We start from the raw sequence: 121896 nt of genomic DNA, 5'->3' as shown, positions 1-121896 counted from the left end.
GGCAGGTACGAGCATCAGCCCCGGGGACACGGCAGCAGGGAGATGGATGTACTCAGCTCTCCCAGGCTTTATCTGTGGCCTGCTGTGGAGTAACATCTAGGCCATGGTCAGTATTTTACCTCAGCATTTGTAAGCCAAAACCAGGAGTGGATCAACCAAAGAAACGTCACCACTTCTGTATTTTTCACCCACTCCTGGTTTTGTCTCACAAACACTGGAGGTAAAATACTGACAGAATACTGAATGTGTCCTTACAAAGTGTTACTGAGAAGAAATGGTGCAGTGCAGCAGAGGCCACCAATGTAACAAGGTCATGTAACCAGCAGCAATAACCCCCAAACATGGCTGCACAGGTAACAAGACCCCGAGGCTGGCAGGGGTGAGGGAGGCTGCAGGGGCACAGGTTGGGGGTCTCTGGGCCTCTATACCACCCAGGAGAATTAGGGTGTGGCAATGAGAGTCAAGGTCAGAGCTGCGATACAGGTACAGAATACACCTGGTGGTCTGCACCTTGTGCTTCTACAGGTACAGTGGGACTACAGCCCCCAGTATCTCACAGCTGCCACTCTCGGGGTATGCTGGGAGTTGTAGTTTCTTCCCTCAGAGAAATAAAGGGAAGACTGAATGTGGCAGCTAGTGGGCAGGGAGCAGGCAGGACAGGTGGGCAGCCGTGGTGTGATGCCAGGAGAGGGTCCCCCCCATCATCCCCTTACCTGGATGCATTGCTCCGCGCTGAGCCGCCGCCGCCGTCCTCCTCCTCCTCCGTGCTCTTCATCATCGTTGTGCCCGGGGCAGGGGGCAGGCTGCCGGCCTTGTTAGTACGGGGATGCTGCCCAGGTATTTGCTGTCAAAAGTTGAAGAAAAGGTAAAGACTCCCCCGTGCAGAACCAGCAGCGCCGGGCACATGGTGGGCACATCCGCAGCCCCTCACATGTACACAGACCCCCAGAGCACACACTCACTGCCATGGGAGACAAGCACCGGCAGGCCGGGGACCGGGCACCACAGGCCGGCGACAGCTCTACACCGACCGCCCGGAGGGGAGATCTGTGATCACAGACAATGGGCCGATAAGACACCGGGGGCGCGCGGACTCCGGAGATCGCGAAAGCGAGAGAAAAATACAAAACCGAAATATAATGTGAAAAATGAGTAACAAGGGGCAAAATCCAAGCGCTATGGGGGGAGAGGGGCGAGAGCGCGATCCCGGGGCCGGCGGAGGGAGGCAGCCGATCACAGCGTACAAATATGGAGGTGCGCCATGAGCTGGAAAACAACGAGACGCCTCGGCTCCGGAGCGGCGGGGAAAAAAGACGAGAAAAGCGGCGAAAATCGGGGCTTCAGGTCCTTCCAGGGGTCCCGGCGGAGGAGGGGGCACAAGTTCCGCAAAGTTCCCCTGGAGTGAGAGGGAAAGCGCGGAGCCTCTAAGGCACAGCCGCCATCTGTAGCTCCTTCCCAGCTCTGCCTGTGATTGACACTCTGTACATTTACCCCAGAACTCAGGTGATGCACTGAGGACCCACCCCCTCCTCGCCACCATTACCACAGTCCTAGGAAGGGGCACCCCAGGAGGACAGAGGGGCGCCCTGACCCCCGCAGCGGGCTCTGCACCCTGCACCGGCCACACACTGCAGCCAAGAAGCCGCCTTTGTCTCCATCGCCTCAGTAACGTTGCAGTCCTCGGGTACATCACTTCCTCTCTGGACAGGAAGTAAGCCATTTTGTGAGGAAAGGAGTTGTAAAATGTCTCTTTTCGTTAAAGGGTGATGAGGTAAACCCCACTCCAGTGAGTAGGAGTACACGTCCCTCTGCAGAGTGCGGAGCTGGGCCCGGGGCCACCATGTATAATGTGGAGGAAAGCTGCCTCTGGTGAGGTACTATTGGTAATGCAACAAACATGAGGTTTGGGGCTGTGACCGACCTTCATCAGCCTGAGGTGTAACAGGAGGGCGAGCCATAGTATAAAGGGCGAGAGCCGAAGGAAGACCCCATAGGTGACGTGTGTGAGCTTGTAGCATGCTGTATAGCAGCCCTGAAAGGTGATGGCCGTAACTTATAGCGGACAAAACTGGTGACAGGTTCACCAACTTGGTTACTTAACAAGAAAGAGAATTTATTTTTCTTTAATTTGATAAAGTAGATAAAATGCTTTGCTCTCCAGCACTTGCACTGAGAATGAATAGAGCGCAGGTGCGCATGCTCGACCTCTGCTCCATTTGGATGGAGCTTTTCACATCACCTACCTTGGGATTGAGCTCTAAGGTAACTGAACCACTTTTCTAAAACACTTTGGATTCCCTACCGTTCCCTCTCTACTGTAAAGCCCCGCTTTTTTTTTAAACTTTAATTCTGAAGACATTTTGTTTGAGAATCTCCAGTGCACGCTGGGATACTCAAACAAAATGTTATCAGGGGGCCAGCTTTCCCCACCCTGAAATGAGGTGTCAGCAGTGACGTCCATTTTAGGGGCTGGGCTAGTCCCTACACTACCGAGTATATATCGGTTATCAATTCCAATGCATGCTCAGCATGTACTCCCAGCACTATATTACTTTGAATGCATAGTGACAGCATGCCAATGAAGAGAGCACACTGTCAGTGCGCATTGATAAGGAGAGAACGTGGATAATAGGGAGAACAAAGACTAGACAGTACCCAAAACATACGCCGCATTCTTTTCTTACAATGCTCTCTGACAGTGCTCTCTTTTGCTGGCTTATCACTCCTCATTAGAGCCGGCAAGGGAGCGCACTGTAACTGTGCATTAAAAGGAATAACACTGTGAGCAGCAAGTGCACACAGAGCATGCACTGGAATTGACAACCAGCGCATGCTCAATAGAGCAGGGACTAGCCCAGCCCCTGTAACGGATGTCACTGACATTTCATTTTGGGCTGGGGAAAGCAGCTGGAACGGTGAATGCAGTCCCCTGCGCTCCCTGATGCACTGGGGGTTCTCAAACATAACGTCGTCGGAAGTACGGTAAATTAAAAAAAAGAATAGGAAGACAGTGGAAAGAACGGTGGGTAATATTTAATTACAGTATATTAGAAAAATAATTTGATTATTAATTTAAAGTGGTTGTCTGGCCTTACGCTACAAGTCTGCAGTCACTCTCTGTGACTGTAGACTTGTGTGGATTCTTTATTGCCGGGAACGGGTGGTCATTTGGGTGCAGGTGTGTGACTTCCAAATTTCCGTCCACATTACAACTAGATTGTGCCTCCATGAATACACTTGCATTGAGTGAGGCCTCGCCCATCTCGTCACCACATGTATGCAAATGACATACTTGTAGAAACATGCCCACCACTGGCACTGCAGAATCCTTCAAATGATGACTGTGTGCGATATGAGTATTCACAAGTCTGTAGTCATATAGTGCGACATGATGATTTAGCGAATCCTGCTTTGAGCAGGGCGTTGGACCAGATGGCCCAGGAGGTCCCTTCCAACTCTACGATTCTATGATTCTATGACATAGAGTGACTGCAAACTTGCAGCCCTAAGGCCAGACAACCTCTTTAAATGGAAATTTAGGGCAAAGTTCAAATTTGGTTTTGGAGCACCCCTTTAACCTCTGAATGCTGTTATCCAGATCCACAAACAATTGCTCAGAGAAAATCCGCAAAGCTCCCCACACACAATATACGCAATATAACCTGACCTAAGACTAACATCCTCCATAATCCAAACCTTACACCTCTGTCTCCAAGACTTCTCCTGTGCTGCACCAGTTCTCTGGAATGCAGTACTCCAGATGATTCGACTGTTACGTAGCCCCCACGTTTTTAAGTGTGATTTAAAAACATCACTTTAAACAAGCCTATCCCCTCAACTCACTAACCTAACTCATCCCTATTCCCTCCTTCTAAATATTATTCAGAATCTGCTCCCTCCTATTCATCTGTCTCCACACCCTCCATGCACATCATAACTGCCCCTGATAATTGCACTTAAACACACTGGCTGATGACCGGGATCATGCAGCTTTATATGAAAATCCCTATTCTAATTGCAGGATCTGAAATAACAAGCCCTTTTCATCTGTTGTGTCCCCCATTTCCTTTTTATTCATTTTGTCTTTTGTAGGTTTTGTATGCTTTTAGGCCAATGTGAACATGCGTTTATATGCTGCATGTATACCAACTCAAACCAAGCTCAATTTTTGTGTTTGTAGATTGTAAGCTTGCGATCAAGACCCCCACTCCTATTGAAAATGTTTAAACTGTCTTACCTTGTATTGAATTTATCGTCTGTACATGTCCCCGCTTAACTGTAAAGTGCTGCGGAATATGTTGGCGCTATATATAAAAAAAAATATTATTATTAATACCACCAGTCCATCACACCACAGCCACTCCAAATGTACACCATTGAATCCATCCCCATGTCCTCACAGTATTATACCTACCAGAACCACAAAATATACAGTGCAACACATAGAACACAGTAGTATTTCCCCAGGCCATAAGAGTACTTAAGCCCCCTTTACATTTAGCGATGCACCAGCGATCCCGACCAGCGATATGACGCGGTCAGGATCGCTGGTGCATCGCTAAATGATCGCTAGTGAGCTGCCACACAGGCAGATCCCACAGTGATGCAGCAGCGATACAGCGGGCGATACTTACCTTTCAGACGCGGCGATCCTGACGTCCTCCGTCCGCATCCACGCGTCGCTCGTCAGCGCCAGCAGGAAGCGCCCGACGAGAAATGGAGCTGCGCGATCAGCGACAGACAGCGGGGGAGCCGGTCAGAGGTAAGTATCACACATAGCGATATCGCTGCTGCGTCACCAAATCGGTGATGCTTTAGCGATATTGTTAGCGATATCGCCATGTGTAAAACCCCCTTTAGTCTAATATCCCCCTTCTGCCACACACCGAATATAAAGTGTAGCAGATCCCCAGCCCCTCCTGATATACATGGTCTATCACCTCATAATATACATGTTAGCAGACCCTTATAATATATAGCCCCCACCCAGCCCACCACAGTACATAGTAATGCATGGCCTGACACTGTCACCACACAGTAACACACACCACCTTCCTGCACTCTACACAATCTATGAGATACTATCACCTTACCATCATGTCACAGGCCATAGGAGCTGCAGTGTGGAGCAGAAAGGAAACCCTGACAACCGCACAGGAAGATGAGCAGGGAAGTGGAGCCAGCACTGAGCACTGCACAGGTCCTGACTGCAGGGAAGAAGATACATACCAAACCAGAGTATATTTACTCCAGAGAGAAGAGATCCAATATTAAAATCTAGTTTATTTCAATGTTAAAAAAGACATACTAATAGATATCTGAATTGATTTGCTAATACCTGGCACATCTGTGATATTTACTAGTCCACTTTATTGGTCTAATACTTTGGCATAATATAGTCTCATATATGTCTGATATTTGACGGCTCTACTTTAGCACAGTTCACTTTATAAATTTGGGCATACAGTATGTATGACCTATGATAGCCGTATTTTTCTGATGGATTTTCTTGATATGATTTTTTGCCCTATGAATTACATTTTTGTGGTCTATTCAAATTGATTTTGTGGTGACGTCTCTCTTTGGAGACATCCTGTTTTTATTTCTATTTGTATGTCTTTTTAACATTGAAATAAACTAGATTTTAATATAGGATCCCTTCTTTCTGTAGTAAATATATTCTAGTTTGGTATATATTTTTGTTTGAAGTGCCATTTTTGGATTTTTCTCTGGGACAATTTGGATTACTGTAATTCTTCTTGCAGGGAAGAAGAGCCAAGAATCCACTTCACCAGGAGCGTTGCCTGATAGGGCACGACCACGCACAGTGTGCTGTGTGGCCGCGACATTGTGATTTGGCCAAGCTGCCGTGTTTAAAGGTGCAGTCTCAGCGGCCTCTCAGATTCGCTGAAGTAGCAGGAGGCTGCGCGGACCTAAACAGCTGCTGTGGGACCAGCCCGGGGAGCATATGCCCCTCTGCTACCCCCGCCCAGCACGCCCCTACTCATTGGGGACGGGTAACAGCCCAATATGTGGCAAGAAATTGCACACAAATTGTGATATTTCTGGTACAAAGCTAGTAACAAGTGTTGTGACCTTACACTAAACATTATCCATTTCATCCATTATAAGTTTATGCTTAAAACATACAACACTGCCCTTAACTCTCAAAACAAACCTATTTCAACACCCTCATCACCTCACTATCCAATAACCCGAAACGTCTCTAACACTTTTCATTCCCTACTCAACCCAAGAGTGCAGGCCCCAACCATAGATCTCCACGCTGACGAGCTGGCTAATTATTTCAAAGAAAAAATTGACCATATCCGACAGAAAATTATCTCCCAATCCCCTCATACCATGCACTGTCCTCCCTCCCCCACTGCATCTAGCTCACTCTCTGATTTTGAACCATTAACAGAAGAAGAAGTAATCAGGCTCCTTGCATCTTCTCGCTCTACCACTTGCACCAGTGACCCCATTCCATCACATCTCCTCCAGTCCCTTTCCCCTGCTGTCACCACTCACCTAACAAAAATATTTAACCTCTCCCTCTCTCTTCTGGTATCTTTCCTTCCTCATTTAAGCATGCCATCATACAGCCATTACTTAAAAAACCATCCCTCGACCAAAACTGTGTCGCTAACTATAGACCTGTCTCTAATCTTCCCTTCATCTCTAAACTGGAACGCCTGGTTCATGCCCGACTTATCCGCTATCTCTCAGATAACTCTCTCCTCGACCCTCTACAATCCAGTTTCAACTCTCTTCACTCTAATGAAAATGCCCTCACTAAAGTCTCTAATGATCTTCTAACAGCTAAATCTAATGGTCACTACTAATTCTCTTGGATCTCTCCGCAGCATTCAACACTGTGGATCATCAGCTCCTCCTCAATATGCTCCGTTCCATCAGCCTCAAGGACACTGTTCTCTCCTCATACTCCTTCTATCTCTCTGACCTCTCCTTTACTGTATCTTTTGCTGGCTCCTCCTCCTCTCATCTTCCCCTTACTGTTGGGGTTCCTCAAGGATCGGTTCTAGGCCCGCTCCTCTTCTCTTTGTATACTGCCCCTATTGGTCAAGCAATCAGTAGATTTGGTTTCCAGTACCATCTATGCTGATGACAGCCAATTATACACTTCTTCTCCTGATATCACAACTGCCTTTTTGGAAAACACCAGTGATTGTCTTACTGCTGTCTCTAACATCATGTCCTCTCTCTGTCTGAAACTGAACCTGTCAAAAACTGAACTCGTGTTTCCTCCCTCTACCAACCTACCTATGCCCGACACTGCCATTTCCGTGTGTGGTTCCACCAGTACTCCCCAGAAACATGCCCTCTGTCTTGGGGTCATACTTGATTCCTAGCTTTCATTCACCCCCCACATCCAATCACTGGCTCGCTCTTGTTATCTGCACCTCAAAAACATTTCTAGAATTCAACCCTTTCTTACTTTCGACTCTGCAAAATCTCTTAACTGTTTCACTTATTCATTCTCGTCTGTACTATTGTAACGCTCTACTAATCAGTCTCCCTCTTACCAAACTCTCCCCTCTCCAATCTGTCCTGAATGCTGCAGCTAGGATCATATTCCTCACCAGTCGTTGTACCGATGCCTCTACCTTGTGCCAGTCCTTACACTGGCTACCCATCCACTCCAGATTTCAGTATAAACTTATTACCCTCATCCACAAAGCACTCCATGGCTCAGCACCACCCTACATCTGCTCCCTTGTCTCAGCCTACCACCCTACCCGCGCCCTCCATTCTGCTAATGACCTGAGGTTAGCATCCTCAATAATCAGAACCTCCCACTTCCGTCTCCAAGATGTTTCACGTGCTGCGCCAATTCTTTGGAATGCACTACCAAGGTTAATACATTTAGTCTCCAATCCCCACAGTTTTAAGCATGCCCTAAAAACGCATTTGTTCAGACTGGCCTATCGCCTCAACGCATTAACCTGAATATCCCTGTGTGGCTCATTCAAAATTTTTTACCATAACCAGGCTCCTCGCATCATGTTCTTACATGATTTATGCATTTAATAGCCCTCTGTGTCTGTACTGTTGCTTATTTAGACTGTTAACTGGTTCATGCAGCAACAGGAACACTCAATTCTTACACTATGGCTGGTCCAAACAATAAAAGCAATTGTAACCCACCTTTCGTGTATCCCCTTTTTCCTTATAGATTGTAAGCTTGCGAGCAGGGCCCTCACTCATCTTTGTATCTGTTTTGATCTATGTGTGTATTGGTATGCTGTAATGGCTATTGTCTGTAGAAGTCCCCTCTATAATGTAAAGTGCTGCACAATATGTTGGCGCTTTAGAAATAAAATTATTGTTATTATTATTTCTAGCTGAAGAGCCCGGCGCTGCCCGGGCATAGTAACTAACTACGGTTAGTTATAACAAATTATAATGATTATATATATATATATATATATATATATATATATATAAAGCTGAGTGTATAGCCCCACCCACTCTGCATAGCCACATTCACTATAATATCCCACATCATCCCGTCAGCCAGAGCTACCGGACTACTACCCCTAATATCCCACATCATCCTGTCAGCCAGAGCTACCGGACTACTACCCCTAATATCCCACTACCGGACTACTACCCCTAATATCCCACATCATCCAGTCAGCCAGAGCCACCGGACTACTAACACTAATATTCCACATCATCCCGTCAGTCAGAGCTACCGGACTACTACCCCTAATATCCCACATCGTCCCGTCAGCCAGAGCCACCGGACTACTACCACTAATATCCCACATCATCCCGTCAGAGCCACCAGACAACTACCCCTAATATCCCACATCATCCCGTCAAAGCCAACGGACTACTACCCCTAATATCCTACATCTTCCCGTAAGCCAGAACCACCGTACAACTACCACTAATATCCCACATCACCTCACAGCTGCCGGACTACTACCACTAATATCCCACGTCATCCCGTCAGAGCCACCAGACTACTACCCCTAATATCCCACATCATCCCATCAGCCAGAGCCACCGGACTACTACCCCCAATATCCCACATCATACCGTCAGCCTGGGGTCAGAACCAGAGCGCTGAGTGGAGTTTCCCTGACTTCCATACCAATGATCCCTTTAATGGAAGCCTGGGGTGAGAATCAGAGCGCTGAGGGATTTACCTTAACTTCCATACCAGAGATCCATTTAAGAGAGGCCTGGGGTCAGAATCAGAGCGCATAGTGGATTTGCCCTCACTTCCATACCGGGGATCTCTTTAAGAGGCCCTGGGGTCAGAACCACAGCGCTGAATGGAACGGTCCTAACTTCCATACCGGGGATCCCTTTAAGAGAGACGGGTCAAAACCAAAGCACTGGATGGATTTGCCCTGACTTCCATACCAATGATCCCTTTAATAGAGGCCTGGGGTCAGTACCAGAGCATTTGAAGGCAATTGCCCTGACTTCCATACCGGGGATCCCTTTAAGAGAGGCCTGGCGTCAGAACCAAAGCGCTGGATGGATTTGCCCTGACTTCCATACCAATGATCCCTTTAAGAAAGACCTGGGGTCAGAATCTGAGCGCTGAGCGATTTACCCTAACTTCAATACCGGAGATCCCTTTAAGAGAGGCATGGGGTCGGTACCAAAGCGCAGAGTGGATTTTCCCTCACTTCCGTACCGGGGATCCCTTTAAGAGGGGCCTGGGGTCAGAACCAGAGTGCTTAGTGGAATTCCACTAACTTACATACCAATGATCCCTTTAAGAGACCCTGTGGTCAGAACCACAGAGCTGAGTGGAATTGTCCTAACTTCCAGACCGGGGATCACTGTAAGAGAGGCCTGGGGTCAAAACCAAAGCGCTGGATGGATTGCCCTGATTTCCATACCAATGATCCCTTTAAGAGGGAAGATGTGCCTATGGGATGGAGGATGTGTGATGGGTATATAGGCACGGGAGGGGGTGATTCATTTCTGTCATGTGCTCTCTGCTCCTTTCTGGGGGGGAGACATTGGCTGGGAGCTTATGTTCCCAGGGATGCTAGATTTCTTCCACCCGGTCACTGTCTGCTGAGGTGTTGTCGTGGAGTGAGAAAACTGTTGCTCATAGCAACCAATCACATCTCAGCTTCTTTTAAACATCTCTGGTGAAATGAAAGATGCTTAGTGATTGGTTGCAAGGAAAACTGGGAAAACTGTTGCTCATAGCAACCAATCACAGCTCAGCTTCTTTTAAACAGCTCTGGTGAAATGAAAGATGCTTCGTGATTGGTTGGTGATACACACATACATACAGTTTTATATATAGAGATTAAACAGATTTATCAGCATGAGCCACTATGATAACAAACATATCAAGACATGTCATCCAAGTATTAGTATTAATAAATCTGCCTCAATGGGTTCAGCAGGTAGAGGAAACATTGCCAATAGCAGTCCTAACATCTTCATGGTTTTAAAGTGCTCCCCCCACTTTTGATGACTACAGCATTTAGGAGACAGCCATAGACATGATATTTAACTGATGACTCTTAGCAAATTCAGGTGTTTTGATTGCATCTGTAAATCTTAAGGGTATTTCCAGGAAAATTTGTGAAGTAGGGACTGGGTTTCTTGAAAATGAAGACACTAGAAGGACTCATGTGATACAGTGGGGAAAAAAGTATTTAGTCAGCCACAAATTGTGCAAGTTCTCCCACTTAAAAAGATGAGAGAGGCCTGTAATTGACTTGTTAGGTAGACCACAACTATGAGAGTCAAAATGAGAAAACATCCAGAAAATCACCTTGTCTGATTTGGCAAGATTTATTTTGCAAATTATGGTGGAAAATAAGTAGTTTGTCATTAACAAAAGTTCATCTCAATATTTTGTTATATATCCTTTGTTGGCAATGACAGAGGTCAAACGTTTTCTGTAAGTCTTCACAAGGTTGGCCCATTCCTCCATGGGCCTTTCACTGGGCAACATGGACTTTCAAATCCCTCCAAATTTTTTCTATGGGGTTGAGATCTGGAGACTGGCTAGGCCACTCCTTCGTTGCCCTGGCGGTGTGCTTGGGATCATTATTGTTAGGCATCGGATTTCTGGCTCTGCACAGCAGAAATCCAGAGCCGTATATTCAGCGGTCTCCCATTCCGTTCCGACCGCTCAGGGCCCTGCTCAGCAATCACAGTGAGCCAGGCGTGCTGCTCAGATTTATTCTGTGAGCCTGGATGTTGCTGCCACCTCTGGTGCAGCAATGGTAGCGCAACCTGCTCCGCAGGGAACCGCTCCTGAGGCTAAGTCCTCGTGCCGTGCTACTGGGCATGCCCGTAACTTGACCTCTAACTGGAGAGCAGGGGTCACGTGCTCAGGTCCTGCGTCGAATCTGATTGGTCTCTTCCAGGGTACTGGAAGGTCCCGGAAGCGCATGGCTATAAAAAGCCCGCATGGCGGCTCGGCCATGCGCTATTGTAGCATATTATGCTGAGTGTGAATGGTGATGGATGCATGTTCTGGTGACTGACTTATTAAGAAACCCCTTCCCTCTGATAATACGAATGGTGACAGAGTGTTGGTGATAGTCAGCTCCCATTACTGGCAAACCAAGTGCCCCTGTGCTTCCTGCACTGCACACTAGCGTCCGACGGTGACCAGCCTTCCGCATCCGTCGTCTAGCGGCTGTAGTTATTGCCGCGCTGCGGTAGCAGCGTCCTTCGGCGGTTGCGGTTTCAACGCCACTTGCTGGTTATCCTGTGAGGCTAACAGGACCAGCGCCTTTGTATTGTTTTTCTGTAAGGCGACTCTGTGTCTGAACAGAGCTGCTCTTAGCATTCAGGTAACGTTAACCCGAGCGCATTACTTCACCTTGTGGAGTATCTGCCATTGTCCAGCAGTGGTCTTATCATCTACCGCACGGTGGACCCCGGGCGGCGAACGCACCTCCTATTATTTATATCTGGTGCATTCCGCCGACCCTAACAATTATCATGCTGAAAGACCCATTCACGTTTCATCTTCAATGTCCTTGCTGATGGAAGGAGGTTTGCACTCAAAATCTCACGATACATGGCCCCATTCATTCTTTCATGTACACAGATCAGTCGACCTGGTCCCTTTGCAGAGAACCAGCCCCAAAGCATGAAGTTGCCACCCCCATGCTTCACAGTAGGTATGGTGTTCTTTGGATGCAACTCAGCATTCTTTCTCCTCCAAACACAATGAGTTTTGTTTCTACCAAATAGTTCTACTTTGGTTTCATCAGACCATATGACATTCTCCCAAAACTCTTCTGGATAATCCAAATGCGCTATAGAAAACTTCAGATGGGCCCGGACATGTACTGGCTTAAGCAGGGGGACACATCTGGCACTGCAGGAATTGAGTCCCTGGCGGCGTAGTGTGTTACTGATGGTAGCCTTTGTTATTATTATTATTTATTATTATAGCACCATTTATTCCATGGCGCTTTACATGTGAAAAGGGGTATACATAATAAAAATGAGTAAAGTAATCTTAAACAATACAAATCACGACTGGTACAGGAGGAGAGAGGATCCTGCCTGCTCACAATCTACCAGGGATGGGTGAGGATACAGTAGGCAAGGGTAAAGCTGGTCGTGCAGTGGCTTTGGCAATCGGTGATTACTGCAAGTTGTATGCTTGTCGGAAGGGGTAGGTCTTCAGGTTATTTTTGAAGGTTTCGATGGTTGTCGAGAGTCTGATTATGTTGTGGCAGAGAGTTCCAGAGTACGGGTGATGTGCGGGAGAAATCTTGTATGCGATTGTGGGAAGAGAAGATAAGAGGGGAGCAGAGAAGGAGATCTTGTGAGGATCGGAGGTTGCTTGTATTTAAGTACCGGGAGACGAGGTTACAGATATATGGCAGGTTGTGGATGGCTTTGTATGCCATGATTAGGGTTTTGCAAAGGAGAAAGTTTATGGATTAAACGTGCGCTGCTTGACAGATCGCTCCTTCCAGTTTTTGTTAATTGTACTTTTATTTCCCAACGCGTTTTAAATTGTCAGTCTAAAATCCGGTGGTTATTGCAAATCTTAAAACATCTTCAGCAGGACAGTGGAGTGTAAGGACGATGGCCGCTTTGCACAATTGCGCTTCTACGTGTCATGCTTCATGATGAAGCAGTGCAACTTTGTAATTGCAAACTTTCTCCTTTGCAATTTGATGATTCGTGGTCACGGAGTGGCCCTTTGGATGTGCAGCAGCCTGACTTTCTGTTCCTGTATGTCTGAATCTCCCCTGCATAAGGTGAGTATAATGATTTGATTTTACATCAATCTCTACTCGGGTAAGACCCTATTGCGCTTTTTTTCTTTCAGCTGTTCGACTATGATTAGGGTTTTGAACTGGAGTCTTTGGATAATGGGAAGCCACTGCAGGGATTGACAGAGGGGGGAGTTTGGGGGGGTGACAAGTTGATTAGTCGAGCAGCAGAGTTTAGAATAGATTGGACGGGTGCGAGAGTGTTAGAGGGGAGGCCACAAAGCAGGAGGTTGCAGTAGACAAGGCGGAAAATGATGAGGACCTGGATTATGGGTTTTTGCAGATTCTTGGTTGAGGAATTTACAGATCCATGAAATGTTTTTGAGTTGAAGTCGGCAGGAAGTGGAAAGGGCTTGGATATGTGGTTTGAAAGAGAGCTCAGTGTCAAGGATTACCCCGAGGCAGCAAGCTTGTGGGACTGGGGAGAGTGGGCAGCCATTTACTTTAATGGATAGGTCCGTTAGGGGGGGTCGAGTGAGTTGGGGGAAAGATAATGAATTCTGTTTTGTCCATATTAAGTTTTAGAAATCTAGCAGAGAAGAAGAATGAAATAGCAGACAGACATTGTGGGATTCTGGTTAGTAGGGAGGTGATATCTGGTCCAGAGATGTAGATCTGTGTGTCATCAGCATAGAGATGATACTGAAAGCCGTAAGATTCTATGAGCTGTCCGAGGCCGAAAGTGTAAATGGAGAAGAGCAAAGGCCCTAGGACTGAACCTTGCGGGACTCTGACAGATAAGGAGCAAAGTGAGGAGATGGTATGCGAGTGGAAGATGCTGCATGTCCCGTTAGGTATGACGAGATCCAGGATAGAGCCAAGACTGTAATGCTAAGAGAAAGAGATGAGAGGGTCTGTAGTAATAGGGAGTGGTCCACTGTGTCAAAGGCAGAGGACAGGTCCAGGAGGAGGAGGACAGAGTAGTGTCGCTTGGCCTTGGCGGTTAATTAGTCATAGGTGACTTTAGTTAGGGCAGTTTCAGTGGAGTGGTGTGGCCGAAAGCCAGATTGTAAGCGGTCAAAGAGGAAGCAAGAAGAGAGGAGGGCGGACAGTTCAAGATGTACGTGTTGTTCCAGTAGTTTTGAAGCAAGAGAGGGCTTTTTGAGGATAGGTGTGATTGAGGCATGTTTAAAGCTTGAGAGTAAAACACCAGTTGTTAGTAAAACGTTGAAGAGATGGGTTATGGTTGGAATGAAGACTGTTGAGGTTTGGGATGAAGTGGGATGGAATCAGGTAAAGTCCACAGTTAGTGAGGATGAGATGTGATCTTGAGAGTAGAGTGGAGAGTCGATATTCTGTAATGGTGGAGAAGTTAGTTTTGGATGAGAAGGGCTGGAGAGTTAGGGGGAAGGGCTCTGGGGGTTGTCAACCAAAACGCTTTCTGATGTTATCAATCTTTTGCTTGAAAAATGAGGCAGTCTTCAGCTGAGATGAGTAGAGAGGGAGGAGGTGCTGGGGGACGGAGGAGAGAATTGAAGGTGTTGAATAACTGTTTAGGGTTGTGAGACAGGGAGGATATGAGAGATGAGAAGTAGGTTTGTTTTGCTGCAGCTACTGTGGCCTTGAAAGTAGTGAAGGACTGTTTGAATGCGATGAAGTGCTCGTTGGAGTGGGATCTTTTCCATCTCCATTCAGAAACCTTGGAAGCCCGCCTCAGTTCTTTGGTCAGGCTGGTGTGCCCGGGCTGTCTGTTGATTTTGCAAGCTTTGGTATGTGTGAGAGGAGCAACCAATTCTGGAGTTGCAGCTATTGTGATGTTATATAGAGTGGCATCCGCATTGTGTAGGGAACTTATGTCTGTAAGAGTAAGAACTAGGGATTCAAACAGTGAGTGTAGATTGAGGTGTTTAAGATTTCTGCGAAGATGTGCAAGTTTATGGGGTGGGGATTGTGGATCTGGAGAGGAGAGGGAAGAGAATGTAAGTAGGTTGTGGTCAGAAAAAGGAAGAGGTGAGTTAGAGAGGTTAGATAGGGAGCAGAGGCGGGTAAAGATGAGGTCCATTGTGTGGCCATCTTTGTGAGTGGCTGCAGAAGACCATTGAGTGAGGCCGAAGGAGGAAGTGAGAGATAGAAGCTTAGTGGTAGCTGAGAGGGAAGTGTCAATTGGGATGTTGAAGTCACACATGATGATAGTGGGGATTTCAGCGGAAAGGAAATGAAGTAGCCAGGTGGTGAAGTGATCGAAAAATGTGGTGGCTGGCCCTGGAGGGTGGTAAATGACAGCCAGTTGGAGTTTGTAGGGGGAGTAGATGCGCACAGAGTGCACCTCAAATGAAGGGTGGTTAACGGAGGGTGGCAGTGTGGAGTGAAGGATAAGTTATCTGACAGGAGAAAACCAACTCTTCCACCATGCCTGCTGCTGGGGCTGGGGGTGTGGGAAATATGGAATCCACCATACGAATGTGCAGCAGGAGAGGGGGTGAGCCAGGTTTCGGTGATGGCGAGGAAGGAAAGTTTATTAGTAGTGTTGAGCATTCCGATACCGCAAGTATCGGGTATCGGCCGATACTTGCTGTATCGGAATTCCGATACCGACTTCCGATATTTTTTCAATATCGGAATTCGGCATCGGAATCGGAAGTTCAGTTGATTGACGGCCTGACGTCATCATGATGCGCGGTGTGTGCGCATCATGATGCGCCGTCATTTCGGGCCTTCCGGGGGTCTCTGCCGGCCTGCCGGGGGGCTGTGCCGGCCTGCCGGGGGGCTGTGTGGACTGCCCGGGGTCTGTACCGGCCTGCCGGGGGGCTGTGCCGGCCTGCCGGTGGTCTGTGCACCCTGTGGGGGTCTGTACCGGCCTGCCGGGGGGCTGTGCCGGCCTGCCGGGGGGCTGTGCTGATGTCCGGGGGTCTGTGCAAGCATCGTCCGATGGGACTACAAGTCCCATCGGGCGATGCCTGCTACCATGACAGTGATTGACACATTAGCCAATGATGGGACAGTAGTAGTCCCATCATCCGGCTAATGTGTTAAATGTTAAAAAAAAAAAAAAAAATACTACATACATACTACATGCATGCTACATACATACTACATGCTACATACATACTACATATATACTACATACATACTACATACATGCTACATACATACTACATATATACTACATACATACTACATACATACTGCATGCTACATACATACTACATACATACTACATACATACTACATGCATGCTACATACATACTGCATGCTACATACATACCACATACATACTACATATATACTACATGCATGCTACATACATACTACATGCTACATACATACCACATATATACTACATACATACTACATATATACTGCATGCTACATACATACTACATATATACTACATGCATGCTACATACATACTACATGCTACATACATACTACATATATACTACATGCATGCTACATACATACTACATATATACTACATGCATGCTACATACATACTACATGCTACATGCATGCTACATACATACTACATACATACTACATGCTACATACATACCACATATATACTACATACATACAATACATTCATACAATACATACATAGACATACAGTACATATAACATAGAGTAACATACTTACCAATACTTGTCACATTGTTCCCCGAAGCCATTGTCGTCTACGGAATAAATATTAACATAACAAACCACAAAAATACTCACCCACGATCCGAAGCAGTCCACGAGTGTGTCCCACGACGATCTTGGGTAGAGAACTGCAGCATCAGATGATGCTGCCGTTCTCTACGGGCTGCAGGAATCCAATGACGGAAGGTAGGTATCCTTCCGCACTGTATTCCTCCGCCACTTAAAAAAAAAAGTCCCTAGTCTCACTTTATGCCATTGCTGTGTGGGAAATTCCCACACAGCAATGGCATAAAGTGAGACTAGGGACTTTTTTTTTTTAAGTGGCGGAGGAATACAGTGCGGAAGGATACCTACCTTCCGTCATTGGATTCCTGCAGCCCGTAGAGAACGGCAGCATCATCTGATGCTGCCGTTCTCTACCCAAGATCGTCGTGGGACACACTCGTGGACTGCTTCGGATCGTGGGTGAGTATTTTTGTGGTTTGTTATGTTAATATTTATTCCGTAGACGACAATGGCTTCGGGGAACAATGTGACAAGTATTGGTAAGTATGTTACTCTATGTTATATGTACTGTATGTCTATGTATGTATTGTATGAATGTATTGTATGTATGTAGTATATATGTGGTATGTATGTAGCATGTAGTATGTATGTAGTATGTATGTAGCATGCATGTAGCATGTAGTATGTATGTAGCATGCATGTAGTATATATGTAGTATGTATGTAGCATGCATGTAGTATATATGTAGTATGTATGTAGCATGTAGTATGTATGTAGCATGTAGTATGTATGTATGTATGTAGTATGTATGTGGTATGTATGTGGTATGTAGTATGTATGTAGCATGCATGTAGTATATATGTAGTATGTATGTAGCATGCAGTATATATGTAGTATGTATGTAGTATATATGTGGTATGTATGTAGCATGTAGTATGTATGTAGCATGCATGTAGTATATATGTAGTATGTATGTGGTATGTATGTAGCATGTAGTATGTATGTAGCATGCATGTAGTATATATGTAGTATGTATGTAGTATGTATGTGGTATGTATGTAGCATGCAGTATGTATGTAGCATGCATGTAGTATATATGTAGTATGTATGTAGCATGTATGTAGTATGTAGTATGAATGTAGCATGTATGTAGTATGCATGTTGTATGTATGTAGCATGTAATTTTTTTTTTTTTTTTTTTTTTTTTTTTTTTTACATTTAACACATTAGCCGGATGATGGGACTACTACTGTCCCATCATTGGCTAATGTGTCAATCACTGTCATGGTAGCAGGCATCGCCCGATGGGACTTGTAGTCCCATCGGACGATGCCTGCACAGACCCCCGGAGCCTGCACAGCCCCCCGGCAGGCCGGCACAGCCCCCCGGAGCCGGCACAGCCCCCCGGCAGGCCTGCACAGCCCCCCGGCAGGCCGGCACAGCCCCCCGGAGCCTGCACAGACCACCGGCAGGCCGGCACAGCCCCCCGGCAGGCCGGCACAGCCCCCCGGAGCCTGCACAGACCACCGGCAGGCCGGCACAGACCACCGGAGCCTGCACAGACCCCCTGGCAGGCCGGCACAGCCCCCCGAAAGGCCCGTACAGACCCCAGAGAGGCTGTACAAGGGCAGGAAAGGGTTTTTCTTATTCCGATACCGGAAGTCCCATAGACTTGAATGGGACTTCCGGTATCGGAATCGGCGATACCGATACTTTTTTTAAAGATCGGCCGATACCATCCGATACGATACTTTGAAGTATCGGACGGTATCGCTCAACTCTATTTATTAGTAATGAAAAGATCATGAATGTAGGAAAGTTTGTTGCAGACAGAGCGAGTATTTAATAGAGCTCCTGTTAGTGGGACTGGGGAAGAGGGGGCCGGGCGAATGGTTATAAGGTAGGAGAGGTTACGGAAAGTTGTGATAGTGCATGGATGGGAGGTAGAAATGACTGTGGGAATGTGGTGAGGAGGACCAGGATTTGGAGAGATATCACCGGCAATCAGGAGGAGCAGAGAAAATGTTAGCAGGTGGGAGCAGGAGAGGGCTGTGTGTGTTTGGAGACAGAGGATTGTAAGTTGAGGAACAGTTCTGAGGAGGAGGTGAGGTGGATGGGGAGGTTTCAGGAAAAGATGAATAGTTCCTTACTAGGTGTAGGAATTAGGGGGTTAGCAGAAATTGAAGGATTATATGGGTAAGAGTGAAAACAAGCAGAAACATTGTTTACAGTGACTATCCAGTTGCCTTCAGGCTTGTATGACACACACTTATAGGATACACACTGCAGACTTGTTGTTACGGTGGTCCCAGCTCTATGCAGGTCATTCACTAGGTCCCCCCGTGTGGTTCTGGGATTTTTGCTCACCGTTCTTGTGATCATTTTGACCTCACGGGTGAGATCTTGCGTGGAGCCCCAAATCGAGGGAGATTATCAGTGGTCTTGTATGTCTTCCATTTTCTTATTATTGCTCCCACAGTTGATTTGATCACACCAAGCTGCTTGCCTATTGCAAATTCAGTCTTCCCAGCCAGGTGCAGGGCTACAATTTGGTTTCTGGTGTCCTTCGACAGCTCTTTGGTCTTCACCATAGTTGAGTTTGGAGTGTGACTGTTTGAGGTTCTGGACAGGTGACTTTTATACTGATAACAAGTTCAAACAGGTGCCATTACTACAAGTAATGAGTGGAGGACAGAGGAGCCTCTTAAAGAAGAAGTTACAGGTCTGTGAGAGCCAGAAATCTTGCATGTTTTTAGGTGACCAAATACTTATTTTCCACCATAATTTGCAAAATAAATCTTGCCAAATCAGACAAGGTGATTTTTCTGGATTTGTTTTCTCATTTTGACTCACATAGTTGTGATCTACCTATGATGTCAATTACAGGCCTCTCTTATCTTTTTAAGTGGGAGAACTGGCACAATTGGTGGCTGACTAAATGCTTTTTTTTTTCCCATTGTATGTCAGCCCTATCCTGATCCACTAAACTAAAATGGCACTGCCACATAAAGTCTTAACTAAAGAATAGCATTTCATCAGAGCAGACTTAAAAATATTACAATTATAACTTTTCTCCATGATGTCCCAGATAATGTTGACTGCATTGCTAACTTGGATTGAAAGTAGCAGTAGGTCTAGATTCATTTACAGCAGGTCCAGAGGCGTATCTAGGGGGTTTATCTTGGGGGGGGGGGAGAGTGGGCATAACATCTGAATGGTTCCCTAACCGGTAACCCTGATTGCAACTGTGATGACACACACTGATCATGGGTATAGTGGAACTGATGCCCTACCAACCCACAGTTGAAGACAGTCCCAGCTTCTCCTGTGATGTCTCAGCCACAGCGTCTCCTGTGATGTCTAAGCCACAGCCCCAGCGTCTCCAGTGAAGTTTATGTTGCAGCCCTATGTCTCCAGTGATCTCTATTCAGCAGCCCCATGTCTCCTGTGATGTCTATACCCCAGTCCCAATGTCTCATGTGATGTTTATACTGCAGCCCCTTGTCTCCAGTGATTATGCCACAACCCATGTCTCCTATGACTTCTATACCGCAGACCCAGCGTATCCTGTGATGTCTATACCACACCCACATGTCTCCTGTGACGTCTATACCGCAGTCCCATGTCTTCTGTGATGTCAATAATGCAGCCATAGCATCTCCTGTGATGTCTATACTGCAGTCCCAGTGTCTCCTGTGATGTGTATTTCCCAACCCAGCATCTAATATGATGTCTATAACACAACCCCAGCATCTAGTGTGAGGATTATACTACAGCAGCAGTATCTCCTTTGATGATTATACTACAGCCCCAGCATCTCCCGTGATGATTATACTACAGCCCCAGCGTCTCCCGTGATGATTATACTACAGCCCCAGCGTCTCCCGTGATGATTATACTACAGCCCCAACGTCTCCCGTGATGATTATGCTACAGCCCCAGCGTCTCCCGTGATGATTATACTACAGCCCCAGCATCTCCCGTGATGATTATACTACAGCCCCAGCATCTCCTTTGATGTTTAAAATGCTCCTTGTTCCCAATGCTCTTTATTTAGTGGAATTTTGACATGTACTGCTTGAAGCTTAGGTTACCAGCTACCTCTGCAGTCTCAGAGGTAAGGCAGTTCCCTAGGAAAGGAACTTTTCCATCTTTCCATCTTTTCAGTTAGCCATTAAAAGGTATCAACCACTGAGGACTCTCAATTCTAAATATTTTTCTGGGAAAGGAACACACTCGCATGCTCTATGTTTTAGAGTCTGCTAACGCTGCTCTGAAGCTGGCTGTATCCTGCAGGCTTCAGTGTCCCTGTGATTCTTTAATGCTGCAGAGGCAACGCTGTTTCTGCTAGCAGCAATGGGAAGCACTCAGGTCTTACCAGTGGTGCAAATACTGTATAACTGTCCATCTTTAGGGAAAAATATTCAGGATTGAGAGTCCTCAGTAGTTGATACCTTTTAATGGCTAACTGAAAAGATGGTAATACATTGCAAGTTTTCGAGACTACTCAGGTCTCTTCATCAGGCTAGACTAATACAAAATCTGAAGTCACATATTTATGCACAATACAACCTAGAAAAAATGCAATAGATAAGACAAGTGACGTGAAGCAGAACTATCAATATGGGAGAGGGAGAAACATAAATATAAACATTGGACCAGTTCATAGATAAGGAGTCTGGATGTTTTATGGTCCTCTGATTGGGGTCTAGTTCTGTGTTGCCCCGCAAGGTTTTAAAAGGAAATTCCTTAATTGATGTAAAAAGACATAAATCCATGCGACACATTCGTTCCAGCACTGAGAGTGTCAAAGTTCGTCATAAATTTGTACTCCCAAACTCGTCTCTCTCTCTGAGATGTGAAGTTACCTTTCAATACCAGTAATTTCTTATCCATGCTGCTGTGATCAGGGATACAGAAATGTTTTGCCACAGGTAGATCCATTCTTTTTTCTCTTATTGTGTGACGATGAGCATTCATCCTTGTTCTAAGCTTTTGCCCTGTCTCCCCCACATACAGACCCCCAGTTGGACATTTAGTACAAATAATTAAGTATACCACATTAGATGTAATGCAGGTGAAAGTACCTGGGATCTTGTAGTCCTGATGTGAGTTGGGGATCTTTATCTTGTCCGTGGTCTAGCCTGATGAAGAGACCTGAGTAGTCTCGAAAGCTTGCAATGTATTACCATCTTTTCAGTTAGCCATTAAAAGGTATCAACTACTGAGGACTCTCAATCCTGAATATTTTTCTATCCACTGGCTAACACGGTACAAAGATATACATCTTTCCTGCATCTTTAGGGATGCACTGCCCCCTTACAGCAAGCAGGAAGGCAGGAGAGCTGTGCTCTCCTGAAGTAAAAGGATGATACAAGTTCAACCCCTTTTAACTTCACCCACATTTTGGATACATTTACAATAACACAGACACTTGTAAAACGTTATGATCACTTAAAATAAGATGAAACTTTGTTGTAGATCTTTGCATATTTCTTGAATTTAATATAATTTTGGGGTTGTCAAAGATTCCAGACCAACATCACAAATTGGTTATTGAAACAAGAGGGGATTATAGGGAGAAAAATGGGAACGCAAGCTTCTAAGTGTAGTAGTTAGTTTCCAAAGGTATATACTCGGTGTGAATACACTCACCTATTTGGTGTCTTTAGATTCTGTATGTAGATCCAATCCCTGGATCACTCCATTCCTCTTTCCATTCAGTTTGCTGCAAAGATCTGGGAACTAGTGAGAGCACTGGACAGTGCTTTCATAGGCTACAACACTTGGTGAATGTTTTTCCCAGCAATGTGCGCTCCTGAAGGATGATGATGGAACTTGATATTAAGATTCAAGGACGATTTTTATTTTTAATTAAAACTAGAAGTATTCTAGCGCACATTGCTGGGAAAAACATTCACAAATTGGTTATTAGAATGCATGAAAATCAGACATCAAGAGAATCAAAAACTTCCAGCTTATACCGTGCCTTGGGAGCATCTTGATATCTGAATTATGTGCTATGCTGAAACCACTGGCAAACATTTCTAGTGGCAGAAGATGTCTGAGGATGCTAGAAGAATAGATGTGCAAGTATAAACACTGGTAGTAATAACTGTCAATGAACGGTAGTAATGCACTCAAATTCATAGAAATCACTTTGGTGGATCAAAAAAAATAGGAGTGGTATTACAAATTCTTCTCTGCTAAATATCACTAATTTCATCATGTGTAAAAGCATTTTAACTTATTCTTAGGGTAGCCATACTTCTAAGGCTAGGTGCACACTGTGTCTGAGGATAGCCAATAGTATACGTCAGGAGCTTTTCCCAACATATACAGTGGGTACGGAAAGTATTCAGACCCCTTTAAATTTTTCACTCTTTGTTTCATTGCATCCATTTGGTAAATTCAAAAAAGTGTTTTTCAGCTGCAGGGACAGGACGACTGGTTGCAACTGAAGGAAACATGAATGTGGCCAAGTACAGAGATAGCCTGGATGAAAACCTCTTCCAGAGTGCTCTGGACCTCAAACTTGGCCGAAGTTTCACCTCCCAACAAGACATTGACTCTAAGCATACAGCTAAAATAACAAAGGAGTGGCTTCAGAACAACTCTGTGACTATTGTTGACTGGCCCAGCCAGAGCCCTGACCTAAACCCAATTGAGCATCTCTGGAGAGATCTGAAAATGGCTGTCCACCAACATTTACCATCCAACCTGAGGGAACTGGAGAGGATCTGCAAGGAAGTATGACAGAGGATCCCCAAATCCAGGTGTGAAAAATTTGTTGCATCATTTCCAAGAAGACTCATGGCTGTACTAGCTCAAAAGGGTGCTTCTACTCAATGTTGAGCAAAGGGTCTGAATACTTATGACTATGTGATATTTCAGTTTTTCTTTTTTAATAAATTTGCAAAAATTTCTACATTTCTTTTTTTTCAGCAAAGATGGGGTGCAGAGTGTACATTAATGAGGAAAAAAATGAACTTTTTTGAATTTACCAAATGGCTGCAATGAAACAAAGAGTGAAAAATTTAAAGGGGTCTGAATACTTTCTGTACCCACTGTACTTGTGACGCATAGTCACTTCTTACAAGAAACCCGTTGGGAGAGGGAAGTCAAGGAATCGGAGGTCAAATACCTGGAGGGTACGTCATAGACAAAGGGACATTACAAACAGATAGTCAAAGGCAAAGTCCGGGGTCAGAAAACTAAGGTCTGAGTGCGTCAAGCTGAAAGGGGTAATACAAACGAGTAGTCAAAAATTAAAATCCAAAGATCAGAGTACAGAGAAAACACACCAGCTAAAAGCTACAATTGGCAAGGTCTGATAATAGTCAGCCAGCTAAATAGTCAGGTAATCACCCAGAATGGGTGACACCTGAAAGACCCTGAAGGTCAAGCCAGATAGGGCACCTGGGCTGTCAATCACAATACCGACAGCCCAGCATGCCCCTGTCTCAGATTAGGCGATTGGGCTGACACTCATAATACTGACAGCTCAGCACACCCCTATCCTCTAGAGAAGCTGATATGTCACTCACAGCGTGGTGGAATTGTGAGAGTACCCCCACTTTTTGGTGGGCCACCTGACCTCCAGGTTTCCCAGGAAACCTAGAATGGAAGACCATAACCAAATGATCAGCCTTCAGGAATCAGGCTGGAACCTAGGATCTCTCCTTCGGGTCGTACCCCTTCCAATGGCTGAAGTACTGGAGGGGATTTTGGACCATCTGAGAATCCATGACTTTCTGTATCTTGTACTCAGAACTGCAGTGGACAGAAACCGGAGGAGTCGGGAATGAGGGAGATAAAATTGAAGGGACAAACTCCTTTAACAGGGATCTGTGGATCTGTGCGAAGAAATGGAGGAAGCTTCATCCTAACAGCCATCGGATTGACCACTTCCAGAATCTTATAGGGACCAATAAACTTTGGTCTGAAGTTCGTACTTTAAGGCAGTGTGCTCACGATCCGGAACTAGCAGCGCTTTGAACGCAGTGCATGTTCGCTGCGTCCAAAGTGCTGCCTTCTATTGAATGCAGGTAAAGCTGCATGTATTCACTGAACCATGTGGATTTACTACCACATTCAGCATATTTCTATTGATACAATTTCTGTTGTGGAGACTAGCGTCTCCGCAAATGAAATTGACATCATGCGGTCCCAAAAGACGCGCCGCATGTCAGTTTCTAGAAATCCTATCCACTATGCGGTAACAGTTGGTAACTGCGGGTTTAACGCAGCAATTCCTGATCATGGGCACATACTCTAAGTTTGATGTTTTTGGACAACAACCAAATCTTCTCACCTTCTTTAAAGACAGGACCCGTCAAACATTTTCTCTCTTTTTAAAATCTTTTTATTGGTTTTATAACATTTGTAACAGTTATAACTTTTAACAGCTCATTGTACATGCATTTGTAAAAAATACAATAAGATTTGATCACGTTATTCTTTGGAAAGATATAAAGAATATATGTTATATTCTGTTAGCCTCATGTCCACATGTTCTTTGGCTGTAGCAACTAGTCTAGGTTCATCTAATCTTCCTATCGCTATATCGCTCATATATCTAGAAATTATAGTAATGTACCTTAACATTAACACATAAGTAAAGAAGAACAAGTAAGAAAAGTTGAGGGAAGGGGGCACAAGTGCGGTGGGGGAAGGGAGGAAGGGGGAGGGGAGTTTAGGCGGGGATAATGACGGTACGTTCGACTTCAGGGATACACTTTGGTGTTCACGGTCAGTGGTCTATTGTCCCATGGAAACCAACTTCTGATTCGTGACTTTTTATACCTTTAAGACAGGGCTGTGGAGTCGGAGTCGTGGAGTCGGAGTCGGAGTTAGTTTTGGTTGGAGTCGGAGTCGGTAAAAATGTACCGACTCCGACTCCAGCTTTAAAAAAAATGTATTAATATTTCATAATTGAACTTTCATATGAATTTTAAAAATGTTACTCAAATATATATGTTCTATCAAACTATGAACAACAGTGATAAGCAGTTCTGCTGGAGATAGAGACATTTCTTACTTCTTGTGTGTCACTGTTCTCCACTGCCCTTATCTAATCTTATACTTGGTTAACCTCATGCTGCCCCAACCCCCTACTTACAATGTATGAAACTGAAAGTGAAAATGTGTTGCAAATTCTTAGTAGTAAAGCTCCTCCTCTAGACTAGTTCATACTAGGTGTGCGTCTTCCAAGCATCTCACAGCTGCCTGCTACTCAGAAGAGGAAGACTGTAAGAAGTATTATCCTTTCAACAAACTTTGCATCAGTTAACTGTGAGTACATGAGGAATAATAACAGTATTACTGACCACTATATCAGTTGTACGACCTGGCAATAATTTTGTACAATTGTTTTTAGGAAAAACAATTGTCATTTGGATTGTGAATGCAGAATTAAAAACCTGAGAATGTCAAAGAAGCATCACATTAAATCAGCTGTATTTGAACATTTCACCATCACTCAAGATAGAAAACATTATGTCTGTCAGTGTATGACAAATGATCCAGATGAAGACAAATGCTGTGAAGCCAAGATGAGTGCATATTCAGGCAAAGATAAAAATGCTCCTACCAGAGCTTCTAATGTAAAGAGACATTTACAGCGCTTTCATCCAGAAGTACTGAAAGCAGCGGATGAGAAAGACTGCATCCAAACCAATGAACCAGTGCCCAGCTCTTCCAGCCAAACAAAGGAGCAGAGAACTTTGCAGCCATCAGTTGCAAGATATTTTGTCAGTGACAAAGTTACTGTGACAATGACAGTAGATACATTTAAAAAACAGATCATAGAGCTTGTTATAAAGGATAGTGTGCCTATTTCATTATTTTCACGACCAGCTTTTATGTGTCTGAATGGGGAAATGGCCCGCAAGCTTGGTGTTTCTCTGGAGAGAGAGAGTATTAGAAAATTAGTAATCGAAGAAGCTTTTAAACAAAAGGAAGAACTTAAAAAAACTCTCAAGGGACGCTTTCTGTTTCTTAAAATGGATGCCTGCACACGTCACAGAGTGAACTATTTTGCCATCAATGTCCGATTTGTTTGTGACAAAAATGAAATAGTTACCAAGACATTGGCAGTAAAAGACACCAAAGCTCATCACACCAGTGAGTTTCTCCATGTCTTGGTGGAAAAGGTTCTGCAAGACTAAACTTAAAAAAGAGCAAGTTCTTTCTGTCGTAACTGACAATGCTTCAAATATGATAAGTACTATTAAGCTAATGAATGAGAGTAATGATGGTGACCAGCAGCTAGAAGAACATTCTGGGTCCACAGACACAGAAATGTTTGAAATAGAGGAACACAGTATTGTAACTGAGGAGCAAACTGAAGTTGCTTCAGATGAACAGCAACATGATAGTTTAGATGATCTTGTTGAAACTGTGTCAATATGTTCTTTCATTCATCACATGCGCTGTGTTGTGCATACGCTACAGCTGGCTATAAGAGACAGTCTGCAAGAAGGACATGCTGCTGCACTAATTGGCAAGGTGAGAAAATTGGCTACTGTTGCCAGAACCCCTAAAGTTGACTCAATTTTGAAGAGACGTGCTGGAAAAGGGGCAATTATTGATCAAGCCACACGATGGGGCAGTACTTACTTAATGATTCAGCGCTTGGTTGAACTGAAAACCTTTCTTGTAGACATGGCTAACCCTCAACTGACGCTAAATGAAAGTCAGTGGAATCAGGTGACTGAGCTGGAAAAATTGCTAGAGCACCCATTTACAGTGACTAAAAAATTACAAGCAGAGGACTTAACTCCAGGTATTTTCTTAAAGGAGTGGAAGAACCTGATGTTTCGCCTGTCCCAAAGAGGAGAGTTAATTGCAAGTGGCATTGCTACATCAATGAAACGGAGAGAGGAGCTACTATTACAAAATAACATTCTTTTGGCAGCTGTTTATGTATACCCAATGCATCGGATTCTTCTAGATGATCAACAGCTAAGTAAAGGAAAAGAAGCTCTGTTTGAAATAGCAGTAAGGATGAAAGGGTTGCAGAACAGTCAGGAGGAACAAGAAGAATTTGGTCGTCCTGCCACATCTTCACCCTCATCATCAACTGATGAAGAATTTAATTTCAAAAAATATTTGGATCACAAGGACCGTGCAAAGCGTTCCCGCATAGAAGAAGAGTCATCCCCATCAAGGAACACAGCCAGTACATTTCAGCAGAATTTTTCATGTGCACTAAAAGAAATTGAGAAATTTGACCGTTCATCAAAAATAACAGTGCAACAAGCGATTCCTCTGTATCCTGACATTGTCAGAGATGTTGCCCGAGTGGTTACTGCTTTGCCACCAACACAAGTTAGTGTAGAGAGGTTGTTCTCTGCTCTCAAAATAATTAGATCAGATTTGAGGGCATCCATGAAGGAGGATCTGACAGAGGCAATACTTTTTCTGAGGACAAATTTATAGATTTCTTCTTATTAACTGCATAAAAGTGTTTATTGCATATTTACTTACAGTTTAGAAAAGTTTATAAAAGTTATTTGCTATATTCTAATTGTATTCTAATAAATGTAGTTTTTGCTCTAAGTGGTCTGATTACTTATATGATGGTGAGAAACTGAATAAGCACGATGTTTAATATTTTACAACAGTAAATTTGTTGTTATGAATTGGCCATTTATGAAGGAGCCGGAGTCGGAGTCGGAGCCTGATAAAATCCAGGAGTCGGAGTCGCAACTGTGGCTTACCGACTCCACAGCCCTGCTTTAAGATTATAGTGTGAGAATCTGAATAGCATTACGTCTCTTTCACAGTCTCCTGATTTAAGGGGTTGTCCGGGCTTTTCACATAATCTCAGTGCATATCTGGGCTGCAGGATGGTGACAATAAGTAATTTACCTTCTGTCACCAGTTTGCAGGATTTTCTAGATATCACTCTCTTCTGAGCAGAACGTCCAAGGGGGGTGTGTTCTGGCATTGAAATGAGAACTGGTCGTTTCCTCCTACTCTACTAAAAACCTGCCCTCTATAGCAACAACCCCACCCTCCATAGCAACAGGCTCTCCCATCCACATGAACAAGCCCATGTCACAAAGTAACAAATCCTCCCCCTCTAGCAGCCTCAGTGCAGAGAGCAGAACCACCCAGCTGCTCCTCCCCCAGACACACACTGAACAGTGAAACTCTAGTGAGGAGGGAAAATCATCCTGTATTCTGGGCCACTCCATGATTACAATACATAACTCATCAGTGATTCCTTCCCTCCATGTCCCTGGCTGCTGGCAGTGATGGGGCTTGAGCTGGCAGCAATGAAAACAGACTGTGTGATGGCCAGTGATGGGGGTCTGCAGCTTCTAATCTGCACAGGGGATGGCAGTCACTGATGTAATCTGTTCTGTGACAAAGCCTCTGCTGTGTGAATGAGACAGCTCTGTGTCACTGATGTCTTCACACCGCAGCAGATTTGGTGCAGTGTATGTGTGAGCATGTCTATTTGGTAAACAGCCTGCAGCAGCCATCTATTCTGTATACAGCCTGCAGCAGCCATCTATTGTGTATACAGCCTGCAGCAGACATCTATTGTGTATACAGCCTGCAGCAGCCGTCTATTGGGTATACAGCCTGCAGCAGTCTCTAAAGTGTATACAGCCAGCAACAATCTATATTCTGTGTATATGTGTAATATATATATATTATGCTGGAATGGAGGCAGAGCTGGAGTGGAGGATGGGCGGCATCTCCAAGGGACCTGAATATGTTGTCAGTAAGGGACCCTGAAATTTCGAGTGTCAGCCCTGCAGGGATGAGAGCATAGATGGAAGAAGACATCAAGGTGGAGAGAGCACAGAGGGGAGAAGACAGCACAGGGGAAGAGCACACGGGGGAGACAGCAGAAAGGAGAGAGCACATGAGGGGAGAAGACAGCATAGGAAGAAGAGAGCGGACAGGGTGAAAGACAGCTCCACAGAGCTCACCCCATCGTGACATCACTGCCTGTTATGAATGGGTCACCGTGGAGAAATAAGCAAACAAGCTAAGCCACAGAAAACAGAGTGGTTGGTAACTATGCAGATTGCAGATCCCTGATCTTACCACACAACTAGCAGTAGCCGTGGAGCGTGCCTACGATGAACCTAGACGCCTCGTCACGGCCGGAGGACTACATAAGCTTAAATAAAGCAAGAAAAGGGAAAACTAACTGCCCCAGAGCAGACCCCAAAGGAATAGATAGCCCCCACACATGTATTGACGGTGAAACAAGATGAAGGCACAAACACAGGCAGGAAAATAGGCTGAGCAAATGATGGGGCACAAACTAACTAGACAGGAAAGGAAAGGGAAGACACTATCTGCAACCTGCAAAAAAACCTACAAAATAATGTCCAACACTTCTGATAGCAAAATTAACCCTGAAGTCACTAGACTTCTCCCACTATATCAGCACTCTGAAATATTCTGAGGCAGAGCAAAAAGAGACCGAACTAGTAAGGGACAAAAAGCCAATTGGCAAAATACTGATAAATAAGAGTGGAAATTCAGCTCAGCCCCCAGCCGGGGCTGGCAGACCTTACAAAAAAACTGAAAAGACCAACAAAATCAAGTGTGAACATTAGCAGAAAAACTTAGCTTAGATGACTGGAATAGAGCTGAAAACCAAGAGCTGACAAGCCAGAAGGAATCACCAGCAACTGAATAGGGCGTCGGCTGTCTTAAATCCAATCTGAGAATCCTGAAATCCAATCATCATCCTCATTCTCAGGTGGCAGATCACCGATCAAACCAGCCGCACCACCTCCCGTCACCACCAGAGGGAGTCCAGAAGGGGAACTCACAACTGGTGAGAATGAACTCACAACAACTGCCCTCCTGAAGCAATAGCATCGGGCCCACATCTAGTATATATATCATACACATATATCTACTATAGACTTGCATTAGGTGCTATATATAGTTTTCATTACACAATATACAATTATCTACAAGGAGTATGGCATGGAACATGTAATGGCCCTATCACCATTGTAGATGTGATGTAGATTTTGCTGCTTTCACAAATACAGGATCACTGCTGTGTTCTTTCCAATGCTGGAATGATGATAAAGATGAGTGCTGGTGCGGTTTACTGACAGCCAATCACTGGTCAGTGGGTGGTGCTGGTCACTGGAGCTTGGTGGGAGCTTGGTGGAGCTTCACACATACACTGCACCAAATCTGCTGCTGTGTGAAGACATAAGTGACACAGAGCTGTCTCATTCACACAGCAGAGGCTTTGTCACAGAACAAATTATATCAGTGACTGCAATCCCCTGTGCAGATTGGAAGCTGCAGACCCCCATCACTGGCCATCACACAGTCTGTTCTCACTGCTGCCAGCAGCCGAGCCCCATCACTGCCAGCAGCCTGGGACACTGAGGGAAGGAATCACTGATAATTAGTGAGTTATGTATTGTAATCATGGAGTGGCCCAGAATACAGGACGATTTTCACTCCTCACTAGTTTCACTTTCCATAGATCACTGTTCAGTGTATGTCTGGGGGAGGAACAGCTGAGTGGTTCTGCTCTCTGCACTGAGGCTGCTAGAGGGGGAGGATTTGTTACTGTGTGAGGAGGGCTTGTTCATGTGGACGGGGAGGGCCTGTTGCTATGGTGGGTGGGGTTGTTGCTATAGAGGACAGGTTTTTAGTAGAGTAGGAGGAAACAACCAGTTCTCATTTCAATGCCAGAATTACTTATTGTCACCATTCTGCAGCCCAGATATGCACTGAGATTATGTGAAAAGCCCGGACAACCCCTTTAAGGTATTCTTCCGATTCTCTGTACCTGACCCATGGCTTCCAAATTATCTCAAATTTGTTTCTTATGAAATGTGTGTAGGAACTTATTTCTATGTAATAAATCTGATCTACCTTTTGGATCCATTCAGAGATCTTCAGGCAGTTCTGAGAACGCCATTTCGTGGGGATAATTAGTTTGGCGGCCGCTAACAAAAATAAGAGCAGTAAGTTATGTTTGGTCTTGGAGATGTCGCTAACCCAGTTCAGGAAAATGAGGCGTGGCTGGGGGGTTTTGATAGTTTACATATCTTCATTATGATTTCTAGAATCTCATCCCAAAAAGGTTTTATCTTATCACACAGCCACCAAATGTGTAGGAAAGTCCCGTTCTCTTTTGCGCATCTCCAGCAAGTTGGGGATATGCTGGGGCACCATAGATGTGTCTTAACTGGGGTATTATACCATCTAGTGACTACCTTATATGAATTTTCTTGGACTCTTATGCATCTAGATGGGCCAAATGTATTTTTGTATATATGTTCAATCTCCCAATCTTGAAGTTTAATGTCCAATTGTGCCTCCCAAGTTGAGACTGTCAAACATTTTCTGTCAGCCGTTTGGTGAATCTTAGCGGCCCCAATATTCTTTTGTACCTCCCTCCGGACATCTAGGTTTCTGTATGGCGACTTCCATCCAAGAACATTGAGAATTTATTCTGGAAATTTCACTAAGATGGGTAAGAAAACCATAATTACAAAAAAGGTGAGGTTTCAGTGGACTGATTGACTCGACTGTTAAAGGAGAACTCAGCAATAGGTAAAAATGAAAACTAGTCCTCCTGCTGAGCCACAAGAAAACACCTTAAAATTTGTTCCAAAGATTGATTTGTCCTGTCTGTCTGACCGTTGGTTTCAGGGTTTGTCACATACACACTTCTCAGCATATGATATGGGGTGCGCCTGCAAGGGTTAATTTATCTCCCCTTACTCAATCCAACACTCAACCTCTGTTCTAGGCTATAAAGTTAGAATAAGTCACACCTACAGTTCACAAATCACTCATCAAACACATGGATGATGAGCCCCCAAAATATGTTACTGTCAGACAATTCAAAAGGTCACGCACTATCCGAAAGGCTATGGTTCTTTTAGCGCATTCAAGGACCAAAACTTAAAGATTTTAAGCTTTAACATAAAAATATGCACTGCTTACAATAAAACAAATCCACGGTCTAACTCGAATTGGCAATGGAGCCAATTCACTGGCCATTTGCTTATAGCATTCTTATAGCGCGTGTGCAAACTTCACAAGCAGATATAAAATATTTAATATCAATATATAAATATATATGGACGGCCACAAAAAGAATCTAGAAATAGGTTTCCGAGTAGCTGTGGCCCTAGAATGACCACTGAAGAGGGAATCATGAAACTCCTGCAACAAAAAAAATCTCAGATACAAAGGTACAATTAATTTAGACACCGGAGTGGCAGAAGGAGCCGAAAACTGGACTTTACGGATCTCCTCTTCCAACCTTTATTGGCTCTACCTCAGCTAAACGGACATGTTCCAGGGGAGCGTAAGAGGTGCCCTGCTGCTCCCCACCTCGCTCACGGATTCTTTGGTCCGTTCGTATGCCCTGGGTCATGACCTCCACCAAAGAACAAGGGGGAGCATGAAAAGCTAGAGCTTCCTTAAGAGCTTCAAAAAGGCCCCTATGGAATTGGTACCTGAGAGCTGCATTGTTCTACAGAGCCTCAGTAGCCCATTGCTGGAATTCGGTAGTATAGTGCTCAGCTGTGAGGCTCCCCTATGTCAAATTCATGATCTTAGCCTCTGTGACCTGGATTCTGTCAGGTTCATCATAAATTACACATGAGGAATAGCGATGAGCGAGCACTAAAATGCCCGAGTGCTGGTTACTCAAAATAGAGCTGGTTGGAAGCTCAGACGGGCTGTACTCGAGTAACGAGTATAATGGAAGTTAATGGGAAACTCATTTTTCTGGCAAACCCAGTAGGTCTGGGGAGTAGGAAAATTGCTGGAATAGATGGAAATAGTTCTCAAATGGAATGGTAACATAGGGAAGATTCCTGGATGCATCTCTGACTCCCAGGTCGCTTCTGTTGTCAGAGTATTACGCCACATTTACAGAGTGACAATAAAGTATTTTGCAGGAAAAATGTTAGGAAAGATTATTTCCTGTATAATGACTTGTATGTAAGTCAATTTAAAAAATAAAACAAAATGCCTCCTCCTACACCCCTTAGACCAAGGTGTAAAGGGACAGTTCATGCCAGGTGTCCAGCTTGGATACCCAATAGTTGTATGGAACAGAGGAATCTCGGATGAAGCTGTTACCGTTGACTCGGTACTCCTTCACCATCTTACAAAACTTTTCCCTCCATGTCACACTACCCCGCGTATCAGGGCCTGGGCGCTGGAAGGGTATAATGGAACTGTCCCAGACCTTTGATAGCCTTCCCCTACCTCTGTTGCACTTGGTTTGTGTCTCCCTTTTCTCTACTCCTTGGTTGTTCAAGTAACTATGACCTCTGCCTCCAGTGTTGTCAAATGGGATTTTTTGTACAAATTGGTTAACTAGACCCTTCTAGTATTGCACCATTTTACTAGCCCTCTCTGTCGCAGAAAGAAGAGATGGAAAGTTCACCTTGTAGGGTGGGTCGGCAAGGGTGAACAATTAGTAATCAGCGTTGGCCAAAATGCATATAACGCAAAAGACAGGAAAGGCAGCAGGACGTTGTCAGCCATGTGTGCCAGACTCCCAACAGACAAGACTTCCCTGTCCCCAACAAGATGACAAATATCCATCTTCTCCTCCCTCGCTTCTTCAGCCCATTCACACTGAACAGCATGTATATTGTGTGGTTAAGTGGAGTTTTCCAGTAACTACATTGGTCAAGGCACAGGTGATGTAATGGGACACGTGCTTGTGTAAGGCTGCGACAGCACAACGGGAGAAACTAGCTCCTGGAGATCGAGTACAAAGGGATGGTCGCCACCATAGGTTGCAGAAAACCTCAGTGCCCACAAGCCTAAATAGGAACATTTACAGGGCAAACAGTTTGGAAATGGGGCTGTTTAGTGTTTGGGCTTGTCAGTGGGTGGTTGCATATATCCATTTTCATTTTAAGGCCTGGGGTAGGGACAGATACTGGGACAAGGACGTGGACGTGGCTGCTGATGGTGCTTGTGAATGTCCAACAACAGGTTTAGGGCAGGAGGTCTCGGCACCCGTGTCCTGGACAGTGGATTGGCAAGCACGTAATACAGGGGAAGAGGCAACGGTGTCAAAAGCAGACACTGATTGTGAACCCAGATTTTCGGCCCACCTAGTTGGGTGCTTGGATGACATGTGCCTGAACGTGCTGATGGTGGTCAGGCTTGTAGTGATCAGACCCCTGCTGATCTTGGTATGGCACAGGTTGTGAATGACTGTATTCTTCCTCACATTCTATAAAAAAGTACTAGACTGGGGAACACCTAACCCTTGGCCTGGGATCTTTCCGCTTGTCGATGCTCTGGGAAACAATTGCCCACATTCTCCCTTTGGGAGAATAGGTTGCGGAAAGCCTCAGTGTCCACAAGCCTAAACAAGAAAATTTACAGGGCAAACAGTCTGCAAATGGGGCCATTTAGTGTTTGGGCTTGTCAGTGGGTGGCTGCGTATATCCGCTTGCTCTGGGAAACAGTTGCCCACATTCTCCCTCTGGGAGAATAGGTCAGTCTCTGACAGCAGCATTTAACTCACGCTTACCGGAAGTGCGTTGCTAATCATGCCCATCGGTAACCCAGTCACATGATCGCGGATCACCGATGGGTTGGCATGACAACCAGAGGTCTGCAGAAGACATCTATGGTTCTCATTGCCAGACTGCTATAAGCGCCGCCCTGTGGTTGGCGCTCATATCAAGTGAGCATTTCTGCTACACACAGGCAATCTGATCATCTATCATCTCCCATGGAGACTATTGAAGCATGCGAAATGTAAAAAAAAAAAGTTTTTAAAAATGTAAAAAATAAAGGTTCAAGTCACCCCCCTTTCGGCCCATTGAAAATAAAACAATAAAAAATCAAATATACACATATTTGGTATAGCCGCATTCAGAATCGCCCGATCTATCGATAATAAAAAAAAAAATTAACCCAAGAAAAGAATTTGAAACTCCAGAACTACATCAAAATGGTATCTATAAAAATGTCAGCAAAAACTAAGCTCTCACCCATCCCCAGATCATGAAAAATGGAGACGCTACAGGTCTTGGAAAATGGCATCATTTTTTTTTTTTTTTTTTTTTTTTTACAAATTTTGACTTTTTTTTCACCACTTAAATAAAAAAGAACCTATACATGTTTGATGTTTCTGAACTCGTAATGACCTGGAGAATCATAATGGCAGGTCAGTTTTAGCATTTAGTGAACATGGTAAAAAAAAAACAAAAAAAAAAAAAACAATAACTGTGGAATTGCACTTTTTTTGCAATTACATTTGGATTTTTTTTCCCATTTTCAGTACACGATATGTTAAAACCAATGGCATTGCTCAAACTACAACTTGTCCCGCAAGAAAACAAGCCCCCAAATGGCCATATTGACAGAAAAATTAAAAAGTTATGGCTCTTGTAAGAAAGGGAGCAATAAACAAAAACTGAAATACTCCTGGTCGTTAAAGGGTTAAATTAGATATGCCGCTAAGAGTGGTATTAATAGGGACTAGAATAGAATAGATGTAGGCCTGAAAAGTCTTGGTTTTAGGTTTCTGCATTAAGGCCTGTAATGCACTACTAGCCCTTCTTCATCAGCTATCCCTACACTAAATACAGCAGTATTGAATGGAATAGATGTAAACCTAATAAAGAGTTTTGGTTTCTGCACAGGAGACATGGGGCTAGTATAGACATCACAGAAGACGCTGGGGCTGTGGTATAATCATCGCAGGAGACACTGGGGTTGTGGTGTAATAATCATAGGAGACATGGAGCTGCAGTATAGACGCCACAGGAGATACTGGGGTTCCGGTATAATGATCACAGGAGATACAGGGTCTGTAGTATGATCTTCACGGGAGAAGCTGAGGCTGTGTTATAAAGATCACAAGAGATGCCTGGTTGCAGTATAGACCTCACACTAGACTGTGGGCTGCAATATAGACTTCACAGGAGATGCTGGGGCTGCGGTACACACATCACAGGAGACACTGGGACGGCAGTATCATCACAGGAGATGCTGCGTAATAGACATCACCCTAAGCACTCCTCCCATTAGCCTATGGCAGTTTTAAATAGAGCTTGACTTCCACAAAATTGTAGGCTTTTAGCCTTGGAGAGGTACAATATTAGGTCAGGGTACCAACAGAGGGGGTACGCTTTGTCGATGGCTCTTGGGCTCACATAAATTGGCTTATTTATGCGCCAAGTACCTTCATTTTTTAACTTATTTTCTACAGCAGTAATGCCATTCCAGTTTCATATATTCATTTAATTTGCTAATCATCACAGGAGATGCTGGGGCTGCGGTATAGGCATCACAAGAAACGCTGGGCTGCGGTAAAGTCATGGCCAAAAGTATTGACACCCCTGCAATTCTGTCAGATAATGCTCAGTTTCTTCCTGAAAATGATTGCAAACACAAATTCTTTGGTATTATTATCTTCATTTAATTTGTCTTAAATGAAAAAACACAAAAGAGAATGAAGCAAAAAGCAAAACATTGATCATTTCACACAAAACTCCAAAAATGGGCCGGACAAAAGTATTGGCACCCTCAGCCTAATACTTGGTTGCACAACCTTTAGCCAAAATAACTGCGACCAACCGCTTCCGGTAACCATCAATGAGTTTCTTACAATGCTCTGCTGGAATTTTAGACCATTCTTCTTTGGCAAACTACGCCAGGTCCCTGATATTTGAAGGGTGCCTTCTCCAAACTGCCATTTTTAGATCTCTCCACAGGTGTTCTATGGGATTCAGGTCTGGACTCATTGCTGGCCACCTTAGAAGTCTCCAGTGCTTTCTCTCAAACCATTTTCTAGTGCTTTTTGAAGTGTGTTTTGGGTTATTGTCCTGCTGGAAGACCCATGACCTCTGAGGTAGACCCAGCTTTCTCACACTGGGCCCTAAATTATGCTGCAAAATTTGTTGGTAGTCTTCTGACTTCATAATGCCATGCACACGGTCAAGCAGTCCAGTGCCAGAGGCAGCAAAGCAACCCCAAAACATCAGGGAACCTCCGCCATGTTTGACTGTAGGGACCGTGTACTTTTCTTTGAATGCCTCTTTTTTCTCCTGTAAACTCTATGTTGATGCTTTTGCCCTAAAAGCTCTACTTTTGTCTCATCTGACCAAAGAACATTCTTCCAAAATGTTTTAGGCTTTTTCAGGTAAGTTTTGGCAAACTCCAGCCTGGCTTTTTTATGTCTCGGGGTAAGAAGTGGAGTCTTCCTGGGTCTCCTACCATACAGTCCCTTTTCATTCAGATGCCGACGGATAGTACGGGTTGACACCGTTGTACCCTCGGACTGCAGGGCAGCTTGAACTTGTTTGGATGTTAGTGGAGGTTCTTTATCCAACATCCGCACAATCTTGCGTTGAAATCTCTTGTCAATTTTTCTTTTCCGGCCACATCTAGGGAGGTTAGCCACAGTGCCATGGGCTTTAAACTTCTTGATGACACTGCGCACGGTAGACACAGGAACATTCAGGTCTTTGGAGATGGACTTGTAGCCTTGAGATTGCTCATGCTTCCTCACAATTTGGTTTCTCAAGTCCTCAGACAGTTCTTTGGTCTTCTTTCTTTTCTCCATGCTCAATGTGGTACACACAAGGACACAGGACAGAGGTTGAGTCAACTTTAATCCATGTCAACTGGCTGCAAGTGTGATTTAGTTATTGCCAACACCTGTTAGGTGCCACAGGTAAGTTACAGGTGCTGTTAATTACACAAATTAGAGAAGCATCACATGATTTTTCACACAGTGCCAATACTTTTGTCCACCCTCTTTTTTATGTTTGGTGTGGAATTATATCCAATTTGGCTTTAGGACAATTCTTTTTGTGTTTTTTTCATTTAAGACAAATTAAATGAAGATAATAATACCAAAGAATTTGTGTTTGCAATCATTTTCAGTAAGAAACTGAGTATTATCTGACAGTATTGCAGGGGTGTCAATACTTTTGGCCATGACTGTATATACATCACAGGAGATGCTTTGGCTGCGGTATATACATCACAGGAGACACTGGGGCTAGATGTCACAGGAGACACTGGGGCTGCAGTATATACATCACAAGAGACACTGGGGCTGCGCATTGACATCACAGGAGACAATACTACTGCTGTCTTCTTATGTAGACAATGACACATAACGCTACAGAGTATGTTCAGACAATGGCTGGTGTCCGGACACAATCTTTCATCGCAAATGTTGCCGTTACAGCATTCAGTAGTGATGTGTGTACTTGTAGAAAAAGAAAAAATTAAAGGGTCGGCTACCGTAAAAAAAAAGCTGCCGGCCCCAATACTGTGGTCCCCGGGAATCCTGACAGCGGGCCTGAGGTTCCCCAACCCTGGTGTACACCTTTGTAATGTGTATGTTATTATAGGACAGCAGTTACCAACACAGTACACAAACAATGAAAATAGGTTGACTAGAGGTCAGTGGCGGATTAAGTGGACTATGGGCCCGGGGCTGTTCATAAAACCTGGGCCCCTGTACCCCCCTTCCCACCTGAGCGCTGCGGTCCCCGTGCGGGAATTGACAGCCGTACGGACCGCAGCACTTGGTTTGCTGCGGGTCCATACGGAAAACCCGCCACCATTCCACCATGTGAAGCCCCCACTCATCCCCCCTTCATCCTGTGAAGCCCCCACTCACCCCCTTCATCCTGTACAACCCCAGTCACCCCCCCGTCATCATATACAGCCCCCAGTCACCCCCCTTCATCATATACAGCCCCCAGTCACCCCCCGTCATCATATACAGCCCCCAGTCACCCCCGTCATCATATACAGCCCCCAGTCACCCCCCTTCATCATATACAGCCCCCATTCACCCCCCTTCATCATATACAGCCCCCAGTCACCCCCCTTCTTCATATACAGCCCCCAGTCACCCCCCCTTCATCATATACAGCCCCCATTCACCCCCCTTCATCATATACAGCCCCCAGTAACCCCCCGTCATCATATACAGGCCCCAGTCACCCCCCCTTCATTGTGTACAGCCCCCACTCACCCCCTCCCCCATTTAATTCATTTTATAAATAAAAAAAAATAAAAAAAGTTCCCCATACTTACCTCACAGCTGGCTCGCTCCCCAGCAGCGCCTCTGCTTTCAGCATCCTCCGGGACATGTCGGCGCGTGCACGATGACGTCATCGCGCACGCCCGACATCTGACCCGGAAGTACAGCCGGAGGGAGCCGGAGCTGAGCAGCCGTCAAGGTGACGGCCGTGCACAGCTCCCGGCCCCTCATAGAATGTGACGCGGGCGGCTGTCTGCTGCCGGCGGCGTCACAGGCAGCACAGGGCACGGCCGGCCCTGTACAGGTGCTGGGGGAGCGGTCCGGGGGGCATTTGCCTCTGCCACACGGCCCAGCCCGCCCCTGCCCCTGAGCCCCCAAAAAACACTTGGGCCCGGGTCGACCGCCCCATCCGCCCCTATTAGGATCCGCCATTGCTAGAGGTAAGCAACTAGATTTAAACTACTCGTCCTGAGTCCGGTCCGGTTCTCTATTACAGCCGGAGTAAGAGTTCACTTCTAAGCCGGCAATTCTGAGTCCAACATTTTAGGCGCTTCAGCCACTTAACAGGGCAGAAGGTCATAAGGTGGCAAAGGTGCCCAGGATGATTTTGCAGGGGCCTAGTAAGTGGCAGAGGTCCCCAGGATTTGTGACAGAAGATTAAAGAAGTGACCATTTCTCTTGACTGCCACCTAGGACCAACCATGACGCCGGACCAGTATAGTTCAAATCTTTTTGCCCATCTATAAAGACAATGCACAATGGCCCAGCCTATGTCATGAGTAGAAATGAGTGAATTTGTTCAGATTCAGTTCCGAATACGATTGGACTCGAATATTGTTTTTGCAATTTTCGTAAAACACAGCCGAACGTCTTTAGGGTCAATGGGAGTAGAAATTTACGAATATGTTCGGAACCGAACATAAGTCATACTGTACATTTTGCACAAATATTGTTTGAATATGGCCCGAATATGTCAAAATCAGATTCAGGGACAAAATCCGAAAAAATTTGCTCAGCTCTAGCCATGAGGGCACAGATTTCATGCCTATGGACACGTTCAGCTTTTTTTCAGCCAATATTTTCAATTTCTATATGTGTATAAAATAGATAAACGGGAATCTAAACCTGCTTTCAGATGACGGTGATGAGCCCGACCCTCGCCCGGTTCTAGTGACAAAACACAGATCACAATAGAACCTTTTTTTTAGTGTTATTCCTTTACATCTGAATCTAAGAAGCACTATTTATTCCCACTTTGTCCCATACCACAGCAACGCACTAAGGCCAGCAGCATCGGCATCAGAGGAGTTAATTTTAACAAGCAGAAATTGCAGTGTAAAAGGAACACAAGTGCCCCCACTGCCTGCATACCAAAAGCAGTCACTTAGCAACTGCACGTCCTAGCACAGGCCAAGCCCATTTCCCATCATACACCAGGAACACCGCACTAATTCCTGCCACGTGGCCTAGGCTCCTGATTGGATGAAATTTACTGCAGGGTGTCTCCTTATAAGGGCAGATGTCTGAGCCCTGTTTACTGCAGTGGCAGACGTAACCCTTGCAGTGCCAAGCAATACTTGTTTAGTCTTTAAATACTTGTAAAACTGGATTTTCCCCTTACAATGTCTGCAGAGCGACATTCAATTACTTAATAATAATAATAATAATAATAAAATTTATTTCTATAGAGCTGACATATTCCGCAGCACTTTACATTTCAGAGGGGACTTGTACAGACAATAGACATTACAGCATAACAATAATCACATAGATCATAACAGATACCAAGAGGAATGAGGGCCCTGCTCGCAAGCTTACAGTCTAGGTTACTTCATTCCTCATATACCTATTGAAGCACAAAAACTGAAGTTTTCATAATGAAGCGTTTTTCGGCTTCACCATTCACGTACTGCAGTTCTTGTTTTATATATATATATATATATATATATATATATATATATTGGCAATCGATTTACCAAAAAACGGAATGTTTGCATGGAAACTGCGAAAAATAAGTGTGTTTATGTTTTTTACTTGCATTTTTAAAAAAAAATTATTTTAATGATTAAAAAAAATGGTGCAAAAAATGCTAACAAAATGCTGCAGGTCTGGAAAAATACTTTAATGGTACAAATCCAAAAGGGAAAAATAAGCAGCATTTTATTCCAGAAATGTCATTCACTTTACTGGTACGGTAACGCGGGAAAAAGATGCAGTGTGTGCACAAGCCATCAGTCACAAAAAAAACGCATTGAAATGGAACCCCTGACAGAGCCATTCACTTTCATGGAGCAGGTGGAGTCACTTTTCACATTGCTTGGCCTCCATTCCGGTGGTGTCCTTCTAGTATGTCCCATTCTTCTGTGTCCAGCTAAAAAATATGGACACAACCAGTATGGAGGCCAAGGTAAATCCATCTGCCCCATTAGGGTGTGCGCGCATAACGTCTTCAGTAAAAAGCTGGTGGTTTTCTTCCTGAAACAGCTTCACTGATGGGATTTCCATCAGTTTTGCTGCACCGCGCCATCTTTTTTTTTATAGTTTAAACTATACCTAAAAAGAATATTCAGGATTTGTGAGGAAAAAGCGAGACTGAAAAATTCAGCCATTTTTTGAGTAAGGCCGGGGTCACATTTACGAGTGCAATGCGAGAAACTCGCCTCAATATCCAGCGATGCCGCCGGCACTCGGAACCGGAGTATGTATATCTATGCTGCCGCACACTCCGGTCCTGAGTGCCAGTGGCAGTGTGACCCCGGCCTAACCCTGTAACCTGCCAAATAAGTGCTCTATTTTCATAAGGCTAGGTTCTCATCACTTTTGGGCACTATGGCTGGTACATTGGTTGGTAAATGTCCCTGACCTATACATTTAATGTCTTTTTGGCATACATTTGGATGGCATATGTTGTTATCACTTTCTCGATTGCTTTTCGTTGCATGCATAATATATGACTGAAATCTGTCACATAGGCAGTTTTCTGAGCTCTGATCGATAATATAAGAAATCGATCAGCGATTGTTTAAAGGCCTTTTGCACTGGTATATGCCAGCTTTATGGGGACAGAACGATTCTTAATACAATCATTTTGTCCCCGTGCATCATGCCTGTTGTCAGCAACATTTCTGCTTTACATGTAGAGATATGACAGTGATTTTCAGACCTGCATAAAGTCAGCCTATGTACAACGCTGAATAATTATACTTTTAAAATGCCTGTCCTTGAGCAGATCTGCCCCCTGCTGTATGCTGCTGTGAATTACAAGTGATTCACGATATAGAATTGTTTAATCTTGATATTCTGAGATTCTTCAGGTTAATATTGAGGTTCATAGACAGAATATACTCTTCATCATTACCGATTTGACTGTTGTCATTGCTCTGGAGTGCAAAGTCTGTAAGAAGCACCAGTATGTTATGACCCAGAGCCTGGGATGCCAACCGTAAGTAAATTCAGAGACAGCCCGCAAAAAAAGGTGCCAGATGTTGTCTCTGGCAGAAAAAAACTGTTCATGATTTTTGTTTCTTGGTGAAAGTTAGCACTGCCCATACACTTACATGCTCTGTACAAGTACACAGCCGACTTGAGAAGCCAGGGCTGCAATAAGGAGTGGAAATCATGTTTTATATTCCAGTCACTTCCAGAGCTGCAATCACTGTTCTGCTGTTAAATCATGTATTGTGAACAGGTTACTAGGATGCAACATGTAGATAGAGATGGGGCAGAAGTAGAGTGGAGCGACTCCATCCACTCAATGCCGACTTTTATTCCCCATTGACTTCCATCGGGGTCGGGTTTCGGACAAAACTCCGACTTTTTTTGCCCTAGTCAGGCCAGTTTCATCTGAAACAAATTTTGTTTCATGAAACCCGATCCGACCAAAGTCGCTCAACTCTAGGCAGAAGTAATCAACTAAGCTATTTATTTTCCCAGCACAGTAGTGAAGGTGTCAATTACAGAAACAGTAATTTGGATACAGGGGATCAAGTTGCACAATATTAGTAATAACGGCAATGACTACAGTTTAACAGTTTCAATTTCTTATTCTCTATCTATTTTTCAGTGTGAACAGCACTTTACTGTCCTCCTGCTTTAACTTTCACGGGCGACACTTACAACAATAGGTCTATCACTATAATAGCTATTATTATACTGGCATTAATGGGGGTCACTAGTATGTCCCACTAGGCTGCAAATCTTTAATAGCCAGCCCCTCATTACTCTATGTGGGCTCTGCACACTAGCCAGCCCTGGTCCCTTCCGCTGCATGGCCCCAGTTTGCACCCTGTATTTTGCGTCTACGTTGGAAGTAATGGACCAATTCACTAACATCTCCTGGTCGCCACTAAAGACGTCCTGCCCCGTACAATGATCAGAATTCGATCTTCGGTGCTTGATCTGCGGCACCCAGTGTTTAATCTTCAGGACTCGACCAGCACAGTCTGGGCTTCGGTGCTTGACCCATCATGTCCCAGTGGTCTAGGTCCCCAGACACTCCTCGGTCAGTCTGCCTCTGTGTTCCACTGTTCAAATGTCCTTACTGTCTCACTGGTTGGCGCCAACTGTGTTCCCGCCTTGTCGCTCTTCCATTTTTATTTGATAACTGTGCCACAGCTACCACCTGACCTGCTGTTCTCTTGAAATTCATTCCTCCTGAAACACTTCCTCCATCTTCCAGTTCCACTTTACTCGACTTGTGCAGTAGATGGCTACATTTGCCCACAAGTGCTGTGAAATTTTGATGACCCATATCTTCGACTGCCTATCCTCTTACATTCCTCCCTTCTTTTAGTTCGTCATTCCTCAGGTGAGAAGAACAATCAGGTGTCCAAACAGTCCTAGTGGGTGGTCCTATTTCTGCCAAAAGCTGAGTGCACTTCTGATTCTTCTTCCTGATGCACTGCCAGATAAGCTTATCTTGTGCGTATCTGTTTAGGGGGAACTCTGTCGTTGGTGCATTCAGTTCTACATGGTTCATCCTGCAAGGGCACTTCAGGGGTCCTTAGAACTTTGTGCACTTCATGCAGAGGTTCATCCTCAAGCCCATTTTCTGGTTCTTCTGGGGTCGGTGCCTTTGTTTCCTCATCACCTGACAGCCTTTCCAGTTGCACAATTATCCTTTTCTTTCAGGGACTCAATCTTCTTAGTTTCTTCTGTTTCTTAGAGCAGGGTGCAACACCCGGCCAGGATCCTCTTCTTCTCCTTCTGGTCGGACTTCGTGCATCGGGTTGTTGGGGTGGACTCTCCCCATTACTCGTTGGGACACTGCCTCCCAGCAATAATCTGTTTTTTTTTTGGGCCGTTTGGCTCTTACCAGCACCTGATCTCCCGGTTGGAGCAGTTCGTCCTGTTAAGGGGTTACATCTGGATTATCCAACTCCCGGAATTTTTGCTCCAACTGTCTTCTCATCGTCTGAAGCCAATGTCTATGTTTCCGAACCTAATTGCTTGGACTGTTCCTTATACAGTCGTCCTCCAGATCCAGCTCTAATTCAGTGATTTCTCAAATATTACAACCAAGCAGCAACATATATGGGTGTATCCAGTGGTGGCATGGATCCGATTATTGTACACCCACACCAACTCAGGGACTAATTTGGGCCACCTCATCTTCAGATCTTCCTCCAACATTTGCAACAAAGTTCTATTGAAGCGTTTGCAGGCCCCATTCCTTTGTGAATGGTACGATGTTGTTCTGGACTTATCAATACCGTAGAATCGGTGTAATTCTTCCATCACTTTCCCTTGGAAGCAGGCTTCCTGTACAAGTGTATCCTCTTCGGGCAACCATACACACAAATTAAATCCCAGCATATAGCCCTAGTGAGCACTTCTGATGTCTGATCCTTGTTTTGAGTCACTACTGCAAACTTGTTGAAGTGTTCAGTTATTACCAGGCAGGTAATTATTCGTAGCCATTATGGAACTAACCAATTATGAAGTAGTCGACCATCAATACTTCTAGTGGCACAGTATTTTGAATCACTTGGACAGAGGCAATTTGTTCTGGAGGTTTGGTCAGCTCACTGTCAACACCATTGGCAAATTTCTTCCACTGCTCGGCGTAGTTGGGGCCAATACACCAGCCACTGCAATCACCAGGAGGTTCTCTTGGAGCCAAAGTGCACACTTCTCTCATGTACTTCTTTGGCAAAGCATAGTGCCATTCCATCTGGGACCACTACTTGCCACGTGACACCGAATTCTCGAACTAGCCAAATTCTTTCTTATAATAAACCATTTCTCAAGCATAGCCTCTTCCATTGTCCTATGATCTGTAGGGCACTGGTGGATAAAGCTGCTCTTGCCTCCCTGTTGGGTCTCTGACCTAGGTTGACCAACTTCCACAACTCTGCTAACTCAGGATCAGAGTTTTGAAACTGCACCCACTTATCCCTTGGGCATCCCAGGATACGAGTGGGTTGGGTTGCGAGCTTATCTATTTTGGCCAAAATATCAACCAATATCTAATTTAATGTATTTATCATATGCATTAATTTTTTCATCTTTTATTGCACTTCATCATTTTTTGCAGAATGCAGCCAGGCCCCTTTTTGTTGGTTTAGTGTACTAGGGCACCTGACCCTGTGGGGGGCATGTATATAGTGCTGGGCAGCCTGCCTAATAATACTATGGGTGTCATCAATAGGCTGTAAGTTGGACACTTTGCATCATATACCAGTGTGACTGGCACTCTATGCAAGCCTCATTATTGTGCATTTTTTCTACTAGGCAGCCAACCCCTCCATAATCTCGTAGGTATGTGGCTGGCTGTTTCGATCAGTAGTTTGCACCTGTGCTGCCTCTGGCCTTTTACTAGTGGGGGCCTGCTGCATCTTGCTAGTGTATTTGTCATCAGACAGGTTTTGGTAAGGCTGTTTCCTTATGGTATGTTTTTCTCAAATTTTCTATGTTAGCTGTGGGTTGGGGTTCCTCCCTTGATTCGAGAGCAGCTAGTACAGCTGTCACGATGTTTTTGAAGTCTGGAGTCTCATCACTTTCCAGTTTTCCAGTTCTTCATCTGCATCACGCTTTGGATATTCCTGGGTTACTCTGGACAGTGTGTCTGAATGTGTATTCTCAGCTTTCGATTATTAGGAGGTCTTTACTGGTACACGGATAATCTTGCAATCAGGCAATCCACCTATGCTCCAGCTGCATTTTCCAGGTGTGCGAGTGGGTTGTTATCGGTTTGTACTTGTTTTTCTGATCCAAACAGGTACTCCACAAACTTTTCCATCATGGCTCACACCAGCGCCAGCAACTTTAACGAGCTGTAGTAACTGGGGTTCTTCTTGGAGACCTTCAATGACTGACTGGCATACATAATCACCTGTTCACACCCTTCCTGAACCTAAGCCAACACTGCCCCCAGCCCCTAAAGGCTTTCATCGGCGTACAACATGAAGGGTTGGGAAAAGTCAGCTTACAACAGGATAGGGGCATCGGTCAGTTCCAGACACTGAAAAGCCTCTTCTTGGGCCCCATCGGATCGATCGGCGTTTGGTCCATCAGGCTCTCCCCCTTAATAACGCATATAATGATGCTGCAGTCTTGGTGAAGTACTTGATAAACCTTTTTTAGTAGGAATGCTCTCAGCTCCCTGAGTGTTGTCATTGGATGCAATTTCTGTACAGAAGCTACATTCTCTGTGGTGGCATAGACCCCTGCACTGGAGACTCAATCTCCATCTGAAACAGGTGACACTTCCAGGGTTTTATTTTCAGTCCATTATAACTCCTGCCCCAATCTGACTAGTAGAGTAGATGATGATGTAATCGAGATATATTAGGGTTGCTTTCATGTTTAGTTCCCCAAGGCATATTTACATCAGGCGTTGAAATATTTTGGCTGCATTAGTCAACACGAACGACACTCAATTGAACTCGAATAACCCCATGGGCAGGACGAAAGCAGTCTTTGACTGATCATTTGCATCAATGGGGACCTGTCAATAGCCACTGGCCAGATCGAGAGATGTATTTTGCCTTTCCCAGGGTGAACAGGGATTCTTCTATCCTCCTTCTGGACCAGTATGATGGGTTCAGTCCAGGGGGGTCTTACTCTCCTGTATCACTCCGCTCCGCAGCATATGTGACAGCAAGTCTTTCACCTCCTGGTACATTTGGGGTGGTATCTTATGGTACCTTTCTTGGATAGGGGCTGTACCTTCCATAGGAATCTCGTGCGGGATGGCCTTAATGCGCCAAAAGTTGTTGTCGTATTGAGCAGACTCCCCTTGATATCACCTCCGTATGTCTTCTACCTGTCCCACTTGTCTGGTGGGTTAACTCTGCAGGTTCACTTTCATCTGTTTCAGCTCTGGCTTCACTCCTATTTTCCTTGGGATTGAGAGATACTGTCCTCTAGTCTCCTTTCATGGGAGTCAGTTCTATGGCATCAGACCGTGTGAGATCTTCCAGTATCACGTACACTCGAGCCACTGCTTTATTAGGAGTTAGCTGTAGGTTTGCTCCACTCAACTTAATGCACCGCACTAATACACGTCTTTGGCATACAGTGGCTAGAGTGCAAGCAGCCATCAACCCCAGGTTTGCTTCTTCACCCTCTGAGGGTTGGATCTGTGCCTCCACCCCATCCAACAACACATGGGCCAAACTGGCATGGTGAGTATGGTTTGTCCAGATCGCAGGGTAACTGCAGTTTAGGGGGGCACCACCACTTTTCAGAGGTACTGAGATGCATTTGGTAACTTTTGAATCTGGCTGACAAGTGCAAGTTGTTGAAACACTCTCTAGTTCGCATGATATTGAGTTACCCAAGACCAAGTGCTCCTGCACCGTTTGTCAGCCAAAACTTGTCCTAATTCCTTCAAGACTTTCATCCCCAAGGTCACGATGGGTCCTTCCTCACTGGAGCCTTTTACTAGTACGATCCACTTCTTTCCCAGATCCTTTTCAATTCCTCATTTGGTCATCAGCACTACTCCGGCCAAGGGAATGAGCAGCTGGTTAGCACCCACCAGTCATATGGTTGGTTCCTCCCTGTAGTGAGTGATTCTGGGAAGTGACCCTGGATGTATTACTCTGACATAGTTGTCACCTGGGAACTATTGTCCGTTAAGCAGCGGGTTTTTTGCCGATTGAACTTAGCCCAGGTAGTGGATCTTTCAAAAACTATGAATTTGAAGTCTTCATTCCCCAAAGTTCAGCATTCTTCACCACTTTACTCAGGTGCATGACGTCAGAGACGTATCTAGGGGGAGCAGAGAGGGCTTGTGCCCCAGTCGTAGTCAACAGGGGGACACAGTCGGGCCACCTAATGTGGCGATCTGAAGAGTCTCCCCTGGCAGCTGCATTCTGCTGACCCCAGACTGGGAATCGGTAGTTCTCTGAGCTGTCTGTCAAGCTGACATCTGGCACAGAGAAGCTTCCGCATGCTGGTTGCCAGTGTTGAATTGCATTCGCGTCTTACAGACGTGAGTAATATTGAAGCCCTGACCGCTGGGTCAGAGCGACACCAGCAGCGTGATTGGGTCATGTGATTACGCTGCTGTCACTAGCGCCCAGAACCACGAAGAACATCAGTGGTAAGTGCTCCACACAGGAACTGAAGACACCGAAGATCAAATGTATCTGTGGGGGGATTTATTCATTGAGGGAGGATTCATTTTGTGGGGGGAGCTTTATTTTATGAGGGCGTATTTATTCTGTGGGGGATGATTTATTCTGTGGGGAGATTTATACTGTGGGGGGATATTTATACTGTGGGGGTGAAGATTTAGTGTAACGGGAGAAAGGTTTTAGGACATAAGTTTGGGGATGAAGTAAGGTGCAGACACTATAGAGAACGGGAAAGACTTGAAACCACAGTATGAGGGGCAAGTGTGGACATGGGGGGCATGTATGAGGAAACCGTATGGGGAGGATTTAATCAGTGGGGTGAGGAAGATTTATTCTGTAGGAGGGATTTATTCTGTGGGGGGAGATTTATTCAGTAGAAAATATTTATTATGTGGGGGAATTTATTCACTGGGGAGATTTATTCTGTGGGGATGTATTTAGTGGAGGAGATTTATTCTGGAATGAGGATTTATTTTGTGTGGGGTATTTATTGTGTAGGGGATGATTTATTCTGTGGGGGGTGAAAATTTATTCTGTGGGGTGAAGATTTAGTGTAACGTGGGAAGATTTGAGGACATAAGTTTGGGGAGCAAGTGAGGGACAGGTGCAGACACAATATAGAGAACGGGGAAGACTTGAAACCACAGTATGAGGAGCAAGTGGGGATATGGGGGATGGGTGCATGTATGAGGAAACCATATGGGGAGGATTTATTCATTGGGGTGGCAGAGATTTATTCTGTGGGGAAGATTTATTTTTTGGGGAGATTTATTCAGTAGGGACTCCGCTCCATCGGCCTCAAGGACATCGTTCTCTCCTGGTTCTCCTCATCTCTCTGACCGCTCCTTCACTGTATCTTTTGCTGGCTCCTCCTCCTCTTATCTTACCCTCACTGTTGGGGTTCTTCAAGGATTGGTCCTAGGCCTCCTCCTCTTCTCCTTGTATATGTGGGAGGAACGGTCCCGTCGAGTGCCCAGGCCGGAACCATGGGAGCCGTCATCTAGGTTCCGAGGGAAACTGTCCCCGGGGACAAGATTCAGGGACGGACCACTGTGACAGACAGATGGGCTGGGGGAGGGACCAATATAAAGAAGGTGGGGAATTCCCAGGACGATGAGTCAGCAGACCAACACAGAGAGCAGGAGACAGTGGGAACGGCTGCAAGCCAGAGCGACTAACCTGTGCGAGAGAGGACGCTTACTGAGGACTCCAGAGAGATGGTGCCAAGGGGATCGTCCAAGACTAGCTGCCCTGCTCCAGCCCGCGGCCACAGTGGCCCCAGTCCAACCCGCGGCCGTTGCCGCCTCCTCTCAGCTCGCGGCTGCGGCCTACCCGCAGTCACCCGTGGCTGCTGCCGCCTCCCCTCCGCCTGCGGATGCGGCCTGTTCCCCACCACTCGTAGCCGCCCCGTGCTCGCCCATGGCCGCAGCAAGTACCGTGCCGTCGGCGGTCACCGCCATCCCGCTCAGGGCCACAGCAGGGACCGGGCCTCTGCTGACCGCGGATTCCCCGTCGCTGCCGTTAGCTGCGCAGGTGGCCTGTCATCCGCCACCACACATCGCTGCCACTTGCCCCAGTCCAGGGACTGCGGCCCTCCCGTCCAAGGACTCCGCCCGGGCCTGCGGGGCTCCACTGTCACCAATGCGCCGAAGGGCGCAAAGACTCCGCCAGCGCTTCAGCAACTGGGCCCAGCAACTATTACGCCAAATGACCACCGACCCGAATGGCAAGGGACATCTGGACGGCTAAGTAGACTCTATAATTAAGGACCCGTAGTCGGCCACACCGCGGCCCTATAGTGACCGGCCGTTGCCGGAAGTAGTCGTGTGTTTTACATCTGTGTTTGCCTGTTTAGAGCCCCTACGCGGGCCACCTCTGTTACCCCCTTTTTGTTGGTGATCAGGCCATGACTGAGGAAAGTACCCTCGAGTCCCATAAACGTTATTATGTAAAACACAGAATCGTCTCGCGACTCGTCACTGCATCCTGCGTACCTGCGAATACCACATATACTTCCCCTACTGGACAAACAATCAGTAGATTTGGCTTCCAGTGCCATCGCTATGCTGATGACACCCAATTATACACCAGTAATTGTCTTACCGCTGTCTCTAACATCATGTCCTCCCTCTATCTGAAACTGAACCTATCAAAAACTGAACTTGTGTTTCCTCCCTCTACTAACCTACCTATGCCTGACATTGCCATTCCCGTGTGTGGTTCCACCATTACTCCACAGCAACATGCCCGCTGTCTCGGGGTTATACTTGATTCCGACCTTTCATACATCCCCCACATCTGATCACTGGCTCGCTCTTGTTATCTGCACCTCAAAAAGATCTCTACAATTCGACCCTTTCTTAATTTTGACTCTGCAAAAACTATTACTGTTTCTCTTATTCATTCTCGTCTGGACTATTGTAACTCTCTACTAATCGGTCTCCTCTTACCAAACTCTCCCCTCTCCAATCTGTCTTGAGTGCTGCAGCCAGGATCATATTCCTCACCAATCGTTAAACTGATGCCTCTACCTTGTGACAGGCATTACACTGGCTACCCATCCACTCCAGAATCCAGCAAAAGTTTATTACCCTCACCCACAAAGTACTCCATGGCTCAGCACCACCCTATATCTCCTCCCTCGTCTAAGCTTACCACCCTACCCGTGCCTTCTGTTCTGCTAATGACCTGAGGTTAACATCCTCAATAATCTCCCACTCCCATCTCCAAGACTTTGCACGTGCTGCCCAATTCTTTGGAATGCACTATCCAGGTAAATACGATTAATCCCCACAGTTTTAATCGTGCCCTAAAAACACATTTGCTCAGACTGTCCTACTGTCTCAATGCATTAACCTAATTATCCCTGTGTTGCCTATTCAAAATTTTTACCATAACCAGGTTCCTCGTATCATGTTCTCACTTTATGCATTTAATAGCCCTCTGTGTCTGTACTGTTACATACTTAGGCTGATAACCGGTTCATGCAGCATTACAGGAACACCCGATTCTTACACTATGGCTGGTCCAAACAATGAAAGCAATTGTTACCATCCACCTTTAGTGTCTCCCCTTTTTCTACATAGATTGTAAGCTTGTGAGCAGGGCCCTCATTCCTCTTGGTATTTGTTTTGATCTATGTGTTTATTGTTATGCTGTAATGTCTATTGTCTTTACAAGTCCCCTCTAAAATGTAAAGTGCTGTGGAATATGTTGGCGCTATAGAAATAAAATTATTATTATGAATTATTATTATAGGGAGGATTTATTCTGTGGGGGAATTTATTCAGTTGGGGGGACATTTATTCTGGGAGGAGGATTTATTCTGTATGGGGGATGATTTATTCTGTAGGGGATGATTTATTCTGTCGGGGGAAGATTTAGTGTGACGGGGGGAAAATTTGAGTAAATAACTTTGGGTAGCAAGTGAGGTGCACTATTCACAATTTGCCAAATGGCAGCTAATCCAAAACTTTACCCTATGCTGATAATCGAACAGCAATTGGTGTGTACAAGTGAGGTGCAGACGCAATATGGAGAATGGGAAAGACTTGAAACCATAGTTTGAGGGGCAAGTGGGGACATGGGGGGCATGTATGAGGAAACCGTATGGGGAGGAATTTTTCAGTGAGGTAGGGGAGATTTATTCTGTGGGGGGATTTATTCTGTTGGGGGATATTTATTTGGTGAGGGTTTATTCAGTGTCAGGGAGATTTGTTCTGTGGGGGATGATTTATTCTGTGATGCTGAAGATTTATTTTGTGGAGGGGAAGATTTATTCTGTGGAGGGGAGATTAAGGGTATGTGCACACATTGCGGATTGCTGTGCGAAATCTGCATCTTTTGGCAGAATCCGCAGGTCAAAATCTGCACGTTTTTTATGCGAATTTCCTGCAGATTTATTGCGGATTTTGTGGGTATTTCGCCTGTGTTTTTACACCTGCGGATTCCTATAATGGAATGGGTGTAAAAACGCTGCGGAATCCACACAAAGAATTAACATGCTGCAGAAAAAAAAACGCTGCGTTTCTGCACGGATTTTTCCGCAGCATGTGCACAGCATTTTTTCCCCCCCATAGAATAACATTGTACTGTAAATGACTTGCCGATCTGCAGCGGATCCGCAGGGGCAAATCCACTGCGGATCCGCTGCAAATCCGCAACGTGTGCACATACCCTTATTCAGTGGTGCTGAAGATTTATTTTGTGAAGGGGAAGATTTATTCTGTGGAGGGGAAGATTTGATGACATAAGTTTGGGGAGCAAGTGAGGTGCAGACACAATATGGAGAACGGAAAAGACTTGAAACCACAGTATGAGGGGGAAGTGGGGACATGTATAAGGAAACCTTATAGGGAGGATTTATTCTATTGGGGTAGATTATTCTGTGGAGAGGAACATTTATTCTGTGGAGGGGAAGATTTGTTGACATAGGTTTGGGGAGCAAGTAATGGACAGGTGCAGACACAATATAGAGAACGGGAAAGACTTGAAACCACAGTATGAGGGGCATGTGGGGACATTGGGGGCATGTATGAGGAAACTGTGTGGGGAGGATTTATTCAGTGGGGTGAGGGAGATTTATTCTGTGGAGGGAGATTTATTCAGTAGGGAGGATTTATTCTGTGGAGGGTGAGATTTATTCAGTAGGGAGGATTTATTCTGTAGGGGGGTCAAGGGAGGGACAGGTGCAGACAGAATATGGAGAATGGGAAAGATTTGAAACCACAGTATGAAAAGCAATTGGGGAGATGGGGGGCATGTTTGAGGAAACAGTGTGGGGGATGGGTGCATTCACAGTATGGTGATTGGAAGAGATGGGAGCAGACATAGTATGAGGAGTGGGGGATTAGTGCAGACACAGTGGAGAGTATGGCTGCGAACACAGTATGGAGAGTGAAGGGGGTGATGGGTGCAGACACAGTATGGAGAGTCGAAGGGATTTGTGAGGAGACAGTATGTTTAGCAGGAGGGATGTGAGAGAAGACAGCATGAATAGAGAGGGGGAAATTTGTGAGTAGACTATTGAGGGGATTATTGTGAGGAGACAGTATGGGGACGAAAAGTGAAATTGGGAACAGAATGATGACTGAGTAGTGTGGGATGGTAGCATGGGGATCAGTGTAAGGTCACAGGCAGGGAAAGGGAATATGGCGAGAGGGCATAGTATATCAGAGCAGTGTCATCACATCTCCACAGACATGAACCCAGCTGACTGAGGGACCAGGCTCACAGCTGCATCTAAGCTCAATGACATGTGGCTGTCACCTCCAAGTCTCGTATACCAGGTTTCTTGTTTAATTGACGTCAAGAACATTCATGAGCTGGCGGAACCAGAAAGTGATAAAGAAGTTAGACCAATTATCTCTACCCACTACACTTCTGACTTCTGTGATACCAAAACTGAAACTAAAGTCTCTTCACTTTGAGCGCTTCTCAAATTGGTCAGCTGTTGTGCAGGCCATAAGTCATCCTATTCACATTGCTCTTCGCTTATCCAGCGACAAATCATCAGTGTTTTGGCTGGCATATGTGTAAAGGACACCCTACTGTTGCCAACATCGAACAGGCCGAACAAATCATCAGTTGTGTGCAACAAGAAGAATATTGTCAGGAGATTGGCAGTATCCAAAAGTTACCAGCCTGTCCAAGAACAGTACACTACTTGAATTTAACCCTGTGGTTGATCATCACAAACTGCTAAACGTGGGTGGTCGTATAAAGAAGTGTGTTCTACAGGTACATCTCACAAAATTAGAACATCATCAAAAAGATAATTTACTTTAGTTCTTCAATGCAAAAAGTGAAACTAATATATTATTGTTGTGAGTTCATTTTCCCCTTCACCTTTGATGTCTGATGAACTCCCTCTGCTGGTGAAGAGAGGTAGTGAAATTGATTGGGATGGGAAGAACCTGTCATCTGGACAGGCGGAGTGTGATTGGACATCTGGAATTTCTGAGTGGATATAAGGCAGCCGACGCCCTGCAGGGTTTGCTGGTGATCCTTTCTGCTCTGAGCTCTGGCATCCAGTTTTAGTTCCTGTCTACTAAAAGCTAAGTTTTTGCCCTGCTATTATTCCATGAGATTTTGTCTGGTTTCCTTAGTGTTTGTATTCAGCCAGTCCTGGTTGGGACTGGCTGAATTCCATTTTTGTCTCTGATCAGTTGATCTCTTTGCTCTGTTTTCAGAATATACCTGAGTGCTGATATAGTGATTTTGAAGTCTAGCGACTTCAGGGCCTTTTTTCCTATCAGACGGTTGGGACATTTTTGTAGGATTTTTTGCGGATTGCAGCCAGCATCTTTTCTGTTCTGTCCTATCTAGTTAGTTGGGCCCCATTGTTTGCTCAGCCTGTCTTTCTGTCTGTGTTTGTGTTTTCATCTGTTTTTCACCGACAATACATGTTGGGGGCTGTCTATTGCTTTGGGGTCTGCTCTGGGGCAGTTAAGATTTCCTCTTTCTTTCCTTAGGCTTATGTAGTTCTCCGGCTGTGACGAGGGGTCTAGGGCACCGTAGGAACCCCCCACGGCTACTGTTAGTTGTGGTGAATAGGATCAGGGGTCTGCAATCCGATTGCTACCAACCTCTCCGGTTTTCTGGACTTAGCTTGTATTTTTGTTTTCTCCTCCTCCGGTGACTCATTCATAACAGAATCACCAGCCATACCGCAGATTCTAGGGTACTCAATAGCAGGAAAGAATTGTAAAAAAAAAAAAAAGTGTCAGAAATTTTTTTTGTGTATATTTTTTCCTCTATTTCTCTGAGGCCGTAGGAGGAATTTTTTCTCAATGGAGATTAAGCAATTGTCTGATCATGTGGAGCAGCTTACTGCTGAAGTGCGGGGAATTTCCGCCTATCTTGCTCATTCACATGCTGCTGAACCAAAGATCCCTACTCCTGATGTGTTTTTTGGGGATCGGTCTAAATTTCTGAATTTTAAGAATAATTGTAAATTATTTTTTGCCTTGAAGCCTAACTCATCGGGGAGCTCCGCGCAGCAGGTTAAAATTGTCATCTCTTTGCTGCGCGGCGATCCCCAGGATTGGGCGTTTTCTTTGAAACCTGATGATCCTATTCTGACTGATGTGAACACATTTTTTCAGGCCTTGGGGTTGTTGTATGATGAACCTAACGCTATTGATCAGGCTGAAAAGGCCCTGTTGGCATTGAGCCAGGGTCAGGATTCTGCAGAGTTGTACTGTCAAAAATTCTGAAAGTGGGCGGTCCTTACTACCTGGAATGATGGTTCCTTGGCAGCTCTCTTTCGGAAGGGTTTGTCAGAAACCGTAAAAGATACTATGGTGGGATTTCCTGTTCCCTCTGGTCTCGACGATTTTATGTCATTAGCCATTCAGGTTGATCGGCGTTGGCGTGAATGCAAAACTGTACGAGAGGTGTTGCCACCTGTTGAACAAATGTCTAAACCTATGCAATGTGATAGAGTTTTGTCTAGGGCGCAAAGTCAGGAGTTCAGAAGGCGTAATAAGCTGTGTTTTTTCTGTGGAGATGCCTCTCATATGATTTCTGTCTGCCCTAAACGAGAGAAACGTTTTGCACACACATTTGCTGTGGGTGGTGTTCAACCTAAGTTTCTTCTGGCAATTACTCTGATCTGCTCCCTGTCCACATTTTCCGCTAAGGCTTTTGTGGATTCGGGAGCAGCTCTGAACCTGATGGACTTGGATTTTGCTAAACGTTGTGGGTTTCCTATGACACCTCTGCGGACGCCTATCCCTATGAGGGGTATTGATGCTACTCCTTTGGCGAAGAATAAACCTCAGTTTTGGACCCAGGTGGTAATGCGGGTCGCCCCAGACCATCAAGAAAATTGCAGATTTTTGGTGTTGCATAATTTGCATGATACCATCGTTCTGGGGTTTCCCTGGTTGCAAATCCATAATCCAGTTTTGGATTGGAAATCTGTGTCTGTGGTGAGTTGGGGTTGTCGTTGTGCCCTTAGTGATGCTCCTGTTTTCTCCACCTCTCCCCAGTCGCATGATGTTCTGAATCCTGACTATTTGGCTGATTTTTATGATGTATTTAGTGAGAATGAGTCTGCGTCTTTGCCTCCTCATAGGAGTTATGACTGTTCAATTGAGCTGAGCCCTGGGTGTAAATTCCCCAAGGGTCGGCTTTTCAATTTATCTGTACCCGAGCACGAGGCTATGCGATCCTATATTAAGGAGTCGTTGGAGAAGGGTCATAATAGACCATCCTCTTCACCCTTAGGTGCTGGGTTTTTTTGTGGCCAAGAAAGATGGTTCATTAAGGCCTTGTATTGACTACCGTTCCCTCAACAAAATTACTGTTAAATATCAGTATCCGTTACCCCTGATTTCTGATGTATTCTCCAGAGTTAAAGGTGCTTGCTGGTTTACCAAGCTTGACCTCAGAGGGGCGTGTAATCTTATTCACATTAAGCAGGGGGATGAATGGCAGACGGCATTTAATACTCCGGAGGGACATTTTGACTACCTGGTGATGCCTTTTGGGCTCACTAATGCCCCTTCTGTCTTCCAGTGCTTCATGAATGATATTTTCCGAGATTTTGTGGATAAATTTTTGATCATCTATCTGGATGATATTTTGATCTTTTCCAAGGATTGGGACTCTCATGTGGAACATGTTCGGACTGTGTTCCGGATTTTGAGGGAGAATTCCCTGTATGTCAAGGGATCAAAATGCCTTTTTGGAGTACAGAGGATTTCATTTTTGGGATTTATTTTGTCTCCGTCAACTATTGAAATGGACCCAGCCAAGGTACAGGCCATTTATGATTGGGTTCAGCCCACTTCTTTGAAGGCCCTCCTGAAGTTTTTGGGTTTTGCTAATTTTTATCGTAAATTTATAGCTAATTTTTCTGGTATTGCCAAACCATTGACTGATTTGACTAAGAAGGGTGCTGATGTGCTGAATTGGTCTCCGGAGGCTGTTTCTTCCTTTCAGGAGCTGAAGCGAAGGTTCACTTCTGCCCCGGTTTTGCGGCAACCTGATGTCTCACTCCCGTTTCAGGTAGAGGTGGACGCTTCTGAGATTGGTGCAGGAGCTGTTTTGTCCCAAAAAGATCCTGTAACATCTAAAATGAGTTCCTGTGCTTTCTTTTCCCGAAAGTTCTCCCCATCCGAACGTAACTATGATGTGGGGAATCGGGAACTGTTAGCCATGAAATGGGCATTTGAGGAGTGGAGACATTGGTTGGAGGGAGCTAAACATCAAGTCGTGGTCCTTACTGACCACAAGAATTTGATTTACCTGGAGTCAGCCAAACACTTGAATCCTAGACAGGCTAGGTGGGCCTTGTTTTTCACACGTTTTGATTTTGTGGTCTCTTTTCTTCCGGGCACTAAGAATGTCAAGGCAGACGCCCTCTCTAGGAGTTTCTTTGCTAATTCTCCTATTGTGACCAAGCCTGCTACCATCTTAGGTGAGGGGGTAGTTCTTTCTGCCATCTCGCCCGATTTGAGACGTGCTCTGGAAGAGTTTCAGGAGGACAAACCTGAGCGTTGTCCCATTGGAAAATTGTATGTTCCTGACCAGTGGAGGAAGAGAGTGATGTCTGAGGTTCATTGCTCCGCATTTGCTGGTCATTCAGGTATTTTTGGTACTAGAGATTTGGTGAGTCGATCTTTTTGGTGGCCCGCCTTGTCTCGTGATGTCAGGAATTTTGTGCAGCCCTGTGGGACTTGCTCCCGGTCTAAACCTTGTTCTCGCTCTAGTGGGTTGTTGATGCCTTTGCCGGTGCCCAGGAGGCCATGGACCCATATTTCAATGGATTTTATCTCTGATATGCCTGTCTCTCAGAGAATGACTGTTATTTGGGTGATTTGTGATAGATTCTCTAAGATGGTCCATCTTGTACCACTCCCTAAGTTGCCATCTTCCTCAGAGTTGGTGCCCTTGTTTTTGCAACAGGTGGTTCGCTTGCACGGGATTCCTGAGAACATTGTATCTGACAGAGGAGTTCAGTTTGTTTCTAGATTTTGGAGGACTTTCTGTTCCAAGCTGGAAATTCAGTTGTCCTTCTCCTCTGCGTTTCACCCTCAGACTAATGGGCAGACGGAGAGAACAAACTAGACTTTGGAGTCGTATTTGAGATGTTTTATTTCTGCTGATCAGGATGATTGGGTTTCATTTTTGCCCTTGGCAGAATTTGATTTAAATAATAGAGCTAGTTCTGCCACTTTGATGTCACCTTTTTTTTGTAACTTTGGGTTTTATCCTCGATTCTCTTCAGGGCAGGTGGAGTCTTCTGCCTGCCCAGGTGTTGACACTGTGGTGGAGAGAATGCACCAGATCTGGGACCAAGTGGTGGATAAGTTGTCTCTCTCCCAGGAAAAGGCCCAGTGGTTTTCCAACCGGCATAGGACCATTGGTCCCCGGTTTAAGGTGGGTGATATGGTTTGGTTGTCATCAAAGAATATCTCTATGAAGGTGGCTTCTCCAAAGTTTAAACCTAGATTTATTGGAGCTTACAAGATTTTGGAGATTCTTAATCCGGTCTCTTTTCGATTGGCTCTTCCTGTTACATTCAAGATCCATAACGTGTTTCATAAGTCTCTGTTAAAGAGGTTTGTTGAGCCAGTAGTTCCTGTGGTGGCACCTCCTGACCTTGTATTGGTTGAAGGTAATGTGGAATATGAGGTTGAGAAGATACTGGATTCTCGTCTGGTTAGACGGAGACTCCAGTATTTGGTTAAAGTGGAAGGGCTATGGCCAGGACGATAATTCTTGGTTCCCTGCATCCGATATTCTTGCCAAAAGATTGGTTCATGCATTTCATCGGGCCCATCCTGATCGCCCTGGTGGCGTGGATGAGGGTTCGGTGACCCCTCCTCAAGGGGGATTTACTGTTGTGAGTTCATTTTCCCCTTCACCTTTGATGTCTGATGAACTCCCTCTGCTGGTGAAGAGAGGTAGTGAAATTGATTGGGATGGGAAGAATCTGTCATCTGAACAAGCGGAGTGTGATTGGACATCTGGAATTTCTGAGTGGATATAAGGCAGCCGACGCCCTGCAGGGTTTGCTGGTGATCCTTTCTGCTCTGAGCTCTGGCATCCAGTTTTAGTTCCTGTCTACTAAAAGCTAAGTTTTTGCCCTGCTATTATTCCATGAGATTTTGTCTGGTTTCCTTAGTGTTTGTATTCAGCCAGTCCTGGGTGGGACTGGCTGAATTCCATTTTTGTCTCTGATCAGTTGATCTCTTTGCTCTGTTTTCAGAATATACCTGAGTGCTGATATAGTGATTTTGAAGTCTAGCGACTTCAGGGCCTTTTTTACTATCAGACAGTTGGGACATTTTTGTAGGTTTTTTGCGGATTGCAGCCAGCATCTTTTCTATCCTGTCCTATCTAGTTAGTTGGGCCCCATTGTTTGCTCAGCCTGTCTTTCTGTCTGTGTTTGTGTTTTCATCTGTTTTTCACCGACAATACATGTTGGGGGCTGTCTATTGCTTTGGGGTCTGCTCTGGGGCAGTTTAGATTTCCCCTTTCTTTCTTTAGGCTTATGTAGTTCTCCGGCTGTGACGAGGGGTCTAGGGCACCGTAGGAACCCCCCACGGCTACTGTTAGTTGTGGTGAATACGATCAGGGGTCTGCAATCTGATAGCTACCAACCTCTCCGGTTTTCTGGACTCAGCTTGTATTTTTGTTTTCTCCTCCTCCTCCGGTGACTCATTCATAACATATTGAGTCAGTACAAACAGAGTGATCTATTTCAAGTGTTTATTTCTGTTAATGTTGATGATTATGGCTTACAGCCAGTGAAAACCCAAAAGTCATTATTATTAGAATACTTTATAACACCATCTTGAAAAAATGATTTTAAAATCCAAAATGTTGGCCTACAGAAATTTATGTTCAGTAAATTCACTCAATACTTGGTCAGGGCTTCTTTGGTATCAATTACTGCATCAATGCGGCGTGGCATGTAGGCGATCAGCCTGTGGAACCGCTGAGTTGCTATGGAAGCCCAGGTTGCTTTTATAGCAGCCTTCAGCTCATCTGCATTGTTGAGTCTGGTGTCTCTCATCTTCTTCTTGACAATAACTCATAGATTCTCTATGGGGTTAAGGTCAGACTAGTTTGCTCGACAGTCAAGCACAATGATACTATTGTTTTTAAACCAGGAATTGGTACTTTTGGCAGTGTGGACAGGTGCCAATTCCTGCTGGAGAATGAAATTTCCATCTCCAGTAAGCTTCTCGGTAGAGGGAAGCATAAAGTGCTCTAAAATTTCCTGGTAGACGGCTGTGCTGACTTTGGTCTTGAATTGATAAAACACAGTGGACCTACACCAACAGATGACATGGTTCCCGAACCCATCATTGATTGTGGATACTTCACACTAGACTTCGGAAATCAAGGTCCCAGAGTCTGGAGAAAGGGTGGAGAGGCACAAAATCCAAGCTGCTTCAGGTCTACTGTGAAGTTTCTACAATCAGTGATGGTTTCGGGAGTCATGTCATCTGCTGGTATGAAGGTTGAAGCTACTATAATCCCTCCAGGGAATTTTTACCACAGTGACATGTTCAGACACCAGTGTAAGCGAGTACAACACCTGTCCAATGTGTTTTTTTGCACCGCTGGGAGACTGAATACTTGCATTTGCTTTAAGGCTGTCACAAATGGCAGACTTCAAGCCCCAACGTCTGAGAAGGAGATTTTGTCCTTATTAAAGATAAAGAGGTTCATTGTAATGACTGGCTAATTATTATTATTAATATTTATTTATATAGCGCCATTGATTCCATGGTGCTGTACATGAGAAGGGGTTACATACAAATTACAGATATCACTTACAGTAAACAAACTAACAATCACAGACTGATATAGAGGGGAGAGAGGACCCTGCCCTTTCGGGCTTACATTCTACAAGATGGTGGGGAAGGAGACAGTAGGTTGGGGGGTTGCAGCAGCTCCAGTGATGTTGAGGCGGTAGCTCCAGTAGTGGTGAGGGGGCAGCGGGGATCATTGCAGGCTGCAGGCTTTCCTGAAGAGATGGGTTTTCAGGTTCCGTCTGAAGGATCCGAGTGTGGTTGATAGCCGGACATGTTGGGGCAAAGAATTCCAGAGGATGGGGGCTATTCGGGAGACGTCTTGGAGGCGGTTGGGTGAAAAGCGAATAAGTGTGGAGAAGAGAAGGAGGTCTTGGGAGGATCGGAGATTACATGAGGGAAGATATCGGGAGATTAATTCAGAGATATATGGAGGAGACAGGTTATAGATGGCCTTGTAGGTCAGTATTAGTAATTTGAATTGGATACGTTGAGGGAATGGGAGCCAGTGAAGAGATTTACAGAGGGGAGAAGCGGAGGAGTAGCAAGGAGAGAGATGAATTAGTCGGGCAGCAGAGTTAAGGATGGACTGGAGAGGGGCAAGTGTGTTAGCAGGGAGGCCACAGCAAAGGATGTTGCAGTAGTCGAGACGGGAGATGATGAGGGCATGCACAAGCATTTTAGTAAAGTGAGGCTTGAGGAAGGGACTGATTCTGGAAATATTTTTGAGATGGAGGCAGCAGGAGGTGGTGAGAACTTGGATGTGCGGTTTGAAGGACAGGGCAGAGTCAAGGGTTACTCCGAGGCAGTGGACCTCTGGTACGGGGGAAAGCGTGATGTCATCAATTCTTATAGATAGGTCAGGTAAGGAAGATCTGTGAGATGGGGGAAAGATGATCAGTTCAGATTTGTCCACATTCAGTTTGAGGAATTGGGAGGAGAAGAATGAGGATATGGCTGATAGACACTCCGGGATTTTGGAGAGCAGAGAGGTGATGTCTGGGCCAGAAAGGTAGATCTGAGTATCACCGGCATAAAGGTGGTACTGGAATCTGTTGGACTTTATGAGTTGCCCTAGGCCAAGTGTATAGATTGAGAAGAGTAGGGGTCCTAGAACAGAGCCTTGGGGGACTCCAACAGAGAGAGGGTGGGATGAGGAGGTAGTGTGGGAGTGGGAGACGCTGAATGTGCGGTTGGAGAGGTATGAGGAGATCCAGGATAGGGCAAGGTCTTTGATGCCAAAGGAAGAGAGGATCTGTAGTAGGAGGCAGTGGTCAACTGTGTCGAAGGCAGAGGACAGGTCTAGAAGGAAGAGTATAGAGTATTGTTCGTTCGCTTTGGCTGTAAGTAGGTCGTTAGTAATTTTGGTCATGGCTGTCTCAGTGGAGTGATGGGGGGGAAACCAGATTGTAGATTGTCAAAGAGCAGGTTAGATGAGAGATGGGAGGAAGGTTCCACGTGGAGGACGTGCTGCTCCAGGAGTTTGGAAGCGAATGGTTGGGAGTAGCGATATTGGGCAATAGCTGGACATAGCAATTGGGTCAAGGGTTGGCTTTTTGAGGATAGGCGTGATTGTAGCATGTTTGAAAGCAGAAGGGAAGGTATCGGAAGTTAGTGATAGGTTGAAGAGGTGGGTTAGAGATGGGATAAGAGTGGTGGCGAGGTTGGGGAGGAGGTGGGATGGGACGGGGTCAAGTGCACAAGTGGTGAGGTGTGATTTGGAGAGAAGGTGAGCAGGCTCCCCTTCAGTGATGTTGGATAAGTAGGTTATGGGGTTTGGGCATTGGTCTGGTATACAAAGGGGTTGTGGTGGGTGAATAATAAAGACTTGCCGTGTTTGGTCTATCTTGTTTTTGAAGTGCATGGTGAAGTCCTCAGCAGAGATTGGGGAAGTTGGAGGGGGCAGGGGTGGGCGGAGGAGGGAGTTAAAAGTATTGAACAACTGTTTAGGGTTGTGGGATAAGGAAGATACAAGGGATGTAAAGTAGGCCTGTTTAGCAGAGGTGAGAGCTGATTTGAATGCAAGTGTTGCTTGTTTGGGTGCAGTGAAGTCGTCTTGGGAAAGCGTTTTCTTCTAGCGCCGTTCAGCAATCCTGGATGCTTGCTGAAACTTTTTAGTGGTGTTATTGTGCCAGGGTTGTCTATTGATTCGTCGCACTCAGTTATGCATGACAGAGGCAACCGAGTCGATAGCTGATGCAAGAGTGGCATTGTAGAAACTAGTGGCAGTGTCTGTGTCATGGAGTGAGGATATGGAGGACAGTGGTAGGATAGAGTCAGAGAGTGTGTGAGTGTCTAGATGTGCAAGGTTTCTGCAGGGGTGCACCTGTTGCTGGACATGGGTGACAGGTGAAGAGGCCAGGGATGAGAAAGTGAGTAGATGGTGGTCAGATAGAGAGAGAGGGGAGGCTGTGAAGTTTGATAGGGAGCAGAGACGGGTGCAGACCAGGTCTAATGTGTGTCCATCCGTGTGGGGGGCTGAGGAGGACCACTGAGTAAGTCCAATGGAAGAAGTAAGGGACAGGAGTTTGGAAGCTGCTGACTGGTGGGTGTCAATGGGGATGTTGAAGTCACCCATGATGATGGTGGGAATGTCAGCAGAGAGGAAGTGAAGGAGCCAGTTAGAGAATTGGTCACTGAAGGCAGTGGTCGGTCCCGTCTGTTGCCAGGGCAAGGAGTGTGGATGAAGTGGAGGCCACCATAGCATACTGCAGCAGGGGAGGCGGTGTCAGAGGGTGTCAGCCATGTTTCAGTGAGGCCAAGGAAGGAAAAATTGTGAGAGGTAAAGAGGTTGTGAATCACATGGAGTTTATTGCAGACGGAGCGGGCATTCCAGAGTGATCCAGAAAGAGGGAGCAGGGTGGTGGGCGTCAAAGGCATGGATTTGAGGTGGAAAGATTTTGGGTGTTTTTATTGGATTGGGGGTGATAGAAGGGGGTAATAATGGAAGGTATGAGCTGTGGGGGTCCAGGATTGGGAGATATGTCGCCAGCAGTGAGGAGAAGCAGAGAGAGGCAGAGCAGGTGGGAGGAGGAGAGTGGGCGACGTGTTTTGTGTGTTATTAGGAGACATCTGAAGTTGAGGAGAAGGTCAGCGGAGGAGGTCAGGTGGGGAGGCAAGAGGGAAAGAGAGATTATTACTTGGTTAGAGGGTGCTGGGGTCAGTGGATAGCAAAGGAGAGTCAGGAGTAATGGAGGCAAAACCATTAGAGTATATTTCAGCATGGTGAGAGTAAGTGTAGAGCTAACAGAAAGAAATTTTGTATGTTTAACCCCTTCCCGACCAATGACACCACATAAGCGTCATGAAAACAGGTGCCAATCTGACCAGTGATGCCTATGTGGCGTCATGACTTTAAATCCCCCCTGTGGGTCGGGTGACCGGGGTCACTGAAAGGTCACCTGACCCGCAGATACAGGGGGCTTTGTTCTTCACCACAGGGGGCGTGGCTTCGCCCCCACGTTGCTACGATCGCTCTGATTGGCTGTTAAAAGTGAAACAGCCAATCAGAGCGATAGTAATATTTCATCAATGAAAATTGATGAAATATTACAATCCAACCATGGCCGATGCTGAAATAGCATCGGACATGGCTGGAGACACTAAGTTAACCCCCCCGCCGACTGACGGCACCGATCGGGCGCCGCCACCCACTGACGGCGATCGGCCGCCGCTGTCACAATCTGCCCACTCCCCCTTCCCTCCGATCCCTCCCACCTTCCGATCCCCCCACGATACTCACTAACCCCCCCTGGCCGTCCCGGTGTCCCGCCGTCTGACCGTCCCGGTGTCCCGCCGTCTGACCGTCCCGGTCCATGGGCGCCTCCATCTTGGAAAATGCGCAGTGCGCCCGCCGGCATTTCCCAGCAGCAGATTCATTTTTTTTTATTTTGATCACTGTGATAAACTCTCACAGTGATCAAAATAAACAAAAAAGTAAATCACCACCCCCCTTATCACCCCCCATAGGGACAAATAATAAAATATTTTTATTTTTCAATTAGGGTTAGAAATAGGGTTAGGGTTAGAAATAGGGCTAGGGTTAGGGGTGGGTTGGGATTAGGGTTAGGTTTGTGATTAGGGTTAGAGTTGGTATCAGGGTTAGGGGTGTGTTGGGGTTATGATTAGGGTTGGGATTAGGGTTAGGGGTGTGTTGGGGTTAGGGTTGGAGATAGAATTGAGGGGTTTCCACTGTTTAGGCACATCAGGGGGTCTCCAAACACCATTTATTCCAGCCAATTTTGCGTTCAAAAAGTCAAATAGTGCTGCCTCCATTCCGAGCCCCGACGTGTGCCCAAACAGTGGTTTACCCATATGGGGTGTCAGTGTACTCAGGAAAAATTGCACAAGAACTTTGGGGGTCTAATTTCTCCTGGTACCCTTGGGAAAATTAAAAATTGAGGGCTAAAAAAATAATTTTCATTTTCAAATTATTTTTTATTTTCATGGCTCTGCATTATAAACTTCTGTGAAGCACTTGGGGGTTCAGCGTGCTCACCACGCATCTAGATTAGTTCCTTGGGTGGTCTAGTTTCCAAAATGGGGTCACTTGTGGGGGGTTTCCACTGTTTAGGTACATCAGGGGCTCTGCAAACGTAACATTACATATGCAGACCATTCCATTAAGTCGACATTTCAAAACGTCAATACTTCCCTTCCGAGTCCCAACGTGTGCCCAAACAGTGGTTCCCCCCCCACTTATGGGGTACCAGTGTACTCAGGACAAACTGGACAACAAATTTTGGGGTCCAATTTATCTTCTTACCCTTGTGAAAATAAAAAATAGTGGGCTAAAAATCATTTTTTGAGGAAAAAATTTTTTTTTTATTTTCACGGTTCTGCGTTATAAACTTCTGTGAAGCACTTGGGGGTTCAGAGTGCTCACCACACATCTAGATAAGCTCCTTAGGGGGTCTAGTTTCCAAAATGGGGTCATTTGTGGGGGTTTCCTCTGTTTCGGTACATGAGGGGCTCTGCAAACGTAACATGACACCCGCAGACCATTCCATCAAGTCAACATTTCAAAATGTCACTACTTCCATTCCGAGCCCCAACGTGTGCCCAAACAGTGGTCCCCCCACTTATTGGGGTACCAGCGTACTCAGGACAAACTGGACAACTACTTTTGGGGTCCAATTTATCTTATTACCCTTGTGAAAATAAAAAATAGTGGGCTAAAAATCATTTTTTAAGGGAAATTTTTTTTTTTTATTTTCACGGTTCTGCGTTATAAACTTCTGCAAAGCAATTGGGGGTTCAGAGTGCTCACCACACATCTAGATAAGTTCCTTAAGGGGTCTAGTTTCCAAAATAGTGTCACTTGTGGGGTTTTTTCACTGTTTAGGCACACAGGGGCTCTCCAAACATGACATGATGTCCGCTAACGATTGGAGCTAATTTTCCCTTCAAAAAGTCAAATGCGCTCCTTCCCTTCCGGGCCCTGCCGTGCGCCCAAACAGTGGTTTATGGCCACATATGAGGTATCGATGTACTCAGGAGAAATTGACCAACAAATTTTAGGATCCATTTTATCATGTTGCCCATGTGAAAATGAAAAAACTGAGGCTAAAAGAACATTTTTGTGAAAAAAAGTACTTTTCTTTATAAGGATCAATTTGTGAAGCACCTGGGGGTTCAAATTGCTCATTATGCATCTAGATAAGTTCCTTGGAGGGTCTATTTTCCAAAATGGGGTCACTTGTGGGGGAGCTCCAATGTTTATGCACACAGGGGCTCTCCAAACGCGACATGGCAACCGCTAAATATTCCAGCATATTTTCCATTCAAAAAGTCAAATGGCGCTCCTTCCCTTCTGAGCCCTTCCGCGCACACAAACAGTGGTTTATGACCACATATGAGGTATCGGTGCACTCAGGAGAAATTGCCCAACAAATTTTATGATCCATTTGATCCTGTTGCCCATGTGAAAATGAAAAAACTGAGGCTAAAAGAAAATTTTTGTGAAAAAAAACGTACTTTTTCTTTTACGGATCAATTTGTGAAGCACCTGGGGGTTCAAATTGCTCATTATGCATCTAGATAAGTTCCTTGGAGGGTCTAGTTTACAAAATGGGGTCACTTGTGGGGGAGCGCCAATGTTTAGGCGCACAGGGGCTCTCTAAACGCGACTTGGCAAACGCTACATATTCCAGCATATTTTCCATTCAAAAAGTCAAATGGCGCTGCTTCCCTTCTGAGCCCTGCCGTGAGCCCAAACAGTGGTTTATGACCACATATGAGGTATCGATGTACTCAGGAGAAATTGCCAAACAAATTTTATGATCTATTTTATCCTGTTACCCACGGGAAAATGAAAAAATTGATGGTAAAAGAAAATTTTTGTTGGAAAAATTAAAACGTCCATTTTTTCCTTCCACGTTGCTTTAGTTCCTGTGAAGCACCTGAAGGGTTAATAATCTTTTTGAATGTAGTTTTGAGTAGCTTGAGGGGTGCAGTTTTTAGAATGGTGTCACTTTTGGGTATTTTCTGCCATATAGACCCCTCAAAGTGACTTCAAATGTGAGGTGGTCCCTAAAAAAATGGTTTTGTAAATTTTGTTGTAAAAATGAAAAATCGCTTGTCAACTTTTAACCCTTATAACTCCCTAACAAAAAAAATGTTGTTTCCAAAATTGTGCTGATGTAAAGTGGACATGTGGGAAATGTTATTTAGTAACTATTTTGTGTCACATACCTCTCTGGTTTAACAGAATAAAAATTCAAAATTTGAAAATTGCGAAATTTTCAAAATTTTTGCCAAATTTCCATTTTTTTTCACAAATCAAAAATTATTGACCTAAATTTACTATTAACATGAAGCTCAATATGTCACGAAAAAACAATCTCAGAATTGCTAGGATCCGTTGAAGCGTTCCTGAGTTATTACCTCATAAAGGGACACTGGTCAGAATTGCAAAAAATGTCCTGGTCATTAAGGTCAAAATAGGGGTTAAACAGAGTTTTGGCGTAATTTCTGGTCACTTCTGGCTCATTTCAGGCATATTTCAATTGTTATCCTTAAAATGACATCCTTGGAATGACAGACCAGGGTCTAGACAGACCAATGGGTCTGAATTTATAACAGCTCAAATGTACATCAAACAAGTCAGGTGTGATCAGGAGGGAGGGGCAGCAGGGACACTTGGGTCTTATCACCAAGGTTATGCCTAGCAGCGAAGGGAAGACTTGAAAGTTAAGGTGACGAAAGGTGGCTCAGCACGAGTTTTCCTTTGCCCACAAAGTTCAAACACAAAGCTTCTTTAATGTGATTCTTCAAAGCATTAAATGTCCAAATTCACACAAGTGCATATAATCTCCGTGCATAGTATTAGTGTCTATTTCACCGCACTACATACTACACAGCATCCTTCCGTTTACAGTCACTAAACACGCTGGACTTTTGACTTGTTGCCATTGGCAACTGTACCACCGTATCAATGTTCTATTCACAGCATTACACAGTCCATGATATCCTCCAGTTCACAGCCTGGAACCATATCCTCCAGTTTACAGTCACTAAACACGCTAGTCCTCCTTCGGGCACAGGACAGTCTACCTCCGGTTCACCGCCAGGCACAAGACAGTCCAGCTCCAAGACCCATTACCGTAGGTGACTGCATTGTTGTGTATGCTGCGGCTGCCAAGCTATTCAGCTGCCTTGGCTGCTGGGCTCCACTGGCCTGTGTTGCCTTACACACAGGTGGAGCGTTGCAGAGCCTCCTGCTCTTTACTCCTCCCAACACCAGTCTGACACTGTCACTCAACCTGACACACCCATACCCTTTCCTGCAGGGCTTTTAACAAAGGAACCTGTGGCCTTCAGCCACATGGAAAACCTGGGCCTGGAATGAAACGGACTGCAAGACTACCGTCCTGCAGTCTGTTTCACAACACAACATACCAGAGCAGGTTTTCCCTACATCTGCTTTGGACACTAGCATGTCCAAGACTAGCACTTATTTTCATTATTTTAGTCTGCATTGTAATCATAGTTACGCCCGTGACCACCATGCACTTCTATGGCCTTCATACGCCTCCATGCACATCCTGGGGAGTACACACAGTGACCCCCTACCTGTGACAACGGTCACTGCATCATCATTGCAACCATAACTATGCCTGCAACTGCAATGTCCCCTTATGGCCTCAATAAGCCTCCGTGCGCACCCTGTGGAGAACAAACAGCGACCCCTACCTGTGACACCGGTCGCTGCCTCACACCTGTCACTGAACTTGTTCTGCTTCTGCCAAACAAGGCTATCACTTGAAGTAAGACACTACTGCTGGACACCGCACATACCTCCAGCTGTGTTAGATCTTCAAACATTCTTCACTTGGAGTATTGGGGTGGTGGAACTGTTTGGAGTGTTGCGGCTTCCCCAATCCGAATATGGGTTTCCGATTTGACTTTTATTATCCTAGTACTGTTGTGAACTACAGGCCACCAAACATCAATTGGACTTTACAGTTGTTTACAGTTTTGTTGTTGCATATTTATTTCTTCTTTGCCTTTCAGGTCCCAAGAATGGAGGTGGACATCACAGGAAGACATCACGTCAAAATGGAATTATCTTGAAATCTAAAGATATCATGTTCCAAGATTTAGGAATCATACAGTCAGTATTGTATTATCATTGAGTTGTTGTTATTCCCCCTACCAATAGGGCTTGCCCCTTTTAGAAATTGCTCTCCATCTCTTCATGTGACTCTGAAGTCAGTAACCCCTCCCTTCTTCTTGCTCATTATATATGTCAGCCATGTTAAGAAGCCCAAGTGTCTGCAGCACTGGTTCAGAATAGGTTATTTTTACTTACTGTAATAGTACATAATTACAAGAATTCAGCTGGAAAATAAACCTTCTGGAATTTTCACAAGTGCCTCCTGCAGTTGAGTTCAAGCTATCTGATGAATCACTTTGTGAGTAATGTTACATAGAGAACCATGGAAATGGTGTCTCCAGCACTCCACACACTCAACCTAGTTATCGAATCATAATAATGCCTATAGCCTCTTCAGACAGGGAGAATACTAGAACTGTAGTACTACCTATTGGAGGTAGTAATCCTAAAAGTCGATATTGACCCTTTAAAGAACCTAGTCACATTTCTTAGGATCAGAATCCATATCAGAAAGGTTACCTGAACAACTTTTTTCTATAGCAGGGCTGTGGAGTCGGAGTCGGTGCTCATTTTGGTGGAGTCGGTATAAAATGGACCGACTCCTAAAATATATATAATAAATTGGGTACAGTAGTTCAATGCAGAATGTGCTGAATATTTTTTCATAGGAATTTGGGAAAGTTTTGAAATGTCCTATAAATGGCTGTTCTATTCCTGATCTAAGGCTACATTCACATACAGCGTTTTGACTATACGTTTTTCAGCTGCAAAAGCAGATCAGCTTCTTAAAAAACCGCATCACCTGAAAGGTTTTTGAGCTCATAGATAATGTTTTCAATAGCAAAAGCAGATTAGAAATCTGCTCTATCTGTCTATCTATCTATACATATCTTATCTGTACCTAAAAGAATGAAAGCCGCGTAGCACACAGACTAACACTACTTTTTTTACCACCAGTCAGGTACAGCTCATAGCTGCCCAAAAGGACGCCCAGGACAGGCATTGCTCGTCTTGAGTAACACATCAACATCAATTGATAGTTGGAATAAATAGACTGCATTCATCACCACATCTTCTTAAGGTGCAGGCTTTATTTTCAAGTGTAGGGGTGTGCAGTATGAGGTTCTGCAGTAGCTGAGGTGTGCAGTATGAGGTTCTGCCCCCCCCAGGTTTGATCCTGGCTACGCCCATGGTGTGAATGTAGCCTGAGGATCTGGGCTTTTTCTTAGCTGAGATAAGTCAGTGCTGCACTCCAGCACCAGTGAAGCTCCTCCTCTACACACAAGGGTACAAAGTAAACACACTCAGAAAGAAGGAAGGCCTGCACTCATCTCAGAAGAATTGCTAGAGTGAACAGGATAACAAGATTAAGGTAATTACTTCTTAAAGCATATTTAAACTTTCAATAAACTGTGCATAAATCAATAGTCCAGTATACTGTATGTTCTCTCTGTATGCTTGTTTGTTTTTTCTTTGAGCTCATATACTTTTGGGAAGCTAGCTTTTATACAATATACATAGAAAATACAGCAACAGGATTGATGAGGACTTATATGAGGACTTGTATAGGTATAGAAGCCAAAGCATCAAGTTATTAGCTCTGTTATCAGTTTCTTTGTTCCTAGAGTATGATACACAACAAACTTGCTCCCTCCCTCCTCCCCTCTTCATAGCCTGTGAAGCATTTAGTGAGCTGTACCCTAAGAAAAGCGTGAGATTGGAAATTCAAAGTAAAGCTATCTAATAACATATTTTACAAACTTTATATTTGCCATCTGTACTATTGATTTATGCAAAGTTTGTTTTATTTCTAGCTAAAATTATACAGTGGGGAAAGTATTTATTTGATACAATGTTGATTCCCGCCTACAAAGAATCGAGAGGTCTGAAATTTTTAATCATAGGTACACTTCAACTGAGAGAAACAGAATCTACAGGAAATGCCTGACCTCTGTAATTGCAAACAGAGGTTTTTGTACCAAATATTAAGTTCTGCTTTTCTATTGTATCAAATACGTATTTCATGCAATAAAATGCATATTATTTAACCCCTTCCCGACCAATGACGCCACGTAGGCGTCATGAAAAGTCGTGCCAATACGACCAGTGATGCCTATGTGGAGTCATGAATCAATTACCCTCCTGCAGGTCGGGTGACTGGGGTCACTGAAAGGTCACCCAACCCGCACACACAGGGGCCTTTGTACTTCACCACAGGGGGTGTGGCTTCGCCCCAAGTGGCTATGATCGCTCAGATTGGCTGTTAAAAGTGAAAGCCAATCAGAGCGATAGTAATATTTCATCAATGAAATTTGATGAAATATTAGAATCCGACCATGGCCGATGCTGCAGTAGCATCGGGCATGGCTGGAGACACTGATCCGACCCCCCCACCAGTGATCGGCCCCCCTGCCACTGAATGACTGTCATCATCTGCTCCCCCCGCCTTCCCTCTGCTCCCCCCAGCTTCCGATCACCTCCTCTCCCACCCCCTGGTACCTTCCGAGTGCCGCTGTCGCTCCTGGTGTCCCGCGGTCCCGGACCATGGGCGCCGCCATCTTGGAAAATGGCGGGCGCATGCGCAGTGCGCCGCTGCAGATTCCATTCATTCATTTTGATCACTGTGATAAACTCTCACAGTGATCAAAATAAAAAGTAAATAACCCCTCCTCTATCACCCCCATAGGTAGGCACAACTAATAAAATAAAGAAAATATTTTTATTTTTCCATTAGGGTTAGGGCTAGGGTTAGAATTAGGGCTAGGGTTGAAATTAGGGTTAGGGTTAGAAATAGGATAAGGGTTGGAATTAGGGTTTGGATTAGGGTCGAATTAGGGTTAGGGTTGGAATTAGGGTTAGGGTGGGAATTAGGGTTAGGGTTGGAATTAGGGTTAGGGTGGGAATTAGGGTTAGGGTTGGAATTAGGGTTAAGATTAGAGTTAGAGGTTTGTTGGGGTTAGGGTTAGGGGTGTGTTGGGGTTAGGGTTGGGATTAGGGTTAGGTTTGAGGTTAGGGTTGGGATTAGGGTTAGGGGTGTGTTGGGGTTAGGGTTGTGTTGGGGTTAGGGGCGTGTTGGGGTTAGGGTTGGAGTTAGAATTGAGGGGTTTCCTGTTATGAATGAGTCACCGTAGGAGGCAAAAACAGAAATACTAGCTAAGTCCAGAAAACCGGAGAAGTTGGCAGCTATCGGATTGCAGACCCCTGAACCTAACAACAACAACTAGCAGTAGCCGTGGGGGGTTCCTACGGTGCCCTAGACCCCTCGATCACAGCTGGAGAACTACATAGCCTAAAGACAGAAAGGGAAATCTAAACTGCCCCAGAGCAGACCCCCAAAGCAATAGGCAGCCCCCAACATATAATGACGGTGAAGCAAGATGAAAAAACACTCACACAGATAGAAAGATAGGCTGAGCAAATGATGGGGCCCAAGCTAACTAAATAGGACAGAATAGAAAAGCTGCTGTCTGCAATCCGCCAAAACCCTCTCAAAACAAGAGCCAACAGACTGATAGGGAAAAAAGCCCTGAAGACACTAGGCTTCAAAACGACTATATCAGTACTCAGGTATTTTCTGAAGACAGAGCAAAAAGGAATTCAGCTCACCCAGAAGGGGAAGGCAGAAATCCAGAAAAACAAGGCAAAGCAAAACCAAAGCACAAATGCAAAAAGCAGAGCAGAAAACTTAGCTTTTGAGGAGCAGGAATCAAACTGGTCTCCTAGAATCCCTCAGAGAAATCACCCGCAAGGCATTTGGGCGTCGGCTGCCTCATATCCAGTCAGCAATTCCAGTCACCTAGTCATCATCATTCTGCTCAGGTGCTTTGTAATCAGCCTCACTACCTTCCTTCACCAGAAGAGGGAGTTCATCAGACCTCAATGGTGAAGGGGAAAATGAACTCACAACAGTTTCCACTGTTTAGGCACATCAGGGGGTCTCCAAATTCGACATGGTGCCACCATTGATTCCAGCCAATTTTGCGTTCAAAAAGTCAAACGATGCTCCCTCCCTTCCAAGCCACGACGTGTGCCCAAACAGTGGTTTACCCCAACATATGGGGTATCAGCGTACTCAGGAAAAATTGCACAACAACTTTGGGGGTCTAATTTCTCCTGTCACCCTTGTGAAAATAAAAAATTGCGAGCTAAAAAATCAATTTTTGAGGAAAAAAATTATTTTTTATTTTCACAGCTTTGCGTTATAAACTTCTGTGAAGCATTTGAGGGTTCAAAGTGCTCACCACACATCTAGATAAGTTCCTTGAGGGGGTTTAGTTTCCAAAATGGGGTCACTTGTGTGGGGTTTCCACAGTTTAGGTACATCAGGGGCTCTGCAAATGTAATATGATGCCCGCAGACCATTCCATCAAGTTGGCATTTCAAAACATCACTACTTCCCTTCCAAGCCCCGACGTGTGCCCAAACAGTGCCCCCCCCCCAAATATGGGGTTCCAGCGTACTCAGGACAAACTGGACAACAGCTTTTGGGGTACAATTTATTCTCTTACCCTTGTGAAATTAAAAAATTACGGACTAAAAAATAATTTTTTGAGGAAAAAAATATTTGTTATTTTCACGGCTCTGCGTTATAAACTTCTGTGAAGCACCTGGGGGTTCAAAGTGCTCACTATGCATCTAGATAAGTTTCCTAGGGGGCCTAATTTCCAAAATGGGGTCAATTGTGGGGGAGCTCCACAGTTTAGGCACCCAGGGGCTCTCCAAACACGACATGGTGTCTGCTAACGATTGGAGCTAATTTTAATTTCAAAAAGTCAAATGGCGCTCCTTCCCTTCTGAGCCCTACCGTGCACCCAAACAGTGGTTCCCCCCCACATATGGGGTACCAGCGTACTCAGGAGAAACTGCACAACAACTTTTGTGGTCCAATTTCTCCTGTTAGCCATGTGAAAATAAAAAATAGCGTGCTAAAAAATCATTTTTGAGGAAAAAAAATGATTTTTTATTTTCACTGCTCTGCATTATAAACTTTTGTGAAGTACTTGGGGGGTCAAAGTGCTCACCACACGTCTAGATAAGCTCCTTAAGGGGTCTAGTTTTCAAAATGGTGTCACTTGTGGGGTTTTTTCTCTGTTTAGGCACACAGGGACTCTCCAAACACGACATGGTGTCCGGTAACGATTGGAGCTAATTTTCCATTCAAAAAGTCAAATGGCGCTCCTTCCCTTCCGAGCCCTGCCGTGCACCCAGACAGTGGTTTATGACCACATATGAGGTCTCACTGTACTCAAGAGAAATTGCTCAACATATTTTAGGATCCATTTTATCCTGTTGCCCATGTGAAAATGAAAAATCTGAGGCTAAAAGAAATTTTTTTTGAAAAATAAGTACTTTTTTTACGGATCAATTTGTAAAGCACCTGGGGGTTCAAAGTGATCACTATGCATCTAGATAAGTTCCTTGGGGGGTCTAGTTTCCAAAATGGGGTCACTTGTGGGGAAGCTCCAATGTTTAGGCACACAAGGGCTCTACAAACACGACATGCCAACCGCTAAATATTCCAGCATATTTTCCATTCAAAAAGTCAAATGGCGCTCCTCCCTTCTGAGCCATGCCGTGCCCCCAAACAGTGATTTATGACCACATATGAAGTATCCGTGTACTCAGGAGAAATTGCCCAACAAATTTTATGATCCATTTTATCCTGTTGCCCATGTGAAAATGAAAAAATTGATGCTAAAAGAAAATTTTTGTTGGAAAAATTAAAATGTCCATTTTTTCCTTCCATGTTGCTTTGGTTCCTGTGAAGCACCTGAAGGGTTAATATTCTTCTTGAATGTAGTTTTGAGTAACTTGAGGGGTGCAGTTTTTAGAATGGTGTCACTTTTGGGTATTTTCTGCCATATAGACCCCTCAAAGTGACTTCAAATGTGAGGTGGTCCCTTTAAAAATGGTGTTGCAAATTTTGTTGTAAAAATTAGAAATCACTGGTCAACTTTTAACCCTTATAACTTCCTAACAAAAAAAATTTTGTTTCCAAATTGTGCTGAGGTAAAGTAGACATGTGCCAAATTTCTGATTTTTTTCACAAATAAACGCAAAAAATATCGACCTAAATTTATAACTAACATGAAGCCCAATATGTCATGAAAAAACAGTCTCAGAATTGCTAGGATCCATTGAAGCGTTCCAGAGTTATGACCTCATAAAGGGACACTGGTCAGAATTGCAAAAAATGGCCTATACTTTAAGGTCAAAATAGGCTTGGTCATGAATGTGATTTTTTGGATTTTTTTTAGTTTGTCTCTCACAGGTGAAGTGTACAGCTGATAGGGAGAGGGTTAAATTAACCCTTCACGGTTGATCCAGTGATTTCCAAATTATTCCACAGAGTGTTGCTAGCAACTCAAATGACCACACGGAGATGGGGGTCTCTGTACGGGACGATCCAAAGAGATCGCTAAACCCATTTATTTTAGTCACTTTTATAATATTTTGCTTAATTATGCAAAGTTCTCAATTACCAATAGCATCATTTCACTTTATAAGCCAATAATATTGCAAGAAAACCGTAAACTGCATATATGTCCGTATTTACATAGCATAGAAAGTAATATAATGGCATATTCTTCAGAGTAATATACCCCCGGGTCACTTATCTTTGCACCTGATGAGGAACAGTCTGGTTTCATGACAGCCTGAACTTTTCATCCCAATTACAAAAAAAAATTTATCTTAAAGCAACAAAAATGGAGAAACAAAACCTTCAGAGAATGGAGAAAATTAAACTTCAGCTTTGATTTTAGTTTTAACCCTTCACAATCCCTCCTATATAAATTTTTTAACACATGTGCAGCATCAGAGGTGCTATCCCAAGCTAACAGCTTGAGGGGTATTGGTCTTCACATGACTGATGCCGTGTTACCAGTCATGGCTGTCGCGGCATACCCGTCCCCCTGTATACTGCAATTCACGAATAACAATTTTTGATGACGGTGGTGGAGATCTTTTGTAGGTAGCCATGTGCTTGGCTTCAACATCTTCATCAAGTAGCCTTTTGAGATCGGTGCAGAGAAGAGCAGGGGCAGCGACACCTTTCATTAGCTGTCTTAGTGCAGAATTTCCTAATACATACAGAAATACACCAAAAAACAAGTTTTAGTATCACATATACAACAAGGATACAGGCAGCAATGTGTAACAAGCTTTGTAAGATCCCAGCTATCCAGCCCCCAATACCCTTAAACCAATTGGCTGGATTGAGAAAGGAGAAAGTGTCTGACCAGCAACTGTCCTTATTACGATCATTGTTTTTATTGTATTGATCTAAGTCTTTGAATATCTTCTAACTTTAACTTTTAACTTCTACCAATAATAATATGGAAAATGCGAAAAACCAAAACATTATGCCCCCTTTATTTGCTATTGGCTTGTTGGGTGTTGAGGAGGACTTGATAGGGACCGTCATACAAGGGTTCTAGTCCGTGCTTTCTGACATGCCTTTTCACGACTACCAAATCACCAGGCTTCAGGTTATGACAGGTGTCGGTTTCTGCTGAATCTGGAAGAGAAGAAGAAACTAGAGCATGGGTGTTAGCAAGATTTTTGCTAAGCTGAATAACATATTAAACAGCACGGTCAGTTTCTTCTGATAACTGCTGAGGCTGGAAATTTGCAATTCGGGGCCTAGTACCAAACAATATCTCATATGGGGATAGGCCATGTTTTGCAATAGGGCTAGTACGGATGTGGTATAGTACAATGGGTAGGAGCTCTGGCCATGGAGCCGTAGTCTCCTGCATCATTTTGGTCAATTGTCCCCTCAGTGTGCCATTCAGTCTCTCAACTTTCCCACTGGATTGTGGGTGGTACGGAGTATGGAGGGCTACAGTGGATCCAAGCATTGTCAGAACTTCTTGGTACACATGAGAAGAAAAGGCCGGACCTTGATCACTTTCAACTACTTCTGGAACCCCATATCTGCATATGACTTCCAACACCAGTTTCTTTGCTGTGGTTTTTGCAGTCATGTTGGTAACAGGGAATGCTTCCGGCCAACTGGAGAACATGTCAACAACAACCAAACAGTATTCATACCTTCCAGACTTAGGCAACGTGATATGGTCCACCTGGAGCCTTTGGAAAGGATAGTCGGGCTTAGCAAGATGCTTCGGGGGTACACGTTGAAGTTGACCGGGATTATAAGTCTGACAGATATTACAGGCACAGTTGAGTGCTGTCAAAACTGGAAATTCCGGGGGCCCAGTAGAATTTTTGCACCAGCGCAAGGGCCTGATTCTTTCCTCGATGTGTAGGTCCATGTGGCAATAGCAGGGTACATCCGCTTAGGGAGACACACGAGTTGGTCCTTTTTCCAGAGACCATTTTCCATTCGTGCCCCATCAGTCTTCCATTGCTTCACCTCTTCGTTTGGAGACATTCTCTGCATCATCATTAAGCGGTCTCGCGGGGTCCGACAGAAAACTTCAGTCTGTTGTAGATCATCAGGTTTTTGTAGGGTCAATGCTTCTTGTAACTGTTTACGCTGAGAGCGTGTGGTCACCATAGCTGGTATGGTTGGTTCAACGGGTAAAAGAGCAGAGGCTTGCATATCCACAAATGCATTGCCAACAGTCTGTGAACTGTTCCTAAGACTGTGCGCCTTAACTTTGATAATGGCCACCTGAGTAGGTAATTTGATTGAGTCTATGAGGGTTTTAACAGCTTCAGCATTTTTCACTGGGGTTCCGGCACTAGTAATAAACCCTCGATTGGCCCCTAGAGCCCCAAAATCGTGAGCAATACCAAATGCATACCGTTAGTCCGTCTATATATTAGTCGGCCTGTTCTTTGCCAAAATACATGCAGTAGACAGAGCCTGGAGTTCTGCTTCTTGTGCTGACTGTGATGGCGGGAGTGCAGCTGCATGCACTACAGTGTCCTCTGTGGTAACAGCATATCCCTTGTGGAATCTACCAAACTCGTCAGCATATCTTGAACCATCCGTGTATAACACCAGATCAGGATTTGGGAGTGGATTCTCACTGACATTTGGTGTAGTAGCTGTTTCTTCTGTGAGGTGTCTGGCACCCTGAAGGAGACAGTGACCCAAGAATATCACTTGACCAAGGCAGAACTGAAGTTTCGAGGCCGAAACCCGACAGTTCAGTGCTGCCAGATGCTTGTGGCAGCAATGGCAGCAATGGTTTCCTGCTCCGTCCGTGCACACAACAAAAGATTATCCACATACTGAAGCAGCGTAACCTGGGGGTGATCTAACTGCCAGGGCAAGAGACACTCGCTCATGTTTTTTGCAAACTGGTTGGGACTGTTTTGGGCCCCTTGTGGCATAACTGTCCATGTTAACTGTCGTCCCTGATAAGTGAATGCAAACAGAAACTGGCAATCTGGGTGTAACGGAATGCTAAAGAAGGCATTGGTAAGATCAATGTTAACCAAGCAGCATCTTGGGGTATTTGGGACAAAAGAGTATGTGGATTAGGCACCACTGGAGTTTCCAGAACAGTAGCTGCATTAACTGCCCGTAGATCTTGTACCAGCCGGTACACAGGGGGCTGACCAAGTGGGGTCTTTTTCTTAACGGGAAACAAGGGCGTATTACATGGAGAAACACAGGGTACCAAAGCACCGTTATCAAGTAACGTTTGTATTTGTTCCTGAAGGCCCCGCTCTTGATCATGTTTCAAAGGGTATTGATGGACTTTGGGAAAAGGGGCACCAGGTTTGAGAAACACTTTTACTGGTTCTACAGGCATTTTCCCTATATCATTTGGCCCTTTTGACCAAAGTTTAGATGGTATCTCTGAGAGGTTGGGGTGAGTCGTTGATCCTCAGGCAATATTGGGGGTGGATCTGGGCCTATCAGGGCCATCATAACTGTGGGAAGGGCGTGCAAAATACAGATTTACTCACTGTCTTCATCTGCATAGGGATTATGTAACGTAAGAACCATCCGGCCATCATCTTGGAATTGTATTCTGGAACGGAACTGTGATAATAAATCTACCCCCAGTAAATTTACTGGACATGTGGGAGAGATTACGAACTGAGCAGTAACCTTGGGGAAGGGTCCCACAGGGATGGGTTTTGTAAGAGTATGTTTATTGGGTCTGCCATCTACACCAATTAAAACAAGCTCTTGATCTGAGAATTGAATAGGGATATCCGTAGGTACATCTGATGATTTGATTATAGAATTGGCCGCCCCAGTGTCTACCATAAACTTAACAAGGGTGTCCCCTACAGGGAGCGTGACGGATGAGCATGCCCCAGGTTTGGTGGAGGACATTGTGATGGCAGACCCTGGTTGGCCACCCCTTCAGTATGGACAATTATCTGGATTTTGGGGCTGTCCGTAACCGGGGTATCCTCTAAGGTTCCCAGTATTTAGATTACGATTGGAAGAGGGAGCTTGAGGGTAGCATCTATCAGCGGGTGTTAGGAACGGCGGAAAGCACTAAATAAAAATATAAATAAAGTGCGTTCGCAGCTCGGGGTCCACCGTGCGGTAGGTGGTATAACCGCTGCTAGACGGTGGCAGAGCAATATGGCGGCGGTGCGCACGGGGTTAGCCTTCACCCTGGTGCGCAAAGCAATCGATGTTTAGTCACAGAGATGGTAAAAACATAAAGTACTGAGCCTGTTAGAGTCACAGGAGCTCAGAGCAATAACACACACGGTAAGCGGTCACAGGAATAGCTCAAGATGGCGGCACTAAGTCCTTCTAGACCCACCGTGTGTGTCCGAGTATATAGCGTCGCAGCCGCGAACTCTCAAGTGGGCTGCTACTGCAGCACGGCGTGAATACTGCCGCTCAACGACACTACTATGGCGCAGGCGCAATGTCGGACGCTAGCAGCTGAGTATGGAGCAATAGCGTGCTGGCACTGGTAGCAACTCAATCCCTCACACAAGCGTATTATCAAAGGGAAGGGGTTTTAAATGAGTCATTCACCAGATCATGCATCCATCAAACATTCACTCAGCAGCAAGTATGTCTATACTAGCGCATGGTGGAACAGCCATGCGTGCCTTTTATAGCAGCCGGGACCTTCCGCACACCTCCAGATCTCTGAGATGGACAAATGAGATTTGGAGCAGGACCTGAGCACATGACTCCCGATCTCCAATGGGAGATCGTCCCATGAGCATGCTCAGTAAGAGGAGAGAAGGACTTAGACTCAGGAGAGATTTGCTGCAAGGCACTCTCCTCTGCAATCTCTTCTGCAGTGGATAAAGAGCAGGAGACTGCAGAATGTGAGGGTCTGGATTCCTGCATAGCGACCGCAGAAACCTGACTCCTAACATTACCCCCCCTAGGACCCCCCCTTTCTGAGACTTTCGACCCGCCAACTTGCGCCTTTTAGTGGCGTAGGCCTCAGACTCGTCCGAAGGCAAGTCTGATGTCCGGGTAGGTGACAAGGAAACCCGGGACACGGGGAAGGCATCAGGGATGGCAAGATCGCCAGGTTTGAGAAGGGACACATGGGAGACAACGGGAGCGGAAGATAAAGTGGAACGACGCCGTGTGTCGGCGGGCATCGCCACTCTCAGTTTGGAGAGGCTATCCCGTGAACAAAAGGCACAGGCCCGAATATATTTTTTTACATCCCGAGCCCTGTGCGGCCACCAATAAGACCCAGCCAGGAGTTTTGTGGTCTGCATATAGCCGCAGTGACCACCCCTCCTGGAAGCGTGTGCCCATGCGAGAACCCTCAGCCGAAGGTGATGAGGGACAAAGGTCTTACCCGGCGGCACAGAGTTTGGCCATTGCGGGGCGCTGTTGTCTGGAGCAACAGCATGTTGACAATGGTAACCGCAAATGGAGTCTTGTGCCGGACACGCCTCGAGAACGGCGCGAGACACCTCCATGGGCTCAGGGGGTGGAAACTCTGGCTCGGGGGGCTCCAGAGGCTCAAAAAAAGTTGGGAGCTGAGGTAACCTTCCGCTTGGATTGAGCACGCTCCATACTGCGCTCTGAAAAACGGAGGTCAATGCGGGTGGAAATGGCAATCAGCTCCTCCAAAGTTGCGGGTACCTCTCTGGTAGAGAGAGCATCTTTCACGTGTTCCGCCAAACCTCTCCAAAACACAGGGATAAGGGCTTTGCCAGACCACTCCAGTTCGGAAGCCAGTGTCCGAAAATGAACGGCATACTGAGTAACCGAGAGGGATCCCTGGGTCAAAGCCAGAAGCTGAAGAGAGGTGTCGTGCATGACCCGTGGACCGAGGAAGACCTGCTTAATAGCTGTTAAAAACTGAGCAGCAGTCCGAACCTCTGGGTCACCACGCTCCCATAGTGGCGTAGCCCACTCCAATGTCTTGCTCGACAGAAGGGAGACAATAAACCCCACCTTGGCCCGCTCCGTAGGGAATCGCGCAGCCAGTAGCTCCAGCTGGATTGAGCACTGGCTGCTGAAACCACTACAGGAGGCGCCATCACCAGAAAATTTATCGGGCAATGGGAGGTGGGTAACTGTCGGCGCGTGGGAGGACGTGGACATACGAGTAACCGTGTCAGTGATTGCTTGCACAGTAGCTTCAGTGGATTGCGCAGCTGAGAGCCCTCTCAAGAGTGGCCAACCGGCCCTCAAGCTGCCGAATGCACTGCAGGAGTTGCTGCTGTTCTGCCATCACTAGCCAGACCCTGGTGCTAGTATAATGTTAGGAATGGCGGAAAGCACTAAATAAAAATATAAATGAAGTGCGTTCGCCGCTCGGGGTCCACCGTGCGGTAGGTGGTATAACCGCTGCTAGACGGTGGCAGAGCAATATGGCGGAGGTGCGCACGGGGTTAGCCTTCACTCTGGTTAGCAAAGCAATTGCTGTTTAGTCACAGAGATGGCAAAAACATAAAGTATTGAGCCTGTTAGAGTCACAGGAATAGCCCAAGATGGCGGCACTAAGTCCTTCTAGACCTACCGTGTGTCCGAGTATATAGCGTCGCGAACACTCAAGTGGGCTGCTACTGCAGCGCGGAGTGAATACTGCCGCTCAATGACGCTGCTATGGCGCAGGCGCAATGTCGGACGCTAGCAGCTGAGTATAGAGCAATAGCGCGCTGGCACTGGTAGTAACTCAATCCCTCACACAAGCGTATTATCAAAGGGAAGGGGTTTCAAATGAGTCATTCACCAGATCATGCATCCATCAAACATTCACTCAGCAGCAAGTATGTCTATACTAGCGCATGGCGGAACAGCCATGTGCGCCTTTTATAGCAGTCGGGACCTTCCGCACATCTCCAGATCTCTGAGATGGACAAATGAGATTTGGAGCAGGACCTGAGCACATGACTCCCGATCTCCAATGGGAGATCGTCCCATGAGTATGCTCAGTAAAAGGAGAGAAGGACTTAGTCTCAGGAGAGATTTGCTGCAAGGCAATCTCCTCTGCAATCTCTTCTGCAGTGGATAAAGAGCAGGAGACTGCAGAAAGTGAGGGTCTGGATTCCTGCATAGCGACTGCAGAAACCTGACTCCTAACAGCGGGAGTGTGACAGTCTCTCTGAAAGTGACCGAGTCGGCCACAGCGCCAGCATTGCAGATGAGAATTGGCACGGCAGATCTGGGGAGTAAGGTTCCTAGTCATAGGATTAGGAGAATAGGGAGCTGAAGTCTGAGGGGGGCCAGAGTTTGCTGTGTGCTCCACTGATAAGGGATGAGCTGTGTACTCGCAGCCACGCTGGGCGCGATGGCGGGGGCTGCTACTCCCGGTCTCCTTGTACAATTGTCATCTAGCAGGGAAACCTCTTCTTTCAAATCATCACTTTTAACTATTTGTCTGCCTGACACATTAGTCTTGATCTCAGTTTCTTCTTAATCACTTTCTCAAACCACAGCCACTTTCTTGAACCACAAAACATCCAGTCCCTGTCATAATAGACAATTTTTCTTCTTCAACATAGCAATAAAAACAATCAGAATTCACTTCCTCAGTTCTTCCTAACACCGTCGTCACACAATTCATGTGCCAATCCACAAAATTCTTTTCCTTCCACAGATTTTCTCATTTTGAGCTAAATATCCTTCAGTTGTGCACAGTACTGGTGGCCGTATCAGTTTCTGTTCCACAGGGTCAACCCCCTCTGGGAAGCCCAAAATTCAACGCGGTACTCAGTGAAAGGAGGAGGGCGTCTCAGACTATCCCTCCGGACACCTCTGGTTATACATATATATATATTTCTGAGTTACGTATCCTACCCAATCTTCGATCACCTCACCCCGCCCAATACTAACAGTGATCAGGATTTGAGGATATTTTGACTAGAAAGAGATCCACAATCACTGGTCAGTCCGGGGTGTCCATCCCTTGAGGTACTGTTCAAGCACTGGGCCCCCAACGGGACTGCACCTCTATATTATTCCACCCATGAATCACCCCACCATCAAGGACAAACCTCAGATCCTCTTTGCAGCAACAGACACAGGAAAACCACACCAACGGTCAGTCTGAACAGTATAACTGCCAACTTACCGTGGTTGTCGTGGGGGATGATCAGTCCCAATTTTCCAGCACCTGTGTCCGGTCCGAGGGTCCTTTGTCTTGTTGTCCTCCGGGGGCAGAGGCGTCCCTATTCGGGAGTTCCCATGTTGGGCAGCCAGCTGATAGGGAGAGGGTTAAAGTAACCCTTCATGGTTGATCCAGTGATTTCCAAATTATTCCACAGAGTGTTGCTAGCAACTCAAATGACCACACGGAGACGGGGGTCTCTGTACGGGACGATCCAAAGTGATCGCTAAACCAATTTATTTTAGTCACTTTTTTTATAATATTTTGCTTAATTATGCAAAGTTCTCAACTACCAATAGCATCATTTCACTTTTGTAAGCCAATAATATTGCAAGAAAACCAGAAACTGCATATATGTCCATATTTACATAGCATAGAAAGTAATATAATGGCATATTCTTCAGAGTAATTTACCGCCGGGTCCCTTATCTTGCACCTGATGAGGATCAGTCTGGTTTCATGACAGCCTGAACTTTTCATCCCAATTACAAAAAAATTTTATCTTAAAGCAACAAAAATGGAGAAACGAAACCTTCAGAGAATGGAGAAAATGAAACTTCAGCTTTGATTTTAGTTTTAACCCTTCACACAATTGCAGACCTCTCCATTCTTTGTAGGTGGGAAAACTTGCAAAATTGTCAGTGTATCAAATTCTTATTTTCCCCACTGTACATGGTTCCCTGTTCTTGCTGGAATTATAATATACATTATTTTATTTTATAGGACAAAATTATTTTGAGAGTGAATTTATATGATTACAAAATGTCTAAGAAGTTCCCCATGAAGTCAGCTGTATTTGAGCATTTTACAGTGACTCAAGATGAAAAATATTTTGTGTGTCAATGTATGACAAGTGACCCAGAAGAAAACAAATGCCGTGATGTCAAAATCAGTGTATACTCAGGCAGTGACAAAAAAATGCTCCTACAAGAGCTTCCAATCTAAAAAGACATTTACAACGCTTCCACCCAAGAGTTTTCAAAGCTGTGACTGAGAAAGATAACAGCAGCACCAAGAATCCTGTGCCCAGCACTTCCTGCCAGGCAAAGGAGGAGGAAAGAGCATCTCAAACATCATTAACAAGATATTTTGGAAGTGACAAAGTTACTGTAACAATGACAGCAGATATGTTTAAAAGACAGCTCATACAGCTTGTTCTGAAGGACGGTGTACCATTATCATTATATGCACTACCAGCTTTTACAGCTCTTAATGGAAAAATGGCCCACAAACTTGGTTTTTCTCTGGAAAGAGAAAGTATTAGAAAATTAGTGATTGAAGAAGCCCTTAAACAAAAGGAAGATCTTAAAAAGACTCTCAAAAGACGCTTCATATTTTTTAAAATGGATGCCTGCACACGTCACAGAGTGAACTATTTTGCCATCAATGGTCGATATGTTTGTGACAACAAAGAAATTGTTACCAAGACACTGGCATTAAATGATACTAAAGCTCATCACAGCAGCCAGTTTCTCCAGGCCTTAGTGGAAAAAGTTCTGCAAGATTATGAACTCAAAAAAGAACAGGTTCTTGCTATTGTAAAGGACAATGCTTCAACCATGATAAGTACAATTAAACTCATGATTTAGAGTAATGAACAACAGCTAGAAGAAAATTTAGGATTCAGTATGTTTGAGATGGAAGGCCACAGGGCTGTTCATGTAACTGAGGAACAAACAGACATTACAACAGAAGAACAGCAAAATTATGCTGTAGAAATAGATGATCTTGTTGAAGCTGCTTCAAAACACTTTCATATTCATCACGTGCGCTGTGTTGTGCACACGCTACAGCTGGCAATAAGAGATAGTCTGCAAGAAGGACATGCTGGAAATCTGATTGGAAAAGTGAGGAAATTGGTTATTGCCGCCAGAACCCCTAAAATTGATTCCATCTTGAAGAGAAGTGCTGGGAAAGGGGCAATTGTCGATCAAGCAACTCGGTGGGGCAGCACTTATTTAATGACTGAGCGATTGCTTGAACTAAAACCATTTCTTATATATGGCGAACCCTCAGGTAACCCTAAATGAAGGTCAATGGACACAGTTGGCTGAAGTGAAGGAATTGCTTAATCACCCATTTACCGTGACTAAAAAATAACAAGCTGAGGATTTAACTCCTGGCATTTTCATAAGGGAGTGGAAGAACTTGCTATTTTGCCTGTGCCAAAGAGGAGGTTTAATCGCAGATGGCATTTCTGCTTCAATTAAACGGAGAGAAACGCAGCTATTGGAAAATAATTTTTTTCTGGCAGCTGTTTATGTGGACCCAAGTCATCGTATACTGCTTGATGATCAACAGCTTACTAAAGGAAAAGAAGCTCAGACTGAGGTAGCAGTTAGGATGAGTGGCCTACAGGAGGACTGCCAGGTGCAAGAGGACTTGGGTCCTGACAGTGCTACTGCTGCCATATCTTCATCAGATGAGGAGTTTGACTTTGACAAGTATTTGGATGACATGGAGCAAGCAAAGCATTGCCGCAAGGAAAAATATTTCACTCCGTCTCCTATAGCAAGCAGATTGACCATATTTCAGCAAAATGTTTCACTGGCTCTCAAAGAAATAGAAAAATTCAACCGTTCATCAAAACTGACTGTGCACGAGGCAATTCCTTTATACCTGGAAATTGTTAGAAATGTTGCCCATGTGGTTACGGCTTTGCCTCCAACCCAAGTTAGTGTAGAGAGCTTGTTCTCTAGCTTTAAAATTATTAGGTCAGATTTGAGGTCATCTATGAAGGAGGATCTGATGGAGGCAATTCTATTTCTTAGAACGAATTCATAGACTGCACAAATGTTATTTAGTATGTTTTTGTTGAAAACTGTTTTTTGCCACTTACATAGTTTATTATGTAGTGTTATATATATATATACACACCATATATATATGTAATCGATTTAACAGTGCATTACATATTCACAATTTATTACAGTTTTTTGTGTTCTAAAGTTGTATTCCAATAAATATGTAATGTTCTATCTAAATATCTTGATTATTGTATCATAAAAATGATAAAATGTCTGATGTTCACATTGTACTACAATAAATTTTTCACTTAAATATAAGCAATATTTGTGGGAGTCGGAGTCGGTGTAAGGGAAATTGAGGAGTCGGAGTCGCAGGTTTGGCTTACCAACTCCACAGCCCTGTTCTCTAGTTCACTATGGATCAAGACTCGTCTACAAAACACCAATTTTGATGAATTGGCCTCACAGTTTTGGGTGCGGGGAGCAGAGCTGCAGGACCATTCTGTTTAAAATTGCAGCATATTCAAACAATAGTGCCATAAAGAATCTAACAAACAAATGTGTCCATGCTTTCTATAAACTATTTTTTGTATTATTTTCTGAAGTTAACCCCTTTAGCTAAATGTTTCTTCCTACTCAGAGGGGTTTTCAATGCTAGGAAACCATATTTTGCCCATGCACCAGAAAGCATGTTTTATTTCTAGCTGTATGTTAGACCCAACATTTAAAACAATTTGTAAATGTAAAAGTATCGCAGTGTATACATATCCATGAAAAAGTGAATTATATGTACAAGTTCAACTAGTTCACCATCTTAAAAGATGTGAGACATATCTTATGCTATGTGGTCTTTAAACAGTACCACAACATGAATTCGATACACAAGATGGAATTTGTGATCCAAGTGCAGTAAATAATTCAGCAACCACTATAAAATCAGAAAATAACTAATGTTCACAGTCTGTGTATAACAAGCACAGAAACAAGGGAGTGTACAGTACCTACCAATAGAACCACAAAACATAAAACAAGAGCGCCCTCTACTGAATGTTTCATGTAACAAGCAAAATCTGTGTGGAATAAAAACCAGATTGGTTCAATCCACACTATCAATAATTGTTAATAGAAACCTGCTTGGTTTCATATAATGCATTTTTTTATTTCAATAAGGGATATCTCAGCTTAAAAAAAAAGTTATATCAAAACTGGTCAACACTTTTTCTTTAACTATGAGAAAGAGAGACAAAAATCTGACAAGCATAGGTTCGATGTGAAACATCAGTTTTCACTGAAGTTCTCCTTTAAGGGCTCATAAAAAATCGGATTGCACTCTGATCAATGTTATTCAAGAGGTGACATCTCATCTGCACTTTTTTTCTCAGCTGAAATCGGACTGAGAAAAAAATCGCAGCATGCAGTGATTTGCTGCGTATCTCGGACGAAACTCGCCAATGTAAGTCAATGGATGCGAGAAAAAAAATCACACAACACTCGGACCATGCGAGTGCTGTCCGAATTTTACACACCAATCGCATTTGAAAAGCCAACAATTCATATGCGGCTACTGTAAAATCACACTGACAGGTTAGAATAGATATATACACATAGAATATGAATATATATATATATATATATATGGATGTCAGTGGCACACACATACTGTATACAGTATATATATATATATATATTACATAGAAGAAAAGGCGGTAATTCAGCAGCCGCGGTAGTGTAAAATCACAGGAGCCGACAGGTTAGAAGAGATGGATTACATACAGTAAATACAAATAGAATAGCTAGATATATAGATGTCAGTGACAAATACAATTAGTACAGTGTGTGAAGCTTACTGTACATGTATTTAATTAATAAAAGATTTTTCAGAAAAAAATGGAGTGGGCTCCAGCGTAATTTTCGTAACCAGCAGAGGGAAAGCCGACCTCTGGGGGCCGATGTTTATAGCCTGGGAAGGGGGTAATACCCATGCAGCTTTCCAGGCTATTAATATCAGCTCACAGCTGTATACTTAGCTTTTACTGGCTATTAAAATGGGGCAGCTTAAAAAAAAATACGTAGGGTCCCCCTATAATTAATAACCAGCAAAGGCTATGCAGACAGCTGCGGGATGATATTACTAGCCTAGGAAGGGGCCATGGATACTGGCCCCCACCTGGCTAAAAACATCAGCTCACAACTATCCCAGAAAAGGCACATCTCTAAGATGCACCAATTCTGGCACTTAGCCTCGTTCTTCCCACTTGCCCTGTAGCAGTGGCAAGTGGGGTAATAGTTGGGGGGGGAATTGATGCCACCTTTGTGTTGTCTGATGACATCAAGCCCCGAGGTTAGTAATGGAGAGGCATCAATAAGACACCCCCATTACTAACCCCATAGAGTCACATTGTAAGAAAACCCAGACACCCAGAAAAAGTCCTTTAATTGAAAGAAAGACACAGACTCCTTTAATAATCTCAATTTAACCATACTTCCAACCTCACCTAATTGCACTGAAGCCCTCGATCTCCTGTAATAAAAATAAAATAAAAAAACAACAATACCTGTCGGTCGTTCTGTCCCACGCAGTAATCAATATCTGGGAGAGAATTAGTTTTCAAACTGGACGGTGCACAGATGCGTCTGTCTCAGCTGAAAACCACTGGTGAATGAGATGCTGGGAGTGCAGCTTCAGTAACTAGCGGTGACATCACTGAGGCTGCGCTCCCAGCCGGCCTGAACTGCGGTGACCTCTGGACCGTAGGAAAATGCCAGTGATGAGGTCACTGCAGTTCAAGCTCAGTGTTTTCACAGCAGATCACCGTGATTCATAATATATATGTGTGTGTTTTGAAGAATATTTAGTTTTAAAACGATGTGTAAATGACAGAGAATTGCTGTATGTAAAAGCTCATGTTAAAATCGCATTGCAATTGGATAGCAATCACAATGCATTCGGATGTAAATTGGATGCTAGGTGTGAGAAATTGGATTGCACTCGCATGACACTCGTCCGTTTTTTTGGTCCTGATATCAGAACGTTATTTTTTCACACATATGGGTATGAACCCGAAAACAGATTTCCATATATTAATGAAGAGATAAAGTGATCAAAATTTGGTCAAGTGTTTTCTCCATTTAGTTATGATGGCCAATTTTGCAAAGTGACATCAGTGAGTCATATTGGTTGTCACTTTTGATTCATTTTCCTATTGGATCAGATTGTCAGCAGGATCTCTGTTGTCTTTTTAGAAACTTACCTACTGTAGCTATTTAGAGAAACAGAAAAGCATTTTTAATAGTGATGAGCGCGCACTATCATGCTCAAGTGCTCATTACTTGAATCGAGCAGGTCAGACGCTCGGACAGGCTCAACTCGAGTAACAAGTACAATGAAAATCAAGAAAATAGGGGGGGAAGCCAGCACTGCTTAAGGTTAGGACGCATAAATTGGAGTGCATATGCACATAATGTCTAGCTGTATTCAAAAATGAGATATTTAGCAAAAAAATTGATCAATTCAATTGAGCCACCCCGCCGCGCCAAGGCAGTCTCATATGGGGGGTCCTACTCTATATATTTTTAATAAATGCTGTGCCATTACGGCCTCCTAAATACATTTAGAGCATGACCACATCAAGTGCAATCTGTACCTGAACATTACTGGATCCTCTCTGGTGCCATAGGAGCGATTCTGAAATGCTTGAGGTACAGTGTGCATGTAATGAGGTCTTGCTTTTATACATTTAGGAGGCCGTAATGGCACAGCGAACATAAAAAACGTAGAGTAGGACTCCCCATACGAGACTGCCTTGACGTGGCGGGGTAGCTCAAACAATTGATCAATTTTTTGCTAAATGTCTCATTTTTGAATGCAGATAGAAACCAATGTGTGTTTTCACACTTTATGTATTACGTTCTGACCACAAGCAGCGCTGGCTTTTCCCCCTCTTTTTTCTTGATATTGGTTTTGTGGCTGACCACCACTGTAGCGCTGGGTCATGTACGCCATTCTTTCTGTTTTCTTAGTGATTGATCTAGGCTGCTGTTCACATTAACGGCAGCCCTGCCCTGCCCTAGGCTTTATTTGATTACGCACCTGTATCTGGGCCTGGATCGTCCTTTATCTGTGGTGCTGGTCAGGCAGTGTGGAGGTTGGACCTGAAATGTCTGCATGGACCTGGCTAACCTTTACCTGCGCTTGTCCTCTCTGGTGCCATAGGAGCGATTCTGAAATGCTTGAGGTACAGTGTGCATGTAATGAGGTCTTGCTTTTATACATTTAGGAGGCCGTAATGGCACAGCGAACATAAAAAACGTAGAGTAGGACTCCCCATACGAGACTGCCTTGACGTGGCGGGGTAGCTCAAACAATTGATCAATTTTTTGCTAAATGTCTCATTTTTGAATGCAGATAGAAACCAATGTGTGTTTTCACACTTTATGTATTACGTTCTGACCACAAGCAGCGCTGGCTTCTCCCCCTCTTTTTTCTTGATATTGGTTTTGTGGCTGACCACCACTGTAGCGCTGGGTCATGTACGCCATTCTTTCTGTTTTCTTAGTGATTGATCTAGGCTGCTGTTCACATTAACGGCAGCCCTGCCCTGCCCTAGGCTTTATTTGATTACGCACCTGTATCTGGGCCTGGATCGTCCTTTATCTGTGGTGCTGGTCAGGCAGTGTGGAGGTTGGACCTGAAATGTCTGCATGGACCTGGCTAACCTTTACCTGCGCTTGTCCTCTCTGGTGCCATAGGAGCGATTCTGAAATGCTTGAGGTACAGTGTGCATGTAATGAGGTCTTGCTTTTATACATTTAGGAGGCCGTAATGGCACAGCGAACATAAAAAACGTAGAGTAGGACTCCCCATAGGAGACTGCCTTGACGTGGCGGGGTAGCTCAAACAATTGATCAATTTTTTGCTAAATGTCTCATTTTTGAATGCAGATAGAAACCAATGTGTGTTTTCACACTTTATGTATTACGTTCTGACCACAAGCAGCGCTGGCTTCTCCCCCTCTTTTTACAATGAAAGTCAATGGGAAATGCGAACATGTTTCCTGCAGACCTTAACAGGATGGATGGGGGGGCATGAAAATAGCTGAACTGGATATAAACAGCACTCAAATGAATTGGGAACAGCATGGGGGAAATACCTGGACGCATCCCTGACTCCCAGATCACTGCTGCAAACTAAATAAATAATTAAAAAAAAAATGATGTGGGGTCCCTCCTATTTTTGATAACCAGCCAAGTTACAGCAGACATCTGGGGGCTGATATTATCAGGATGGGAAGGAGTATGAATATTCACCCCTCCCTAACCTATAAATACCGGCCCGCAGCATCCCAAGAATTGGTGCTTCCATTAGATGCACCAATTCTGGCTCTTTGCCCGGCTCTTCCTGATTTCCCTGGTGCAGTGGCATTTGGGATAATATTTTAATATTTTTTGGGATTCATGTCAGCTGTGTAATGTCAGCTGGCATCAAGCACAGAGGTTAGTAATGGAGAGGTGTCTGACAGACACCGCCATTACAAATCCAGTAAGTTAAAAGAAAAACTCAGAAAAAAAAATCTTTATTTGAAAAATGACTGCCCCACAGTTTCCCAATAATTGGTGCATCCAATAGATGCGCCAATTCAGGCGCTTTGCCTGGCTCTTCCTGATTGCCATGCTACAGTGGCATTTGGGATAATATTTTTTGTAATTGATGTCAGCTGTGTAATGTCAGCTGGCATCATGCCCAATGGTTGGTAATGGAGAGGTGTCTATCAGACACCCCCATTGCTAACCCAGTAAATTAAAAGAAAAAAAAACACAGAAAAAAAGTTTTTCTACTCCTTCATTGGGGTCCCAGCTGTGTTTATTTAAACTGATAGGACTTGATTTGTAAAGGCACACACCTGCCTATATAAGACCTCACAGCTCACAGTGCATGTCATACCAAATGAGAATCATGAGGTCAAAGGAACTGGCCAAGGATCTCAGAGACAGAATTGTAGTAAGGCACAGATCTGGCCAAGGTTACAAAAGAATTTCTGCAGTACTCAAGGTTCCGAAGAGCACAGTGCCCTCCATAAGAAGAAGTTTGGGACCACCAGAAGTCTTCCTAGACCTGGCCGTCCAGCCAAACTGATTAATCATGGGAGAAGAGCCTTGGTGAGAGACGTAAAGAAGAACCCCAAGATCACTGTGGCTGAGCTCCACAGATGCAGTAGGGAGATGTTAGTAAGTTCCACAAAGTCAACTCTTACTGCAGCCCTCTATCATTCGGGCCTTTTTTTAGCAGAGTGGCCCGGTGGAAGCCTCTCCTCAGTGCAAGACATATGAAAGCCCGCATAGAGTTTGCTAAAAACACATGAAGGACTCCCAGACCATGAGAAATAAGATTCTCTGCTCTGATGAGATGAAGATAGACCTTTTTGGTGATAATTCTAAGCAGTATGTGTGGAGAAAACCTGGCACTGCTCATCACCTGCCCAATACAATGCCAACAGTAAAACGTGGTGGCAGCATCAGGCTATGGGGGTGATTTTCTGCTGCAGGGACAGGATAACTGGTACAGAGATATACTGGATGAAAATCTCTTCCAGAGTGCTCTGGACCTCAGACTTGGCCAAAGGTTCACCTTCCAACAAGACAATAACCCTAAGCACACAGCTAAAACAACAAAGGAGTGGCTTCAGAACAACTCTTTGACCATTCTTGACTGGACTAGCCAGAGCCCTGACCTAAACCCAATTGAGCATCTCTGGAGAGACCTGAAAATGACTGTCTACCAATGTTCACCATCCAACCTGACGGAACTGGAGAGGATCTGCAAGGAAGAATGGCAGAAGATCCCCAAATCCAGGTGTGAAAAACTTGATGCATCATTCCCAAGAAGACTCATGGCTGTACTAGCTCAAAAGGGTGCTTCTACTCAATACTGAGCAAAGGGTTTGAATACTTATGACCATGTGATATTTCAGTTTGTTTTTTTTTATAAATTTGCAAAAATTTCTCCATTTCAATTTTTTTCAGTCAAGATGGGGTGCAGAGTGTACATTAATGAGAAAAAAATGAACTTTTTTGAATTTACCAAATGGCTGCAATGAAACAAAGAGTGAAAAATTTAAAGTTAAATTTAAATTTAAATTTCACTGTAGGGGTAAAGAGTTATCAGACTTGCAAGTAAAACAGGACCCTACTGTACAACATTTGGACACGTATTCAGATTGTAGCAGAGTCACTCTAGTAAGGAGGCTTCTACCCTTGCTGTCTGTCTTTTCTCAGGTTACGGAAGGGTTGTAGGCCCAGTCTTCCCCAATTTTCCACCCCACCATACTCCAGTACTCACAATCTGACCCATAGCCAGTATTGGCGGGGGTGACAAATATATACTTTTGAGTGAGTCTAAAGATGTCCCCAAGCTCGCACTCCACACCAGTGCAGGAGATCATGTTACACAGGTCATATTTGTAACTGACTACAGGGTCTGAGGTATTAGACCAAAAAGTGGTAAATAACTCCATAATCTTTCTCTCTTGGGACATAACCCCCCATTTATCAAGTGTAGGGATTCTACTCACTCAGGTGCAGCGGGAGACAATCAGTAGGCAGGTTCCTTTAAAGCTCATGCGGTTTATTGCATCATAAACCCATCAAGCAGCAAGTATCAAAGAAAATAGCCTTTAGCCTAGGCAAACGAGAACAGAAATGTCCGTTACTTCAGGCTCAGACCTGGAGCCTCAGCACACACGGGAGGCTTAGTCCTCCCCACATACAACTCCCTGGTTCAGGAGCAGGCTACATTATAAGGGTGTAGCCACACCCACGAACCCAGCAGCTGACTGGTCATGTGCCTGTGACCTCACCACAGGTCCTTGCAAAACAGTAATATAGCAATATCTATTATGCCTTACATAACAGAGACAAGTTATCTCCCATCGATTATACAACCCTTAGCAACGCCACACAAGGTAAAAAGGATAAGGCACATAGTGTGCATCCACATTATTCGGTGGCTTTCTTGGGTCAGCTGTCTTCTTGTAGTGTGAGGAGTGGATCCAGTTGGGCTTTCCCTTGAGCTTTATGGTTGTCTCAGTTGTCAGCAGAACTTTGAAGGGAGCATAAAACCGAGGCTCAAGGGCTGTTTTGGTGGTGGTCAAAAGACACGTCAGTTTCCAGGCTGCAGGGGTTGACTCCCTCCAATAGAATCTCAATCTGGGGGGTGAGGGAGGACACGCTACACTGCGCCACCAATGCTCCACTAATTTTAAGGTAACTCCATAGTTGTTCCATGTCGAATGCTTATATTGGAATTACCCAGGCTATTTTGATAAGCGCTTTTCAGTTTTATGGCCATGATATTTAATTATATATGGCTATGGGTATAGTGATTGATTCTTTATTATAATGGGTACCGCTTTGGAAGTGATATATGTTTGTCCTCTTATATTAGGGAAAAGGTGACATATGAATGAAGTTTTTTACAGACATTGTTCTTTAATAATTATATCTATATAAGCTATAAAACTTCTATGTTGCATAATTCGGTATATTTATACTACATGAAATAGATTAGAGTGGCAGTACATTAATCAGTGTTTTGTCATGTCTTCCACTGGGCATTGCTGTTATGTATTAAAATATTGTAATAATAAAATTAATATTTTTTGTAATATTGCTGGATCTCTTAATTTTCGGGTACCTTTTTGGTGTCATTCCGAATAAGGATTTAATTTACATTATAAGGGTGTAGCCACACCCATGAACCCAGCAGCTGACTGGTCACATGACTGTGACCTCACCATAGGTCTTTGCAAACAGTAATATAGCAATATCTATTATGCCTTACATTACGGAGACAAGCCATCTCTGAGACACATATCTCCCATCGATTAGCCACGCCACATACCTCCCCCCTCTGCCTAAAGCCGTGGGGCTTGGCACTTTCACCTACCAGGCAAGGGATTCTTGAGAGGGCATCGGCGTTCCCATGTAGCTTCCCGGCCCTATGCTCTACATGGAAGCTGAAGTCTTGCAGGGCTAAGAACCAGCGGGTGACCCTAGCATTCTTACCCTTTGTTTCCCTCATCCATCTGAGTGGGGCATGGTCGGATATTAATCTAAACTTACATCCCAACAGATAGTACCGTAACGTATCCACTGCTAACTTTATGGCCAAACACTCCTCTATGACTGAGTAATTCTTTTCACATGAAGATAGCTTCCTACTCAGGTAGAGGACAGGATGCTCCTCTCCATGTATCTCCTGGGAGAGGACTGCACCTACCCCAACATCTGAGGAGTCTGTCTGAAGGATGAGCTGTTTTTTAAAGTCTGGGGCCACCAGAACGGTTTGGTAACATAGAGCCCCTTTCATTTGTTGGAAGGCTGACTCCATCTTGGACTTTGTCCCCTTAAGCAGATCAGGTAGAGGTGCAGCCATCATGGTGACGTTTGGGATAAACCTTCTGTAGTATCCCACGATCCCCAGAAAGGATTTAACTTGCTTTTTGGAGAGAGGTCTCGGCCATGTGTGAATTACCTCCACTTGACTGATTTGGGGCTTGATCTCGCCATGCCCCACTACATATTCGAGGTACTTGGCTTCTTCTTTACCCAAGGCACACTTCTTTGGGTTTATTGTAAACCCCGCCTCCCTTAGAGCATCAAACACTGCTAGGACCTTTTCCAGGTGAGTCTCCCAGTCCGGGGTAAAGATGACGATATCCAGATACGTGGAAGCTTATAGCTTATGAGGTGCAAGGATTCTATCCATAGCCCTCTGGAAGGTTGCCATAGTTCCCTGCAGGCTAAACGGCATCCGGACATACTGAAAGCACCCGTCTGGTGTAGAAAATGCCGTCTTCTCCCTGGCTTCCAGTGCCATGGGGATCTGCCAATATCCCTTTGTCAGATCCAAGGTGGTTATGTACCTGGCAGGTCCAAGTCTCTCGAGCTCATCAACGTGTGGCATGGGATAAGCGTCGAACTTGGAGCCCTCATTCAGCTTCCGGTAATCGTTGCAGAACCTCCATTCACCATCAGGTTTTGGGACCAGGACAATCGGGCTCGACCAGCCGCTCTTGGATTCTTCAATGACCCCGAGCTTCAACTTACGCTGCACCTCCTTGGAGATTACCTCTCGACAGGCCTCAGGAATTCGATACGGCTTCACGTCCACCCGCACATGTGACTCGGTCAGAACTTCATGCTCCACAACCTTCATGCACCCCGGCAACTCTGAAAACAGGTCCCTGCTTTTCTGGAGTAACTCCCGGCACTGCTGTTTCTGGTCCTTCGATAGCGTCTCCGCTATGGTAACTGCTCCAACCTCTCCTTCTAGGTTGCCCAGCAAGCACGGAGTTACCAATGGCTCTATCTTGCCACGGCTTGATGAGGTTGACATGGTAAACCTGGTATGACTTCAGTCTTCCGGGTTGGTGGATCTTGTAGTTTACGCCTCCAAGCTTCTCAACCACCTCATAAGGTCCTTGCCACTTGGCCAAGAACTTACTCTCCACCGTCGGAATTAGCACGAGAGACTGAGTTCTCGTGCTAATTCCGACGGTGAAAAAGGCCTGTTTCTGGGCCTTCGATAGCGTCTATGCTATGGTAACCGCTCCAACCTCTCCTTCTAGGTTGCCCAGCAAGCACGGAGTTACCGGCAACTCTGAAAACAGGTCCCTGTTTTTCTGGAGTAACTCCCAGCACTGCTGTTTCTGGGCCTTCGATAGCGGCTCCGCTATGGTAACCGCTCCAACCTCTCCATCTAGGTTGCCCAGCAAGCATGGAGTTACCGCTGGCTCTCTATCTTGCCACGGCTTGAGAGGTGATGCCCATTGTTAAAGAATATCTCCGCCAGGCACATGAGGCTCAGGCCTCACTCTTGCTGACTGGTTGTAGACCCTGGCCTGAGCCTCTTGTGCCTGGCGGAGATATTCTTTAACAATGAGCATCACCTTCGCAACCCTCTGCTGCATCAGTGCCACATGCTCAATGATGCTTCTATGGGGCGTGACTTCGGCTTCCCAGGTTTCCTTGGCTATATCTAGGAGACCTAGCGGATGTCGGCCGTACAAAAGCTCGAAGGGCGAGAACCCTGTGGAGGCCTGGGGGACTTCACGGATAGAAAAGGTGTCCCCTGGTCGGTCAGGATCTCCTTCGGCAAACCCGTCCGGGAAAACACATGGACCAGCTCGCGGGCTATACTCTTCGCGGAGGAATTTCTCAGGGGAATTGCTTCAGGATAGCGGGTGGCATAGTCCAGGATGACTAATATATACTGATGGCCTCGGGCTGATTTAACTAAGGGACCGACCAAGTCCATGTCAATTCTCTCAAATGGCACCTCAATAATGGGCAGTGGCACAAGGGGGTTCCGAAAATGAGATGTGGGGGCAGTTAACTGACATGTCGGGCAGGACCTGCAATAGTTTGCTATTTCCCGGTGACACCCAGGCCAATAGAACCTCTGTACAATCCGTTCCTGCATTTTTTCCACCCCCAGGTGTCCCCCCAAGATGTGTGAATGGGCCATGTCCAACACTTTCTGTCTATAGGGGTCTGGTACTATTAACTGCTCTACCACCTCCTCCCTTATTTTCGTGACCTGGTATAACAACTCCCCACTCATCATAAAATAGGGAAACCTGGTGTCCGCTCCCGGCTCTTGTGCAACCCCGTTAATGACTGTGACATTGTTGAAGGCTTCTTTCAGTGTTGGGTCCCTATGTTGAGCAGTCCCAAAATTCTCACCGGCCACCACTAACTCCGGAATGTCAGATACAGGGGACCCTTCCTCCTCATCTCCAACAAGGACACATAAAGGAAACCCGTCTACCTCTGATGGTGGCGATACCTCATTAGGGTTCATTGGTTCCCTGCTCTTGCTAGCAATCTCAGAAACCTTACCCCACAGATCCCAAAACAGAAAAAAATCCCGGCCTATAATTATAGGATGCATCAAGTCCCGAACAACGCCAACTTCATGGGACTCGGTGCCATGTGCCATTTCAGTGTTCACCCTGGCCATAGGGTAGTCTTTTGCATCGCCATTTATGCACCAAACGCGGACCTTTTTACCCGGGAGTAGGCTGAGAGGAAAAGTGGCCTGTTTTGAATGGGTCACCGAGGAGAAAAAGGCAAAACAAGCTAAGTCACAGAAAACCAGAGAGGTTGGTAACTATGCAGATTGCAGATCCCTGATCTTACCACACAACTAGCAATAGCCGTGGAGCGTGCCTACGATGTTCCTAGATGCCTCGTCACGGTCGGAGGACTAAATAAGCATAAAGCAAGAAAAGGGAAACTAACATCCCCAGAGCAGACCCCAAAGGAATAGATAGCCCCCACACATGTATTGATGGTGAAACAAGATGAAGGCACAAACAAAGGCTGGAAAATAGGCTGAGTAAATGATGGGGCCCAAACTAACTAGACAGGAAAGGAAAGGAGAGACACTGTCTGCAACCTGCAAAAAACCCTACAAAAATCATGTCCAACACTTCTGATAGCAAAATTAACACTGAAGTCACTAGACTTCTCCCACTATATCAGCACTCTGAAATATTCTGAGACAGAGCAAAAAGAGACCGAACTAGTAAGGGACAAAAAGCCAATTGGCAAAATACTGATAAATAAGAGTGGAAATTCAGCACAGCCCCCAGCAGGGGCTGGCTGACCACACCAAAAAACTGAATAGACCAACAAAATCAAGTGTGATCATTCGCAGAAAAACTTAGCTTTAGATGACTGGAACAGAGCTGAAAACCAAGAGCTGACAAGCCAGAAGGAATCACCAGCAACTGAATAGGGCGTGGGCTGTCTTAAATCCAATCTGAGACTCCTGAGATCCAATCGTCGACTCCTGAGATCCAATCGTCATCCTCATTCTCAGGTGGCAGATCTCCACCGATCAAATCAGCCTCTCTACCTCCTGTTACCACCAGAGGGAGTCTGGAAGGAGAACTCACAACTGGTGAACCAGAGAATGAACTCACAACAGTACCCCTCCTTGAGGAGGGATCACCGAACCCTCATCCACGCCACCAGGCCAATCAGGATGGGCCCGGTGAAAAGCACGAACCAATCTATTGGCATGAATATCGGAGGCAGAGACCCAAGAATTATCCTCCTGACCATAACCCTTCCATTTGACTAAATACTGGAGTCTCCGTCTAACCAAACGAGAATCCAATATTTTCTCTACCTCATATTCCACATTGCCTTCAACCAACACAGGGTCAGGAGGTGCTGCCATAGGAACCACTGGCTCAACAAACCTCTTCAACAGAGATTTGTGAAATACGTTATGGATCTTGAACGTAACTGGAAGAGCCAATTGAAACGAAACAGGATTAAGAATTTCCAAAATCTTATAAGGACCAATAAATCTTGGCTTAAATTTAGGAGATGCGACCTTCATAGGAATATTCTTAGATGACAACCAAACCATATCACCCACTTTAAACCGGGGACCAATGGTCCTATGCCGGTTAGAAAATCGCTGGGCCTTTTCCTGAGAGAGTGACAACTTATCCACCCCTTGGTCCCATATCTGCTGCATTCTCTTAACCACAGTGTCCACACCTGGGCAGGACGAAGATTCCACTTGCCCTGAAGAGAATCGAGGATGAAACCCAAAATTACAGAAAAAGGGCGACATCAAAGTGGCAGAACTAGCTCTATTGTTCAGTGCGAGAATTCGGCCAAGGGCAAAAATGAGACCCAATCATCCTGATCAGCAGATATAAAACATCTCAAATAAGACTCCAAGGTCTGGTTTGTTCTCTCAGTCTGTCCATTGGTCTGGAGATGAAACGCGGAGAAGGATAACTGAATTCCCAGATTGGAACAAAAGGCTTTCCAGAATCTGGAAACAAACTGGACTCCTCTGTCGGACACAATATATTCAGGAATCCCATGTAACCGAACCACCTGTTGTAAAAACAAGGGCACCAAGTCAGCGGAAGATGGCAACTTTGGGAGTGGTACAAGATGGACCATCTTCGAAAATCTATCACAAATCAACCAGATAACAGTCATTCTCTGAGAGACAGGAAGATCAGAAATAAAATCCATAGAAATATGGGTCCAAACCCTCTTGGGCACCGGCAAGGGCATCAGCAACCCACTAGAACGAGAACAGGGTTTAGACCGAGTAATAGTCCCATAGGACTGTACAAAATTCCTGACGTCACGAGATAAGGCAGGCCACCAAAAGGACCGACTCACCAAATCACTGGTACCAAAAATACCTGGATGACCAGCCAATGCGGAGAAATGAATTTCAGACATCACTCTCTTTCTCCACTGGTCAGGAACATACAATTTTCCCATAGGGCAATGCTCAGGTTTATCCTCCTGAAATTTCTCCAGGGCGCATCTCAAATCGGGCAAAATGGCAGAAAGAACTACCCCCTCACCTAGGATGGTAGTAGGCTCGGTCACACTAAGAGAATCGGCAAAGAAACTCCTAGAAAGGGCGTCTGCCTTAACATTCTTAGTGCCCGGAAGAAAAGAGACCACAAAATTAAAACGCGTGAAAAACAAGGCCCATCTAGCCTGTCTAGGATTCAAGCATTTGCCCGACTCCAGATAAATCAAATTCTTGTGATCGGTGAGGACCACAACTTGATGTCTAGCTCCCTCTGTTATGATGAGTCACCGAAGGCGGAAAAAACAAAATACCAGCTAAGTCCAGAAAAACCAGAGAGGTTGGCAGCTATCAGATTGCAGACCCCTGAACCTATCCACAACAACTAGCAGTAGCCGTGGGGGGTTCCTACGGTACCCTAGACCCCTCGATCACAGCCGGAGAACTATATAGCCTAAAGACAGAAAGGGGAAAAACTAAACTGCCCCAGAGCAGACCCCAAAGCAATAGGCAGCCCCCAACATATAATGACGGTGAAGCAAGATGAAAACACTAACACAGATAGAAAGATAGGTTGAGCAAATGATGGGGCCCAAGCTAACTACATAGGACAGGATAGGAAAGCTGCTGTCTGCCATCCGCAAAAACCCTATCAAAATGAGCCAACCGACTGATAGGAAAAACAGGAAGTCGCTAGGCTTCAAAAGACTATATCAGCACTCAGGTATATTCTGTAGACAGAGCAAAATATCAACAGATCAGAGACAAAAATGGAATTCAGCTCACCCCCGGCCGGGGATGGCAGAACTCCCAAAAAACAAGGCAAAACAAAAACAAAACTGAAGATTACAAAGCGGAGCAGAAAAACTTAGCTTTGAGATGCAGGAATCAGACTGGTCTCCAAGAATCCAGCAGGAAAATCACCAGCCAGGAAGAAGGGCGTCAGCAGCCTTATATCCAGTCCTCAATTCCAGCCACCCAGTCATCATCTAGCTGCCTAGGTGTTTGGTAATCAGTCTCACTACCTTCCTTCACTAGAGGAGGGAGTTCATCAGACCTCAATGATGAAGGGAAAAATGAACTCACAACAGTACCTCCCCCTTGAGGAGGGGTCACCGAACCTTCATCCATGCCACCAGGGCGATCCGGGTGAGCCCGATGAAAGGCACGCAGCAATCTTTCGGCATGAATATCAGAGGCAGAGACCCAGGAATTATCCTCCTGACCATAACCCTTCCACTTAACCAAATACTGGAGTCTCCGTCTAGCCAGACGGGAATCCAGTATCTTCTCTACCTCATATTCCATGTTACCTTCAACCAATATAGGATCAGGAGGTGCCACCACAGGAACTACTGGTTCAACAAACCTCTTCAACAAGGACTTATGAAACACATTATGAATTTTAAATGTGACAGGAAGAGCCAACCGAAAAGAGACCGGATTAATAATCTCCAAAATCTTGTAAGGTCCAATAAATCTAGGCTTAAACTTAGGAGAAGCCACCTTCATAGCGATATTTTTTGATGACAACCAAGCCATATCACCCACCTTAAACTGGGGACCAACGGTCCTACGCCAGTTGGAAAACCGCTGGGCCTTTTCCTGGGAGAGAGGCAACTTATCCACTACTTGGTCCCAGATCTGGTGCATTCTCTCCACCACAGTGTCAACACCTGGGCAGGCAGAAGGCTCCACCTGCCCTGAAGAAAATCGAGGGTGAAAACCAAAGTTACAAAAAAAAGGTGACATCAAAGTGGCAGAACTAGCTCTATTATTTAAAGCAAATTCGGCCAAGGGCAAAAATGAAACCCAATCATCCTGATCGGCAGAAATAAAACATCTCAAATACGACTCCAAAGTCTGGTTTGTTCTCTCTGTCTGCCCATTGGTCTGAGGGTGAAACGCAGAGGAGAAGGACAACTGAATTCCCAGCTTGGAACAGAAAGTCCTCCAAAATCTAGACACAAACTGAACTCCTCTGTCAGATACAATGTTCTCAGGAATCCCGTGCAAGCGAACCACCTGTTGCAAAAACAAGGGCACCAACTCAGAGGAAGATGGCAACTTAGGGAGTGGTACAAGATGGACCATCTTAGAGAATCTATCACAAATCACCCAAATAACAGTCATTCTCTGAGAGACAGGCATATCAGAGATAAAATCCATTGAAATATGGGTCCATGGCCTCCTGGGCACCGGCAAAGGCATCAAAAAGCCACTAGAGCGAGAAAAAGGTTTAGACCGGGAGCAAGTCCCACAGGACTGTACAAAATTCCTGACATCACGAGACAAGGCGGGCCACCAAAAAGATCGACTCACCAGATCTCTAGTACCAAAAATACCTGGACGACCAGCCAATGCAGAGCAATGAACTTCAGACATCACTCTCTTCCTCCACTCGTCAGGAACATACAACTTTCCACTGGGACAACGCTCAGGTTTGTCCTCCTGAAACTCTTCCAGAGCACGTCTCAAATTGGGCGAGAGGGCAGAAAGAACTACCCCCTCGCCTAAGATGGTAGCAGGCTTGTTCACCACAGGAGAATCAGCAAAGAAACTCCTAGAGAGGGCGTCTGCCTTGACATTCTTAGTGCCCGGAAGAAAAGAGACCACAAAATCAAAACGTGTGAAAAACAAGGCCCACCTAGCCTGTCTAGGATTCAAGCGCTTGGCCGACTCCAGGTAAATCAAATTCTTGTGGTCAGTAAGGACCACGACTTGGTGTTTGGCTCCCTCCAACCAATGTCTCCACTCCTCAAATGCCCATTTCATGGCCAACAGTTCCCGATTCCCCACATCATAGTTACGTTCGGATGGGGAGAACTTTCGGGAAAAGAAAGCACAAGGATTCATTTTAGATGTCACAGGAACTTTTTGGGACAACACCGCTCCTGCACCAATCTCAGAAGCGTCCACATCCACCTGAAATGGGAGTGAGACATCAGGTTGCCGCAAAACCGGAGCAGAAGTGAATCTTCGCTTCAGCTCCTGAAAGGAAGAAACAGCCTCCGGAGACCAATTCAGCACATCAGCACCCTTCCTAGTCAAATCCGTCAATGGTTTGGCAATACCAGAAAAATTAGCTATACATTTCCGATAAAAATTAGCAAAACCCAAAAACTTCTGGAGGGCCTTCAGAGAAGTGGGCTGAACCCAATCATAAATGGCCTGTACCTTGGCCGGGTCCATTTCAATAGTTGACGGAGACAAAATAAATCCCAAAAATTGAAATCCTCTGTACCCCAAAAAGGCATTTCGATCCCTTGACATACAGGGAATTCTCCCTCAAAATCCGGAACACAGTCCGAACATGTTCCACATGAGAGTCCCAATTCTTAGAGAAGATCAAAATATCATCCAGATAGATAATCAAAAATTTATCCACAAAGTCTCGGAATATATTGTTCATGAAGCACTGGAAGACAGAAGGGGCATTAGTGAGCCCAAAAGGCATCACCAGGTACTCAAAATGTCCCTCCGGAGTATTAAACGCCGTCTTCCATTCATCCCCATGCTTAATGCGAATAAGATTATACGCCCCCTGAGGTCAAGCTTGGTAAACCAGCAAGCACCTTTAACTCTGGAGAATAGATCAGAAATCAGGGGTAACGGATACTGATATTTAACAGCCATTTTGTTGAGGGCACGATAGTCAATACAAGGCCTTAATGAACCATCCTTTTTAGCCACGAAAAAAAAACCAGCACCTAAGGGTGAAGAGGATGGTCTAATATGACCCTTCTCCAGTGCCTCCTTAATATAGGATCGCATAGCCTCGTGCTCAGGTACAGATAAATTGAAAAGCCGACCCTTGGGGAATTTACACCCCGGGTTCAGCTCAATAGCACAGTCATAACTCCTATGAGGAGGCAAAGACGCAGACTCATTCTCACTAAATACATCATAAAAGTCAGCCAAATAGTCAGGAACATCATGTGACTGGGGAGAGGTGGAGAAAACAGGAGCATCACTAAGGGCACACCGACAACCCCAACTCACCACAGACAAAGATTTCCAATCCAGAACTGGATTATGGATTTGCAACCAGGGGAACCCCAGAACAATGGTATCATGCAAATTATGCAACACCAAAAATCTGCAATTTTCTTGATGGGTTGGGGCGACCCGCATTACCACCTGGGTCCAAAACTGAGGTTTATTCTTCGCCAAAGGAGTAGCATCAACACCCCTCAAAGGGATAGGCGTCCGCAGAGGTGTCATAGGAAATCCACAACGTTTAGCAAAATCCAAGTCCATCAGGTTCAGAGCTGCTCCTGAATCCACAAAAGCCTTGGCGGAAAATGTGGACAGGGAGCAGATCAGAGTAATTGCCAGAAGAAACTTAGGTTGAACACCACCCACAAAAAACGTGTGTGCACAACGTTTCTCTCGTTTAGGGCAGACAGAAATAATATGCGAGGCATCTCCACAAAAAAAACACAGCTTATTACGCCTTCTGAACTCCTGACATTGCACCCTAGACAAAACTCTATCACATTGCATAGGTTCAGACATTTGTTCAACAGGTGGTAACATCTCTCGTGTAGTTTTGCATTCACGTAAACGCCGATCCACCTGAATGGCTAATGACATAGAATCGTCAAGACCAGAGGGAACAGGAAATCCCACCATAGTATCTTTTACAGTTTCTGACAAACCCTTCCGAAAGAGGGCTGCCAAGGCACCATCATTCCAGGTAGTAAGGACCGCCCACTTTCAGAATTTTTGACAGTACAAGTCTGCCGAATCCCGACCCTGGCTTAATGCCAACAGGGTCTTTTCAGCCTGATCAATAGCATTAGGTTCATCATACAACAACCCCAAGGCTTGAAAAAATGCGTTCACATTACTCAGAATAGGATCATCAGGTTTCAAAGAAAACGCCCAATCCTGGGGATCGCCGCGCAGCAAAGAGATGACAATTTTAACCTGCTGAGCGGAGTTCCCCGACGAGTTAGGCTTCAAGGCAAAAAATAATTTACAATTATTCTTGAAATTCAAGAATTTAGACTGATCCCCCAAAAATACATCAGGAGTAGGAATCTTTGGTTCAGCAGCATGTGAATGAGCAAGATAGGCGGAAATTCCCCGCACTTCAGCAGCGAGCTGCTCCACACGATCAGACAATTGCTTCATCTCCATTGAGAGAAAAATTCCCCCTACGGCCTCAGAGATATAGAGGAAAAAATATGCACACAAAAAAAAATAAAAATTCTGACACTTTTTTTTTTTTTTTTTTTTTTTTTTTTATAATTCTCTCCTGCTATTGAGTACCCTAGGATCTGTGGTATGGCTGGTGATTCTGTTATGATGAGTCACCGAAGGAGGAAAAAACAAAATACCAGCTAAGTCCAGAAAAACCAGACAAGTTGGCAGCTATCGGATTGCAGACCCCTGAACCTATCCACAACAACTAGCAGTAGCCGTGGGGGGTTCCTACGGTGCCCTAGACCCCTCGATCACAGCCGGAGAACTATATAGCCTAAAGACAGAAAGGGGAAAAACTAAACTGCCCCAGAGCAGACCCCAAAGCAATAGGCAGCCCCCAACATATAATGATGGTGAAGCAAGATGAAAACACTAACACAGATAGAAAGATAGGTTGAGCAAATGATGGGGCCCAAGCTAACTACATAGGACAGGATAGGAAAGCTGCTGTCTGCCATCCGCAAAAACCCTATCAAAATGAGCCAACCGACTGATAGGAAAAACAGGCCCTGAAGTCGCTAGGCTTCAAAAGACTATATCAGCACTCAGGTATATTCTGTAGACAGAGCAAAATATCAACAGATCAGAGACAAAAATGGAATTCAGCTCACCCCCGGCCGGGGATGGCAGAACTCCCAAAAAACAAGGCAAAACAAAAATAAAACTGAAGAGTACAAAGCGGAGCAGAAAAACTTAGCTTTGAGATGCAGGAATCAGACTGGTCTCCAAGAATCCAGCAGGAAAATCACCAGCCAGGAAGAAGGGCGTCGGCAGCCTTATATCCAGTCCTCAATTCCAGCCACCCAGTCATCATCTAGCTGCCCAGGTGTTTGGTAATCAGTGTCACTACCTTCCTTCACTAGAGATGGGAGTTCATCAGACCTCAATGATGAAGGGAAAAATGAACTCACAACATCCCTCCAACCAATGTCTCTACTCCTCAAATGCCCACTTCATGGCCAACAATTCCTGATACCCCACGTCATAGTTGCGTTCAGATGGGGAGAACTTTCGAGGAAAGAAGGCACAGGGATTCATCTTAGAAGTCACAGGGTCTTTTTGGGACAAAACAGCTCCTGCACCAATCTCAGAAGCATCTACCTCCACCTGAAATGGAAGTCAGACATCAGGTTGCCGTAAAACTGGAGCTGAAGTAAATCTCTGCTTAAGCTCCTGAAATGCTGAGATAGCCTCAGGAGACCAATTCAGCACATCAGCGCCCTTCTTGGTCAGATCAGTCAGTGGTTTGATAATACCAGAAAAATTATCTATAAATTTACGATAGAAATTAGCAAAACCCAAAAACTTCTGGAGGACCTTCAAAGAAGTAAAATCATAAATGGCCTGTACCTTGGCCGGGTCCATTTCAATAGTCGATGGAGATAAGATAAATCCCAAAAATGAAATCCTCTGTACACCAAAGAGGCATTTCGATCCCTTAGCAAACAGGGAATTCTCCCTCAAAATCCGGAACAAAGTCCGGACGTGTTCCACATGAGAATCCCAATCACTAGAAAAGATCAAAATATCATCCAGATAGATGATCAAAAACTTATCCACAAAGTCACGGAAAATATCATTCATAAAGGACTGGAAGACAGAAGGGGCATTAGTGAGCCCAAAAGGCATCACCAGGTACTCAAAATGTCCCTCCGGAGTATTAAACGCAGTCTTCCATTCATCCCCGTGCTTGATGCATATAAGATTATACACCCCCCTGAGGTCAAGCTTAGTAAACTAGCAGGCACTCTTAACTCTGGAGAATAAATCAGACATCAGAGGTAACGGGTACTGATATTTAACCATCATCTTATTAAGGGAACGATAATCAATACATGGTCTTAATGAACCTTCTTTCTTGGCCACAAAAAAAACCCAGCACCTAAAGGTGACGAGGATGGTCTAATATGACCCTTCTCCAATGACTCCTTAATATAGGATCGCATAGCATCATGTTCGGGTACTGATAAGTTGAAAAGCCGACCCTTGGGAAATTTACACCCAGGCATCAACTCAATTGCACAGTCATAACTCCTATGAGGAGGCAAGGACGCAGACTTGCTCTCACTAAATGCATCAGAAAAATTGGCTAGATAATCAGAAATATCATGAGACTGAGGAGAACACACTAACAACCCCAACTCACCACAGACACAGACCCAGATTTCCAATCCAAAACTGGATTATGAGTTTGCAACCAAGGAAAACCCAGAACAATAGTATCATGCAGGTTATGCAGCACCAAAAATTTACAATTTTCTTGGTGGTCTGGGGCAACTCGCATTGTCACCTGGGTCCAAAACTGAGGTTTATTCTCTGCCAAAGGAGTAGCATCAATACCCCTCAAAGGAATAGGCGTCCGTAGCGGCGTCATGGAAAAACCACAATGTTTAGCAAAGTCCAAATCCATCAGATTCAACGCTGCTCCAGAATCCACAAAGGCCTTCGTGGAAAACGTGGATAAGGAGCAAATCAGAGTAATTGCCAAAAGAAACTTTTGTTGTATACTGCCCACAGCAAATGTGTGTGCAAAACGTTTCTCTCATTTTGGGCAGACAGAAATAATATGAGAGGCATCTCCACAGAAAAAACACAGCTTATTACGCCTATTAAACTCCTGACGTTGCGCCCTAGACAAAACCCCATCACATTGCATAGGTTCAGACGTTTGTTCAAAAGGTGGCAGCGCCTCCCGTGTAGTTTTACGTTCACGTAAACGTCGATCAACTTGAATGGCTAATGACATAGAATCATCCAGACCAGAGAGAACAGGAAATCCCACAATAACATCTTTTACGGTCTCTGATAAACCCTTCCGAAAGAGAGCTGCCAATGCACTATCTTTCCATGTAGTAAGGACCGCCCACTTTCGGAATTTTTGACAGTATAACTGTGCAGAATCCTGACCCTGGTTTAATGCCAACAGGGTTCTCTCAGCTTGATCAACAGCATTAGGTTCATCATACAACAATCCCAAGGCTTGAAAAAATGCATCCACATTAGTCAGAATAGGATTTTCAGGTGTCAGAGAAAAAGCCCAATCCTGGGGATCGCCACGCAGCAAGGAGATGACAATTTTAACCTGCTGCACAGAGCTCCCCGATGAGTTAGGCTTCAAGGCCAGAAATAATTTACAATTATTCTTAAAATTCAGAAATTTAGACCGATCCCCAGAAAACACATCAGGAGTAGGGATCTTAGGTTCAGCAGCATGTGACTGAATGAGGTAGGTGGAAATTCCCTGCACTTCAGCAGACAATTGTTTAATCTCCATTATGAAAAAGAAAAAAAAATCCTCCTACGGCCCCAGAGAAAAAAGAGGAAAAAATATAAAAAAAAAATTCTGACACTTTTTTTTTTTTTAACAACTTTTTCCTGCTTTTTAGTACTCTAGAATCTGCGGTATGGCTGGTGATTCTGTTATGAATGGGTCACCGAGGAGAAAAAGACAAAACAAGCTTAGTCACAGAAAACCAGAGAGGTTGGTAACTATGCAGATTGTAGATCCCTGATCTTACCACACAACTAGCATGAGCCGTGGAGCGTGCCTATGATGTTCCTAGACGCCTCGTCATGGCCGGAGGACTAAGTAAGCCTAAAGCAAAAAAAGGGAAAACTAACTGCCCCAGAGCAGGCCCCAAAGGAATAGATAGCCCCCACATGTATTGACGGTGAAACAAGATGAAGGCACAAACACAGGCAGGAAAATAGGCTGAGCAAATGATGGGGCCCAAACTAACTAGACAGGAAAGGAAAGGAGAGACACTGTCTGCAACCTGCAAAAAACCCTACAAAAATCATTTCCAACACTTCTGATAGCAAAATTAACCCTGAAGTCACTAGACTTCTCCCACTATATCAGCACTCTGAAATATTCTGAGACAGAGCAAAAAGAGACCGAACTAGTTAGGGACAAAAAGCCAATTGGCAAAATACTGATAAATAAGAGTGAAAATTCAGCACAGCCCCCAGCAGGGGCTGGCTGACCACACCAAAAAACTGAATAGACCAACAAAATCAAGTGTGAACATTAGCAGAAAAACTTAGCTTTAGATGACTGGAACAGAGCTGAAAACCAAGAGCTGACAAGCCAGAAGGAATCACCAGCAACTGAATAGGGCGTGGGCTGTCTTAAATCCAATCGTCGACTCCTGAGATCCAATCGTCATCCTCATTCTCAGGTGGCAGATCTCCACCGATCAAATCAGCCTCTCTACCTCCTGTTACCACCAGAGGGAGTCTGGAAGGAGAACTCACAACTGGTGAACCAGAGAATGAACTCACAACAGTGGCCCGTACAAGAGTCACCAAGCTCCTGGAGTCTAGCAGCGCCATTACTGCACGACCATTCACCTTCACGGGACACGCTTGTGGCCCCTTGTTAGGTGGAGAGTTGACACTGCAAACTGGATATGCATAGTATGAACTACGGCGTCCCATGCTGCAGTCCATCTGCACGGAGGTCTGGGGACAACGGGCAGCTATATGTCCTGGCCCATGGCACTTCCAGCAAATAATATCACCCGTGGGGACCTTGGGCACTGCCTCCCATGCCCCTTTTGACCTTGGATGCCCCACCCCTTTTTGGGACGTCGCCCCCTGTTGGAACCCCCATCACGGAACGGGTTGCTTCCCCAAGGAGCCTTCCATCCCCTGGTATCTCTCGACCAGTCCGACCAGTTCATCGGCATTCTGGGGATCCCCCTGGGCAACCCAAGTCTGTAGGGGTCTCGGCAGGGAATGCACAAACTGATCCATTACCACTCGCTCTACCATCTGTGCAGGGGAAGATGACTCTGGCTGCAGCCATTTCTGGACACGTTGCAACAGGTCGAACATTTGGGAGCGCGGCGGTTTGTCCTGGTGATAGGCCCAGCGGTGAGCTCGCTGTGCCCTGATAGTCTTTGTCATCCCCACACGTGCGAGAATTTCCGCTTTTAGTTTGGGATACTCCTTGGCGTCTTGTACAGTCTTGTCATAGTATGCCTTCTGGGGCTCCCCCGTCAGGTATGGGGCCAGTACCTTTGCCCACTGCTCTGGCTGAAGTTTTTCCCTCTCAGCTACCCTCTCAAGCACCGTCAGGAAGGCCTCAACATCATCCTCAGGGGTCATTTTTTGTAATGCGCGTCTTACCGTCTTACCGCCTTCCCGTTGTGGGTGGCATCAGCCAGACCTGTGGTTTGGGCGCTCGTCCTGCTACCGTTGCTCTTGCTGGCTCTATTGGATCTGATGTAACAACAGCCTGTTGGTCTCCTGTTGATGTGCTTGGGCCTGGACCAGGTGTTTATTTCAGGTAGTGCTTGCTGCCTTGCTGAAAACTTTACCCAGGACATGCAGCAACTGTCTCAAGTCTCTGCTGGGATTGCTGCCCGCATTCTCCACCAATTGTAGGGATTCTACTCACTCACCTGCAGCGGGAGACAATCAGGAGGCAGGTTTCTTTAAAGCTCATGCATTACTTCTCCGATAAAGTGAGTGACCCTGTCATTCTCTATGGTCTCGGGCAACCGGTATCTGCAGACAACTTCTGAGATTAGTCCTCTTTGCAGTACCCTTGGCGGTGGCTTTCCACATGGGGTACACTAAGAAGAGGTCGACACACACAAGTACACCAGTGGGTGTCACGCGGGGCTTAGGACAACTAAGGCAGAAATACCCGGGGCCCCTGTGGTGTCCCTTTCACTAGGGGAAACCCTGTCTGACCCTCAACCCAGGGTTTTTGCTGAAGGTGCAAATGCCTGAGCCTCCACCCTTTCCTTATCTCCTGCTCAGCCCTGCACTTAACCCTCCACCCTCCATCCACGTCTTAGCATTGGTCAAAGAAGACAACGCCACAAAATGCGCCATCTTTGAAAAACGGTCAACCACCACCAGGATGACCGTGTTCCCTGCCGAGGCTGGCAAGTCAGTGATAAAATCCATGGAGATTTCTGTCCATGGCCTATTGGGTACCCCCAGAGGCTGTAGCGTGCCAGCAGGACGGGTTCGGGGTGACTTAGCCCTAGCACACGTGATGCAAGCTGCCACGTACGAGACCACGTCCTGCCGGATTTTGGGCCACCAGAAACGACGCGATACCAGCTCTAAGGTGCCCTTCACCCCTGGATGACCAGCCAGTACCGAATCGTGGTGTTCCTTCAACACCTTAAGCCAAAGATGCAGGGGTACAAATGATTTGTTGGCGGGAAGTCCTGGTGGTACCTCCTCTTGGGCCTCGGCAATCTCCGCCTCTACCTCCGTCGTGAGAGCCGAGACCACTACCCCTTTCTGGAGGATGGGTACCGGCTCTTCCTGAGGTTCTCCCCCCGGAAAACACCTAGACAAAGCATCCGCCTTGGTGTTTTTAGCCCCGGGACGGTACGTCACAAGAAAATTGAAACGAGTAAAAAACAATGCCCAGCGAGCATTCTACCACAAAAGGTTTAGACACGTCTGGTTGCACCAGAATGGGGGCTGAAGCAAAACTATTCTTCAGATGCTCAAATGCACGTATAGCCACCTCAGGCCAGTTCGCCAGATCGGCACCCTTTTTTGTCATGTCCGTGAGCGGTTTGGCGACAGTCGAAAAGTGTTTTATAAATTTCCTATAATAATTCGCAAACCCAAGGAACCGCTGGAGTGCTTTCAGACTCTCCGGCCTCTCCCATTGCAGCACCGCTTGCACCTTAGCGGTGTCCATTTTAAAACCCGGCTGCGGACACAATATATCCCAAAAAGGGCAACTCCTGGACAAAAAATAAACATTTTTCCAGCTTAGCATAGAGCTGGTTCTCCCGGAGCAACTGTAACACCTGCCTAACATGCTCCAAATGAGTGTCCCAATCGCTAGAATAAATGAGGATATCATCCAGGTATACAATCACAAATCTCCCCAGGACATGAGCAAATACATCATTAATAAAATGTTGGAAAACGGCAGGCGCAGTGGTCAACCCAAACGGCATAACCAGACTCTCAAAATGACCCTCAGGAGTGTTAAACGCCGTCTTCCACTCATCCCCCTGACGGACCCTTATGAGGTTATACGCCCCCCTGAGGTCCAGCTTGGAAAACCATTTCGCCCCCGCTACCTGGTTGAACAAATCCGGGATCAACGGCATTGGGTAGGGATCACGGATAGTAATCTGGTTTAACTCTCGGAAATCCAGACACAGGCGTAACCCCCATCTTTCTTCTTAATGAAGAAAAACCCCGCGGCTACAGGCGAGGACGAAGGCCGGATGTGTCATTTGCTCAGACTCTCCGTGATGTAGTCTTTCAGAGCTTGCCTCTCAGGACCAGAAATATTAAACATCCTGGCCTTAGGTAATTTGGCCCCGGGTTTTAACCTAATCGCACCGTCATAGGCTCTATGTGGAGGCAGTTCTGAGCAACCCTTCTCAGAGAAAACATCCGCGAAATCCTGCAAAGCCTCCGGCAGGCTGGGCGTCACGGCGGACACACATGTGGCCAAGCAATTGTCTTGGCAGAAACCACTCCATTGCACTATGTCCTGAGTTTTCCAATCAATTACCGGGTTGTGCCTGGACAGCCATGGAAAACCCAGGACCATTTGAGCTGGGAGATTACGGAGGACCCTACATGTAACCGACTCAGAATGTAGGACCCCAATGTGGAGTTTCACCTCTGCCACAAACTCAGTAATCTCCCCTTGAGGGAGGGGAACAGCATTAATGGTCACCACCTGTATGGGGTGAGGAAGTTTTTCGATCTTAAACCCGGCGGTGTGTGCAAACTCCTCATCTATGAGATTGGTAGCGGAACCGCTATCCACAAACACTGATATAGGTAGCTCTCTGCCGGCGATAATAACCTTGGCAGGGAGCATACATTGAGATACCATCATGGAGGATATGCATACGCTCAGTTGGGTCTCCTCCATTCCCTCTGAGCTTAACAGTTTTCCGCCGATGTGACCCTCTTAGGTAGTACCGGGCAAACGTTAACATAATGACCTCTTTTACCACAGTAGAAACATGCTCCGGGCTTCCGGAATCCCGGAGCGCGAGGCTGAACCTGTGCCACGCCAGCAATCTGCATAGGTTCAGGGGACTCATCTACTTCAACCACACCTGCACCTCTGCTTTCCCCCAGAGGTAGCGTCTCCTGTGCCCCCTGACGAAAACGGCGATCAATACGTATCACCAAACTCATGGCAGACTCCAATGATGCCGGAGTCTCATACATCAGGAGGGCTTGTTTCACCCTCCCTGATACCCCATGAATAAACTGGCTCCGCAGTGCTGGGTCATTCCACTGTGTGTCTACAGCCCAGCGGCGAAATTCCGAACAATAGTCCTCTGCCAAGTGCTCCCCCTGGCGGAGGGCGCGGATTTTAGATTCCGCTAGAGCCAGTCGGTCAGGGTCATCGTAAATGAGCCCGAGGGCAGAAAAAACATTATCGACCGAATGAAATGTAGCAGAGTCAGCTGGTAAGGAAAATGCCCATGCTTGGGGGTCACCACTCAGTAATACCAACACCAGCCCTACTCACTGGGCCTCATTACCTGAGGAGATTGGCCGCATGCGGAAGTATAATTTGCAGGCCTCCCGAAATACGACAAATTTGCTGCGATCGCCTGAAAATCGTTCTTGCAGCGGAAACTTCGGCTCTGCACCGATACCTGCAGATGCCGTTTGCACCTTTGCTACTACCAGGCCCTGCTGCTGAACTGCCCCTTTCAACTCGGAGACCTGTAAGGACAGCGCCGCCAACTGGCGGGTTATGGAATCCATGGGATCCATGGACTCCTGAAAAAATGTGGGCCGATTATAATGTCACGCGGGGCTTAGGACAACTAAGGCAGAAATACCCGGGGCCCCTGTGGTGTCCCTTTCACTAGGGGAAACCCTGTCTGACCCTCAACCCAGGGTTTTTGCTGAAGGTGCAAATGCCTGAGCCTCCACCCTTTCCTTATCTCCTGCTCAGCCCTGCACTTAACCCTCCACCCTCCACCCAGTGAGGAGACACACCACCAAAGCTCCCACACAAATAAGACAGACAGGGAGAACTTAAACTGCACTGCGCCGCACACACACAGGAATATACAGTAATGTGAACAGGGCACAACTAAACACAAATATGGGAAGGAGAAAGGATAACGACGGATCATACGACACCAGATACGAATCTCTCTCTCTCTGCAACACCTCCACTCCAGACCGGAACCACTTGGTATGAAAACACAAGCTATAATCGGCGACGCCCATATGCCAGTATGACTATTTAAAGACCGTGGGCGTGACTAACCTTCCAACCTGGTCTCCAGCAGGATTAACCCCCGAGAGCCTGAAGATCAAGCCGGCGCCACTGAGGCTATAGTGGCTGGAGGTGGAACTACCTCTGCCTGCCAGACGCTGTGGTGTGAACAGCGTCCGACATGACTGTGGGAAGTTGTATGTAGTCCTTTTGAAGGCACTGGAATGGGTACAGGGGCCTTTTGCGTGTCTCATAGGCGTCTTGGTGTTACGTCCCACATTGTTGAGCGCATAGGTCAGACAGGCTTGAACGTGTTTGGCTGCGGTGACACTGAACCCAGGAGCATTCCAATGGCAGTGAACAAGGTCTGGGTGGCTTGAGCCATCATGGGACATAAAACTCAGTGAAGACAAACTTTGTCCCCCACATGCCACAGTCTTTCTGGTGACTGCACAGCTCTCTTCTCTTACCACCTGGTTAATTATTCAACACCAGCTTGTTGTTGTAGCTTCTGGAGAAGGTTGTAGGTCACAGGTGGGTCTGTTGTGGAGGCTACTTGTGCAGCTGCCACCCTGGCAGGGTTGTCTCTTGGTTGGGAAGCTGCAGATTTTGCAGGCTGGTCAGCCAGATGATTGCCTTTAGCAGTAGTTGAGTTGTTCTTTGCATGGCTCCAGGCTTCTTTTAGAGCATGGAGTTCAGCTTCCTGGGCAGACATGTGTGGAGGCAGCTGGTCTGCTTTTATGGTTTCACAGAGGGAAACAAAAGCATATCCAGTGTAGAACTGGCCATTCACGCAATATTGCGATCCATCCACAAGGAGCTCATGGTCTGGGTTATCTAGTGGGACATCGGTAACATGACTGAAACGCCTCCATGGGACATTAGTTGTACACAGTCATGTTCCTCTTGTGGCTCAATGGCTGAACAAGCAAGTCACCCAGGTTACCACTACCACCCCTTCCCCACCTACAGAGGGAACAAGGTGGCTGGATTCAGAGCAGTTCAATGGTGAATGATTATGTTATCAGATATAAGGAGGGCACATTGAATTCTGAGATGTTTTGGTTTTACTTGAGAAAGAATGGCAGTAGCATCATGAGGGCCATAAACAGTGAAGGAGAAAGTCAGAACAGACGTATCCAGGTGGAGCTGCACAGCATTTATGACTTGGTGAGACCCTGACTGTCACCCTGGGTGAGGGAGAAGCTAGGTGCACAACAACGGAAAGAGGGTGGGGGAGCCCAAACACTAGGAAAGGGGGGAGTGGAGACCCCTAGATAGAGCTGACAATGTCCCTAAATAGGTTTCGCACCTATCGCCGAGTGTCATGCCACGCTCACCAGGAGGCGGGGCTATGGTCCCGATGTCATTCTCTCCGGTGCCACGCCCGCTCTGGGCCCCTCGTCCGATGTGCACGCGCACGCCGTGCTCTAGGGTTTTCGCCTCCTTCATGTCACGCTCGCGCTGGCGCGTTCCTGTCCTCCAGGCCTCGGGTCAGTCCTCTCTATGGTAAAGGAGGATCTGACCCAGAAGCTGTAGTGGTCAGGTGCTTCTGGCTAGAGGACCTGAGCTGGAACCAGTAGTAGTCATGTGCTATATCAGGCGACCTCCCCCTATGGGAGGTGCCTGATTATTGTTGTGCTTCCTGGCTGGGTCTGCTGTGTCCCTGCCTGGCTGTGCGCTGTTCTCAGGTCCTCTGCTCTGTTTTGTATTCTATTGTGCTCTTAGCACTCGTTCTGAACTCTCACTTGCTTCATGCTCAGTTGTGCCTCCTGGCATACTCTCGTATCCTGTCCTCTGTCTCTTGTTCAGTCATGCCTCCTGGCACTCACTCTGTCCCTGCGCTCCATTACACCTCCTGGCACGACTTGCTGCTCCATTCAGTACTCTGTCGTGCTCCTTGCACGCGTCCTGCTTTGTTAACCTCCGGACGTATTACTCACTACACGCCATATGTGCTCAAGTGTACCTGTCTTGCACTATCCTGTAGTTAGCGCACTTCCGTGTACACACCTGATATTCCTAGTATCCAGTACCGCCCTTCAGACATACTCACCCGTGTCTCCTGTGAGCTGTCCCTCTCGGTACCGGCTACCGTGGTACTCGAACCCCTGGGCCTGCTCCTAACGGTCCCTGTATAGGGGTCGGTTCCACCTGGCAGCTCGCCTGGGGCCCCTCGGTGCCACGGCCCAGAGGGTCCACTCCTGGAGTTTCCGGCTCCAGACCATCCACTCTAACACCGAGCAGGAACCCAGTCACCTAATTAGCTTGAGATGACACAAGAGAGCTCATGCCGGCAATCCTCCAAGAGGCACCAAGAAGAAACTAGCCGACTTCTAGCACTTCCCAGAGACAGAGGTAAAAAGAGCTAACACCAGCGCCTTGCTGAAGGGACTCAGAGAATTTAAACATCAAGCAAAGGTGTGTTTATAAGCAGCCAAAGGTGAAGGTCACTGCTAGGTCCAAAAGAAAGAAGGATATCACTCCATAACAGAGATGAAAATCAAGAAGCTGCTTGCAAAGCCAAGCGGAAAGACCTTCTACAATTGGATCCAAAATGACTGTCTGTCACATCTGGCACACCCGTGACACCCGCTGGAGAAGGAGGAGGAGATGGGGTTATTATGCTCTCCCCTGAATCTAGGCCAGAAATTCCAATTTCTCTGTGTTCAGGCTCTCCATAATTATAACATGTGACATTTCTTCTTCCTTGCTGGGTTTGGTCGTACATAAGAGGGGCTGTGGGCTGGATTTTTGCCTTGTTTTTCAGGGCATTTATTGATGCCACATCGTTGGTTACTTGGAGTATCATGGCTGGGGACATGGTGTGGTACTCCGGGTGGGACACTATTAGTGGCTTCCCTATCACGGGCTTTAAACCTTCAGCAAAGGCACAGGACAGTAAACGAATGTGGACTTTAGACATACTCTCGTATCCTAAGTCCTGCCATCTTTGCCAGAGCCGAGTATAATATTTTTCTACTGACTGTAGCATCCTTTTGCATATCAAGAAGGGTGTCTGATTGGGAAGGTAACCTGGCCTGTCTCCACTGTGTGAGTTTTCTCATATACTGCTTCCCTGAATCTAGTTAAGTAACATCTGCAGGTAGAGCTCCTATTGCCCGTGCCACAAGGGGGTTGAAGGTATCCCTTGCCTCTGCTGACACCAGGTCCTCTAAGTCTCACCAACAGGAGAAAACCTTTTTAATTTTCTCTACCTTGCTAATAAATGGCATGGGAAACATTTCAGGGTCTAGCATTCTACTCATCATAGTCAGCATTTCACTAGGATTCCAAGCACACCACACACCTTGCTGACTCCCAGTAACTGAGACACAGTCCATTGTAACTTGAACGGTTTCTTTACTGATAACTTCACACAATATATCCACAGTTGGCGCATCATAGATTACACATTCGTCTTTACTTGCTTCCTCAGCTTTCCCTACTTTGTTGACGCTTCTATACGGCACGTGCCCGGACCGGACCGTCTTAGACTGCTTCCCAGTTTCTTCCTGGCCTGATGACAATTCCTTCTGCCTGTTTCGTCCCAGACCTGAAATCATCTGCCGCCTGGTTTGGTTGCTTCTGGAAAAGCATCCGACCCATCTGTACCGCTCCCTGCGAAGCTACAGCATCCTTCTGTTCCTCACTCCGTCTGACTCCCTCCCTAAGAGCGTCCGCCCAGGCTGCGAATTGCCACATCTTCTCTACTGCTTTGGCCCACTATACAGATGTCCAATAGCCGTGGATAATTTGGACTGTCATTGCTTAACTTTGCGTGGCTGCAGAGCTGTCCTGGGCCTATAGCCTATGTGGACACTTCGGGCACCCTGTCCCTGTCTGAACTAACTTCTTTCTCATCTAACCTTAACTCCTGTCACCCCCTCCTACACTTAACCCTATCCTACTATGAACTCTAAATACCAAGGCGCTCCCCTCTAGTGTCCGAAGGGTGCACTACGCTTTCCCTATTCTGTAAATGGCAAACCTTGCAATGCACTAACTATTATCACAACTATGTGCAAATAAAAGCAACAATGACAATAGAACATAAATACAAACAATGGTAATACCCAAAAAGGTGTAGCAGTACCATTCCATATGTGTGGTAATACATGTGTACATGTAGCAGTACCATTTAGCAATGAGTAATAGATACAACATTGAAAATCTTACATAACCCCTTTACACTCTCCTTCCCTTTAACTTGGTTATCCCTGACCAAGTGTATAAGAAACATTTTACTGTTACAACTATACTCCGCACAGGGAGACAACACGAGATAGACTATTTACACATTCAAGTATAAGTTGGCCCAATGTGAGCCGAGTTCAATAAACAATGCAGCACCATCCATGTTGCACTGAAAGGGGTCCTGGTTCACAGTCCTCCAGGTGTAATAACTTCTTTAATAAAGAGTGACCCGCATTTTGGGTCCACAGTGCTTTACGACGTACTCCCCTTTCCCTTAAAGGGAGCATGTTTTTTTCTTACTGGGCCTAGATGGAGAGGCAGTCTCTGCTCTTCCAGCAGAATGGGCGCAAAAGGCGCAACAAAAACAATAAGACAAAATGAGTAAACAACGCTTCGCTCCAACGTTGTTAATGGGCCGCATTGGCCATGTGGCTCTTTGACTGCGAGCATGGCAGGGCTCCCTGCCCTATGGGGACGCATAACAGACCCGAATTAACTTAGGGTGCAACGTGCACAACTTTTAGGAAATGGACACGGTGTTTACATCAGAAATGTTCAATGGCACGCATCTCGTGTCGCTCCTATAGTGGCAGAATCCCAGACCCGGTTTTGGGACTGGGGTGACTCTGCAGCCGCAGAGGTCACAGGCTGCCATGGAGTAGTGGAAGACTGATAAGGCCTCACAGCAGCCTGCCCGGGAGTGGGAAAGGGACCCTGTGTTGCCAGGTGCGAAGGGGGTGGCTCCCAGTGCCATAGCATAGTGAGAAGCAGGCCGAACCTCTGACGGCTGGGGTTGAGAGGTGGACTTTCCTATGGGGATGCGGGTGTGGATGATTGCCTCCGGGACAG

At 45.5% G+C, this 121896-nt stretch overlaps 1 long non-coding RNA gene across 1 annotated transcript; it reads left to right on the top strand.

The window, feature by feature from the left end:
• Nucleotides 1-1574: 1574 nt before the first annotated feature.
• On the top strand, nt 1575-88746 carry LOC141084216 (uncharacterized). Its single transcript, XR_012230955.1, has 3 exons — nt 1575-1711; nt 70740-72214; nt 86055-88746. It is a non-coding gene; the product is annotated as an uncharacterized lncRNA (long non-coding RNA).
• The last annotated feature ends 33150 nt before the right edge of the window (nt 88747-121896 follow it).

This window comes from Dendrobates tinctorius, unplaced genomic scaffold, assembly GCF_039654945.1.
Source record: "Dendrobates tinctorius isolate UK_male_01 unplaced genomic scaffold, ASM3965494v1 ptg000022l, whole genome shotgun sequence".
NCBI classification, from domain to species: Eukaryota; Metazoa; Chordata; class Amphibia; order Anura; family Dendrobatidae; genus Dendrobates; species Dendrobates tinctorius.
Note: the sequence above shows the minus strand (reverse complement) of the source record. Positions and strands in the feature narration are given on the sequence as shown.